The sequence below is a fragment of the Ambystoma mexicanum genome, chromosome 4p (genome assembly GCF_040938575.1).
Source record: "Ambystoma mexicanum isolate Mex_15411 chromosome 4p, UKY_AmexF1_1, whole genome shotgun sequence".
NCBI classification, from domain to species: domain Eukaryota; kingdom Metazoa; phylum Chordata; class Amphibia; order Caudata; family Ambystomatidae; genus Ambystoma; species Ambystoma mexicanum.
In genome coordinates this window covers 360,943,419-361,087,597 of record NC_090927.1, presented here as the reverse complement: position 1 = coordinate 361,087,597, position 144,179 = coordinate 360,943,419, and positions in this window count along the sequence as shown.

Sequence of the window (144,179 nt, the reverse complement as noted above, 5' to 3'; positions counted from 1 at the left end):
AAGGAAAAGGTAGGCTGTTTTTCGTTGATATGGCATGGGAAGGATGTGTGCAAATCCATAGTTCACATGCAAAAGAAATAAACTTTATATGGAATTTGCTGGATTGTCAGATCGAATTATTCTTTGAAATGTATTGGGGAAAAAATGCTCAACTTTGCCTCTCACCCCATTTATAATCTTCCTAGTCATCGTCCACATGCCCCCAAATTCCACCATGTTCATCCTCCACAAGTCCCAACTGCTAACCTACCAGTACCGGTGCCTTTACAAATTCCTGCTACTGGCCTTTAAAACTGTCTCTGGGCATGCCCCCTGACCTGGCTGCTTCTATCTCCCGCAACTCTGTCTGCCACCCACACTGTGTATCCTCTTATCTTGACTTCTTCTCACCATCTTCCCTCACCACTGAAATTCCCTACCCCAATATCAAAAGCATCACCAACATGTTTTATAATTTCATTTCTGTATTGTTTTTATGGCTAAACAAAGTTAACTCTTAACAAACAAACCAGGTTAGAAAAAGAAGAAAATAACGCACACGGTAAAACACAGTACATTAAAATACATGATACGTAAAATACAATTTAAAACACAATATTAAAAGAATTATCATAGGCACAAAAAAGAAAAAAGAATAAAGAACTCAGGGCCCACTCCAATTAAATCAGAGAAAAGATAACCCAGGCAACAACCAAGTGGGTGAACCAAAAGAACTTTATCTAATTAAATCCCCTCTCCATTTTCCTCCAACCTAAGTGCTTTTAAATACGTAACCACAGCTATAACAGTGGAGATTGTGTGACCTGATAAACAGGATGACCACATCCCCTCACTGTCCCCTAGAGTCAAGGAGAACAACCACTTTTGTAATAATTTCATTCTTTGAGAGCCCAATGCTGGAAAAGCGACAAATTCGTGTTTCAGGGTTTCAGACATAATTTCGTTTGTACAGAAACGACACCCCAACTGATCAACATTTGTATGACCCCTTCTGAACAGGATTTCCTTAGTTGGACACAGGTTCCGTCTAAAATTTTAAAATGAACAGCGCACCCACTTTGCAGGATATACTGCCAAAAACGGGGCTAGAATTCCCAGTTTCTTGTGACCATACTTTAGGTGAGAGAGAGAAGGGTGTGAATTCAGTGTTTCCAAAGTACCAGTCCAGTCTAGTAAAAATAAGCGTTTCTTAACAAGCTCTGGATTCTCGCACAAGTCCCTCAGTGACCTGGTCACATTCCCCAGTAGCAAGACACATTGGCCGTTTATCTCATTAACCCAAGTGCTGGTCCTCCTCTCCAGGATGCTTTTTAGATCTTCAAACAAGGGGTCCCTCCCTGGTGTCAACATTTTCCTCAAGAGTGGCAAAAAGGTCCATTCTACATGTGCTTTCAAGGAGGTTATGCCTAATTCTTACCAAATGCATCAATAGGGACTGCATTAGGCACCCTCAGCTGCCTACGTCAATCCAAGGCTTCCAAGCTGGGCAGGATATCTAATAAGGCCAATGAGTACACTTCCGACCTGTATGTGATTTTGGGAACTAATTTCCCTTCGTAATATTTACGGGTGGGTTTTAAGGTGTATCTACCATATTGGCTATCGCCCCTCACCAGTTGATTTATTATAGGGAGGATTCGATCTCTTACCTGGATGATAAAGCCCAGATATGCCAGATATACCAGCGAGTCCACACTCAGAATGGGCTGACTCCCAATACCCTCTACTCCTACTCCTAGAGCACTGGAGGATCTTTGTTTTGGAGTGGTTAATGTTCAGAGAATGAAAGTAAGTAGAAACAGAAAATGAATCCAGCAACCTTTGCAATCCCACCGGAGTGACATCAACGATGAGAAAATCGTCTGCATACGACAACCAATGCGGCCTCCATTGGTCAATTGCAGGAGACACAAATATGGCAGATTTTCGATGATCGCCAATATCCGACAAGTAAAGGTTGAACAGGCAGGGTACAAAAACGCAACCCTGTCTGACACCCCTACCGTTGGATACATACCGCGACAAAGCCCCTTCACTGTTCAACCGCACCTGAATTTCAGACTGTGCGTGGAGGCCAATAAGGAGTCTTAATAGACCCACAGACACCCCCCATTGGTGCAGCTTATACCACAGAAGTTGGTGACCCACCGCATCGAATGTGGAGGTAAAATCTCTGGAGGCTATGAAAACTGTTTTGTATTTCCAATCCCATGCTAACTGTTGAACACGTTTCACAATTGTCCCGTTAAGACTGGTTCCGATGTTTCAACAAAATCCTGTTTGCGATTTGGCCAGCCTACGGGCTGCTACTGCCCAGTCCTCCAGATGGGACTGCACGATCGATGCAAATGCTTTGCTGTCCGCATCAAGAAGGGCTATTGGCCGATAATTCAAAGGACTTGTTTTCAGACCTTGTTTAAAGATGGGAACTATCTGTGCCCTAGACCAGGAAGCTGGACACCTGTCCTGGGTCACCACGTTCTTAAACAGCACATTCAGAACCCTTGCCCATGCCTTTGCCCATGCCAGAAGATCACCAACATTCATACCATCAATAAGGTTCTCAAATGCCATCTCTTGCAACTTGAAGGATCCCCACATTATCCCAGCACATTCTTGACCCCATTGACTCTCCCTTCCCAACTTTCATTGCACATATGCCGGCATATCCATGTAGACACTCACATCTGCTCCCCTGTCTGTCTGTCCCCATTTCAAATTACCACCTTTTACCTGTCTTCACCTAGTTAATTGTCAATTAATTAAAGTTCGATGGCAAGTCATCTGCTCACCAGACTGACAGGCTATTATATGTATCTCTGAATGTTTATATTTCTACAAATTCACATACATATGTACAAACACCAAAACATATACAGGTGGAGATACCACTGTGCGTATCCTCTGGTGATGATTCTAGTGCAGTCGTAATCTGCCCTTTCATGACTGATTTCTCTTTGTCGCCTACCCCCTGGTCAAAGGAACATGATAGTGAACAGAAGTCACTCACCACTGATGGTCTGCCCTCCATCATAGCCTAAAAGTGATGGGACTGAAAGGAAGATACACTACACTAATCAATACCCATGTCCAGAAGGTGTTGCTTTTACAAGTGGCCTTTCTATTTCTATGTGTAGACCCAAGCGCTGGGCATTAGGTATCCATATTTTAACTGCAAAGAAGCCCAGAAGGTAGAGAAAGCGAAAATAGGGAACAAAAATCACAGGACCAGAAAACACAAAATCCAGAAAATGATCTTTTAGATTGCTTATCTGGTAAGAAAAGACCCATAAAATGCAGCAAAACGGACAAAAGCAAGAGACAGCTATGCAGTGTGCAACATCTTGCAAATGAAGGTGCTTTCCTTTAATGCATGAGGGGTGCGTGCACAACGGAATGGCGTGTGATTAATGATGTGCCAGAGACAGTGGGGAAAGGTATGTCATTGAGCTGCTCACCTGATGGAATAAAGGTGATACAGAAGAAGTCTTCGCAGCATCAAGAACAATCTCTCCTTAGCTGTATAAATAGGGGACCAGCTGACTGCAAAAATAAAGGCCCTTTTCGCAGCTCACAGAAATGAACCATAGAAAGAAAAAGAAATCTGGAGAAACACTTATCTGACTCCTCCAGCAATAAGAATAGATGCCTGTTCTAGCTCTCCAAGAACCTTATGGGACCAGAAGAAGACTGTTCATCCGTGGAGGGGGGGTATGAGATGTACCTCGACATGAATGCATAGGTGTCCTAGTTTTAATGTTCCAGCTGTTATCAAATAAATAAAAGAGTTGCAAGAATAACATTCACCTTTGCAGCATTATTAAAAATCTAATTTTTCTATCATGCAATAGTAGGAACAATCAGGGCCGGCCTTAGCGGCAGCAGTGCCCTTAGCAAATTGATGCCCCCCCCCCTCCTGCACGCCCCTGGTTAACAGGGGGAGGAGTGAGGAGGCAGGACCGCCACATGTTTTTTCTAACTCCCCGCTCCGGCACCTTGCAGGGAGTTAATCACTGGAACAGGATGCTCATGCTAATGGATGAGCACCCTATTCCAATGAAAACGTCCTCGCTCCCTCGTCGGAGCGGGGAGGTTATCATCTGAATAGGGTGCTGATGCTATTGTTATTAAATGTGCCCCGCCTCCGCGGGCGCATTTAACAACAAAAGGCCACCTGCTGCACCTTCTCCAACTACACCTGCTCCGGGGAGTCCTTGAAAGACTCCCGTGAGCTGGCATGGCAGGGTGCTAATGGCACCCAAGGGGCATGGCGCCCCGGGCAGTCGCCCAGCCCTCCCTTCCCAAAGGCCGGCCCTCGGAAAAATCATATTTTGCATGCAGCTTTCCAGAATTAGGTTTCTAGACTGTCATAAGAAAACTGTTACAATATTTTACTTAATCATTCATTAACTGTAGGAAAACAATAGCGCATGTACGTGTTAAAAGATACAGGGCAAACGTTTGAATGAGACAATGTAAATGATGGAGCTACCATCAAACTCGGGTAGTGTGAAGCTGAAAGGAGGAAGGCGGCAGTGCAAGACCAGACGCTTAAAACAGTGCTGGGGAGAGTTCTCATAGCCTAGGCTTTCTATGTATACACAGATGTGTCACGTTTTATTTTTTAAAGCTCATATACATGTCACTACTTCGCCTAGTTATAAGATAATACAAACAGCATTGGAATTCTAACCACACCAAGTGTGAATCTAATGTTAGCTGTAATAACACGTGCTTCATTTCTGTCTTTAATACTTTTGCACAAATCTGTTATTATTCAGAGAGAAATTGAACTCAATACCCATGGAGGCAAAATATTTACGACTTGGCATTTATTATCGTGAGCCAGGATGCCAAGAATGGGCACAGAGAGCCGCGGTATCCCGCACCACTGGAAACAATTGCAAGCTGATGGGAAAATGCTCTCCAACTCGTCGATTTGTTTGTAAAGTTAAACAATGGGAGTTTTGTAGGGTTTCGTTCCAGTGATTGTTTTGGCCAAGTGCAGTTTAAGGATGATAGAAAGCAAGCACTAGGTTTCTATGGGAAAATGTAAAACGAATGTCGAGCGGGAACCTCTATCACACAGGTATGGTTGGGAGCTTAGCACAAAAGCACCTTGATGGGAAACAGACTTGCCTTCCTCTCAATATGCTTCAGTTGCCACATTGTTATTTGGTGTCTTCTTGAAAGATAACCGTAACCGTGCTGGATGAATGAATGAATGAAGCCAAGTATGTGCGCGGGCTCGACTCTATGTAAACCAGTACATAGACGCTGATCTTCCCCTGAATTGTTCTCATACTTACTAGTATGGGCTGCAAAAATTAATTGCTCTTAAGAATGTTCTTCCCAGTCTGCTTGAAAGTGAGAGCCCATCTGCAATGGCTGCCCTTCCATTACCTCTGTTCCATAAGTTCCTTGGGAGTCAGCAGTTATTTTGTGCTGTCTGTTAGGAAAGATTTCATGTATGTGCAATTTCCCTCCATTTATGGACCCCCAAACCTTTTGCTTTTGTTTGGCTTTCCTAGCTTGAACTTTTACTAGGGGAGCCCAGCCTTCAGCTGAACTCCCCTGGGCTTTTGCTCACTTTTTATGTGGAAACGGACATGTCCTTCAGACTGTCAGTACTGAGAAACATTTCTTGGCAACTTTTTAACAGTGCACAATTTACCTTCCAGTACTGTGCGCTGAGGTCCCTTTTTGTTTTATGGACCTAAACACCCTCAAATGATTTTTTGGTGATTGTACGATTGTGCCTGGGACGAACTGGTGGCAGCAGTTACTTTTTATAATGTTTTACTTCTTTTTACTGAATCATCTTGCATTTACCGTGTTTGGTTCAAGACTGTGGCCAGGTCCAAAAATGACCAAGCCACAAAGTCTTTTTCTGTCGCATGGCCATTTTGTCCCTTTCCTTCACCCAGGTCGTGTAACCTGTCTTACATGTGTGCCCAGGAAGCGGGTTGGGACTGTCTGGTCCCAATCCACACTGCTGGTGCCAGGATGTCTGGAGTGCCTGAATGACTGAGTCCACGACTGCGATGCCTGCAAGAGAGCAGATCTTCAACTGGAAGTCCTCGATTTTGGTGCAAAGCTAATCTTGGAAAAGAGAAGGGGCTCTGCTTCTATTCCAGATCGATCAACTGAGTTCTCACTGAGCTACAGAAGGAGCCAAGCCTCCTGCATGAAGAAACGGACTTGTGAAACTGCTGTAGACACTTTGGCCCCTGCTGTCCTGTCTCGGCACCCCCTGCATACCCATTGAATGAGCCCATTCGGCAGTGTTCCTGGGTCATCCAGTGAACTGTCCAACTCTACCTCAGGGTATCCTGTAGAATCGCTGCCATCTTGAGTACAAACCCAAGAACATTGCTTGCTTGTGATGCCGCAAATTCTCCTGCCAAATTTCGCAGGCCTAGCTCCTCTGGGTCCCAAATTAGGAGAGTGCATAACACTGGCCACATCTATGATTCACGCGTCACTGCCTGGTGGTGACGGTTGCTTTAGATCCCCTGATGTTCTGCTCTCCTATGCCCTGAAGCCTGCTGCACTGGAAATTTCTTCATACCTCCTTCAGAAGCTGAGAAAAGGTAACTGTCCTGTCACGGACAACTATTCTCCCCCGCAGTCCCTAAGAGCTGGAGTGCCACGAAACTTCAGGACTCAAACCTACTAACGACCTTGACTAAACTGGCAAAGTTTGGTCCAGACTGTGCTGAGGGTCAGTGAGTACTTGCATCACTTATCAGTGGCCCACTGGCACAACCAATCACTTTTACGCACGAGTATTCCTAAAAAGGTATAAAAACTTCACTGGGTTAGCCTGCGCTCCCTAGCTATTCCTGCCATTTGAACACTGCTTTACCACCAAGGGCAGGGCCTACTCGAATAGTGGGAACCAATTCTTCATCAACTCAAGCCCCTTCCCCTCTACTCATGACTGTACTGTTGAGCACAAGGCTCCACTCTTCTTAGGGGTGAACTGAAAAGTTAGAGAATGAACTCAGAAGAATTGCCTAATGCTATAACTGTGTTTACTCAACCCTCTCTTTACAGATGTTGGCTAGAATTTACCCCTGTATTGCATTAGGAAACATAATGTATATATATTGTATAGTATAAGGTTCTTGTGTGATAATTGTTTTCGCATTGCTAAAGCTACTTGTGTCTATTGGTCCAGCCAACAATAAATGTGTAGCTATTTTTCAATTACACTTGTCTAAGAGACATTTCTGGTTCATTGCTGTGTGTGCTCATTGTGGGCTTCCGATAACTCTCACCCCTCCTGAGACTTAGGGCCTCATTACACGGATGGCGGTAGGGATTTAACGTTACCGGTAATGTATTACCGATAACGTTAAATCCCCATGTGGAACACGACCCGGCACACCGCTATTAGCGGCACCGCTAATTACGGTGCCATTAATAGCGGGCAGTCCGCGTGCGCGCGACCCTCCATCCCGTTAATTACGTCATGCCGCTATTAGCACAGCATCACAAGGCCAGTGCACATGCTAATAGCGGAATGGTAAATCCCCCCAAACCCCTTACCGCCATGGTGCAAATACCGGCATCGCGGACCACCCGTTAAGGGAAATGAGCAGTGTTCCCACCTGCCACAGGTGCACCAAATCAGCACAGGTGAAGGCAATGGAGACTGTGGCAGCTCAAAAGGAGCACACCACACCCCTTCCCACACCCCTACCCACACCAAGATGGTTCCAATACTGGCAGCATTACATGGCCTGGAGGACCTCATTGCAGCGCAGCTGCTACAACAACAGGCAGCACAAAGGAGACGCAGGAGGAGGAGGAGGAGGCGGGCAAGACAGGCACAGCAGGCACCACAACGCCACCTAATCATACCACAGAGGCACCCACCAATACCCAGGATCAGAGCCAGTCCATTCAACCTGACCCCTGAGCAGATACACCCCCTGTACCGTCTGGACAGGGCTACCATCACCAGCATCGTGGACATGATCCACGACGACATTGTGAGCCTCATAGACATCAGAACTGCCATCCCCCCGCTACTGAAGGTGGTGAGTGTGCTCCACTTCCTGGCCACAGGCACCTATCAGCATACAGTGGGACAGATGCATGGCATCTCACAACCAGTATTCTCACGCACGCTGAACCAGGTACTCGATGCACTCCTGAAGCATGCACCTGAACACATATCCATGCCACAGACTGCCCAGGAGATTGCAAACACAAAAGTTGGCTTCTATTCACTGGCAGGCATTCCAAGTTGCATCGGGGCCATCGACTGTACCCATGTGGAATTGGTGGTCCCACATCACAATGAAGTAGTGTACCGAAACAGGAAGCAATTCCACTCTATCAATGTCCAAATGGTATGTGACGCCAACAAGATAATCACACATTGCTGTGCCAGATTCCCAGGATCAACACATGATTCCATGGTTCTGCGGAACTCAACTATCCCACGCTACATGGAGCGACACACCGGACAACGTTCGTGGCTACTTGGTGAGTAGCAGGGCAAGCACATGGCTGCGTGATTTGGGGGGGGGGAGATACATGCTCCAACTGGGTGTGAATGGGGGGGGAGATACATACTCCAACTGGGTGTGAATGGGGGGAATGGGGGGGAGAGATACATGCTCCAACTGGGTGTGAATGTGGGGGGGGAGATACATACTCCAACTGGGTGTTGACTGGCGTCCGTAGGGGAAATGGACATACAGATGTACGCCAATGTCCTTCAGGGAAGGCCACGATGTACTTGAGAGGAACCCACATGCAATTCGAAGGTGCAGAACATTGAGAACAATGCAGGTTGCAAAATATCACACATCCATCCACATTGCACATCATGCCACGCCACATATTACACAAACCTGCAACATGGTGTCAAGACCGTAATACAGAATCAGTGCAGCACAACATCAATCCAGCAACGCGCCCTTGAATGCATGCAAAGGGATCACCCCTAGACATAGCACTGAACCACACACCTATGGCACCACTGAAGTGATGCTTCACAGCATGGCAACATCGGTGTCAGGATGTCAGTACACTAGCAGTGTGTTACCTAATTTGTATGGGCCAGGGACACCTAAGACCTGGCCTCACCCATGACATGTCAATTACTGTTGGAGGCATGAATGTGGCATTTCTACTTGCAGGGTCGACCTCCCCCTTGCACGTTGCTGTCACACAGACCAACTGCATGAATGCTGTCAATTTAGTACCTGAATCACAATGCAATGTCAATTTGTGTGATGTGAACATGCCGATTTTGAGGTGAACAGTAACAGGACCCCGTTCATTCCCCCATACAGGTGATGCAGGCTATCCCCTGAAGCCCTGGCTCCTCACACCTGTACGGAACCCACAGAACAGGCACGAGGAGGAATACAATCGTGCACATACCCGTACCCGCATCGTGATCGAGCAGACTTTTGGACTATTGAAGTCACGTTTCAGGTGCATTAGCAGGTCTGGTGGTGCTCTCCTGTATGGACATGAGAAGGTGTCCAAGATCACCATGGCATGTGTCATGCTGCACAATATGTGTATCAGACGGAATGTGCCACTGCCCCCTGACGTAGAAATAGAAGTACCTGATGAGGATGATGATGGTGATGAGGATGGAGGTGAGGGGGATGCAGGTGTTGCAAGAGGGGATGGCCAGGAGGGACGTGCTGTGAGACGGCATCTGATCCACCAAATATTCTGAGAAACATGTTTCCGTACTGTCACATGGATATGGGGGGTAATGCACTGGTGTATGTTTTGAAGCACGCAATGGACCCTGTTGCCAATAAAGTACACACACACAATGAAGATGTCCAAGCCTGTGTTTTGTTCAGAAACCAGTGTATTGAGTGACATGAAGGTGTAGTAGTGCAAGCCCAAAAACATCCCACCACCCTCCCCCCCCAACAGACCCATAACACCCTTCCCCCCCCAACAGACCCATAACACCCTTCCCACCACCCCCCACAACAGTCCCTCATGTCTCTGCCATTTCTGCCATGGCCAATGCACACAGGGGAAGGGTCTTGAGGGTTGCCAGACGTGCGCCTGGTGGTTCTCATCGAGCGCCTGAGGGGGCTTGTTTGAGTCGACCCGGAAGTCGAGGATGGGGCAGACTGGCCTTGTGGGTGAAAGTGGCGGTCCATTGAGTCTGCCATGCGGACAAGCACCTCCCTAAGACTTGCAATTTCATTGCAGATCCTGTCCGTGTTGGCGTCCATGCGCTCAGTGGAGTGCCTCGCCATCTGGACTATCTTCTCGGTGAGATTTGCTGCCTCAGCGACATGCTGCCCAACCAGCACGGTCAGCTCCTGTTGGCGCTGCAGGATGGCGGTGAATTGCTGATCAGTGCCGGGTGACCGTGCATTGGATGCCGTGCCCACAGATGGCTCCAATGCAACTGGTGATGGTAGCATGGGTGACATTATTGCAGGGTTGGTGTCCCATCAGAACCAGGGGTCTGGGATGCCATGGGCTCTGGGCTTCCTGGGGGGCTTGGGGTGTGCATCTCCATTTGCTGGAGTAGGGTGTCCTCTGGATCGGACTGGGGGCCAGTGGCGGCTGCCTCACCAGCAGAGCTTGCCGCAGCTGATGGTGGGCCCTGGGTGTCTGGCATTGTTGCCAGTGGGTTTGCCTCCGGTGGTGGGCCCACAGTTGGTGGTGCAGCTACTGCTGCCCTGGCAGTGGCACTGTGACGTAGGCTGCCACTCTTCAGGTGTGGCCTTCCACCCTTGCCCCTCGATGTTGCAGGGGTTTCCTCCGGCTCCTGTGCCCTTGGCCTCTTTGATGTAGGTGGTGCCTTTGATGCATCAGCAGCATCCTCCCCATCTGTATGTGAGCCTGTCAGGGACGAGAAGGGGGATGGCATTGGTTGCGTTTCAATATACTCAATGTAAATCACAGGGTTCATGCAGTTGTGGACATTGGGACTTAGCAGTTATGGATGCAGGTGATGTGCCAGTTCAGTGCCTCATCCATGCATGTTTGAGTTTGGGACTGGTGATGTGTGCATGTGTGTGTGTTTGGGTCTGACACTGACATGGTGATGGATGGGTGCATGTGTGGATGTGTGTCCATGCATGAGTGGGGCCTGGGCTCACATATGGGGGTGACTGTGCATTCACACCGCATCCTGTCATGTGTACACTCACCTGCATCAGAAGTGGTAGCCACGCCGACCTCCATGCTGCCCACTCCCTCAATGCTCTCGGTGGCTATCATGTTGGCGCATGTCTCCTCCCATTCCTTCAGGTGTATTGGGGAGCCATCTCCGCCAGCAGTGGCAATGCGGTGGTTCTCCGCCAGAATGCCCCTCACCCGCAGCCTGAGGTCGTCCCACCTCTTCCTGCATTCACGCACAGTGCGCGTGCTGGTGCCCACGGCACTGACTTTGACCGCCACCTCCTCCCAGATGGCTTTCTTCTTGAGCAGGGTGGCACGGCGCATATCATTTGCAAAGACGACCTCTGCATGCTCTGCAAGGGTCTGCGTCAACATGACCAGTTCCTCGTTGGTGTACTTTTCCTTCCGCTGCCGGTCACATGTTTTCTTCAGGGCCTTGGGCATGATGCAGGTGTCACGGTCGATTTCACACAGCTCACTACTCCAATATGGTCCAGGGGGCAGAGGATGGCAATGGATTGTGTTTTTGAAGATGGCCGCCGTGCTCTTTCCCGTTCCGGTGCGATGACACTATTTCCGCTTCCGCTATTTAACGGTCGATGCTAATAGCGGTCACCGCTAATAGCGGTCATCGCTAATAGCGGTGACCGCAAATAGCATGTACAGTGAGGGCGGAGGTGCTATCAGCACTTTGGGCGGGCACGGTAAGGTGCTTTTGCGCCATGGCGGTAGGGTCATTTACCGGCATGGCCCTATGCGCGTGTCCGCTTACTCGTAATGGTGCGCTATTGGCGGTCTCCTGTGAGGGCGGACACGCTAATAGCGCCATGCCGGTAAATCCCGTTTTTTAGCACCTACCGTGTAATGAGGCCCTTAGTATTAACCTCCTGCCATGCTTCCGAGATTGGTCTGGCTTGTCCAGAAGGTTCCCCTGTTTCACTAAACCGAGGGTGGCCTCTTACATCTTTGCCCACCAGGTCAGAGTTTAGAAATCCACCTTAACACTGCCTAAAGGGAAAACAGTGTCCTCTTCGAAATCCCAAAGGTATTTTTTAACTCTCAACACAGCTGGTGCCGCAGTCATTTAAAAACATGAGGACAGTCCACAGACAGCCATGTACTCTATCCATTATTAGTCATTCTTTCAAGTGCGTCAGTTGCAAAAGGTGCCTGTTGCCGACTTAGGAAAGACCAGGTAAAGAGTCTGCAGACAGTGGTGTCTCTAGAGATCAAAATTAGTGGGTGGGAGCAAAATAGAGGGCAAAAATAGAACAAAAGGGCCTGGATGGTGGCACATCAAATAGAGGTATACAGGCCAAACTGTTTAAAATAAACTCATTTTACCAAGCGGGTTATACAATGGTGACACTATGCAAGTTCATAAAGTTAACTCATGTTCAACAATTGCAAAAAGCCCCTCTGATAAACCTTCAAAAGTGTTTAGTCTTACAAGTGTTCTACTGTGTGTTTTTTATTCAATACATTTTAGCCTTTGTTCATCTATCTTTAAATCAATTAATGACAAATTACATAACAAGGGAAATGTACAGCCTTCAATCACCCCCCAGCTCTTCCCCTTTATCTGATACCTTTGAGGTCCAACCTACACCATCCTGATTGCCCCCGAGCCAAACTTAAGTATTAACACTCCAACATGATAGTTCAAATGTCTCCCTTAAAGTATCCACTCAGTTTTTTAAAGCGAATACCCATAACAATGTCAATTACTTCAAGCAGAACAACAATAACAATATCACGTTTTTATCTAGCACTTCATGGCAGATACCGCCCTTGTGTAAGTGCTGTTATGAGTGTTAATACCCAACTTAATTGCAATGTAAAGTGGTCTTGAATAGCACATCACTGAAATTTGTGGTGGCCATGTGGCAGGTGGTTTTGGTAAGAAAATAGATTGGGTGGTTATAAAGGAGAGGCAGGTACGAAATATGTCGCATTGATGAGTGTTTGAACTACCAGAGTGCTGAGTGGTGGAATGGTTCTCTGTGGTTTGTGGCTTTGACACTTTGATATGTGTTCTATCTAGATGGAAAAGCTCAAGCTTTGTTAATGGCAGGACCGGCATACTGGGAGAGACCATGGCAGGGAACAATATGTGATAGAGCTAACCATGTATCAGGCTGTACAATGAGCTCTGAGCTGCGCCCCAATATCCGTGTGGTTGGGATGGTGCTTGTAGGCATAAATCTGCCAGGTCCTTGGGTGTATTCTAAAGGTGCTGCTAGTAGATTGAACTGTTTGGTAAGGAGTAGGTGGTTTGGGGGGCTCCTGAGGTGCTCCATTAGAATTGTAGGGTTATAATGAATCAGTGGAAATCAGGTTGTGTTGTTAGTCATCTTGATGAGGTGTTGATACTGTTCTGGGTTCTATTCTATGAAGATTGTAGGGTGTTATCAATGCCTAATGTGTGATGAGGAGACTTTCCAGATTGGATTCCGATCTCCAAAGTGTTCTTGATGTAAGTATTGTGCACCTGCATCTTGCACATGTAAGTGAGGCTGACCAGAATTGTTCAGTGTTCATTGAATTCAGCTTTGAGAGGGTGGTGGTCTGATCAATCTTTGTGTCCAGACTTGTGAGGACTGTTATGTTGTTAAAATTGGGTTGGTCCATCCCTTGAGAGTTCCTGCAAACTGCTGGTTGATCAGTGTGGTTCTGGTGGATATAACAAGGTGGCCAGAGACTGAACATTCACCTGGTTCGTTCTTTAAAGAGAGTCATGCTAGTTTTGTCTGTTGTGGTTTTGTGAACAGTCAGGTTTTGAGAGATTTTCTGAAGACTGGGTGATCATCCTTTGTGCATAGCCTTTCATAGCTTGGTTGATAGGAAATTAAGGGAAACTCCAAGGTAGTTAGTTCATCAAATTCGGAAGGATTATTATAATTATATTTGTTCTTTTATAACACGCTTAATACCAGAGATTAATTTCTAAGTGCGGAATCAGGATTCAAACCTGTGTTGCGCTGCATTGTCTTGTTTACAAGACAAACGCATTGCCCAGAGCTACCCCCCTCACCAGGATGAAAGGTAAAACCAACTCAATGAGAATTCAAATGTGTGACCTGAGGTTGCACACGGATATCAGGGATGTATTCTTAATGAATCATAAACCATGCAGCCAGACATCCTTGGTTTGAAACTATCTGCCCACACTAGACCTGCACTGCAATCTCTATACTGGCTGCCAAGTGATGGGTCATCTCTTAAACTTTGGCTTGACTAAGCCATAGAGAATACTGGGTTCAAGGCACCAAATATTGACTGAAGCTGGAACACACCCCAGAATCTGAGCCCCACATCGGACGGCATTATTAAAGCATTCAAGTTTAGGAATCTAAGACTTAAATGCAGGTGGGTTAGCTGCATGGAAGAAAAACGTGTACAGATATTTAAATTTCAATAGAAGTGGGTGAGTAGATCAGTGGGTGGAAGAGAGAGGGTGTGAGAAGGGAAAGGTGTAGGTTTGGATGTAGTTTGCAATTTCTGTAACAGTTCTTTCACTTCTACCACCCACGCACTCTGTGCGGCAATAAACCTCATTTTCTACTGTACTCGGCTGTCAGTGGGGGACCTTGAAAAAATCTGGCCTATTTAGGAATGAATATTAACTTTTGTTAGCCAGGCCCTTCTACCCCCAGAATACCCTTGAAGGTTTAAGCTTTCCTTTTATTTGCATATTGATTGTTATGACATATTTGTAGTTGTGTGTCAGCAGAAAGATAAGGGTTCGACTAGAGTGTATGGGGTGTGTAGGAGTAGGGGCTCTGAATTTTAATGGTGAGACTCTACATTTCAATGGTTAGGTCCATAATGTTAGTATGCACATGTTAGTGTGGGTTTGAACTGCAATAGGGGCCCACTGGGTGAATCTCATTTCTGGACTCAAGAGTGTGAGTCTTAGGCAGAACTAAATAGATGCCAATGCACAGAGCACATGCTTGAAATTTTCACTTTGCTTCAGGATGAGCTGCATTAAACATAATACTAACATACATTAACATACTAACCCAACCCCAGTTAACATGTAACTGAAACCCTTATTAACATTTAGTGCAAAAGTAGTCCATGATGAAATAAGCTGAATACAGATTGTGAAAATGCATGATGCTCTGGAAATGGGAAATTAAACGTGCAGGCTGAATCTGCGCTAGGTGATAAACTAAAACAGGGCATTGTATTAGAGCAGGAAGGTCAAGGAGAGATGTATCTTCTGCTCTCCTGTAATGAAATCATGTGCCATTTCAGTGGAGTGATCTGATGAAGGGATGTTGTTTCCCTTGAGTAACAAGGGGATATGATAAAAAGGGTTTTGAGAGGGAGTAGCTTTCTTTCATCTTCAGGCACTGGTAGACGAAGTAACAGAGGCTGACTAGGCAGATGAAATTCGGTGCTGCAGGCTGTCTGATGTTGAAGCGGTTCTTATCTGGGGTGACCCTGGGTGAGGCAGGAGGAAAGATTGGGGAAGATCTCCACGGCAAACTGAATCAGAAATACCACCGACATATCTACGTAAATATGAAGTTAAGTCAGGGGCTGCTGTTTTGAATGAGCTCAGGTAGTCAAGATTAAGTAGGTCACTTAATTTTAGGTACTGTATATTTTTAATGTGCATGTAATCCTGCATTCATGTTTTGCAAAGTCTCACTATGCTTTTTTAAGTATATTTCTCTTGCCAAATTCCACAATGCCAAAGACAGTTGGCAAGACTTGGCACTGATAAAGCGCTAAAAGCTATTGCACTGTAAAATACAATGTGGGCAGTATAAGTGTCATTCTGTGTAAATTGCATATTGCGATTTTACTATACAAATGGATTCTAAACTAACTTTTAGTATCTTTACATTTATTCTGCCTTCAGTCCCTTTTATTTGATCTGCACAAAGAGACAGGGTGCACAGTAAGAACTATCTCAAAGTAAAGTAGCTGCTGTGTGCTGTTTATTGGGAGCGATTGAAGCAATGTGCAGTATTTTAATTGCATGCTTGACAATTGTTGAAACTCAGCCAAAAGTCTGTAGTGTGGTATTGTACATAAGGTACCACAAGGGGGCATGAGCAATCCATCCAGGGTGTATCAAGTATCTTGTTTGCTGTTAGTGACTCTGGGCAAAACAATTATTAAGCAACATTCTGAAATTAGTCTCACCACTATAAAAATACCCCAACGAGTTACCACAATATATTACCAAGAATGATAGAATACCATCAAATACCACCATAATAAAAAATACCATGAAGTAATAGATATAACCCCAAAATATATCCAACAGGAGTAATCAAAGGCCCCTTAACCAACCAAACTGAAGGGCCCACTGGGAAACTGAGCTGACAGCATTTACAACAAAACGTTCACACCAGAAATTGACCTATTAAGGCAGACTGTAGGGTTTCGGCAAGTAACAATAGGAAGGGCCACGTGAAAAAGCCTACCTGTCATTACAAATTGAAAAGCAGCATTTTAATTCATAAAGGAAGAAGAATTCCAAGGTCCCTTTCACATGAAAAATAGGATTTTTAAACACTGGCACAAAAACCGCTTTGCATGTGTGTTTGCAAGTTAGAACAAGACATGAGAAAAATGTCCCCAAGCCAACATAAAAATGTCAGGGAAAATACATGGTGTGCCAGGGAAAATACTGGAAACATTTGAAAAGAAAATCCCACTGTGTTTCCATTACAAAATCATTTAGGCCCAAGGCAGACCCTGTTTGCTTCCTGTGGGACAAATTTCACAAAGGACTCCCCCAACGGAAAGCCTGGCTTGAATCCCAGTGGTTTACAACAACAAAAAAATGTGGCTTGCCTGAAAGCTGTGGAAACCACTTCCAACTCTCTGAGGGTCAAACGCTTCTCCAAGCAGAGATTTGGGGGCAGATCTATCTCCTTGGCAGGGGCCTCTCTCTGGAACAGCCTCCCTGCCTCTCTCAAACTTGAGCACAACCACCTCTGGTTCTGGAAGCAACTCAAGACCTTCCTTGATGCACCTGACTGCTGCATGCACTGCTCACTTAGTTACCCTCTGAACTTGGGCCCAGGCTCCTGCATGTCCAGTTGTCCTCGCACTGCCTCCGGGATCCCCAGCACTTAAGGGTCTGTATCTACAACCCTACATTCTCTTCTCTTTGCACTTATGAGCGACCCATTGGCTGCCCTTATGAGTTAACTGCACTTCCCCCTTCCCCTCCCACTTGGCACTTCTCCCCTTCCCTCTTCCCTGCACTAGTGCGTCCTATATGACATAAGGCCTAGTAAGATTGTTATTTTTCTTCCCTTGTTCCCCCCCTTGTCTGGTCGCACCTAGAATCACTCGTGTACAGATGCGTTATAAATGCCACATCGTATCATATCATAGACTTGCTGTCTCTAAAGGCAGTTATATGCAGGCCAAATGTTTTGGTTGATGCATGACCAGAATGTAAGAAGGAGGTGTAAAAACAAGGGCTACAATTAAGGGATGCTGAAATTCCAACTTCAAACAACAAACTCCAACTCCAAATACAAAGAGAATAATACAAACTCTGGTTACAGGCTGGCCCATAGAGGCAAATGGCATGAAGGAAGGGAAGCTAATTTGTTCACGTATGAAGATTCCCTTTGTTTAAAAGGACTATTATAATTTAGCCATTTTCTCAGCAACCAGAAGTCGGATTATATTTATTTATCTGTCATTCTTTTGGATAATTTCCAGATGATTTTGGTGATATAGAATTCATCCACTTGTCATGTAGAGAACTGTAATGACCAGTTAAACTAAGTTCCTGGCTGATTTGAAAATGTCTGGAATTTAAGAGTTGCCGAACAGGTGGAGGGTGCAATTAGGTATATGGATAATACATTTCCTGTTCCCAACAATTATGCTTTTTGTAAAAATGGCTGAAAACTGCCATTTGGCTGTGCAACATGGTGTGTATTAAATTCCCCCTGATGAGCTGAAGCAGGAAATATATGTATTTTGGCAATTACTAGTAAATCACAACGTTTCTGATACATAACTATTTTTTGCCAAAATTGTGAGAACAAATGGCAATTACAAATGGGAATTGCTGAATGTCTGCTCCAGACTCCTAAACTAACCCTTACAGGTAGGCTAGAGTCCAATCCTATTTGTGAGAACTCTTGCAGGGTACTCCTCAGGATTGTACACCTGATAGGGTCATTGCTGCTATATTAAGGGGATGCACTGAGGGAAGGACAGAGCTGCTGAAAAATTACCATCGAAGCAGAGCTGTTAAAATTACCACCAAGAGAGCTGTGGAAATGTACCATCTGACAGCTGCAAGGAAACACCAGAGGAGATTGCTGAGAGTGCAGCTGGGCAGAGCTGTCTTTTTCTGGGAAGGCCTAAAAGTTGACTGGGTGCTAGGGTGGAATACTGCCGGTCATCGTGAGAGTGGAGTGACTAGACCCCTGCCCTATCCTTCTAGAGGGTCCTGAAATGCAGCTGGCTTTCCTAAATTTTAAACAGAGGTTTTCTATGTAAGTAGAAGTGAACCCTATGCAAACAAAAGATGGGGGAATCTGCCGGCCTTAAATCCTTTCACCTTATAGAGGGCAGGGGGCGGGGGCAGAACTGTGTAGATCCTTAGCCTATTTAACCAAAAATATGAATGTAATTAATTCCATTTGGCAGAACACTACAGGGAGATTTTTGTTAAAATTTGAAATTAACAAAGCTCACTTCCCAGTGTGCGGTGAAAAACTATAACCTATAAGTTAATTGGGTTATCCTTTTTGTCCTGTTGACCCTGACTTCTTTTAGGAAGAGGGGTGTCTTTGTTCTTAAATCCGTCCAATCATTTTGTCCAACTTTTCCCCAATATAGGCCTTTAAGTGGAGGGGAGGATCTGAAATCCAAAATTCTCCAATCATCCCAATTTTGTTATTCAGCTTCCCCAACACCATCATCCTAATTTTCCTGTCAGACTTCTCCTACCCAGACCAAAGTAGGGGGGGTCTGAGAAAAAAAACGCTAAATCACCCTGTGTTTATTTTAAAGCAAATGTGTGGGTGAAATAATAATTCCCATATGCATTTGCCCAAATTTGTAAAACTAAACTTCTAGCCTTTTAAGCGTGCAGGAAAATAGAAATTGCACAGCACTACATTTGTAATTGTTTATGTTCAATGACCAGCGCTAATTATTACTTGAATTGAAATTGAGATAAAGTGCTGTGATTTTGCATTTCCCCAATTAATTTGTGTGATTTATTTGTGTAACAAGAAGTTGATAGTGCGCCACAAAGAAGTTGGCGGGTGTTTGTAATTCAAATAAACGTAAATATATTCCCAGCACGCTGCCCTGGTTCTTGGCTCATTGGTAGCTCAGGTGGGGGGATCCAAGGGGTATTAGATGAGATGGAGCTGAATAAAAGAATCCATTAAACAGTTTGTTGTGTGACACTCTGAGTGGGGAAGGAAGGAACTCCCCATTTGAGGGTGGCCTCTCAATAAACTGTTACAAGTGCCTACATAGCAAGTCACTGAGATACCTGTCTTCCAGCCTCTTTATAGTCCTGGAAATATCCCAACATTATGAAGGAATGGCTATGTGTGAACAAGACTAACCGCCTGCTGATTCTCTACACCATTTATATTACACAGAAAGAAAGCACTAGAGTTTTGCCCTGTACGGGCTCAGATATTGAAGTCATTGCTTTCAGCACACTTCATTCAGTATTCTTGTACAGTAAGTTTAGTTTCAGACTATAAAGCTAGGTTTATAAGTAATAGAATGCAATGTAATGAGAACTGGTTTTTATCCTGTATTGTATTTTATCCTGCTGCTTAGCTACACATGTCATAATCACTAGTTGTAAGTCACCGTTTGATGAAAGCCTGCAGCTTATTGTTATGCATGAGTTCTATACAAGGAAGAGACTGCATACATTTAACAAGAAAACATCACTATTAACTCAATCACTGAATAGTATGCACTTAGCAAGAGACAGCATTGTTTTAAGAGAAACAGACAGGACTCTAACTTCTCCCCATAGCGATATTTACAGTTTTCGGTTTCTTGATGCATATCCCAAATGAATGTCCACAGTGTCAGTTTGTCTGGAGATTAAACACTATGGCCTTTAAGGTCATGTACATAAACTGCACTGTTGGTGATGCAGTGACTTTGAGTGCAATCAGGATGAGTGACATTTGCATAGCTGTTAATCTGTTTAAATCTGGCTGTAAATCTTTTGACTTTCAACAATTCTTTTGAAAAGTAGATGCTGTAAAATCCACCGTTCTGTCAGGAAATGGGTTAAGTTGGTAACTTGCTCATATTCAGGGCAGGGGTGGGGAGGTTTCAGTGCCCATAGTGAAAATCAAAAGTTGACACCCATAAACCCACAGCTCAGATTCCTAATAACTGCTGTAAGCACAATAGAAGAGTTTACTTTCTATTGAGCAGTTTGACAAGAAAATAGCATCTTTTGAATTATACCCTGTGATAAAACTTAAAGGAAGGGAAGGGGTCCACAAATCACAGGACATGTGTGGGGTTAGTCTGACACCAAAAACCTAAATATACTTTAGAGAAAACTCATGGATTTAAGTTTACCAAGTATGTTTCTCTTTGGAAATTTATTTTTCTGTTGTTAAGCTAAGTCAGATAAGAGAGCAAAGAGTCCTATGAGTTTACCTGAAAAGGTGAATTTTCAGGGTATTTCTGAAATGACTCAGGTTTGACGTTGCTCTGATGGCTAGGGGTAGGGTGTTTCAGAAAGGGGGAGCTATAGCCCGGAAAGACCTACTTAGACCCTGAGATCTTGTGACTCTGATTCTCTGCAGCTGAGCTAGAGAGGAAGATTGCAGGTTTCTGGCAAGTTTGTGGGTCTAGACCAGTGTTTTAAGGTATTCCGGGGACTTGCCCTAGAGAGAGCGATGTATTAGTAGGCCCATTTTGAACTGGATACATTCCTGTACCAGTAGCCAGTGTAGCTCTTTCCTAGAACTGGATATGGGTGATCCTCTGGGGATGTCCATGGCCATGCGGACTGCGTCATTCTGAAGAACCTGGCAGACCCGAAGATTAGATTTTGAGGCTATACTCAACAACATGTTACAATAATTCAGCCTCGACAAAATCGTTGCAAGAGCGATGGTCCCAGAATTATTTTCATTAATGTAAGTGCAAATGTCCCGAAGGAGCCTGAGGTGATAAATACAGGTCTTGCAAAGGTTTTGTACTTGGGCATCCGAGTTCAGGGAGGCCTCTAGGAAAAGCCCCAAGGTCTTAACTTTCATTTGGGTCCCGATCTTGTTACCTTGTATCTGGATGTTTACGTAGGTGGGGTCCAATTGCAACTGGGCTGGGGGGGAGCCAAGAATGAGGAGCTCAGTCTTATTGCCATTAAGACATAGCCAATTGGTGGACATCCACCCCTCAAAGGCATTATAGATGTTGTTTAATGTCAATGAGTCCTGGGAGTAATCCCCACTCAGCTTGATGACCAACTGCGTGTCATCGGCATAGTTGGTAAAGAAAATCCCCATGTCTTTCAACAGTGAGCAAAAAGAGCGCATAAAGAGATTAAAATGGAGTGGTGACATTGACGCTCCATTAGGAACCCCATATTTAATGGAAGAGACGGGGAAGGCAGCTGAGCCCCATTGAATGTTGGACACCCAATTGGACACGAAAGACTTCAATCACTTTACTGCATCAGGAGAACAAGCCCTTGATGTCAGAAGCCCATGATCAAACGCTTGTGGTCTACAAGGTCGAAAGCCGCAGACACATCTAACAGGATTGACTTCCCGGCTTTCCCTGTCTCCACAATTTCTAATAGATGGGATTGGTGTGTTGTAAGAGGGTCAGAAACCTGATTGTCGGCTGTGGAGGTTGTTGTTGGGCTCCATAAAAGCTTGTAGCTGAGCCGTAGCAGCCTTGCCCAAGATTTCCAATATAAACTGGCACTTAGTAATTGGTCTAATAATACTGGGGTCAGTGTGATCCAAATTCTGGTTTTTGGGGATCGGAGTAATGGTAACGTTCTTAAGTCCTAAAGTAACCTCTTCCTCTCTAAAGGAAGCATTGACAAATAGTGTAAGGAAGGGTACAAACAGATCTCTATGTTGCAAGATATGTTTGGAGGGCAGAAGATTGAAAGGGCAGGAAGTCAGATGCATGGAAGAGAGCATAGTGACCATATCCGCAAGAGAGACTGGGGAGAAAGAGAAACATGGAGTGGCATGCCATCCTCAACCAAATTGGTGGAAGCTCCTGTGGTGGTGGCTAAGCCCTGGGCTAGCACGATTTTGTCCCTGGCCATTGAGATTTTCTTTTCAAAAGCTGATGCTATTTGGGAACAATCTTGATCAGTAACTATAACTGAAGATTCCGAATCTTTGGGTTTTTCCATAGATTTCGCCTATGTCTGCAGAACATTCCAGATAGTAGCTATCATGACTTTGGAAGAAACAAGGAACCCTTATCATTCACATACATGCTTTCTGTACATCTTCCAGTCTGCTGCCAGGATAGCTCAGGTGGAGGCCATCTACAAGTACAGTGATGTGAGACTCTTTCTGCGGTTCAAAAGCGATTCATCACTTTTCTCATATTATGTGATTTTATTGTCTCTGCTATTATTCTGTGAGTATTATATGGGGGCCCCCTTTTTTACAATGTTACATTTTTGACAGGTGGGAACGCCCCCTTGGTGTCCTTAATCCCACCCTCCTATGATATGGGAGTGATATAAACTTGAGATACATTTAATATAAAATTGATATCAAAGATGATATCTATTTTATATCAAATGGATATTTCTTGATATAAAGTGTTTTTGTAGTTTGATATTAAAAGGATATAATTTATATCCATTTTATATAAAGTAAATATTTTTTTGGGATTGTGCAATAGTTAGATTACAAACTTCAAACTTTTAGCACATACAAATATATCGTAGAAACAAGACTGTTCCTTTTAAAGCTTAACATATATTGCAGCTATATTACAAAGATGCATATTTATAAAATAATACATCAATATAGTTCATCAATGTAATTAGAATCAATTAAACAGAGAATTCAGCATGATATGAGTTTAGAAAAACATAAAAAGGATATCATATCATATAAAGTTTATATAGAAATGTGTCTGGGAGCAAGCGTGAGCACTGCTGCCTGTTGTAGGACAAAGTGAGTTGTGAAGAGCGAGTCTCCGAATGTTAGGGTTTTGTGGTGGTGATGCGTTGATGAAGTGGGAGTGGGTTTGGTTTTTAAATATAGTGCTGACGCCATGATGTTATAATAATATAATAATAATATAATAATTTTAATATAGATTTAATATAATTCTAGGTGCAGTAGCCAACGTCATAACTTGATAACAGATTTGATATAAAGTTGGAGTACAATCAGAACCTTAATTGTACATAATCATTATATATGTTTCATATTATTTTTATATAAAGTTGGCCTACATTGATAAGTACTTTAATAATTCTATATAAACGTTATATATGTGTTATATTATTTTTATATAAAGTTGACGGACATTTGATAACACTTTGAATAACATTTCAATAAACTTTATATTATTTTTTATATAAAGAGGGGGTGTATTTGATACAAACTTTAATACATTTAAATGGATATAGTTTAAGAATTTGAAGATTATTTGATATGCATTTTGATTGAAAGGGCCGGCTTAAGTGATTATTTTCGGACAACAGCGCTCTGGATGCCGATAGCAAGGGGTTCGAGAAGAGCGGCCTTCACGCCAGAACCAGTATTTGATTTGCTAGGCCGTCTACACGCCAACTTTTTCTTTCAGGATAAACTATTGATCAACAGTGTTGATCTTAAATTGAAACTGTCCAGAAACACAGAAACACAGATGCTTTTTGCCTCATGAGTGGGGACGCAGAGCAATACAAACTAGTCATCATATAGGCCAATGTATTTGTTAAACGTTTAAGCGTCTCTCCGACATTACATTGGTGCATGCAAAGGCGCTGCAGATATCTAACGTAAAGTATGTTGTGGAGAGAATTGCTCTTAAAGTCATCAGCGTTCCTACCGGTGGCCAGGGTACCAGTCAAGATTACCTATTTTTGGGGCAGCTTCACAAAATAATCATCAAGGAAATTGTTGAAACAACAGCCCTCAGCGGGGCATATGATAAAAGCCCATTTGAGTTCAAACACTCTAACATGAACTATGCAGCAATGCAAAAGGGCAGTGTTCTGATTCCTGCCAAAGCATATACTCCCAATTTTGGACTTCTGAACATAATCAGAGAATACATGGGGTTGGTGGCTGTCATGGAAAAGCACATGTGTAATGCACCGGTTTCATTCACACGCAATAAGTATGTTCTTGGTTATATCCTACTGGCCTTTGACCTAGGACCCAATAATACATCAGCAGGGCATTTCAACTTCATAAAGAGCGGAAACCTATGCGCTGAGATACATTTGTAAAGAAACCTAACTGCCACACACTCCCTGCTAGTGTGGAGCATCTTTTATACTGTTATCGAGATCAACGCCCAAAGAAACATATTTTTTATATTTAATGGAAACTCTCCAGATGAAAAGATTTATGCGTAAGCATAGACGCGCTCAGAAAATATTTTACGGTGTGTATGCCAGCGCTACATGTCCCCGACGCCTACACAGAAATCACACAGATCCGCAGTCCTGTGGTGGAACACATTGGATAACTCTGCGGCTGGAGGGAGATGTCCTAACGGTATTTGACATTTTGGCGCACTTCCCACAACACCCCATATACACCAGAGTTTTAAAGGACTATGTAAGATGCAGAGCAAAGTAGTTACGTTATATTACTGTACCGGTTCAAGACTCTAAAGCCATGATCTGTGGTCAACACTGTATATTCTTTATTCATCAAATGTCAGAATGGCGATTGCTGTCGATTTGTTATCAAGACGTTACATAATGTGTATAGATCTCGCACAATGTTTACAGTGCATCAAAAATGTAAATGTGGATCACCTATACAGCGATACATCGATCAATAAAATAGCATTTTTTTAAAACAAGCATTATGCGTTATTATACATACCAGCTAATATAACATAATAAAGAACAAGTCAGTTTTATTAATTGAAAACATTTATTAATAAAAAAAGACATATTTAATGGCGAAAGATTGTTTTTATACTGCAATCATCTCAATAAATATAGAAAATAAATGTGGTGATTCAACAATGGGGCCCCCTGAATTATTCAGATATCCATATAGGCTTGTCGCGTCTTCAGCGTGGCCTAAACATTTCAGAGTCATGAATAATGGAGGTGGGTAAAGATTCCTTAAACCAGCTGGTATTCCATTCCTTTTGGGTATGGAGGAGTGAGGACTGCTTATATGTGTGATTAAAGGGCTCTGTTGTGGGCGAGGAGTTGCGGTAGACCCAATTTTTAGCAACTACAGAAGGTGTTGTTGGACGACATTACCCACGACTGAAGTCGGTATATTTAAATCAGCGACCGCTTGCATAAACTCGTTCTAGCCGATGAGGACATTTATTATAGACATGGGGTGTCCATTTGTAATACCCTGTACTAGATTGTGTAGGTTCAACCCCTTAAAACCCTTCTTTTGTAAATATGATCTCCCCTATCGGACCATGCGGCCACATCCTTTGCAAGTTTCATCTAATGTGGCAATAGTTCTGCGTTAGTTTTATAGTGTTGGCTAAGAGTGTTTACCTCATCACCCACAAGCGGATCTGGCACAATTATTTTTTTTTCTCTGCATCGACGTGTTGGGTGTGGTTTAAGTATGTATGCATAGTATTCGAATATAAGGCTGCTTTATCATGCGCTGATAAATCATATCTGTTTTTCATTTCCGAATCGAGACGCATGGTAACAACCTTTCCTATATCCCAATCTGGTGCGGGTGTGGGAATCATCAGGCTTTCTAACTGATGCCTGTCCACTAAATACATTTTATGGGTGTGTTCCATTATTGTCCCCCAGGCAAGCTGGTGGCTAGTGGTAGGGCTATGACTATGAGCGAGCCAATGAACCCGCCGCCCTGCGAAACCACTTTTCTTTTAGCCGTTAGCGATATTTGCTTATTGCTCAGTTTCTTGATGACATTCTCTTTCAACACACTTATTTGATGGTGTCTTAGGCGGACATGTCCCTTTAAAGTGTTCTGAGCAATCCCTGAAATAGCAGCCACCAAATCATTGGAGGCGTGGCTAGAATGACCTTGAGTTGTTGGGGGGTGGCATATACAAGCATTTTCAGCAGCGCAATGTTTCTTTGTATGCGTGTTGACATGGTGAAAGCCTGACACGGCTTCTAACGTGATATTGTTCTTAATGTTGTTTTTTATGTTTTTTTTGGGATCTAAACATTGGGCAATTCTGGTGGAAATATATTGCTGCGCAATCTATAATCCTCTAGAGTGGTTGTTTTTAAATCAACCAGGAAATATCCGTAGGGCTTACTGGTGGCTTCTTCAAAACCCTACATGAAAAAAGGTGTTTTGCTCAGATACATCTGGCGGGCTATCACGGGTAATTGTTGTTTATCACTGGGTTTTTAAATAACACTATATAACTAGCTTTTAGTGTTATAGAGCTGTTTCTCTTTCACTTGTTAAATATGTTTTTCACCATATAACAAATGCTCGGATTGCGGTCTTGGGAATATTGAGTAAAGGTTTTTTTCTAGTTCTACGTTCTGACCCTCCTCAGTCATCAAATCATCCACAATATTCATATTCCCCATGCTCGTGGCAATAAACGATTGTCACTGAGACTGCCGGGCATACCCTCTACAAACCGAAGGTATTTAAACTGCTGTTGCAAGGTGTTCTAAAGAGGTTACCAGCAACTGCAAAACCAGCTAATATTATCATGGACTGGATCTGACGGGTTGTGTTATCGCGCTGTGGGCGTTTTCTGAAGGTTTTTTGACACACTAACTCTTGCCAGCCAGCACACACATGAAGGGTGGTTGTAGCCTGATATCCATAATGACAAATACTTAAGCATTAACAAAACATGTACAGATATCTAAGTGCGAGTTTCTGGAATGAGGTTAAATCATAGCGGGTGGTTAGCCTTTCAATCTTCTAGAAGTTGATAAAACAAACACTGCTATATTAACGCATGAATATTTGACGGTTAAGCGATATGTAAAAACGTACAAAAGAAATGCGCAACAGTTAAAGAAATTATTTTAGAGATGATCAAAAAACATAACTTTAGTTACATGTTTCACAATGTACCTGTTTTGTGTTGTAAATGTAGCCTGCGCTGCACCAAGAGAAGAGTAAAAAGGAAGGCTAAGGAAGATATTCACACACCAAAAGGAACAGAAAATCGGTGTCCACACAGCAGATTCTGGAACAATGACCACGAGGGGGACCCAGGACATTGTTAGCAATAGTATCTCATGTTGTGAACATCATTTGCTCTTTATGATTTCAGGTATAACATTGGGCCTGGAACAATGATACCCTAAAGAAAGATTTGCAATACCATTTCTGTTTGGAAAATGAGTCACACGTCCATTTTGCAGGACATAATTAGGATATAATTAGCCATACAATGTTTCAGTGAAGCAGTTGACACATTGGGGCTCATTGCATTACTATTTATCTCCATTTTTCCCGCACCGCCAAACTACAAGTTTGCCAGTATTACCACTGCTGATTTTTAAAGGTAAAGTGGGGGAGTTACCCTCAGCTTCAGGCTGGAGTTAACTTCTCTACTTTACCTCCCAAAATCGCTGGCATTACCATGCAGTAATACCGGCGCTGGTAATACCAGCAAAAATCCTCCATGGTCTAAATAGGGATTCACACTGGCAAAATGCCACTTGTGTTCACCAAGTGGCAGTATCGGTAATTACATTTGCTGGTATTCCGGCGGATTTACCACCAGAATAGCAGCAAACTCGTAATGAGCCCCAATGGAAAGCGTTAGAGGGGGACACTTCAAAAAACCTCTTCTTGATGATTTTGCAAACACTACTCCTGCAAACGCTGCCTGTGTATTTTCAGACCCTCACAAATCTACAGTAACTCTCCCAGTACACACCACATCTTTCGCCCTTTTTCTGCACAAAATCTTGTGTGAAAGATTATAGTCACAAACTCTGATTTTCCAAATGTGTAAATTAAGGTGACAACAACACATTTATACAAAATGTGTTCAATTTAGGTTGGGATTTCACAAGGAGGGCAGACGCAAAATGGCGTAATTTCCCACATGCCTGGTTCTAATGTTTATCTACCTATCTCTTATGATTTATCATTAACATTATAATATAAATATTATGCTTGTCCTAATTATTATTGAACTTTGCCGCACAAGTCTGAGGGTGGATTGTAATGAATTTCTCACTTGATCCCATTCCATTTTTAGGTTTTACGGTTTTGTTTCCTCCAAATAGTTTTCTGTTTTTAAAGTTTAGGTTTCCGCTATACTAGGAATATGATCCGTGGTTCGTCCTTCTGTCTAGTTTGATCTTGTTGTCCTATATCTTTCTTCCACATCCTTCTCATCCAGCTGGTGCCCCTCTCTTTCTTCTTTTAAATGTTCGGATTCTTTTTCTCTTACTCATTACCTACAGCAACTGCTCTATACTGTATGAAACATTAATAGGACGTTTTATACTTTTAAACATGTACTTTGTAAACCTCACATCATGTTTGAAAAATGATTAATTTTCTTAGTGTAATAGATTGCCTTTACTGTTATAGTTGCTATATTTTGGACCAACGTCTATTCCTGTGAATGCATTTCCTGAACTTATTCTTAAGCATTTGTTTACTTCTGCTATCTATTTTAAATGTAGTTTTTAGGTACCGTAATTGCATTTTTCAATGTGTTTAGTTGCTGTTATTTGGAAACTCTTTAATAGCAATTACAAGACAGAACAAACATGTTTTCCTTGCTGTGAGACCGTCCACAGTCTCAAGACCGTGGAATAAAGAACTAGTGTATCTTGGTTTGATCAGGGTACTTCTGCACTCCATGTGCGATCAGAGCAGGCTTTAACAACCCCCCACACTCTATGTGCTGCTATTATGGAATGTCACCCGGGAGTAAGATTGACATTGCCATGGTACGTGGCACAGCTGGGGTTTGTAAGGGGTTGCACGACATGTTGAAGCTTTCCCAGTGCCACCCAAAAAAAACATTCTGGCGACAGTATTACGGATACAAATCTCCTTAGAATTGGGATTCCCATGTAAGTTTGATGTGCTGTGACTGATAAAGTTTAAAGACATCTCTTAAATTGAAGAAATAATCTCTTTGGGAGGTTCCAGGAACTAGTCAGCAGCTCAAACCTGTTTGCATTGCAGTACAGTAGGCTTGCAAAGGCCCCAATAGAAAATTATCCTGTGAATGTTCTCAAAGGCGTCAGTGAGCAGTGCAATCCTACAGTTCATAATAACCTTGGCTCTTGAGGCAATCACTCTCTCTGAATTGTACAAGTTGGCTATTTCATTAGAATCTGATACAGATTGGCATCAAGGTGCTGGTGGAATTTGCTAGCACAGCTGTGGTAATAAATGGCCAAATATGGGCCAGACGAATGTCAAATGACTGTCCCATATGTGGCAGGCATTTAGCCGGGTTTATACACCAAGCCTGGACTATTTATCATTCAGGCAATATGGCCCAGACTAATGTCAAATGACTGTCCCATATGTGGCAGGCATTTAACCGGGTTTATACACCAAGCCTGGACTATTTATCATTCAGGCAATATGGCCCAGACTAATGTCAAATGACTGTCCCATATGTGGCAGGCATTTAACCGGGTTTATACACCAAGCCTGGACTATTTATCATTCAGGCAATATGGCCCAGACTAATGTCAAATGACTGTCCCATATGTGGCAGGCATTTAACCGGGTTCATACACCAAGCCTGGACTATTTATCATTCAGGCAATATGGCCCAGACTAATGTCAAATGACTGTCCCATATGTGGCAGGCATTTAGCCGGGTTTATACACCAAGCCTGGACTATTTATCATTCAGGCAATATGGCCCAGACTAATGTCAAATGACTGTCCCATATGTGTCAGATATTTAACCGGGTTTATACACCAAGCCTGGACTATTTATCATTCAGGCAATATGGCCCAGACTAATGTCAAATGACTGTCCCATATGTGGCAGGCATTTAACCGGGTTCATACACCAAGCCTGGACTATTTATCATTCAGGCAATATGGCCCAGACTAATGTCAAATGACTGTCCCATATGTGGCAGGCATTTAGCCGGGTTTATACACCAAGCCTGGACTATTTATCATTCAGGCAATATGGCCCAGACTAATGTCAAATGACTGTCCCATATGTGGCAGGCATTTAGCCGGGTTCATACACCAAGCCCGGACTATTTATCATTCAGGCAATATGGCCCAGACTAATGTCAAATGACTGTCCCATATGTGGCAGGCATTTAGCCGGGTTTATACACCAAGCCTGGACTATTTATCATTCAGGCAATATGGCCCAGACTAATGTCAAATGACTGTCCCATATGTGGCAGGCATTTAACCGGGTTTATACACCAAGCCTGGACTATTTATCATTCAGGCAATATGGCCCAGACTAATGTCAAATGACTGTCCCATATGTGGCAGGCATTTAACCGGGTTCATACACCAAGCCTGGACTATTTATCATTCAGGCAATATGGCCCAGACTAATGTCAAATGACTGTCCCATATGTGGCAGGCATTTAACCGGGTTCATACGCCAAGCCTGGACTATTTATCATTCAGGCAATATGGCCCAGACTAATGTCAAATGACTGTCCCATATGTGGCAGGCATTTAACCGGGTTCATACACCAAGCCCGGACTATTTATCATTCAGGCAATATGGCCCAGACTAATGTCAAATGACTGTCCCATATGTGGCAGGCATTTAGCCGGGTTCATACACCAAGCCCGGACTATTTATCATTCAGGCAATATGGCCCAGACTAATGTCAAATGACTGTCCCATATGTGGCAGGCATTTAACCGGGTTCATACACCAAGCCCGGACTATTTATCATTCAGGCAATATGGCCCAGACTAATGTCAAATGACTGTCCCATATGTGGCAGGCATTTAGCCGGGTTCATACACCAAGCCCGGACTATTTATCATTCAGGCAATATGGCCCAGACTAATGTCAAATGACTGTCCCATATGTGGCAGGCATTTAACCGGGTTTATATCATTCAGGCAATATGGCCCAGACTAATGTCAAATGACTGTCCCATATGTGGCAGGCATTTAACCGGGTTCATACACCAAGCCTGGACTATTTATCATTCAGGCAATATGGCCCAGACCAATGTCAAATGACTGACCCATATGTGGCAGGCATTTAACTGGGTTTATACACCAAGCGTGGACTATTTATCAATCAGGCAACACCTGATTCAAGGAAGCTTAAAAGGCCACCGCTCAACAAGAGTAGTACAAGCAGAAACAATATTTACAGCTTCCAAATTCACATCTTGGACAACATTCAGTTTGATCATTTAGAGTGAAACAAGAGCCAAGCTCGTTTGAGATAACAATGGAGGTCATTATCACCCTGTCGGACTGGTAACAACGGTGCCGGTAGGCTTACTGGCACTGTTGTTACTGGACTGGCAAAGTATAAGTTTGAGGTCTGGATGCCCTCCCACCCACCAGGTCTGACCTGGCGGGCGGAACAGCACCCGCTTGCAGACTTTCACGGTAGCACCGGCAAAGTTATTATCGATGCCGGTGCTACCGTCATCTCCATTCCCATTGAGTCTTATGGGACTCTAATGGGAATGGGGATTTACATTTTCCTGCGCCTGACTTAACCGACTGCTGGGGCTGTAATGCCCTAGTGTTTCTGTGAAGCCAGGCACTGGAAAAAATGTGCAAGTCTGGTGGCTGCCTGCCAGTTTTACCGGCACGGCTACCGCCAGAATTTTAACGAGGCTTAATGTCTTTTATTCTACAAAATAGTAGTAAAATAATGTACCAGGTGCTTTCCCACTTGCTTCACAGTTGGACCGCACCTCAATCTAAACCAAGCATAATATTGACTTCATTCTGTATGTAGGCACACAACCTGACAGTGATGGATTTCCAGAAAGTGAAATCAAACAATCTACAACAGAGCATTATGCTTACTTTAAACACACATGCCTGATGAAATCACAAGGAGAAGGAGGACGAAGACTTACAACAAAACATGTTATGCACTGTGAAATGTTTGACACAATCTATGATTCCTAACTTGGGAGTAGACACTACTTGACTACTGTGGCGCACTGTGACTGAAGATCCTATGCTCCAGATACTATACACTGAAATCATCGTCAAACATAGATTGTCGCCTCCAGGCCTCCCCTTGCATCAGAAAGTCCCTGGAAAGCCATCTGTTCTCCTCCCTTCATACCACATTATTTGTATTGCCAACCTTTACTTATGAAGGTAATAACGGTCAGATTATCCAAATTATAAGAAATATACACAAACTAAATACAATATGATGGTCATCTACAGACACAACTGACTCTTAGCGCATTGAAAAAGAAAATGTAGACCACTGCACAGGGTTTGTGAACAGAAAAAGCCTCAAGCAGCATGACGCTGTACAGCAACTACAATCACTTGCACATAACCAGTATAAACAGCAACCTATAACAAAGGGCACACAATTGATCGGGCAATGATTCACAATATAAACACCTCACCCTGTTAGCACATCAACTAACTGCACACAGCTTAATATCATTGACCCCGTTATGCCAAACACCCAAACACATCCACACACTAGGGCCTCATTTTATGTTTGGCAGTGCGAGAAAAGTGGCAGTAATTCTGTTACTGCCACTTTACCCGCACTGTCAAACTACATGTTTGCTGGTGGGGGTTGACTGACTTACCTCCAGCCAACAGCTGGATGTAAATTAGACCCCCCCCCCGGCAAAAAACAGCCGGTAGTACCGACACTGGTAATATACGGGTAATTACCACTGTTGCTGGCACCTATAATGTCACCGAAATTCTTGAATATCAGGCGCCGGTAACAGTAGGTCTATTTGACGGTAACCCTTCAAAATTCCCGGCGGTATACCGGCAAACTCCTAACGAACCCCAATGACTGAAATGATTGCATCAAATAAAAAGGTTACATTCAGCGACTTCCAACCAGTAATCCACAGTAGAGTGCAAACTATGATGAAGTGCTCCCTGAAGGAAATTCAGATCAGGTAAGTAGATAAAGAAACAAAATTTAGTTTCTTTATGTGCTTATCTGATCTGAATGTCCTACTATGTAATATATAAAAGTGAAATATTCTGAGTTCAATGAGTGCTTAACATAGATGAATACGTTCAGGTGAACTTCACTAGCATAGAGGGTGTGGTCAGACAGATGAGCATGGGTATGTTGAAGAGTAAGATGGAGAGAGGCAAGGGAAAACCATATCAGGAGATAGGCAAGAAAGCTTTTGAGTAAGCTTTTGAGTTTTTTCTTCAAACAGTGATGGTTATCCTCTGATGTTAGGACTTGGAGCAGGATGTTCCAAAATATTGGACCTGCTGTGTCCAGGGGTTTCCTCTCCATGTTTTCGTCTTGTGGGAGCTTATTTCTAAGTCTTCTGAATGAGGTAGTGGCAAATGTACAAAAATATGTGAGTCAGATTTTGAGTTTTGGAAATATTGCAAAATGGTAATACTGTTACCACATGTGGTAAACATGTGGTAACTGTTTGGGTCCACATAATTACACGTCATGCAGACCCAAAAGTTATTCCCGATTTTGATGTTCCATTGGACTCAATAGGGTTTTTTTATTACCACATGAGGCAATTACCACATGTGTTGATGCTTTTGTGCATTGACAATTTCCACCAAGCAAAAGCAGGTCTAAAACATGAGTGTCATGTTTAAAAACTCCTAGTTTGGTGGAGTCGTAAAACATCCTGTTTCCAAAAATATCGGAAGATTTAGCACAACCGCTAAACTTGTCATCCGACTCTTGGTGTGGACTGCACAGAGTTTTAAATTTAATGTGATCACAAATACTGGGAGCCAGTGATGTACAATGGGTGTCTGGGTGATGTGGTCAGGGGGGTTTAGGCCATGGTCCAGTCTATCAGCATTACTTTGGATCATCTGCAGCTGCTTGGTTAGGTGCTTCAGGAGACCCAGGTAATGGCTTGTAAAATGAGCATCACTGAGGTCAGCTGCACTCTTTCTGACAGGTTCAGAAGTGAGTGTACGTCTCCAGGAATATGAAGTTGGAAATGAGATGTTTACGTGATGTCATTGATCTGCTGTGAGAAGGAGTAGAGCCCATTTAAAAACCACCAATGTTGCATTAGAGGCAAAGAGAGAGAGGGGGGAGGGCCCCTATGAGATCAGCCAGGACAACTGGAAGAGTCAAGGGCAAGGAGGGACCAAAGTAGATGATTTCCATTTTTGAACAATTCCAAAAAAGGCTACTTTCGTTTTTGTATTTTTAGAAAACAAATGGAGATGTCTTAGGACCTGAGAATTTGAGAACAATTGAAGTGCCAAAAGATCTAGTTTATGATCAGATGGACTCTAACCATTTCAAGTAGGTGGGATGTTCTAACCCACTAGTCCATGCCCTGCAACATCACTGGGTGCTGTTTTCATCAAAAAGAACAGGATGGCCGCCAAAATATCCATGCGCTAAAAATCTTTGAAAAATGCACAGGGAAACCTGAAAAATAGGCCGCCAATCCATTTGCCTATATCAGTGGTACCACAGAAGACCCCTGCCACAATCATTGGGCTGTCCACAGAGTAAAATGAAACTACTTGAAAAAGCAGTGCTGCGTTGCAAGGGAAACACAGAACTGTTTAAAATCTGTTTTTCCTTGGCTGTTAAATTTGCAAAATAATGATTCTTAAACAGCAGGAAAATCCAACATCCTTGTTGGGTGTTAAACATCACTTTATTTAAAGAATCTACATAAGCACCATGTCAGCACAAGCACATTTCATAATAAGAAAATCCACATTCAAAGGTGCTTGCATGGGAAAATATGTCAGAAATGGGCACAGTACCGCCGCTCGCCTGTGTCAGAAGCTGGCATTTACTTATACTGTCATTTAAACTTGTACATTAAAATCAAAGTATGGAAAAGAAGAGACTTCCCAATATAGCAATATAGGTGTTACAATTCAATCTTTATGTTTTAAAAAGGCTGGGATTAAGAGAAAAGTGGCGATATGTGTTAAAAATGTAAATTGTATTTTAGAAAAAAGACTATTTAAACAATGTTTTAAAAGTGAGTTAAAGCCAGCCACACTGGGCTTCAAAAACATTCTACAGCTTCTACCAAACAAAGGAATCTTCCCCACTGCTCTCTGCTGAGGAACTGGCAGGGAGTTGTGAAAGGAGGTGGGAGGAAGACTTTGGCCTGTTGCTCTGACAGGAGACAAAAGACTCCCTTGACTGAAAGGAAATGCAAATTTGGGTGTCAACAGAAACCAGCTGCTGGCAGGAAGAGGATCAGGTTTCTCTTGGCTCAGCCAAACCTTGGAGGCGGGGCTAGACAGAATTGTGTATCTGGAACAGAAGAAAATATAGTTTTGAGAAAAAGACTCATAGAAAACTGTGCCAAACTGGTAAAAATCTGGAATTTATAGGTTGTTAAAATGAAAATGTTGGTCACGTTTTAAAACCACTCTGGAATTTGTGCGATGTTCAGAGACTCGACCACTAAAATGTTCACTTTGTAGCAATTGTGGTAATTCTAGGAATATGAAGATTTACAGGAGTATGCCCAGATGTTATGCGCATGTATGTGGAAACATTTGTACAGATCTGACAGTGAGTAACCAACCAAAAGCATGAAAAACTGTCAATTGTGAACCAAAACCCTTAGGAAGATGGGACTTGGACAGATATGTGCCTTATATAATCTGTAATGTAAATATGTATTATTAGCAAGTTGGTGATATTGTAAATATGCTTTATATGAAAAATATATGTTCTGTGTAGAAACAAAGGGCAGGCTTTTCCCTGGACCATAAACACAGCGTCATCTTGACACATCATGACACACTGGTTTCCTTCTCAAATCAGGAGAGAGGGAATACTTTGACCAATCAGTTTCCTAGAGGGTGAGCTTAGTATAATCAGCCTATCCACCCCTTTGGGAAATACATAAATAGGGACTGTTGAGGACCTAGACACACATTCACCCATCAACTGATTTACTGGCGAAGCGCTCTGCATGAAGAACCCAGATCAAGACTCCAGAAACCTGAAAGCAGAAGGCCCATTGCAAAGCTGAACCCTTCTCAGCTGGCCTTTAAAATCTTGCAACCTGATTTTAACCCCAAATTTCTAAGGGGCACAACAAATTGAAAAGCCAGGCTGTGCTGTTTTTCTGGTTCTTGACAAGAACTCTTGCTAGAACCCAGAGATCCAAACCAGTAGAGCAGAGCTGTAACCCAGAACCAACCCGTCAGATCCAGTCCAAGAGGCCGTGCAGAGACCAGAGTGCCTTGCTGAGTGCAGAACCAAGCGCATGAAAGTCCAAAACCCTTGACCAGATCCTGACGGGCCTATTCCAAAAGTATTTAGCATAAAATTGTCCATAGTCAATCTCTTATCCTTAAGTAATCCTATCCCACCCATTCAATCCTATCCAGAACTGCATTGTAGAACCTCATTTGTCTGTCCTGAATCCTTCTCTCATTCATATAGTCCTGTGATAATTGTAGTGATAATCATCTTTGCGCTAATATATATTTGTTGCAGAAAGGCAAGTGTTGCAGCGGGTGAAGATCAGACAGAGGCGCCTCTGGACTGGTGGCTGTACTGTTGGTATCTCGCATCTTCATAGCCCCTTAGTGTAAATCCAATCCTTGTTTGCAATCTTCAAAAGCGCATCTTTCGTTTGAAATCTTGATTCTTTTTTAGAAAAATCGACCTTTACTAAAACCTTCATAACTTCTGAACCGTACATGCTAGGAATTCCAGACGAATTTAAAATTCTTAGTTATAGGTTTGCCACAATCGCACTTAACGCGTGCGGAAAAGTTTGCCGTGCTTCTGCATTTCGCTCAATTTCATCCCATGTAAAATAGCTATTCTTTGCATTCAACCGCTGAATTCGGTTTCCTATCTGCCAGTCATTCAACCATCATTGCTATTTGTTCACCTGAAGCTATCCAAAGCAGCTCCCACAAGTTCTAAATGCAATTTAGCGAATTAAAGTCATGTTTCAGTGTTTTTCCCATTCATTACAAGCCACATTCAAAAGCATTTGGCCTGTTTAAAATCATTCCTGTTTCTCACTAAGCTTGCTGGGGGAATTGGGATTGAAACTGCATTTGTAGAGTGTTTATTCCTGAAACCTGTTTTCTCTCCTTCCATCTCTATATTGCATACTAGGGGGGATTAAGTAGTATCAGGGGGAAAGAGTGATTACATTGCATTTGATTGAACACATAAAAGTATTATTTCTGTGCTGCATTAATTTCCTATCATTGCAATTCATTGAACCCGCAGAAAGTTTATTCTATGCTACATTATTCTTCTCATCCATACTCCTATTGATTAAAGAGATTGCTGATTGTGATATCACCCAACGCTGACCATTGTCTGAATATTAATAGTGTGATATATAGATATTGCTCAAATTCATAAAAGTGTGATATATATATTGTTCAATTCATAAAATAAATCTTTTAACTTTGCAAAACAACCGACCTCTTGGTTCAGTGAGACCGGGGGGATTCAAAGAGAGGGGCGTGATATAAGGGTACATCATTCAGAAATAAAAGAACTTTAGACATAAAATTATATAATTAAGGGTTCCAGCTGGGCATCTCATGCCGGGCATTGACTTAGGTGGAGTGCTGGCTTGAAACCACTTACAGATTGGGGGCTCGAATCCGGGATTTCTGAATTAGATATACCACTTGTGACAGCTTAATACAGTGTGCTAACTGACAGGGTACATAAATCCTGTTGGGCTACCACACTGTGTTACACTGTGAAAAGCACCCCTCAAAAGGGAACGCTATAAGGAAACGGTCTGTTTTGCAAAAATAAAATAAACTTCTGTAAGTCAGGAAGGAAATCAATATTTCCAGAATGACGACATTGGTAGAGATCAATATGGCTAGAGAACACCTTTTGCATAAGTTATTTGTGAGAGGTGAATGGACAGAGCAGGATCAGAATGTGTGGTTGAAGGCATCCTTCTTTCCCCACTTTCCTGAGCCCAGACAACCTAATCCGGGAGAGGGGAGGCCAAGGGTGGAGGGGTACCCAAATCTTCCAAACCCAGGGTATTATCAGAGAAGGGATAGCTACCCTTCCCGGGATCAGCCCAGGGGAGACAATAGAACCCTGTATCAGCCTGAGAGGTGTCACAGCTAGAGCGCCAGGTCCAAAGCATGGCACAAGATCTGGGTCGCATGCTGAGGGCTCAACAGAACCCTCAGATGAGCATGCCGGTGCAGAATGCCCCAAACTCCGGACCTGGTGCTCCAGAACAATAACGGGGGAAGAACGCCGACAACCCACCGGTTCCCAGGGAGGAGGCACAAGGGGATGGGGGGTGTAAAGCCTTGGAGGAAGCTTCCTTCCCCACTTGTAAACAGCCTCTGGAAACCCAGGAACTGGAACCAAAATCTCCTGCCCCTGAAAGTCTGCAACCCAAGGAGCAGAGGAGGTTCGGGGGGTAGGAGAAACAAAGAACCCAAACAGACCCTTCTATCAAAAAGGGCCTTTGATAAACTGAATTCAGGAAGGGGGAGAATTACCAAATTCCTCTCACCCTCCTTCCTGGACAACTTCAGAACTTTGACGGGAAGGAAATTCCCATTGAGGGGACTGCGGATTTGGACATTAAAATTGGGTGACACAAGGTGAAGCACCCGGTCATAGTTGTGATTCCAGAGGGCATCCCGTGTCTGCTAGGGAATGACCTCCTGCGAAGGTTGTCACCCCTAATAGATTGTGTAAACAAGGTCCTCTGGACCCAGACTATCCGACCAATAAAATTGAAACAGAGTGTCAACCATGTTCATTTAAACGGCACATGCCACATGGTTGAAGAAAAACCTGACCAAGTAGAATTTCACTTCCAGAACAACCAAATCCCAGATGTGACAGTAATAGCAGTAGGACAACAAACTGGTGATGGGGGGTCCTCTCTATTTCTGAAAATCAACCTTTCTTCCAGTCTAAGGTGGCATTCCACACTGGAAGAAAACACCCTGAAATTCTTTACCAATCCACAATCAGACATTCCCACTCCTAAAGTCCAGAAAGATGTGAAATCAGCTCAGAGCCTGGCTGATATTCAGCAAATTGGAGAGCTGTTGTTCATCCCTTTTCAGTTAAATGAAGGGAAGGACTCTGTTCTCGCCCGAGTGTGTGTGAACAACGGTAAGAGCTTCATCAGCGAAGCCATGTTCCGCAAACACCCAAAAGGTCCAGCCATTCCCACATTCAAAGTGATAGACAAATGGGAAATGGACCAGGAAACACCCAATTCCAAACATCTCCTGCCAAGCAGTTGTATGCTCAAAATCTCCATAGGCAATAAGAGCATAGTCCATAATTGTTTGGTCGTGCGAGACGTCACTGCCACCTTTAATTAGGTAGTGACATTCTCAATCACTTTGCCATCAGTTTGGACCTAATAAACTTCAAAGCTTGGTCCTGATTAGCGGATAATCCCATGAGCTTTGATGACCCAGAGAAAGCATTTAGGTGAGCTCAATTGCTGCCTTATGCAGTTGAAATCCAGATTGGAGAGTAGGTCACCATCCCAGAAAGGACCAGACAATTCTCCCTGGAAGTGAAAGTTAAAAGAGCACAGAAATTGAAAAACCCTGATACCTATATTCATCTAAGTGCTTCTCTCCAACAGCAAGGGTTGGGGGTGAACCCAACAGCACTAGTCGATATAGATATTGAAGCCAAACGGCCAGTGGAGACTCTGTGCCAACCTTAGGGAGCTCAATAAATGGGTCCATACTTCCCGATGGCCTCTTCCCTACATTAACCAAGGGCTGGCCCAGATCCAGGGGTCGCAGGTATCACTGCAATAGACCTGACTAATGGATACTGGACTGTACCTGTCAGTAGGGAGGACCAATACAAGCTGGTCTTTACCTTCGGGGGCAGCAGTACGCATGGACCCGGACTCCCTTCTAATACATCAACTCCGGCAATGAGTTCAACATTTTCCTACATAAGGCCATGCCCGACCTGGGTGAAAGGGGTAACCTGGCCTATGTAGATGATATTTCTCATCAAAAGCTCAACTGTGGAGGAACACATAGCAGAGATCTGTTATGTTCTAACCCAGTTGAGGGTCGCCGGAGCAAATCTTTCCTTTCAAAAGGCACAGTGGTGTAGAACCCGTGTAAATTTCTTGGGGCATGAGATTTCTCCTCGGGGTCTCTGTCCCCAGAAAAAGAAAGTGGAAGCACTCCAGAAATTGAAAGACCCCACAACTCTGCGGGAACTAAGGAGCCTCCTTGGACTGACTAATTATAACAGAAAGTGCATTGAGGACTATGCAAAGATCACAAGACCCCAGATTCATCTTTTGAAACGGGGGGTCAAGTGGGAATGGGGTCCAGAACAAGCTGAGGCAGTAAGACAACTCAAAAGAAGCCTCTCACAAGCGCCTTGCCTAGCTTGCCCTGTCAAAAACAAGGAGTTCTTCTTGGAGAAGGGTTCTCTAATACATGCTTGAATGCAGTATTATATCAAAAGCATGACAAGGTCAATAATACGTTTTATCAACACATTGAGGACACTGAGAACTTTCCCCTGACGGATACCGATTACATAGGGAAAGAGGACCTCAGAGTGTTGATGAAATGTCCAAAAATTTTCCCAATCCAAGACGGTTTGTTGGTAAGGAGATCCGTAGCTGGCCATAATCAGTGGTTGATCCCTACCTCATTCCGAAGCCTGATGTTAAGTCACGCCCATGATGCGGCCACAGCCGGTCATAGGCGGTTTCATACCACACTTGAAATCTTAAGAGAGGTTGCATACTGGCCACACATGGGGCAGGAAATCGACCAATGCTTGAAGGGGTGTCGTGTGTGCACAATTTCAGCCAACATCCCTCACACACCGTGCGCCACTCCAAAAGAGGGGGATGACACTGCCATGGTCAGATTTACAAGTCGATTATATTGGGCCTGTGATTCACTCCTCTAGGGGGAACAAGTACATGTTGACCGTGACATGCTTGTTTACTAAATGGGTGGAATGTCTCCCGGCCCCAAAATGCAAGGCAGAAACAGCAGCTGCCCTGATGATCAACCACATCTTTCTGCATTTTGGACTACCCCAAAGGATCGAGTCAGACCGAGGTAGCCACTTCACCAGCAAAGTAATGACAAAGATGTGGGAGATACTTGGGGTTAAAAGGAAGCTACACATTGCTTACTGACCAGCTTCTAGTGGTGTAGTAGAGAGATACAATAAAACAATTGTCAGCATATTAAAAAAAGTTTGTGGCAGATTCTGGGCCAAGTTGGGATATTCGATTACCTTTGTCCTAATGGCCATCAGATCTACCCCTTCATCTGCAACTAAAATGCCACCGTTTGAGCTGATGACTGGACGCAGGATGGTGCTTCCCTTGCATCTGCTCTACAGAACCCAAGAGCAGACATTGATCAATGCCTCCACAACTCATGAGTATGTTGAAAATCTAAGAAAACACCTTCAACATGCTTTTGCCTATGCTCAGCAATATCTCGAAAGATCTACAGACAGCATGAAGACCCACTATGACTTAAAGACTACCAGGAAAGAATACAATGTAGGAGACCGGGTCTACCTATACAATTTCCAAAGGAACCAGGCCAAACAGCGCAAATCTTTGCCTAGCTGGAGGGGTCCTTTTGAAATTGTAGACAAAATCTCACCAGTCGCCTACAAAATCTGCATCCCCAAAGGCGATTTGGCAGAGGGGGAAGATAAGTGGGTCCATATTAACCAACAGAAGTGTTGCCATCCTAGGCACACTCTGCAGCAACTAGATGAGTCTTCTGGAACCCCAGATGGGGTCACTCCAGCTCCCTAGAATTCCAACTATAAAATATTCCAAATTTAGTCAATAACTTACAATAGAAAAATGTGATCTGATTTATCAAAATGTATGTGTCCGCCCCACCACAATAACAGTGGTGGGGAAATGTCTACAAATATGATTTTGCTTTGTCACCATAGTTGATTGGAAACCATGGAGACTAAAACCAAGGAGGACTACCCAGGGACCGGGAGAAAGATCCAAGGGGCTTGTAGTATTGCTCAATACTCACATCAGGACTGGGCGAGGAGAACTGGTCGATACACCCCTGATGGAAGAAAAGATGATGAGCTTTGTGTTACGCTCACCTGGTACCCACAGGGATGCCACCCAGCCGGGTTACTCGCTGGTATGCTTCTCAGATTTGCCCTGATGTGATCTGCGGGGAAGGTTCTGCCTTGTGGTAGAATTAGGAGTGCTCTGCGTCCTGCCTTCTTTGCAGGGGCGCATTGTCTTTCATGGGCGAGTGCGGTCCAGTTACTTCACTGACGCCGGCCCGTTTGATATTGTTCAGGTAGGTCTTATTACTGTTCTTTAGTTTAGTTGCTATCCTGCATGCCTTTCTTTGTTTAAAATGTCTCTTTTTTCTCCCTTAGGTATGCAGAGCTTCAGCGCGGTGAACTGGCTTGGTTGAGCCCTGCTGGTAAATGATGGCACATTAAGAGCGCTATGATGCGGTAAGTAAGCGCTATGCGCAGCGCTGCAAAGTGTTGCCTTTGCTAAAGTGTGTTTTCCTTCCTTGTAGGTCGCGGTGGAATGTCCGGAGTGGTGCCAGCCGAGAGGTGACCAGCCGGGTAAGCCTTTTGAGCAGTTCGTAATTTGTAAATGTCTCTACTGCTTTCTTTAATGTTGTCTCTATCTTCCTCTTTCAGGTCGTTCTGTCCGGGAGGTGTGCAGATTCGAGGAAGCTGTTCTCAGTAGCTGCGAGTGGCTAAAGATGAAGACTGCTGCTCCTAATGATGTTCCTTTTGTCTCCTTGCAGGTTCTGCTTCTCCAAGGTTCGAGGGAATAGCTGGACACGGTGAGCGTCACGTTGCAAGCTGCAAAGTGACGCAAAGTGGGTTGTCTTGCTCGGGTGTGGTTTAAATAACCCCAACAAAATAGTCCAGGTAAAGTAGTCCCTAGGCTGTCACACCCAAAACACTAGACCGCATAGCTTGGTTCTTAAGAACCAAGCTATGTGGATGCCTCCATGTTGGCTGACAATACAATAAATTAGTTCCCAAGCACATTGTTTTTCATGGTGTATGAGCCTGGCGCCATAGGCGCCAGGACTGGCCCCATGAGGACCTTTGAAGAGGATGCCAGGTTGTAGAGGCCCGAGTCCTGACTCAATCGGCAGCCTCAACTCAGCCGGAGCAGGAGCTCCCTACGCCCACTGCAGGAGCAGTGCCCTGCCAGGAGGCAGCCCCTTACATCAAGGTAGGCAATCTGCCTTGTGCCGATCTGCCTGGAAGCCCGATGCATTTCTTTTTTAAAGTGCCCTTTATTCGTCTGAGCCCCTCCACATATCGCCACCATATCTAGCGGGTGCCTAATGACACTCGTTCTCCATTGTGCTTGTCTGCAGCACTCCGGAGAGTATCACCGCCATTGCTGACCACGAGGGTCTTTACCATTCGAAAATGGTCGCCCGCCACATCGTCTGGGAGCTTGCACAGGAGGAAACCTGCTAAGCCCAGATCCACACTCCGATTGGCCCACAGCCCGTATTTTTGGCCAATAGCAAGCCGGCAGGCAGTTTAGCCGGCCCACCGCCAAAGGCACACTGCCTAAGGCTTCCCTCTGTCGTGAGCCTGGAGGATCATCGGCAGCCTCAACTCAGCCGGAGCAGGAGCTCCCTACGCCCACTGCAGGAGCAGTGCCCTGCCAGGAGGCAGCCCCTTACATCAAGGTAGGCAATCTGCCTTGTGCCGATCTGCCTGGAAGCCCGATGCATTTCTTTTTTAAAGTGCCCTTTATTCGTCTGAGCCCCTCCACATATCGCCACCATATCTAGCGGGTGCCTAATGACACTCGTTCTCCATTGTGCTTGTCTGCAGCACTCCGGAGAGTATCACCGCCATTGCTGACCACGAGGGTCTTTACCATTCGAAAATGGTCGCCCGCCACATCGTCTGGGAGCTTGCACAGGAGGAAACCTGCTAAGCCCAGATCCACACTCCGATTGGCCCACAGCCCGTATTTTTGGCCAATAGCAAGCCGGCAGGCAGTTTAGCCGGCCCACCGCCAAAGGCACACTGCCTAAGGCTTCCCTCTGTCGTGAGCCTGGAGGATCATCGGCAGCCTCAACTCAGCCGGAGCAGGAGCTCCCTACGCCCACTGCAGGAGCAGTGCCCTGCCAGGAGGCAGCCCCTTACATCAAGGTAGGCAATCTGCCTTGTGCCGATCTGCCTGGAAGCCCGATGCATTTCTTTTTTAAAGTGCCCTTTATTCGTCTGAGCCCCTCCACATATCGCCACCATATCTAGCGGGTGCCTAATGACACTCGTTCTCCATTGTGCTTGTCTGCAGCACTCCGGAGAGTATCACCGCCATTGCTGACCACGAGGGTCTTTACCATTCGAAAATGGTCGCCCGCCACATCGTCTGGGAGCTTGCACAGGAGGAAACCTGCTAAGCCCAGATCCACACTCCGATTGGCCCACAGCCCGTATTTTTGGCCAATAGCAAGCCGGCAGGCAGTTTAGCCGGCCCACCGCCAAAGGCACACTGCCTAAGGCTTCCCTCTGTCGTGAGCCTGGAGGATCATCGGCAGCCTCAACTCAGCCGGAGCAGGAGCTCCCTACGCCCACTGCAGGAGCAGTGCCCTGCCAGGAGGCAGCCCCTTACATCAAGGTAGGCAATCTGCCTTGTGCCGATCTGCCTGGAAGCCCGATGCATTTCTTTTTTAAAGTGCCCTTTATTCGTCTGAGCCCCTCCACATATCGCCACCATATCTAGCGGGTGCCTAATGACACTCGTTCTCCATTGTGCTTGTCTGCAGCACTCCGGAGAGTATCACCGCCATTGCTGACCACGAGGGTCTTTACCATTCGAAAATGGTCGCCCGCCACATCGTCTGGGAGCTTGCACAGGAGGAAACCTGCTAAGCCCAGATCCACACTCCGATTGGCCCACAGCCCGTATTTTTGGCCAATAGCAAGCCGGCAGGCAGTTTAGCCGGCCCACCGCCAAAGGCACACTGCCTAAGGCTTCCCTCTGTCGTGAGCCTGTCAGGAGCCGGAAAGTGCCGAGTGCCAGGACCCCTGCTCCTCTTGAGACCTATCTATAACATCCTGCTCATGCATGCACCAATATTAGGGTAAGCAATTTACCAGTGTCTATGCCCAAACCTTTACTGCAACCTCTGCTGTGCTGTGTATCTATCAGACTGCTGTTTACACGGCTGCATTGAACTGTTCAAAGACACTCTTTTCTGTTGCCCGTACGTGGGTCATTTGCACTTGCGCACTGCTGCCTCACTTTTAGGGCCTCTCATATCGTATCACGTATGTCAGACTATGTTGAAGCTGTTTCACCACTCTCCACTAGCGAATTATCCACCTGAAAATTATATACCTACACTTGTAGTACTAATGCCATGTATATTACAGTAATGCTATATGATTGAGGCGTATTGCGGCTGCTCCCACCTTTTGTAGCAATTTTAAGTGACCACTGAAACAATACCACTGCTAGTTGCCTTAGTTCTTAGCTGCATAACGCTTCTAGCCTAATCTGTGATTGTCATACCTAGACAGACCCTGCTACTATACTGCCTCCTACTTACCTGAATCTGTGACAGCATTTGACCTTGCCTTTGAAGTTCATAGCATATCTGTACCTGTCCAGTCAGTCTATGTCCTGTACCTTGCCCAATCTGCATTTGTCTAGGACTTGGTAGCTCATAGCATAATTGCACGTGCCCAGTCCACCCTACTTCTAGTACACTGTCTAACTACACAAGTCCATGCAGGGCCAGGTCCCAGCCTAACTTGCACTAACATACTTAGGTACTCATTGACCACCACTATAATGAAAACTTCCCAAAAGTATACAGTACACCTTGCATTTAGCATCCTCACTATCATGGCACTTGCACTCATTGCCTCTTGCCCACCTAAAGATAGAAACATGAGACTAAGGGCCAGACTGTCCTATCTACATGAACCATCATCCTACCACACATTCAGGGGCTATACCAACCTAACTAACCCAACGAACAAACGCTCACAACACCCCAAGCCTACTCCTCTCCTTCTAGGTGTCTCACCGCCCAAGCAGATTACATCTCAAATAGCTACCTCAACCAAAAAGATGCAACCCCCCACTACCATACCAACTAGCACCCTCTTGTTAACTGGATCCCTCATTAATGCTAGATCTATGGTAGCCCATGCCACTGAGATTTCAGACATCCTAACTAATGATAATCCAGACCTGCTGTTCATAACTGAAACTTGGCTCCATGAGGCTGCGGGCCCTGCTATTATGCTAGCAATACCAGATGGCTACCAATTGCTTAGAGTTGACAGACCTAATACCAAAGGAGGTGGCTTAGCTATCATCCACAAAGCTAACTTGCCTATTAGACTAGTCACCACTACGACATCCCAGTCCTGTGAACTCCTTGCCGCCAAACTCCAACTCTCATGCAACCGTACTGTCACCATCTATGTGATCTACAGACCACCTGGCCCACTAGGAACTTTTGAGGACGACTTAACTAGTATCCTGACTAACAATACAAAAGACCATGCGCAAATCCTACTATTGGGAGACTTTAACCTTGGCTTCAACGACGGTAATGATAAACATGCCACATCTGTCGCCACACTACTGCATGATTATGGATTAACGCAAAAAGTTACTACCCCCACTCATTCTAAAGGTAGGACCCTAGATTGGGTTGCTGACTTGAACTGTAACATCAGTATCACCAGCATAACCACTCAAATATGGACAGACCACCATTTAATCTCATTCTCTGCCTCACTCGACCTGACCCACCCTAAACCTATAATCATGGCCCCGCCACTCCCCACTAGAAGTAAAAAAGACATTACAGCAGAACACCTCCTTCCACACCTTCTCCCCACCCTTAGCAACTTAGACAACATCACAGACCCGACCCTACTTGTGGAAACCTACAATAGCACCATGACTAAGGCGTTAGATCTGATCGCCCCCACCAAAGTCCGTAAAAGTAAACAACTCTCACACCTGAATAACTGGTTCACTCCTCAACTGAAAGACCTCCGAACTCAAAAAAGAAAATTGCAATCAATCTGGCGACATTCGCCTACTGAGGAGAACAAAATCAAGTTAGCTACCCATGCCAAACGGTACAAAAAAGAAATTATTAATACTAAAAAGAACACCTACAACGACAGAATAGCTAAAGCCAAATCTGATACTAAGGAATTATTCTCCATCCTCCGGGAAATGGAATCACCTATACCACAAACTGATAATACTCCTAAAAATAAGCTCTGGTGCACCAATATACAAAATGCCCTTGCAGGAAAAATCAGTTCTCTTCAAACCAAAATTGCCATCAAAAAAGCTGTATTGCTATCACCAGTGGAGCCTATTTCCAAGGCACAGCCCTCCCTAAACCAGTCCAATAACACCCCTCACCCCTTTAGTTTCAAACAGATAACCATACTTGAAACAGAAAAAATTATACTCTCCCTTAAGCCCTCTAATTGTAAAGGAGATAATTGCCCTGCCCAAATCATAAAAGATGCTGCGAGAGACCTATCGCCCTTTATTTCCAAACTGATTAACGCCTCCTTCAAGACTAACCTAGTCCCCAATAACCTTAAACAGTCCTGGGTCCTACCTTTGCTAAAAAAACAAACCCTCGACCCTTCCATCCCGACTAATTACAGACCCATCACCACTGTCCCATTCCTACTCAAAATCATCGACAGGGTAGCTTACCTGCAAATTCAGGACTATCTTGAAACTAACAACCTTCTGGGCTCACGACAATCCGGCTTCCGTCCCCTTCACGGCACTGAAACAGCCCTGATTGACCTCAAGACTCAAATCGACGAGTTGAAGGACAATGGAAAATCAGCTATGCTACTCCTCCTTGACCTATCGGCAGCCTTTGACTTGGTAGATCATGCAGTTTTGTGCAATCACCTCGGCTCCGCTGCCCATTTCTCAAGCGATGCCATAAGCTGGGTACAATCCTTCCTTGCTAACCGGACAATGAGAGTCTTCTCCCCCCTAGCAGCTGCCGATCCCATACAAGTCTCCTGCGGTGTCCCCCAGGGATCATGTGTATCTCCCACTATGTATAACATCTTTACCAAACCTTTGTTTGACAAGTTGGATAGACTGGGTGTCATCTACACTAATTACGCAGATGACACTCAGATCCTTATCCCCCTTTCGGGGAACTTCTTGGATGACTCAGCTCTGGTAAACAAGATATATCTCCTCATTCAGGCTTGGATGGCATCCCATGGCCTCTGCCTGAATGACGACAAAACGGAGATCCTGATCCTCGGCACAGAGACAGCGATTAAAAAACTTGACCCAAACTATGCCTCATTTAACATTGACAATAACTTCATTAAAGTGATGCCTGCAGTCAAAACCCTAGGAGTTTATCTGGACTCAGCACTCACCTTTAAGAAACAAATTAACTCCCTAGCCTCCTCCACCGCCTATACTTGTAAACTGATCCGAGCTTGCAGACCTTTCCTAACAGAGGCTAGCTGCATTACCTTAGCTAATGCACTTATCATATCCAGACTGGATTACTGTAATGCTCTATATGCGGGATCCAACAAGTATATCCTTAACAAACTCCAAACACTCCAAAACAATGCTCTCAGAGTAGCCTTAAACATTCCTAACAGAGCCCATGTCTCTACCTCCAGAAGGAATATCCACTGGCTAAAAATTAAAGACAGAATCACCCTCAAAACTCTCTCGCTCACGTCGAAAGGGCTAAACAATATAGCTCCCCCCTACCTAGCAAACAGGCTTAACAAGAGAATTTCAAACCGCCCCACAAGAATGACCAACGCTTATACCCTGATGGTGCCGAGATACAAAAAGAGTACAGCTGGCGGCGCCAGCTTTCCAGTCATAGCTGCCCAAACCTGGAACAAACTCCCCTTAGAACTTAGAAAGGACCAACCTTATCCATGTTTTAGGCGTAAGGTTCTTTCATGGATACGATCAAATGACATCTAACGGGATCACCCCCCTCTACTAGAACCACTCGTCTTGAGTGTCACCCCCTGACTATGCCTTTTGTTAACTTGACCTCCTTTAGGGACCCGTCCACCACTGCCAGTATCTAGGAATTTCACTGGCTCTGTCCGAGACCACAAAACTGTGGCTTATTGTTACCTAGCATTGCATGCCTTCGATATATGGCATCATCTGTATAAGTATATTCAGACTGTAACCCTGCTGAATTACCGCACTGCCTATTGTTTTGTGTCACTGCATATTTTTTTGCTTGTCATTGTAACTAAGTTCTCAAGTCACCTTGTATATGCTTGCGCCCGGATACCTGCGGGTTTGGTTTTGCGCTATATCAAATAAACAAACAAACAAACAAACAAACCTGGCCAATGGGTTTGCCAGATGGGGTTTTGGGCGAGGGTTGTGACACTTTGCCACTTTTGGAACCAAAGAAAAGAGACTGACCATCCCAGTCTTGCGACTTCCCATTGATGGATGTTCAATGCCAAATTGCAAGAGGGGGACTTGTGGGATGTTCTAACCCACTAGTCCATGCCCTGCAACATCACTGGGTGCTGTTTTCATCAAAAACAATAGGATGGCCGCCAAAAAGATCCATGCGCTAAAAATCTTTGAAAAATGCGCAGGGAACCCTGAAAAATAGGCTGCAAATCCATTTGCCTATGTCAGTGGTAACACAGGAGACCCCTGCCACAGAGCTGTCCACAGAGTAAAATGAAACTACTTGAAAAAGCAGTGCTGCATTGCAAGGGAAACACAGAACTGTTTAAAATCCATTTTTCCTTGGCTGTTAAATTTGCAAAATAATGATTCTTAAACAGCAGAAAAGATCCAATATCCTTGTTGGGTGTTAAACACCACTTTATTTAAAGAATCTACCTAAGCACCATGTCAGCGAAAGCACATTTCATTATAAGAAAATCCACATATAAAGGTGCTTGCATGGGAAAATATGTCAGAAATGGGTGCAGTACCGCCGCTCGCCGGTGTCAGAAGCTGCATTTACTTATACTGTCATTTAAACTTTTACATTAAAATCAAAGTATGGAAAAGAAGCGACTTCCGATCAAAAGCAATATAGGTGATACAATTCAATCTTTACGTTTTAAAAAGGCTGGGATTATGAGAATTGTGGCTATGTGTGTTAGAAATGTAAATTGTATTTTAGAAAAAGACTATTTTAAACAATGTTTTAAAAGTGAGTTAAAGCCAGCCACACTGGGCTTCAAAGACATTCCACAGCTTTTACCAAAATACAGAATCTTCCCCCCTGCTCTCTGCTGAGGAACTGGCAGGGAGTTGTGAAAGGAGGTGGGAGGAGGACTTTGGCCTGTTGCTCTGACAGGATGTAAAAGACTCCCTTGACTGAAAGGAAATACAAATGTGGGCGTCAACAGAAACCAGCTGCTGGCAGGAAGAGGCTCAGATTACTCTTGGCTCCACCAAACCTTGGAGGCGGGGATAGACTGAATTTGTTCATATGTAACACAAGAAAATATAGTTTTGAGAAAAAGATTCATAGAAAACTGTGCCAAACTGGTAAAAGTCTGGAATGTATAGGTTGTTAAAATGATATGTTGGTCACGTTTTAAAACCATTCTGGAATGTGTGCGATGTTCAGAGACTGCACCACTAAAATGTTGACTTTGTAGCAATTGTGGTAATGCTAGGAATATGAAAATTTACAGGAGTATGCCCAGATGTTATGTGCATGTATGTGGAAAAACGTGTACAGATCTGACACTGGGTAACCAACCAAAAGCACGAAAAACTGTCAATTGTGAACCAAAGCCCTTAGGAAGATGGGACTTGGACAGATACATGCCTTATTTAATCTGCAATGTAAATATGTATTATTAGCAAGTTGGTGATATTGTAAATATGCTTTATATGAAAAATATATTTTCTGTGTAGAAACAAAGGGGAGGTTTTTCCCTGGACATAAACACAGCGTCATCATGACACATCATGACACACTGGTTTCCTTTATAAATCAGGAGAGAGGGAATACTTTGACCAATCAGTTTCCTAGAAGGTGGGCTTAGTATAATCAGCCTATCCTCCCCTTTTGGAAATACGTAAATAGGGACTGTTGAGGACCTAGACACACATTCACCCATCAACTGATTTACTGGAGAAGCGCAATGCAGGAAGATTCCAGATCAAGACTCCAGAACTGTGAAAGCAGAAGGCCCATTCCAAAGCTGAACCCTTCTCAGCTGGCCTTTAAAATTGCAACCTGATTTTAACCCCAAACTTCCCAGGGGCACAACAAATTGAACAGCCGGGCTGTGCTGTTTTTCTGGTTCTTGCCAAGAACTCTTGCTAGAACCCAGAGATCCAAACCAGTAGAGCAGAGCTGTAACCCAGAACCAACCCGTCAGATCCAGTCCAAGAGGCCGTGCAGAGACCAGAGTGCCTTGCTGAGTGCAGAACCAAGCGCCTGAATCCTGTCCGGTGGTTAGCAGATTTCAGTCCAAAGCCCTTGTCAAGATCCTATTCCAAAACCATAGTTGTGAGTATTTAGCATAGAATTGTCCATAGCCAATCTCTTATCCTTAAGTAATCCAATCCCACCCATTCAATCCTATCCAGAACTGCATTGTAGAACCTCTTTTGTCTGTCCTGAATCCTTCTCTCATCCATATAGTCCTGTGATAATTGTAGTGATAATCATCTTTGCGCTAATATATATTTGTTGAAGAAAGGCAAGTGTCGCAGCGGGAGGCGCCTCTGGACTGGTGGCTGTACCGTTGGTATCTTGCATCTTCATAGCCCCTTAGTGTAAAGCCAATCCTTGTTTGTAATCTTCAAAAGCACATCTTTCATTTGAAATCTTGATTCTTTTTGAGAAAAATCGACCTTTACTAAAACCTTCATAACTTCTGACCGTATGTCTGGTGTTGTATTGTCATCACTGTCACTGTCAAAACAGTCCTTGCTTAATCAAGGCGATCGAAAAAAATTGTGCAGGGACGGTGGGAGATAAAGCGCCTCATTACGAGGAATGCGGTAGCCATCCCACTTTTTGCGGCATGGCTACCTCCTTTCTGGGTACCGGGTCTGGGTTCCCTGAATGGGGAAATACCGGGCCATTCCAACCTTGGAGGGCCCAGTATTTCCCCATTCAGGGAACCCGGACTCGGTCCATCCACATTCTCATTTGAGCCCCATAGGGCTCAATGGGAATGGGGAGCATGCTAACAACGGGCCCGTTAATAACGGGCCCGTTGTTAGCATGCTGGACCGATCGTGGGACCCGCTAAGGACGTCTGGTAAAACCAGGTGTCCTTAGCGGGTCCCGCGAGTGGACCTCGTGATGAGGCAGATGGGGGTTAACGGGGCCGGCAGCTCTACTGGCCCCGCTAGCCCCCTAACGCCTTCCTCGTAATGAGGCCAAAGACTTAAAAAATACAGCCCAACAACTGTTCTTGGAAATATTGGAAACAGACAAAGAGGAGCTGGTTCAAATTGATAGAATTCACTGAGTAGGACAAAGAAGGTCAGGTGAACCAAGCACCCGCCCAAGAGATGTCCGAGCAGCAATTACATTCTATGGTCAGAAGGAACAAATACTAAGGAAAGCAAGGGAGATTGGACAGGTGTGAATAAATGTGAACATGGTGCACTTATATCAAGATCTAGCAATGACCACGCTCCAAAAAATGAGACAGATGGGGCCAGTGGTGAGAGTCTTAATGTCAAAACAGACGAGATACAAATGGACATTTCCTTTCGGCTTACTATTTACATGGGGAGGGTGAACCCACAGGATCATGACATGTGAGGAAAGTGAGCAGATCCTAAATATCCAAAGGAAAGAAGGAGGCAATATGGAAGACCAACGAGAGGGTGAAGTACTCCACAGGGAACTGTGGGACTGGAAAATAGTAACAAGGAAAGGAAAATATGGAACTTAATGTGATAACATTAGCGATAGAAGACACTTCAAACACAATAGCCAAAAAACTAAAGGACCCAAGAATAAGAGGAGCAGTGGACTTGGAAATACCCAGGAAGAATGGGTAAGATGTCAACACGTAACATAAGATTGCAGCCCAGGGAGAATGGGAAGAGGGGGTGCATCATGGACCCAGTAGTGGGGTTTAGTAATCCCCACAATGATATCTCTGAGATGGCAAGAGGGCCAGGAACGACAGACCCTCCCGTCCGAGCAATCTTAGGAACCTTGTCAATCCTCAGGGAAAGGGAAGGGGGTGGTGGGGCATTTGGGGGAAGAGTTGAGAAGTTGTGTAAGGGGGAGGAGCAAGGGAGGTAGGAGCCCAGAAGTAGGGAAAATAAATGTCTGGTAGATATTAGAAGTGGGGAAGAAGGAATCATCGATGAAGGAGCTTAAAGTACTGATGTACAATGTGCTGGAGCTAAATACCACAGTCACGAGAAAAAAGGTGGAACACCTTTTACGAGGTGTTAATTCAGATATATTGATGTTTCAAGAGACGCACATAAGAAAAGCAGATAAGTGGAAATACAAAATGAGGGGATACACTCAAATATACCAATCGAAAATGCAGGAGAAAAGAAAGCAGGGGTCCTGCTCGCAATACATGATAGGCAGGGACTACAAATCAAAGAGTCAGTAGTGGACAAAGAGGGAAGATACTTATTTCTGAACGACGTCCTGGGGGACAAATCATTACACTACCGTCTATATACGCACCAAACATGGGACAAGATGGGTTCATAAGGGAAGTATTGTCAAAGCTAGAGACTTTAACGAGAGGAGATATAATTCTAACAGGCGATTTTAACATAGTGTGGGTCCCAGTACAAGATAGGAGCGGGAATGTATCACTTCCAAAGTGCTAAAATGAAAGTTGGTGATACTGGCTCTCCATGATGATTGGTGGGTAGTCATCGGACAAGAACAGGCATGTGCAAATTATTCACATGTACACTCCTCTAACTCAAAGATTGACTACATCTGGGCATCCACAGGGCTATTAGAGGAAATACGCGAAATAAATGTGGGAACAATTTCCTTATCAGATCATGCCCCAGTGTGGATGAGCCTGGAGTGGGGCAATACAAAGGAATTGGAAATTCCCAACATATCTTCTATATGACCCAGTGAATCAATAAGGGAAAAGATTGAGCAATACATCAGAGAAAATACTTCTGAGGATGTCCCCCAGGAAATAATATGGGATGCATATAAGGCGATTACGAGGGGTACATAATAGCGCTCAAAGTGGGGAAAGAGAAACAGAGAAGACAGAGGTAAAGATCTAGAAGAGAAGTTAAAGGAAATACAAGGGGAAAGTTCAAAAGCCCCAAATAATAAATTAAGAAGGCCATGAGACACGTCCAGGGTCAATTGGAGACACTGTAAGGATATTTGGCGTGTTACAGCACAGAGTACAGCACTACTGCACAGGTAGCAATTTTTTTTTTTGATGCAGCACCACCACATGGGTGTGGTGCATTGCTATATGTGTTGCCAGATTAACATGGACATATAAGTACAGACAGGCTATTCAGTCAAAAACGATTTTTACATATAAGATGCAAATCTATGTTTACAGTTAAAAGCACACGTGCACATTCAAAAATGCACACTATTTTTCACCTGAAATGCCTATGGTGCAAGAGACACATTTGCAAATTAATAACTAACCTTATTAATAACTAACCTGACTAATAAAACTGCATTTAACATAACCCACTAATAAAAATGTGTCTCCACTGCAGAATTAGGCCTACTCTGAAAGTGAACTTTTAAACGCACATTCATTTTTTTTTCTTTTTCTCTGCTGCTCTGTCCACATAACTACAGGAAGCAAAGGACTCGAAGGAACAGGAAATCAGTTGGTTACAAATGGTTACTGTAGAAATGAGCCATTGTGTAGTGAGGGAGGAGATGGCATGATTGATTCTGATTGGAGCAGCGTCATAGCAAGTATCATGCTAGAGGCAGTGATTAGAGTTTTGCTGGGGAAGCTTGAGGAGAGGAGGAGGACAATCGAGATTTGGCAGAGCTGGGAGAAGGACCTGTTTCCTGGCTGAAGCATTCCTGCTGCAAAAGCTGAGAATTCCAGGCAATAACCCCGGTTTGAGAACGAAAGACGCTTGTTTTCACTGGGGTTAATCTTCAAGGGAGCCAAATTCAGAAAGAGAACAGCCGGAGAAAACTCATGCTGAACAGATAAGGTAATTACAGAAGTGTGGGGGCTGAGTGTGTACGAGAATATTCAGTCAGTGTAGGAAAGGAAATTCCTGTGCTTTACTCACGTGTATAATGTTGCAAATTGAGTTCTTGTCTCCGCCACTCTCTTTTCAGTGTATCACAGATAATGCTGTTACTGTGCTATTTTATTTATTTCTGTAAAGAGTGAGATCGTGTTTAAATGCAACTTTTATAATACACAAAAATATTTGAAAGCAAACGGGTGATGTGTTTTATATTTACCAATACAGTGCTGATGATGTGGGGAGATGTTTAGACAGTGCAATTGTCATTTTCAAGGTAGCTAAACATCAAATTTGGCTGCAGCCGTGTGCACAATGTAATTCAGTATGAGCAATTATAACTAACTGTGTGTTTTGTAGTTTGTCGGAGGTCTATGAGTCGGCAAAAAGGGAGGCCCGAGACATAGTTCACTACCGTATATAAAATAGTGAAAATACCACATGATAGCTCGCTGCCGTAGATAAGACAGAGAGAAATTGCCCATGGTGGCACACTAAAAATGAAAATTTGGTGTTCCTGAAATGCAAGCCTGAGGTCTCTCTAGTGATTACACGAAAAATCTAAACAAAAATAAGGGGTTCTGGATATTGGGGCCACAAATAAAACAAGGGAATTATGCTCACCAAAATACCACCAACCACGCATACCAACCACGCATACCAAATACGCATGTCTGTGTGCTGAAATAATGCATGTACACTGTATTATTGTTGTACATGGCCCAATCTGAATACAAGGAGTGATTGTTGCTAAGTTATTTTTCGGCGGTAAGAAAATACTGTCAGGCCCCAAATCTCCACAAAATACCCTACATATTTAAGGTGCGTTGCAGGCCGGGAAAGTGATCATAGAGTACCTACTGGGCGTGGCAAGCGTGTCTCACACTGCCATTTGCACATTAAAGGGAACCCATTTTATAATAGCAGTGTGCCACTAAAAACGAATTTCAGAATGTCACAAAGGGAAACCACATTTTCAGACCTAGTGCAATATTTAGAGGCAAAGTTGTTTGCACATGGGACGTGGTCGTCGAACAGCATGTTAGAATGGCGTGACTGCATTCAGGGTGAGGTGCTGAAAGAAAAACTAGACAATATTTTTGCAGAAGGCAGTATAATTCAGGTCTGCCTTACAAGATTATTGAATGCAGCCGATAAAAGTGCAGAGAAAGACTGTTTAATACGGCTATGCGGCAAAATATGGTTTATTTTGAATAAGTCCCTGCGAATGCAGGAGAATGATACTCAGCTAATTAACAGGTTAAAGACTGAATTAGATGGGGCAAGTAAAAATCAGGAAATGTTAAGAGCAGAATTGGATGTATGCCAAAAAGACATGCAATTAAAATGCAGAGACTTTGATGCTCAGTTATCCAAAAGCAAGAAACGATTTGAGGATAGTGAGCAAGAATTGGTACACTTAAAAGCCTTAGTGGACCACATTATACAGAATAAAGATGAGGTTGTTTCAGAAATGCAGATTTTACAAAAAGAACATTGTGAAAAAGAATGTGATCTCCAGAGTGCAGAACAAGAAATGATTAAAATGATTCAAGAAAGAGACAAGAGAAATAAAGAGTTCAATGAATGCCAAATGCAAATGTGCGACATGCAGGAGGTGATTAATAAGATGAGTGATGAAAATAACTATTTGCAAAATGAAGCAAACAGACTCCTTAAAAAGTGTAAGGACTTAGAACAGCAAATGTGCATTCCCAGGTCCCAGGAGAGGCGGCAGGGTACCACATTCAATGGAGTGGAGGTGAATTCTAGCTCTGCCCAAAGAGCTAGTGCTCCAGTGACTGGGCCGGTGACTGAACTTGGTTGCAGCGCCCTTGGGGGATTTGATACTCCCATTGGGGGCAGCCACCAATCTCATACACCTGAAAACAGGATTGAATCACAAAATAGTGCAATTCCATGCATTGCAACAAGTAGCCCCATAAAAATAATGAAATCCATTAAAGCCCTGATCAAACCATTTAAAAAGGGAGGTGAATGCTGCATTGAGGATCACTTAGAAGCGGTGCATGACATTTTTAAAGCACTCCAGACACCTAAGGAACAGTACAGACAATATTTTCATTTAACTTTAGATGCCCCGACGGCCAGCATCATAAGGGGATTAAATGAACAGCAGAATATGACCTGGTTGGAGTTTGAAAAAGAAATTAGGCGTCATTTTTCTCCTTTTCAGTCATTGCAGGAGGCAAAGAAAGTCGCTTACACAATTACTGCTGGACCTAATACATCCCCTCGCCAATTTTTACAAGACTTAAAAAGAGCATTTTCTCGCTTTGATGTATCTTTTGACTCAAATTCCAATGATTTTAAAACTGCATACTTCTATGGGCAACAGAAAGACATCATTTCCCAATTGGTCCGTGAATTTGACCGTGACAAGTCCCTTGAATGGATTGTACATCAAAGCACAAAACTATATGAGGTGCTCTATTGTCAGGGTAGAGAAAGTGATAAAATGAAAGATACTAGACCTAAATCTAAAGAACCCTCACCCACAGTAATGGAAATCAGGTCAGCCAAAATGTCCCTTGAGTCTGCTCAAAGCCAAGGTAAAAATAATGTGACACCTGAACAAAGGGGTAATCAACAAAGATTGCCATTTCCTGTACCAATGTTCCAATCACATGATCCTAGTAATAGAGAGAGCTACATCAGCCCTAGGTATTTAGGGGACAGACCCCGGGTAGGATATCGGCCTGATATGGCAGGTATGAACAATAACCAGAGACAAACTCAAGATCAAAGAAATGATGGTCCCTACCAGTCATTGGGGACACAGAGCAGATTTGATCCCAACACCATGATATATGGTAATCAGGATAGGCCCTGATATGTGGATCGATTTACTGATAATGGAAATCAACCTAGGGGCCAGTACCCACAATCTGAGAGACAGGACATGAGGCAAAACGTGAACTTCAATCCACGTCAGTACAATGATTCCCCACCAGGGGACTATAATCAAAGGATGGGTGCAACCCGCTCCCCTCCACAAATGAATCAAGAGTTCAGAAACCATCCCAACCGACATCAATCACCTGAGAGGTATCAGAATAGATCCAATCAGGGGGAAAACAACCAATATCGACCTAGGCCACAGAAAGAGGATCCTAGAGAGATGGAAAGGTTCCAGTGCCTTGAGGCCCAAGTGAAAATGTTAGCTGAGCAAATAGGAAAGCTCTGTACAGCGCAAAAACAACCTTCCAAAGAGGGGGCTGATGGCCATAGCAATGACCGGGGGGCTTCCGAAAAGTGACTAAGTACTCATGATAACTGCAGTGCCAAAATGACAGATTGCTCTGATATAATTTTGCATAACGACTCTGAGATGCCTAATGGATTAAAAATGAAAGTGCCAGTAAATGAACTTGTAACAGAAAGTGCAAATACTTCTAAAAAGAGGTACGGTTTAACCTAGAGCTAAATAAAACAGTAAAGATTTGTATAAATGAAAAAGAAACATTGGGAATTCCAAAAGAACAAAGGGACAGATTTAAGAAAAATGACTCATGCGTGGGGAATACCAGTGAACAGGGAGTAAGTGGGGATGCTATAGCTCCTTCCCTGGGCAAGCAAAACAATGACCAAACACAGACAGAAAAAGGAAATACTCAAAAGGAGGGTACAAGTCAATCACCTGAAGAATTCTTTGAGCCACATATTTTTGAAGAGGCTGAAAGGGCTGGTATCGCACTAAATGATCACAAATGCACAGAATTAAAAAATGACAAATTGCTGAATGATGTTGTTACACATGTTCAGTTGGAAGGTTGTAATGTGGTCTCTGATGTTACCCAGATGGATGGGCGAACAGTGGCCACACTCCAAAAAACCTCTGATCATGGAGAAATGAATAAAGTCTCTCGCGCAGAAATGGGTAAAAAGGAGGGAAAAATGTCTTTCCATTTACGAATGTGTTTAGCCAAAAGTGAAAAAGACCTGAGAAAGGTGAGCCCTGAAATCAGTAAGAATTCACATTTCTTATGTGTATTAGAGGAAGTTGAGGACATATATTATGCACCCATCACTGTAGAAGAAAAATGCCACACCTTTGCTATGATTGACACTGGCGCACAGGCCACAATTATGTCCAAGGAGCTGGTAAAGAGTATCAATGAAGGGAGACCCCCACAGAGTCAGATCACAGTGAAGGAAAATCAAGGCCCAGTGCATAACTTTAATGGGGAGGAGGTGCCCATCATAGGTGTAACTGAGGTTGACATAAAAATAGGAAAGCACAGAATGAAACAAGAGGTATTGATCACATCTATTTGTGAAATTCCATTTCTGATGGGGACAGATTGCCTGAAAAGATTGTCTCCTCTCATAGATGGGGTGAATGGAGTGCTGTGGTCCTTAACCAAAAAACCATTGAGGCCTAAGAAACTAAAATCACAAAACAGCAATATAAATGAATGTCACACTGTTGACAAAACAAATGATGCTGTGGAGGTATATCTCCAGAATAGCTGCATACCTAGTGTCACTGTTATATTAATGTGTCAAGACAAAATGCAGAGCGACAATGAAAAGCTACCTGTACAAATATACTTGGACCCAAGGAAAAATTGGCAGACTGCCATAGATGAGCACACATTACGTTTTTATTTAAAAGAGAACACATGCAAACAGAATATTGCTCCTAAAACAGATTCAGAAAAACACATTAACACTCTGGCAGAAATACACATGGAAGATGAGCAACCATGGGTTCATGTTGGTATAAACGACTATTTTAAAACAATAAAAGCCACTTTAGCGCTTGGACATGAAAGGAGTTTCATTAATGAGAAATTGTTGCAAAAAATAATGGAGAGGGAAGAAATCCCGAAATTTAGGATTAAAAACCAATATGTTTCTGGGTTGGACAGTCCAGACTTTGAAAACCGAATTGCAGGCAGATGCATGCTTAAAATTAGCATTGGGCAGAAAACAATTTACCATAATGTATGGATAGTGAGTGGAGCACAAAATGAATTTTACATGGGCAATGACATCATGCACAGAATGTGTATGGTGTTAGATTTCCTTAATCAAAAAATATGGTCACGTCTAGGTGGTCCAGCACCTGAATTTGAAGACAAAAGAAGGGCTTATCATTGTGCACAACTGGTTCCTTATGCAATCGAATTACAAATGAGGAACGATACTATTATTCCTGCATTTACAAAACAGTTTGCAATAACACTGAAATGCAAACATGGACAGCAGATGAAAGGCTCTGATGCATTTGTATGCCTGAATGAATCCATAAAACAGCAAGGCCTGTATTATGAATACATTCCATTGGTAGACATTGGTGAAGGATCTGTAAAAATTATGGTAAATAATAAAGGTTGTCAGGATATTCATTTAGAGGAAAACTCCCCATTAGGAATGGCCATACAAAAATCACATTATACGGCAGATTCAAATAACATGGTGATTGGAAATATTCCTGAAAAGTATGTAGATGCCAAGGGTGAGTTGCCAGAACACCTGGACTCTCAGCCCAAAGGAATATTTAAAATTCATTCTGTGTATCCTTATGATTGAAATGAGACAGTGTGCTGCCATCAAGAGCATTGCATAATGTTTAATTTAAATGAAAATGAAACAGAAAATCAGCCCATTGAAGTGGAAGCTGATATGCCAAGATATTTAAAAGTGGCAGCTTTACAAAAAGACACAGCCACACAGTTAGAGGAAAGCGCCGAGATTCCCTTACCAGAAGATTTTCCAGAATTTTCCAAAATGGTAGAAGAGCAGATCTCCTTAGCGGATGCGTATGAAAGCAATGAGGATAGGGACAATCTGAGGGAGATATTTATGGAGTTTAAGGATGTATTTGCAAAAGATGCTTATGATTGTGGTTCAACTGATTTACATGTGGCCACACTACCAGAAGGGTGTAGCAGAAATCCAGTGTTTGTACGCCAGTATAGACTACCGCTGGCATGTTTAGAATCATTGGCAGAGATTATTAAAAATTTGGAATCGCGGGGAATCATCAGGCCCATTCATAGCACATCCAATACACCTATTTTAGGTGTGTTAAAGCCAAATGGTCAATGGCGGCTATGTGCAGACTTGAGAGAGTTAAATAAAAGAGTACCAGTATCTAGATGGCCACTGCCATTCATTGATTAAGGCCTAGCTCAGGTACATGGTTCAAATGTATTTACCACATTAGATCTCACCTCTGGATATTGGTGCGTGCCATTGGCAGAGGAGATACAACATTTATTTTCCTTTACATTTGACAGGACTCAATATGCCTGGCTTAGAGCTCCGTTCGGGTACATCAATAGTGGGAGTGAATTTGGCATATTTTTGAGAAAGGCCATGCCGGATGCAGCGGAAAGAGGAACAATAGTTTATGTGGACGATGTCCTGATAAAAAATGAAAGCCTGAAAAGCCATTTTGATGAAATAAGACATGTACTTGGCCAATTGCAGAAAGCAGGCGCCAAAGTATCTTTGCAAAAAGCACAATGGTGCAAGAAAAAAGTGAACTTTCTAGGGCATGAAGTGACTGAACATGGGCTAAATCCACAAAAGAAGAAAATAGAGGCCATACAAAGATTAAAAGATCCTAAAAATGTGAAAGGAGTAAAAAGTTTATTAGGGATGACAGGCTATAACAGAAAGTTCATTGAAAATTATGCAGAAATCACTCAACCATTGACTAAACTGCTTAAACTGAATACTCCCTGGAAATGGGAAAAAGAGCAGTCTGATGCAGTGGCTAAATTAAAGGAATGTCTTGTAAAGGTACCATGTTTAGCATACCCCATAAAGGACAGGGATTTCTTTATAGAAATAGGTTTTTCTGAACATTGTATGTCAGCAGTGTTATCACAAAAACACAATTTGAATCACAAAACCATTGCCTATGCAAGTAAGGCATTTTCCCAAGTTGAAATGAAATTTAATGAATGTGAAAAGGCCCTATTAACCACTGTGTGGGCGCTACAACATTTCCGCCCCATTGTTCAGGGAGAAAAGGTGATTATTGAAACAAATCATCAACCTTTGCAATTTTTAGAGAGTTAAAGAATTAGATCAGGTAATCTAGCGCAATCCAGAATCACTTCATGGACGCTGGCATTACAAGGTTTTCCCGTAGAAGTGAGATATGGACAAAATAAAAAGAACCCAATTGCTCAAGGGTTAGCTGACTTACATGACTGTGGAGCTGAACAAATACCAAATGAAATGGAAGTGGAAACTAGTTTGCAGGAATTTGAACAATCACCACACAAAGCTTTTGATGAAAAAACATGCAAGGATTTGCCAACTGTATATGTGGATGATTGTGCTTTTCACATTGAAAATGACAGTAATAAACAATTAGTGGCAGGAATAGAAAATGTCTGGTTGAAATGTGAAGGCGTCCCCAGTATAGGGATGAGGATTGGAGATAGGAGCAGTCAGGTGGCGGAATTGGCAGCCATTTATAAAGCAATTGCTACTGCAGTTGATAAGAAGTTCAGTGAAATTGTCCTGGTGACTGATTCTGACTATGCACGGAATAGCTTTGTGGAGTATTTGCCTGGTTGTAAAGCAAGAGGCATGGTTAAATATAACAAAAATCCACTTAAACATGGAAAAATGATACAAGCCATAGACAAATTGGTGTCAGAGAATAATTTAACAATATACTGGAGAAAAATTTGTGGGCATTTAAAAACACCAGGAGAGGATAAGGAGGGAAATGATAAGGCAGACCACCTGGCTAAGATTGGGGCTGTGATGGGAGAATTGCTACCTATTGATTATTTAATGGGTGAAATACAAATTGATGCAGTGACACGTTCTAAAGCACCAAAGGAGGTAGATCAACCGGTGGTGCAGTGGAGTCATGACATGCCAGACCAAGATTTGATTGAGGCACAAAAGAATGATCGAATTTTGGGAATCTATTATAATCATTTGATAGATCCTGAACAAAATTCTTTAACAGAAAATGATTGTATGGGAAAAGAAGAGTTGAGGGTGCTATTAAAGAACAAAACACGAATTAGATTACAGGATGGACTCATGATTAGAGAGTCCATAACAGGACAAATACAGTGGGTAGTACCCCTTTCATTCAGAGGGCTAATGCTACACCATGCACATGATGCCATAACTGCAGGCCATAGAGGTTCACAAAAAACATTAGAAATACTAAAAGATTATGCTTACTGGCCACATATTTCCCAAGATGTGGAATTATATACTAGAGGATGTCTAGTATGCGCCCAATTTAAACCTGCTTCACCAATGCATAGAGCACCATTGATGAAAAGAGGCCTAACTCTCCCATGGTCAGATTTGCGAATAGACTATGTAGGTCCTTTCAAAAGGTCGAGCAAGGCAAACCGTTATATTTTAAGTGTGGTATGTTTGATGTCGAAGTGGATTGAATGCATTCCTGCACCAGATTGTAGTGCGCAAACAGCAGCCACATTGCTGGTGAACCATGTGTTCTCAAGGTTTGGGTTGCCACAAAGAATTGAGTCAGACAGAGGAAGTCATTTCACAAGTACTCTAATGAGTAAGGTATGGCAAATACTAGGTGTGAAAAGGAAACTACATATTGCATATCGGGCAGCGTCTTCAGGTACAGTTGAAAGAGGCAATAGGTCTGTTGTGGATATTTTAAAGAAATTTGTGGCAGAAGCAGGTACCAGCTGGGATTTACGTTTACCGTTGGTTTTGATGGCAATCAGATCAACTCTTGCCAAAGCAACAGGTGTTAGCCCCCATGAGGTCTTGACAGGTAGGAAAATGGTGTTACCACAACACCTACTATACAGAACACATGAGCAGACACTTGTGAGTGCATCCACAGTTCATGAATATATTGATGAACTGAGGAGGCATTTGCAACATGCATTTGCTTTTGTGCAGAGAAATCTGGAAAGAGCTGTTGACAGTGCAAAGTCTTATTATGACAAAAAGACATCAGTAAAGGAATACAGTGTAGGGGATCAGGTGTACAAGTTTCATTTTGGAAAAAGTAAACAGAAAAATTCTAAATTTCTAGCAGCCTGGCAGGGGCCATTTCGAATTATAGATAAGGTCTCTGATGTAGTTTATAAAATTTTGAAAAATGAAGGTGAAACGGCAATAGAGCAGTTTGTCCATGAATCAAATCAAACCATGCCATCCCAGACATGAGATCAGGCAGCTTGAACATGTAGAAAAAGATAAAGTCCCTTGAACACAAAAAGAGAAAATAAATTGGTACAATCAGGAGGCAGTGACAAAGAAGTTAAAAAGTTGATTGTTATAATGGCACATAAACACTGTAATATATGTAAAAAGATATAATATAAAATAAATAAATAAATAAATATATATAATGGAAGCTCATGGTTGGTGTGCAGAGAGAAAATGTATTAAATATTGAATGCTGTTTTATATGTGCTTGTTTTCTTTTTAACTTGTGTTTAATTTCAGAAAAAAAAAAAAAACGAAATATTTTTACCAAGCATGTTTTATTTTTTAGCAAAAGGGTGAAGTTAGTATTGTGCTATGTACTTAATTTGTTTATTTTCTATTTGATTTAGAAAATTAACATTTTTTGGTCGGAGGTTCCGGGATCAGAGCCCACGGGAGACGATGGAGTCATGGAGCCCACGTGGACGGATTGCGGGAAAGCCCCAAAGAGGGGTGAAGACCAAGGCTGCAAAGCGATCAGCATTGAAGATGATACCGATGATATGGTTAATGATGATGATATTTGGAGGGATCTTCAAGAATTCAGAAGCACAGGTTGTCATTGAACCTGGTCCAGCATCTGGTATCGCGGTGGAAGAGGCACCAGGATTCATCATGAGTGATAGAAGGATGATTTTCCAAAATATACACATACCATTGAATCCTGAGATTTTGATTGAAAAACACTTGAACAATACCGGAATTAAGATTGAACAGACTAAAGAGTGGCTGGAAATAAGAAAAGAGGACACTAAGCAGTCAATAAGAGATATATTAATGCAATTGGAAAAAACATTTGTGAATTCAGCAGACATTAAGAAGAGGAGAGGAAAGAGAGGTGCGGTGATGCTCGCGATATCATTGGTAATGTCTATAGTTGGAGCCATAATAGGTACCACAAGATCAACAGCCTATTCTATTTCGGTAGGAACACTGAGTACTAAAGCGCAACAACTGAGTATTGACCTAGAAATAATACAAAAAACATTAGATGGAATTAGAGGGGGACTGGATGAACAAGTAAGATTCATAAATGAAACTGCAATCATTCTAAATGAACAAGCGGATGTAATGCAACGGGCAACTAAAATAATACTTAAGCATGACAGAACTTTAAATGAAATATTGAACATAATGAGTCCTGTTGATAGACTATTAACAAATTATATGAGAGAAGTTCAAACTGCAGTTTCACAATTGATTCAAGGAGATATTCCCTTGTATTTTGTTTCGCAGGATATTATTCGTCAAATGATAGAAAGATTGACCAGGAGGGAAATTGATATAATACAGGTAAAAATTACATTCGAAATGGGTAATGCAATGCCGTTATATGTGGACTTGGAAAGACTAGAGATCGGATTTTTGCTGTGCATCCCATATGTAGCCCCTGAACTTATTTATCAAACGAAGTGGGTACATAACGTGGGATTTTGGCAAGAGGACAAATTTATTAAGATTAAGACTCCAGAAGTGGTGGCATTTCAGTCATGGGAAACTGAAGTTTATTTAATACCAAACCTGGAAACATGTGTAAAATTTAAAGAACAAAATTACATGTGTCCAGGTAAACCGTTTGTTCCTGATGCCACAGATGCTATTTGTGGTTTGGAATCTGACCCAAGTATATCAGAAGGATGTGAAGTGATTATTAGCAATATGGGGAGTGAAGAACTGGCACAGGCTAAGATGGTCAGAGGTAAATGGTTGGTCAGCACCTGTTTAAAGAACATGACGGTAGTACATTTAAACCATGGAACATACGTGGTTAAACAGGTGAAATATAATGTTTTTTATTTACAGGTTCCAAAGGATACAATTGTGTCAATTGGGGGGTTAACATTGTTTCATGTAACAAATGATGTTTGGGAAAGCCAAGTGGAAAATATCGATTTTTTTCAAAGTGATACTTTTCCAATAGATCCGGATGTGGAATATTTATTGAATCACAAAGAAAGACATGTATAAAAATGAATTTGAGAAAAAACAATATTACAATTAGTAATCTGGGGATAATAGAAGTGGAAAGATTTAATTGGGGAACCTGGGGGGAACGCTCAATAGTGGGTTTGGCTGTCCTGGTGCTAATCATGGGTGGATGGTTGATTGTGCTATCAGTAAAAATGAAAATGTTACTGATTTTACTAGCTACATCAGGAAGAGAAAGATATCCCAATACACATGCATTCTAAAAGAAAAAAAGAACAAGTTGTTTTTAGGAATTGGCTTGGATCGTAGCCAAGTTCTAAAAACAAAAGGAGGGTATGTAAGGATATTTGGCGTGTTACAGCACAGAGTACAGCACTACTGCACAGGTAGCAATTTTTTTTTTTGATGCAGCACCACCACATGGGTGTGGTGCATTGCTATATGTGTTGCCAGATTAACATGGACATATAAGTAAAGACAGGCTATTCAGTCAAAAACGATTTTTACATATAAAATGCAAATCTATTTTTACAGTTAAAAGCACACGTGCACATTCAAAAATGCACACTATTTTTCACCTGAAATGCCTATGGTGCAAGAGACACATTTGAAAATTAATAACTAACCTTATTAATAACTAACCTGACTAATAAAACTGCATTTAACATAACCCACTAATAAAAATTTGTCTCCACTGCAGAATTAGGCCTACTCTGAAAGTGAACTTTTAAATGCACATTCATTTGTTTTTCTTTTTCTCTGCTGCTCTGTCCACATAACTACAGGAAGCAAAGGACTCGAAGGAACAGGAAATCAGTTGGTTACAAATGGTTACTGTAGAAATGAGCCATTGTGTAGTGAGGGAGGAGATGGCATGATTGATTCTGATTGGAGCAGCGTCATAGCAAGTATCATGCTAGAGGCAGTGATTAGAGTTTTGCTGGGGAAGCTTGAGGAGAGGAGGAGGACAATCGAGATTTGGCAGAGCCGGGAGAAGGACCTGTTTCCTGGCTGAAGCATTCCTGCTGCAAAAGCTGAGAATTCCAGACAATAACCCCGGTTTGAGAATGAAAGACGCTTGTTTTCACTGGGGTTAATCTTCAAGGGAGCCAAATTCAGAAAGAGAACAGCCGGAGAAAACTAATGCTGAACAGATAAGGTAATTACAGAAGTGTGGGGGCTGAGTGTGTATGAGAATATTCAGTCAGTGTAGGAAAGGAGATTCCTGTGCTTTACTCACGTGTTTAATGTTGCAAATTGAGTTCTTGTCTCCGCCACTCTCTTTTCAGTGTATCACAGATAATGCTGTTACTGTGCTATTTTATTTATTTCTGTAAAGAGTGAGACCGTGTTTAAATGCAACTTTTATAATACACAAAAATATTTGAAAGCAGACGGGTGGTGTGTTTTATATTTACCAATACAGTGCTGATGATGTGGGGAGATGTTTAGACAGTGCAATTGTCATTTTCAAGGTAGCTACACATCAAATTTGACTGCAGCCGTGTGCACAATGTAATTCAGTATGAGCAATTATAACTAACTGTGTGTGTTGTAGTCTGTCGGAGGTCTATGAGTCGGCAAAAGGGGAGGCCCGGGACATAGTTCACTACCGTATATAAGATAGTGAAAATACCACATGATAGCTCGCTGCCGTAGATAAGACAGAGAGAAATTGCCCATGGTGGCACACTAAAAATGAAAATGTGGTGTTCCTGAAATGCAAGCCTGAGGTCTCTCTAGTGATTACACGAAAAATCTAAACAACAATAAGGGGTTCTGGATATTGGGGCCACAAATAAAACAAGGGAATTATGCTCACCAAAATACCACCAACCACGCATACCAACCACGCATACCAAATACGCATGTCTGTGTGCTGAAATAATGCATGTCCACTGTATTATTGTTGTACATGGCCCAATCTGAATACAAGGAGTGATTGTTGCTAAGTTATTTTTCGGAGGTAAGAAAATACCGTCAGGCCCCAAATCTCCACAAAATACCCTACAACACTAAGAACAAAAAAGGCTGAGAAAGCACTACTATATCTAAACAGTGGCACTATGTTAAAGCTAATAAAAACAGATAGACACTTAGCCAGGCAGCTAAAGGAAAAACAGGGGGTGCAGACAATTATAAAGCATCGTACTAGTCTAGGACAGGACAAAAAAACAAATGAAGACATAGGGGCAATCGTTATGGAGTATTATAAGAAATTGGGCCTCATTACGAGTCTGGGGGTAGCCGTGCCAGAAAAATCGGCAGGCTGCTGCCGGACCGGTAATTGCATTCTGCATCCGTGATTGCCGGAATCACTGGGGCATTACAACGCTGGTTACCCGGTAATTCTGGAGGCGGAATTCTGTTAAGCCCCATTCCGATGGAGTCCCATAGGGATGGGGATGGGGACCATGGAAACACTGGTTCCGTCTATGACAGAGCCAGTGTTTCCATGTCCGCCTGCAGGCTGGTGGTGTTGCTTCTGCCAGGACAGACCTGGCGGAAGTGACACCTCCTGCCTGCAGGATTTGGAATCAACCGGTCCGGAAACAACGGTGGCGGCGGATTTACCGCCACCATTGTTTCCGGACCGGACCGGCTGACTTGTAATGAGGCCCATTGTATTCCTCTGATAATCCCTCGGAAATACAGAAGAGGAATACCTAAAGGGCCTACCTATCCCGAAGATAACGGAAGAGGAACAGGCCGAATTAGACAAGGACATCCAGGAAGAAGACGTCAAATTATCAATAAATGATCTTCAAAAAATAAAACAGGGGGACCGGACGGATATCCTGCTAGCTTCTACAAAAAATATAGTGACATACTGACCCCAATTCTCACAAGACTATTTAATACATTTAAAACCAAGAGAAATATAATTCCATCTATGCATGAAGCAAAGTTGGCAGTATTTCACAAATATGGAAAAGACCCAATATTACCACGGACTTGCTGACCAATAGCTCTAATAAACATAGAGGCTAAAGTATACACAAAAATACTTGCTAACAGAATGATCTCCCTTCTACTGAAATTAATAGGGCTGGATCAATCAGGCTTTATTCCGAAAAGACAAACATTTCACAATATTCGTAGAATCTGCCAGCTAATAGAAAAAACGTGAATAACCCAATACCAAGCAATGTTAGTATCATTAGATGCAGAGAAGCATTTGACAGAGTAGAATGGTCAATTTTATTAAACACACTAAAACAAATGGGGTTTGGGTCAAAATATCTTAACATGTTACAGGAAAATTATGTGACACCATTGATTCGTATAAGTGTAAATGGCATTTTGTCGGGTAAAGTGGAGTTAAAATGAGGAACTAAAAAAGGGTGCCCACTAGCTCCGCTGCTTTATGCCATATAATTAGAACCCTTACTAATTAAGATCTGAGAATTAGACCAGCTGACAGGAATAACAATTGCGAGAGAAAATCACAAAACGAGAGCCTTCCAAGATGAAATGCTAGTAGCCCTGTCAAACCTGCAAAGCTTGCTACCCATATTAATGAAAGAACTAGAAGAGTTAGGGGCAATAGCAGGATTAAAAAACAACAGGCAAAAATCGGAAATGTTTAATTTATCAGAGGATTTAGAAGTAATGCAAAGATTTGAATCGAGCATGCAGCTGAAACAAGCGGAAAAGGGTATAGCATACCTGGGCATAACACTTAACAAAAGAATGGAACACATATATGAGGCAAATTACCCGCAACTACTAGGAAAAATCAGAACAGATCTGAACATATGGAACCTGCTTACAATAACTTGGTGGGGGAGATTGACAACAATAAAGATGGAGACACTTCCTAGATTATTATATTATTTCCAGGCATTACACATTAGAGCCCCAAAAACCTTTCTCCAATCTTTGAATAAGTCCATTAATTCATACATATGTAAATTAAAACCTCCAAGGGTAGCAATGACCACACTCACGGCACTGAGGGAGAAGGGGGGATGGTAGTCCTGCACTTCCCTAGATAATATGAGGTGGCACAACTACGGGTCTTGAGAGAATGTTTAAGGGGTGACCAAAATAAAGTTTGTGCAAGACAAGATAGGGTGATTGCGGGACCCGCCCTTCAGGGACTCATGTGGATCGACAAAAAGAAGAGACACCCGAATACCAGAATGAGCGCGATACTGGGGGTAGCAGTAGAGATTTGGGACAGAGCAACAGAAAGGGGGCACTATCGGTAAAACAATACCCATTCTGTCCCATGTTTGGTAATCTGGAATTCCAACCAGGAAAGGAAAGAGAGGCATTCAAGAAATGGGGAAAAAGTAGGATGTCAGAAAATAAGGCACATGTACATGGGACAGACACTGAAAACGTTTGAAGAATGTGCTCAACAAATAGGTTTGACAAAGGAGGATGGATTCAAATATACTCAATTGAAACACTGGCTTAGCACCCCAACAATTAAAGAGGTTGCCACAAGACAATTAATGCCATTTGAACAATTTATAATCACAAATACAGGAACAAAAAACATGGTATCAAATATATATAAACATTTGAATGATCAAGAAGAGTGGGTACAATGGAACTATATGAGGAAATGGGAGAAAACATTGGGAGAAATCATATCAAGACATCATTGGGAATATTTATGGGGAATTATCCCAAACTAACACACGCTATCCAACTAAGGGAAATGTGGACCAAGGTACTTCTGCAATGGCAATATACGTCAGAGAGGATCCATGCGGTGTATCCCCTAACATCAGATCAGTGTTGGAGGGGTGGGATAAAGTGATGGGATACTGGGAACAAATATGGAAAACGTGTCCTATAATACAACCATTCTGGGTGGAGGTTAAGAAACAGATACAAGAAATATATCAGGGAATGGAACCTATGGTAAATAAGATCTGGCTGTGTGCAATATGGGAACCAGAATCAAAAACACCCACAAAGTCTCAGAAAAGAGGCCTAACGACAATGTTGATCGCGGCATGGTTGGTGATCGCACAAAAATGGAAACAACAGACAGCCCCTGCGATGCAGGACTGGCTACAAAACGTTTGGAACTTTGTGGCACAGGAATGTGTAACATGCAAAATCCAAGGGAACCAGGAGAAAATTTAAACAAGAATGGGGCCCTGTCCTGACATATTTGCAAAATGACTATATGGTCCAATGGTGCCTGCAAAAGAATCAAATCTCGGACATATTATGATCTACCAGGAACTGGCAAAGGGAGGAAGAGACTAAACCCACATCAGGGGCGCGAGGTGGGCGAGGAGGGGATGTTGCAGAGTTAATTGTAACAATGTTATAGTGAAGCGATGTATACTTGAAAACAATACAAAAATATTTGTTTTAAAAATTATATTGCGTGGGCTCTGTTTCTTTCACAGCACGTTTGCCCCTTTTTGGAGTCGGGTCCCATGGTAGTGCGAGCTACAGTATCCCACTAAATAGAAGAATTCCCATTACCAATGCAAATCTGCCCATATCTTTGGGGTAAATAGTTGTCCGATAATGTTTGGTCTGAAAGGGAATATTTTGCTTGTGTTAAAAAACACCTACCACTTTCAATTACCAATTTTCTCCTTGATTTCCAAAGATGAGTTAAAACACATTTTACGTTTTTCTAATGGTTAGTATGTTCATGTTTCTTTTCTCTTTTGCAAGAGATTTATAGTTGCACGTTGAACTCAAGCCATTAAGGCATCTCATCCCATAGGAGCGTTTCTCACAGACAGCAATGAGTGTTACCATGGTGATAGACATCACCAGATTTTGCGCCTAGAAGTAACAAACAAATTCCATGTTCCAGGCATAACATAATGATGTGTGGAGATATGTGTTATGTCACACTCTTCAGGCACTGCCTGAGCCAGCTGAGCTAGCCACTTGGTACTGTGATGTCATGCAAGTACCAAGTGGAATGTTGATGTATGAGTGAGAGAAAGCTGTGCTGAGTGTTCTGTTTATGGGTCAGTTGGTCCCTCCCTCCCTGGGTGATGGGTGCCGGTGATCTATCTATCTTAGTATCTATCTTATGTCTTATACCTTATGTCTTGATGTCCTGTAACATGTAACTGAAGAACTGGAAGTAAACTTACTTATAAGCAACCTAACTCAAGTATGGACATTGCTTTACTACAATATTTCTGACCACCCATCCTGCAATTATGAGCATTGTTATTAATGCTCATTGCTGCCACATCCCCTTTTCTTAGGCAAATAAAACTCTTTGAATGACTGTCAACCTTAATTGCTTTACAAAATGCCCAGACAAATCTGGATCGAGCACTGGGGTCAGTAGTTATACAGCAGCGCGTTGTGAATAAATGTATTTAATTTGTGCAACACACACAGAAGTGGCCCCAGACTACATAGACAAAATGAAACCATTAAATCAAACTGGGGCGGAGACACACATAAGGGGCTAGTCGTGAAATAATTTGAGGTGCTTATTTCTATTCCATACGTAATGAGATAAAAAATTATGGACTGCAGTTGGTTGCAGAGAAATAATTTAGAAGCGCACAGGCATGCATTATCATCTTAGACATGGGGTATCCTAGACATGGGTTGCAAGCTCGCTGCTCATAGGGGCTTGATTTGCCCCTCGTTGAAGAAGCCCAACAAGGCTGAAGCATGCCGGACTGCTTGCAATCCCTGTAGGAAAAATACACTAGGATCTGTACTGCTACCTTTGGGGTCTGGGTCAAGACTGATTTGCATTGGGTTACTTTGGCAATGGTAATGGCACTATCATGGCCCCGGGTCCTCAACCCAACCTCCTCCTCTTTGACCGGTACCTGCCATCTCTCATCAACTTCCTTCCTGCTCCTGCTCCTCCTCCTTCCTCTCTCTTAGCACCTCCATCACCACCTCCGAAGGGTGTACCACCCTCCTGAACCCCTACTTGGAAAACCTTTAAGGGTGTTGACCGGCTTCACTTAGCCACACTTAACGCTCGCTCTGCTATCAAACATCCTTCTGACTGATGCCTCCTCCTTGAAGAGTTTGATCTTGACATCCTCACTCTCACCGAAACATCACTCAATGCCAGCTCAGTCACTGCTTTTGACTCCCTTCTCCCTGATGGCTACAAGATCATCTCAAAGCCTCGTCCCAACCGCCCTTGTGGTGTTGTAGCCTTGATCTTCTCTGAGTGGGTCCCTTCTTCACTCATACCCACCCAGCCCTACTCCTCCTTTGAAAGCCTCATCAGCAAACTTGGCATCTCTCCCACTTCCTCTTTGACCATTGCCATTGCTACCATCTACAGGCCCCTGGACCTTATTGCCTCTTTTCTTTCAGAACGGGCTGATTTTGCCTCCTCTCTCCAGACCTCCACCTCCAATCTCCTCTTTCTGGGTCACTTCAACATGCATGTTAAAGTGATGTTAGAGCTTATTGGAACGCTGGATCCTGCGCCATTGTATGTGTTGCTTCCTTGTTCCGTTCCCTTCGCCTGTTGGTGGATCTCAGGGAGACAAAGCTCCTGATGTCCCAGTGTTTGATAATGCTGTTCTGGGTGACTGAGATCCAAAGGTTTGTACTTTGGTGCTGGTCAGGCTTAATATTTATTGAGTGTTCATTTCCACACATGGTAAGAGTTTGCAACAATTGTCGATCTATTTATTTTAAAAGCAATAAATCGACAATTGTTGCAAACACTTACCATTTGTGGAAATTAACACTCATTAAATATTAAGGAACCGCTGACCAGCGTCAAAGTACAAACCTTTGGATCTCAGTCACCCAGAACAGAATCACTTCAAGATGCACCTGGACTCTTCAATCACGGCCTCCACTCCTGTCCGTGACCTCTGCACCTCTCTCGCCCTCTTTATTTTCCCCTCCGGCACTACCCTCTCTGGAGGGTTCTATGTCCTATCATCGACACCCATTTTGACAGCGGGTATTTTGCAGCTAGGGTTTTTCTGAATAACTTCATCAAAATATTTGTTATTATTTTGGGGGGCTACACCCCCAAATCCACCTTCATTTAGCTATTTTGTTTATTCATGAGCCCCCCAACACGTTATTTGCCCTTTCCCACCCCCCAAAACAATGGGATAAAGATTGTTGGAAAAAACCCTGCAGCTAAACACCCATCGTAAAAATGTGTGCCAATGAAAGAACCCGATACCCTCTGGAGCTTCTGACAACACTGCTGAACTTTTCAAAATCTGCAAGGAACTTGTCAATCCATCCGCAGTCTCTTCCTTGCCTCTTCCTTCCCAGGCTCTCTGCACTGCACTGGCCACCCACTTACTGCTAAAACTCAGGACATCCAGAGTTCTCTCTATTTCTTCCCTCCCTCTATCCTGCTGCTGCCCTTTGCCTCTCCTCCTCCCTCATCCACCCTCTCCTCTTTTTTGCCTATCACACCAAATGAGATCACTAGAGTTGTCCGTTCTATGAAGGTCTCTTCCAAACAGGTCTCCCCCTGTTCTTCCAGAACTATTAAGGACAATATCGGCTCCCTTGCCCTTGCACTCGCGGACTTATGCAATCACTCTTTTGCCTTTGGGTCTTTCCCTTCTTCCCTCAAGCACTCTCTTGTGTGCCCCTCCTGAAAAAACCTTCTGCCAACCCCTCATGTTCGGCTAACTACCTCCCAATCTCTCTCACTCCCTTCCTTGGGAAACCTCTGGAGAAATTGGTATTCCCCCAACTGACCCAGCATACTGAACTTTTTTGGCCGCTTGCACGACCATCAATCTGGATTTTGAGCTTACAGAGGCACGGAAACTGCTATCCTGAACAGACATGAAGAATTGTTTGCTTCTCTTGATCCCAACTCACCCGCTGTTTTCATTCTTCTAGATCTCTCCTCTGCTTTTGACACAGTTAAACACTCCATCCACATAAAATGCCTCCATGATACCCTTGGTGTGTCGGAGCGGGAACTGGACTGGCTGACCTCCTTCCTCACTGACCGTCCCTCCCAGGTTATCCTAGGTCCTTTCTCCTCACCCCCTATCTCCACCTGTGGTGTTCCCCAGGGCTCCATCTTCTCACCCTGGCTCTTTAACATCTATCTCGCTCCTCTTGCTCACCTTATCTCCACCTTCTCACTGCACTTTCAGTGTTATGCAGAGAAAACCCAAAACATCTGCAGACTACCCTCTGAATCTCTGACCTCCTCTGTCATTCATGACTGCCTGTCTGCTATCCAGTTTTGGTGTACCTCCAACGACATATGTCTTAATGCCAGCAAGACTGAGATTCTTCCTATTGGGACTCCTCTTCCCTCTTTTCTCCCCTCACTCTGGCCTCCCTTGATGGGCTCTCCCCCTCTCCTTCCTCTGAGTTCAGAAACCTGGGAGTTATACATTCAAACCCTCTCTCTCTTTCATTCCTCGCATCTTGGACCTTGCCAAGAAGGCCCATTTGCAACTCTACCTCCTCAGAGACATGCTTCCTTTCCTCACTTCCTGTTAAGCTCAATATTTCTAGAGCTCTAGTTCTCTCCAGGCTGGACTACTGCAACAGCCTCTTCCTTAATCTGCCCTCCTCTTCTATCCACCCCCTCCAGCTAATCCAGAATAGAGCTGCAAGACTTATACTTGGCCTTAAGCCCAGGGACCGTTTTTCTCCAGCCCTAAAATCTCTCCACTGGCTCCCGGTTGCTGCAAGGATCACATTTAAATCCCTATGCATCATCCATAAGACTTTCTGGGGCCAGGGACCATGCTATCTGCAACTTGCTCTCACCAAATACTATCCTTCCAGATCCCTCCAACTCTCTGCATGTCAAGTGCTTCTCTAAGCAGAGAGCAGGTGGCTGTTCCCTTTCCTCGATTGGCTTCCTTCTCTGGAACAGCCTCCCCTTTCTCTCTGTCTTGAGCCAGATCTCCTCAAGTCACGCAACAGCTTAAGACTTCCCTCTTCTCCTCCCTCTTCGCCCTCTCCCTCCCGTGCTAAACACCACAGTAGATGTGATTGGTGGCCTGGGCCCTTATGTGTCCTTCAGGGTCCTGGCCTTCTGTTCAATCACATGCAGCATCCGCCCTCCCCCTGCATCGGCCTTCAGGCACCACTTGGCCTCACAGGCCAGCATTTATTGTAAGGACCCCTCCCCCATCTAGTGGTCACTGCCTGGCACTTACCGGTTGCCCGTGCAACCAGCTCTTGCACTTACTTGTTGCCTTGCAACTGTTTTCCTGGCACTTCACCTTTCTACAGACTCTCCAGCACTCACCCCCTACCCCTTGTGTCTCGTCTCTCACTCTCTCTCTCTGCACTTGCATGATCCAAATGTCCACAAGTCCTAGTAGCATCGCTTTGTTTTGTATTTTGTATATCCCCTTGTTCCCTTCCCTTTGCCCTGTGGGCACTTTGAAACACAATTTTCCTGATGTACAAGCGCCTTACAAATAACATATAATAAATAAATGGCTCGGCCGTGGAATGAAATGCTAACAAGACCATTTCATGGTGGTTTAGGAGTATTTGCTCAAGCTTTTGCATCCATCACTTACTCGTTTTCTCAGTTTGTTGGGGTGAGGTATAGTGCAGCACACGCTGAGTTACACAATTTCACTCTGAGATTGGAGTCCGCTGCCCACTTTTCAACACTGCTTTTGTGAATGTAGAGAGTTTTGGTGCTGTGGCCACCTGCTCGAAGTCCAGATCGATAATGCAAGAGGCCTAGATTTAGACTGTTCTAAGGTATTTATTCTGTGTAGACAATTCACATTAAAATCTTTCAGCTGCATTTTGAACTCACGGCGGGGGGGGCGCAGAGAGGGGTATCTGGGTGTGTGGGGGGTTGGTTGTTGACTGAAGGCCATGGTAAAGTTGTGAGTGTGTTAGATCTCAATTCTGTACGAAGGTATGCCTACAGTAAACAAATAACAATTTAGGTACCATCACAAACATAAAATAGTGGAATCCGTTAGGTGATGGGGCTGGTTACCCCTAAAGTCATGGATCAACCCCTTTGGGCCTCTTATTTATCTGAAATTATAAAGCGCGCAGCGGCCCTGGGGCATCGTGGCGCTTTTACAGGATACTTGCTTAGGCGAACAGCAGTTTACATATGCACTACAGTGGTGTGGCATACAATGGTGAGATACATTAGTAATGGCAACAGTACGTCAACAATAACATGCTAACGGGTAAATTTAGGCGGTGTGGCATCGAGAAGGTAAGGGGTCAGGCTGGTAAAGGTGGAGCATACTGAGCCTATGCCATTATGGCATCTGAGGACATCTACAGTGGCGACCCAATGCAATATCCTTATGAACAAGAATAATCACAACTCCTCATCAGCTCTTAGTGGAATTAAAAATGCATTTTAATAATTAAGCTTATAATTTCCGGCTGATTTCTAAGTTATCTAGCTTACCTGAGCAGGATAGCGGCGATCCTCAACATGTTTCCCTGGGAATGCAATCCTGCATGCGTACAAGCTAGCGACATATTAATTAAGGTAAAGACTGACAGGGTAATTCATAGAATTTCGCAGAAAAGTGTCGCAAGCGGCTGGCGCAGAGTGTCCGCGTGCGATTGTCTGCGCCAGGCACGTGCGCTAAAACCGATTTCCGCGCACAGCGTATTCATGGATTTTAGGCTCCCAAACCAGCCGTGGCGCAGAATATCGCAGCGACCCTGCAGCAGCGCCAGTAACGCCCCCAAGAACACCCTCGCGCAAGGAAAAGCCATCAAAATCGCTAAATCATCGCAAAGGGCTGCGCTAACCCTGGACCAGTTTACAGTGCTGCCAAACAAGGAACGCAAAGTGGGTAACGTGCATATCAGGGGTACGCGTGAAGTTATACACGCGATTAGCCAGGCTGCCAGGGTACGTGTATTTCAGGGGTGCGCGGGAAGTTCAACACGCGATAGTCCAGGGAACGTGTATTACAGGGGTACGCGGGAAGTTCAACACGCGATTGTCCAGGGAACGTGTATTACAGGGGTATGCGGGAAGTTCAACACGCGATTGTCCAGGGAACGTGTATTACAGGGGTACGCGGGAAGTTCAACACGCGATTGTCCAGGGAACGTGTATTACAGGGGTACGCGGGAAGTCTTACATGCGATTAGCCAGGGCACGTGTAATACAGGGGTACGCGTGAAGTTATACACGCGATTAGCCAGGGTACGTGTATAACAGGGGTACGTGGGAATTATCACACGCGATTTGGCTGGGTACGTGTATTACAGGGGTACACGGGAAGTTCTACACGCGAATCGGCTGGGTACGTGTATTACAGGGGTGCGCGGGAATGATCACACGCGATTTGGCTTGGTACGTGTATTACAGGGGTGCGTGGTAATGATCAGACGCGATTTGGCTTGGTACGTGTATTACAGGGGTGCGTGGGAAGTTCTACACGCGATTTGGCTGGGTACGTGTATTACAGGGGTACACGGGAAGTTCTACACGCGATTCGGCTGGGTACGTGTATTACAGGGGTGCGCGGGAATTCTCACATGCGATTTGGCCAGGTACGTGTATTACAGGGGTGTGCGGGAATTATCACACGCAATTAGGCTGGGTGGGTCCTCACAGGTGTTCCCTGTACACCCTCCACGGCCCCAGCAGGTAGCCCACAAAACAGGGGACTACCCTGCACACCTGCTCATGTCCCCCTGCACTCCCAGCCCCCAGCAGTGCAGGGTCACCCTCCACCAGGCCCCCACTCATGTCCCCCTGCACCCCCACCCCCCAGCAGTGCAGGGTCACCCTCCACCAGGCCCCCACTCATGTCTCCCACCACCCCCACCCCCCAGCAGTGCAGGGTCACCCTCCACCAGGCCCCCACTCATGTCCCCCTGCACCCCCACCCCCCAGCAGTGCAGGGTCACCCTCCACCAGGCCCCCACTCATGTCTCCCACCACCCCCACCCCCCAGCAGTGCAGGGTCAACCTCCACCAGGCCCCCACTCATGTCCCCCTGCACCCCCACCCCCCAGCAGTGCAGGGTCACCCTCCACCAGGCCCCCACTCATGTCCCCCTGCACCCCCACCCCCCAGCAGTGCAGGGTCACCCTCCACCAGGCCCCCACTCATGTCTCCCACCACCCCCACCCCCCAGCAGTGCAGGGTCACCCTCCACCAGGCCCCCACTCATGTCTCCCACCACCCCCACCCCCCAGCAGTGCAGGGTCACCCTCCACCAGGCCCCCACTCGTCTCCCACCACCCCCACCCCCCTGCCACCATGGGCAGCCCCCACCAGGCCCCCACTCATGTCTCCCACCACCCCCACCCCCCAGCAGTGCAGGGTCACCCTCCACCAGGCCCCCACTCATGTCTCCCACCACCCCCACCCCCCAGCAGTGCAGGGGCACCCTCCACCAGGCCCCCACTCATGTCTCCCACCACCCCCACCCCACAGCAGTGCAGGGTCACCCTTCACCAGGCCCCCACTCATGTCCCCCTGCACCCCCACCCCCCAGCAGTGCAGGGTCACCCTCCACCAGGCCCCCACTCATGTCTCCCACCACCCCCACCCCCCAGCAGTGCAGGGTCACCCTCCACCAGGCCCCCACTCATGTCTCCCACCACCCCCACCCCCCAGCAGTGCAGGGGCACCCTCCACCAGGCCCCCACTCATGTCTCCCACCACCCCCACCCCCCAGCAGTGCAGGGTCACCCTCCACCAGGCCCCCACTCATGTCCCCCTGCACCCCCACGCCCCAGCAGTGCAGGGTCACCCTCCACCAGGCCCCCACTCATGTCTCCCACCACCCCCACCCCCCAGCAGTGCAGGGTCACCCTCCACCAGGCCCCCACTCATGTCCCCCTGCACCCCCACCCCCCAGCAGTGCAGGGTCACCCTCCACCAGGCCCCCACTCATGTCTCCCACCACCCCCACCCCCCAGCAGTGCAGGGTCACCCTCCACCAGGCCCCCACTCATGTCCCCCTGCACCCCCACCCCCCAGCAGTGCAGGGTCACCCTCCACCAGGCCCCCACTCATGTCGCCCACCACCCCCACCCCCCAGCAGTGCAGGGTCACCCTCCACCAGGCCCCCACTCATGTCTCCCACCACCCCCACCCCCCTGCCACCATGGGCAGCCCCCACCAGGCCCCCACTCATGTCTCCCACTACCCCCACCCCCCAGCAGTGCAGGGTCACCCTCCACCAGGCCCCCACTCATGTCCCCCTGCACCCCCACCCCCCAGCAGTGCAGGGTCACCCTCCACCAGGCCCCCACTCATGTCTCCCACCACTCCCACCCCCCAGCAGTGCAGGGTCACCCTCCACCAGGCCCCCACTCATGTCTCCCACCACCCCCACCCCCCAGCAGTGCAGGGTCACCCTCCACCAGGCCCCCACTCATGTCCCCCTGCACCCCCACCCCCCAGCAGTGCAGGGTCACCCTCCACCAGGCCCCCACTCATGTCTCCCACCACCCCCACCCCCCAGCAGTGCAGGGTCACCCTCCACCAGGCCCCCACTCATGTCCCCCTGCACCCCCACCCCCCAGCAGTGCAGGGTCACCCTCCACCAGGCCCCCACTCATGTCTCCCACCACCCCCACCCCCCAGCAGTGCAGGGTCACCCTCCACCAGGCCCCCACTCATGTCTCCTACCACCCCCACCCCCCAGCAGTGCAGGGTCACCCTCCACCAGGCCCCCACTCATGTCCCCCTGCACCCCCACCCCCCAGCAGTGCAGGGTCACCCTCCACCAGGCACCCACCCATGTCTCCCACCACCCCCACCCCCCAGCAGTGCAGGGGCACCCTCCACCAGGCCCCCACTCATGTCTCCCACCACCCCCACCCCCCTGCCACCATGGGCAGCCCCCACCAGGCCCCCACTCATGTCTCCCACCACCCCCACCCCCCAGCAGTGCAGGGTCACCCTCCACCAGGCCCCCACTCATGTCTCCCACCATCCCCACCCCCCAGCAGTGCAGGGTCAACCTCCACCAGGCCCCCACTCATGTCCCCCTGCACCCCCACCCCCCAGCAGTGCAGGGTCACCCTCCACCAGGCCCCCACTCATGTCCCCCTGCACCCCCACCCCCCAGCAGTGCAGGGTCACCCTCCACCAGGCCCCCACTCATGTCTCCCACCACCCCCACCCCCCTGCCACCATGGGCAGCCCCCACCAGGCCCCCACTCATGTCTCCCACCACCCCCACCCCCCTGCCACCATGTGCAGCCCCCACCAGGTCCTCACAATCCCCAATCATGTGCGTAATGGTCAGCCTCCACAGCCAAAAAGCCCTACCAAGTAACCCATTCACCCACATGGAAATGAAAACACATGTTACACCCCCAATGTTCATGAAGCAAATGAACCCATGTCCGTCACACACAGATTTTCAAATTGAATGGGAAAACACACAACATGACATGCATGAAACCAATGAGATGAAACCACACAGTGAACAATGGAAAAAAAATGTATTGGACAAAAATACGAATGGTAAAGAAAGAAAAATAACTACAATGTAAATGTGAAAAAATAAGCTGCATGTCCGCATAAAAACACAAAAGTAGAAAATGAAATCCATAAAATTTTGTCCAAAGTGAAATGTAAAAACTCTCCATGCAACAAAGAACTATGTACAAAAATAACAAGGGTCCATCATCACAACTGAACTAAGGAAACCTCCTAAAAAACCTACCTAAATATCAACTATATACAAAAAGTGGAGCAGTGTCCGTCGACTCCAAATCATAAGAAAAAACAAAGGAAACCTAAAACTAAAGAACTATATACAAAGGCGGCGGGCAAGTCCAGCGGCTCACTCCGTGGTGTTCCGGGCCAGGGCATCATCGAACTCCTGTTCGATGTCCCGGAGGCGGTCCAGTTCCATGGCCCCGAGGGTCCGCAGGGACGACGCCGTGTCCTCCTCCAACCCCCTGCGGATTGCCTCAAGGCACTCGGCCCGCCTCAGGGCCCTCCGCATGGAGTTCTCCGCCCTGACCATTGTGAGCTGCGCCTCTTCCGCCCGCCGCCGCTCCGCACCTATGGCGTGGCCCAACCGCTGCCACACGGAAGACACTCTCTGTCCTGGGTCCTCCTGCCCTCCGGCCGATGCCTGCCCCTCCGATGTCGAAGGCCCCGAGCCTTCATGGCTCCCACCATGTTGCTGCTGCTGCTCTGCCTCTGCCCGTGCACTGCCTCCTGCTGCCTGCACATCCTCCGCCAGCTGGGGTGCAGTTGTTGATGTGGCCAACCCTGCTGGACGTCCGACTCCCGACTGTGGCAGGGATGCCTCCTCCACCAGCCTGGCCGCACTGTCAGAGGCAGCTCCACAGGGCACCCAGGTGACTGATGGGTGGGAAGATGGCACAGAGGACGACTGGCGCGTAGGGGGTCCAGTTGAGGAGGGGGTCGGAACAAGCCCCATCAGACGGAGGAATCCGGTCTTGGTGACCTGTCCCAGCAGGCTGACGTGGTCAACGAGCCATTCGAGATGACGTGCAGTCTCTCCATGAAAAGACTGCAGGTCACCTCGCATGGCCTGTTGACGCAACGCCACACCAGCCAGGACAGGCTCAACCCGGACCTGGATAGCCACGTCCGCAGGCAGAGGAAGGCCAGTTGACGTCAGCTCATCCCCTGCCTGGAAACGGGTCTGGACGTAGGCATCCCTGCTGGTGCAAGATGATGCAGGGACAGGATCGGGGACAGGATTGCACACAGGCACCTCCGCGGCGGCCTGTGCTGCCTCCTGTCCCTGGTCCTGGACTGCACCACTAGCACCAGTGGGATCCCCACCTCCAGACCCCGTCTCTGGTGCTTGCACGGCCTCCTCCTCCACCAGACCCCCCACCAACCTGGATGACTCCGTGCCATCTTCCCCTGTTGGGCCCTGTGGGGTCCCAGCTGCCCCTTCTGCTGCCGAGGAGTCCAACTCCAACCTCCGCCTCTTGGACCTCCCCCGGCAGCTGCGGCCTGGGACGCGGCACCGGACTCCTCACTCCCCGACGAGATGACAACACGGGAGGGGAGCCGGGCCTTGCGTCTCCGGCTGGCGGTCGGATCCCCGCCGCTGTGCTCCACAGCACCTTCTCCGCCCTCTTCATCAGTTGACGCTGCAGACAGGGAGAAACAAAACACAGGCATCAGGGCACTGTACAATGGACACATACACACATGACAGTTGCACATGAGTGGCATTGGCAAACCTCAGACATGTCATCACAATCCCCAACACACATGTCATTGCAACTCGCACACATGAGCCATACCACAGCCATATCGCAACTGCCACCACCATCCATACACATACAACAGCATGAGCAGCCAAAGGTGACCCAGACATCACATGCAACACAGGAAGTGCACCACACATGTACACACACCACCACACTTGCATGCATGTGTACACCTCTGCCAAGTGTCGCACTGTTCAGACGGGCATCCATGTCACATCTGCCAATCAGGCTTACACATACCGCAGTCACATGCATCCATGTTGCATCACTGTTGCACCCTTGTCAAATACACACACATGCACATGTACACAGTGCTCATACATGCAGCCCAATACAACATACATGCGTGACATCACGGACATGTCTACTTACATACACATACATACAAACATGTGTGCACGCACAACTGCATTTGCCATGCAAGCCTACACACACAAGCACCATCCATGTCTCACACATTACAGCCCTCGCATGTGTCAGCCCCACGGCCATGTACACCCCCACCCATACTCGACCCCATACAAACAGATGTGCAACCTGCACAATACCGAATAATCACCACACGCACTGCTCACAATCAGGATGCATGTACACTCACCGCTCGACTCCAGACGGGTCTGCTTCTCCAGGACCTGGACGTGGAGCGCTGGGGATATGCGTTCCAGGACCCCCATCTGTTCTTCCGACAAGTGGCCCCGGCGCCCCTTGGCATCCGCTGCCTTCAAGAGGCGCCGGGCCTTGTTCAGGGTCCTGGACCTGAAGTCCTCCCAGCGCTTCCTGACATGTTGTAAGTCCCGGACTGCCACCCCCTCCGCGTTGATGGCAGTCACGATGTCAGTCCAGATCCGAGTCCGTCCTTCCTTGTCGGCGCGGGAACTTCCGAAGAGGGCATCATACTGCCCCAGGACTTGCTCCACCAGGACACCAACTTCGGTGGCACTGAAGCTGGTGCCCCTCTGCCTCTCTGGCCGAGGGATGTCAGTGGTCACAGATGGTGTTTGCCCCGACATGACAACCCCAGAGGCAGGAGTGGGTGGGCAACTGGGTCCTGGGGCTGGGCTGTGGAGCGATGGAATTCCAGTCGGGAGTCTTCGGTACCAGCAGGGGTGGTCACAGCAACAGCACCCCTGGCTGATGTGCAGGCAGCAAATGGCAGTGCACGTGGGCAGCAGGCAGTCAGGCAGCAGCAGATGGTAGGTGGGAGCGTGCTCGGGGCTCTGGGGGGCAGTAGTTCGGCCTTCTGGGCAGGAGCGTGGTCTTCCGTGTGCTTACGCGTGGCCAGCTTGGTACGGAGGGATTTGGCACGTGAAAATCCTGCACGTCAGCGTGAAAATCGAGGAAAGGCCCTTAGCGCGTAAGCGCGTCAGCACGCATACGCGATTCTATTGGACCAAAGGCCCTCAGCGCGTAAGCGCGTCTGTGACGTGACCCGCACGGGTGTTTCCCACACAGCACGTGATGACAGAGCACACGTGGAAAGACTGCACGTCAGAGTCTCATCGCGTGTGATTGGTGGAAATGGCCCTACACGCAGAAGTGACAAAGCGTGTAATTGGTGGAAATGGCCCTACACGCAGAAGTGACAAAGCGTGTAATTGGAGGAAATGTCCCTACACGCAGAAGTGACAAAGCGTGTAATTGGTGGAAATGTCCCTACACGCAGAAGTGACGAAGCGTGTAATTGGTGGAAATGGCCCTAGCGCGTACACGCCGCGTAAGTGACGCTGGACGTGTGGGCCTGTATAAAAGGTACGCGTAGAACACCACTTCCTTGTACGTGCTTTTCGTGGAGAGCGAGTGGGTGAATTCTGTACTTCTTGTCGTTTCACACGCGATTTACTTCACGGCGTTTCAAGTTCGTATTCCCTGTTACCTCTGACAGCTTTTTCTCTTCTTTCGCTTTTACTGGTTTACCTGGGCCTGTTCCCTCAAACAGTGTTCCCTTCTACTGTTGTCCTGTCTCCTCAGACAGCGTACAAATCTTCTTTTGGCGGGGGTGTTGCCAACCAAACGTGCTCCTTTTACACGCTCGTTTACCAGGCAGACGGTGAGTCACGCACGTATCTAACATCTGTGCTTGCCCCGTGTGTAGCCTACCCCTTCAGAGGTCATTCTAGGCTGCGTGTGACACGCATACGTTCATTCTTGTGTTTCTGGGTGCCACAGCGTAGTGCAGGTTTTTCTTTCTGCACACGTGGTCTAGGAGGGGTTGGGTGCACGTCATCTCCCTTTTTTGGGCCTCCTGTGCGTTGCGTGACCCGTCATCTTTCCCCAGGGGTTACATTCAGCCTTGCTAGAGCACTAGGGTACAATTACCATCTGGTACCCAACCCCTTTGACCCCCAATTGCCCAGGACAATAGTCTACATCCACTCCCATACGCACATTAACATCAGTGCCATGGCTGGGAGGCGAGGATTCCGTAAGGGTGGCAAAGGTGGAAGAGCCACAAGTGGTGGCCGTGGTGGATCCGGTAGGGGACGTGGTCGTAACTTGCAGGGTGAGCCTGTCCCCCCATGTGTGGAGGACCAGTCACAGGCACCCATAATCCCCCCCCCCCCTCCCATTGAGGCTGATGTGGCTGACACCATCCATGCTCCGCCCTTGTTGGACCAGCCCATTGTGGCACAAGACCTGGCTGACTCCATGGCTGACTTCCAGGTCAGCAGGGCTACGACACGTGCGCTGGTGCACGTTGATGCCATCATGCCACATGGATCTGGGGCAGCAAGGTCATCTGCTGCACCAAGGAGGCAGGGCGGAGAGGCTGCAGGGGCAGCTGCGGCTCCATCCACCCCAGCCCTCACACACCCAGCCAGGACAGTGTCGGTCCTAGTCCATGCTGCTGACATTCCCCCTGACACCATCACACTAGAGCCAATGCCTGCACCAGCTCCCATGCTGAGTGTGCAATCCCACACTCCTGATACAGAGTCCACCAGGGCTCCTGCCCCTAGTGTCCAGAGCGGCGCAGGACACTCAGGATCACCACCACCTTCCAAGCGGAAGAGGAAGAGTGCTCGTCCGGCACAGGCTGATGCCCCAGACACGGCTACACAGTCCGGCCCGTCCAGGAAGCCCAGCTTCACGGATGACGAACTGAATGCACTTGTCGAGTATGTGTCCGGACATGACAACGAGATGGTCATTGTTGCAGGATCCAAGACCACACCTGCACAACGCCAGGCACACTGGCAGACCGTTGCGGACATCGTAAGTGCCCTTGGAATTGTTAGGCGCACAGCCAATGATTGCTATAAGCGCTGGAATGACCTAAAGCGCAGGGCAAAGAGTAAGCTGGCCTCAAGTCATGCCGCAACTCTAGTGACTGGAGGTGGGTCTCCAGTAGTAGACATGGAACTCACTCCACATGAGTCAGTCGCTGGGACCTACGTCACGGAGGAACAGATCCAAGGCGTGGGAGATCTGGCTGATTACGAGGCATTGTCCGGTGAGTGCACATGCATGTGTGTGTCATCCATGTGCATGGTGTGTGTGTGAGGGCTTCTGTTTGTGTGCCAGGTGAGAGTGTGTGCGCCTGAGTCGTATGGGTCAGCCATGTGCTTCATGCAATACTTCCTGCGCAGCTGCATTTGGCCATAGCAGTATCCCTTCTGCCAACAGTAGACATCTAGCCCAACTGCACGCCACTTGCCCTTGAAGTGTCACCTTGCCACAACATATTTGCTTATTTTTCACTGTTCATTCAGTCAGTTTGTTTGCATTCCACCACTTTCACTAGGCATGTCGCTGTCCACTAGTCACATGTCGGACATGGGTATGGTAAAGTGGAGTGACTTAGTTACCTGGATATCATTTGTACACACATGTCCCTGTGCAATTGGACCATTTCAGACTGGCAGCTCCAGGTGAAAAATCTGACCTGTTAGAATTAGAAAAGCAATTACATGCGGGAACTGGACTGAATGAATAGGTGCTGCCCTCCTCTCCATCTTCACTCAATAGCAATGGTACATGCCATCTGTGTGATGGCATGTGTGTTTCACCTGGCAATCACAGGCCAATGTGTGATGCCACTGCCAGGCAGCATGCAGAAAATGTGTTCATCTTCCATCTTGGTGTCATCAGTGTGTGCCATTTGCCTGCACTTCATACGCAGTGAGGGTGCATGCATGGGAGGGTTTTAGTCATGTGGGACATGTGTCAATCAAGTACTGGTTCTCTTGCTTCTCAGCCCTCATTGTGTGCCATGGTGCTAATGCCTGTTTCCATTTCTTTGTTTTCATGTCTTTGCAGGGGAAGGCGCACCTGATACTGCTGGGGTTGTGGAGATGGTGCAGACCCAGGAGGGGTCCGAGGGCCGACCAACCACCAGTGAGGGACGTGGTGTGGTGGTGGGGGAGAACCCACAAGTGCTGCAGGTCGTGCTCTCAAGGGGTGTCTCTGGCTGCACCTCCCCCGAGCTGTACTCAGGTGTTGATTTGGATGAGACCTACGTGCCGTCGCAGGTGAGTGTTCCAGGGAGGGATTCTGTTCTGTCTCACCCACCTGCACCAGGGTCAGAACCCTCCATGGGGATGTCAGTGTTGGCAGCTACGCCTTCGGTGGTTACGGATGCAGGGTCACACTCCGCGACATCTGATCCTGTTCCTGGGCCAGCAGATCAGAGGGGGAATGCAGTCCTGCAGCCTCAGGCAGTGCCGGCACAGCAAGGCGCAGTTCGCCTTGCCCCAGACAGGTGTGGTGCCCGCCGACGTGGTGGCCGTACGCCACCCGGCAATACCGCATGGGAGCAATCCATTTACGGTATGGCAACCCAACAGGCTGCATCATCCGAGATGATGGCTCAGGCCATGGATAGGGTGGCCACTTCCATTGTCCCCCCAGAAAGGCTGATGGAACGACTAGAGCAGGCAACCGACTCCATCTGCCAGTCACACAGGGAGGACATGTTGGGGTCCAACAGGGACAGGCGGGCGGCACTGGCGACTCTGCAGGAGGCCATCTCCATTGAGTCCCAGGGCCACAGGGAAGCCCTGAGGCAGGAGCTCCTTCACCTCAGGACGACTCTTGTTGAGCTTGAGGCTTCAACACACCAAAGGACAGAACAGCAGCTGGAGCGTCTCACCCGTACGCTCTCAGCTGAGATGCAGGCAACGAGGGCGGAGGTCCGGGCATCCCGTGAGTTGTTGCATGGGGACCTCCGCACACTCATCCTCCAGAACCAGACCTACCACACCCGCATGCTTGCAGCCATGGAGGAGCAGACTAGGGCCTTGCGTGGGCTGCCTCCCATAGTGCAACCACCTCCGGATGCAGCTGCACAGGGTGATAATAGCGACAGCAGTGATACTCCCACAATAGGGTAGCCGTGTGGGCCATGAGCCCATGGAGGTGTTTTATCTTCCCAGGATCCACGCAGGTGGGTTCTGGTGTGCATCCTGTCCTCGGACCTCCTGGGTGGCCTCCCCAACCCCCCCGGGCCCATCAATGGCCATTTTTGATTGTTTCTTATTTTTATTTTTATTTTGATTTCTTTTATTCCCAATTTTTTTGGGACGATCTGTTGGCTTCCGTGGTTCCTGTGGGCATACGCTGCCTTGTGGCTGGGCACATGCAGGCTTGTAATGTATTTGGTTCAGATGCTTGGGTTTGAGTCACACACACCCCTCCTGCTTCCCGTTTCCATGGGCTTGCAAAGGGTGTGCCCAAGTGACAGTGAATTACACAGTGACGTTGGACTCCCATGAGCTGTGTGGGCAGTCTGTAGTCAATACTGTGTATACATTCCTAGTGCATATTGCTGTTGTGTTGTACACTGCATGTTGCATTGATGTGTAACTCTTCTTCTGTGTCTACCTCAAAATTTGCAGGTCCCTTCCTCATGTCCACACAAGGACCTCTAGTCTGGAGATGGGGTCCATGTTGGCAGCAGTGCACCTACAACTCTACATGGCGACAACACTGCACAGTTGGTAGTGGTGGGAGTGCAGGCATTTCCAGGTGGTGAGACTACTAATATGTAACATTAGTGATGTCATGTTAATGGTAGTACGTGCTCAAGTATGTTGTTGGTCCGGCATTGCTGTGAGCATTTCAGGTGTTGCAGGTTTCTAATAGTGCCACTGTACATAGTGAGACTGATGTCATGTTGTGGGGATTACTTTGTTTACCTGCAATTAGCATGACATGGCACGGTGTGTCGTGTGGCGGTGCTGGGGTTGGGTTGGCTGACATGGCACTGTCCTCTTGTTGCATTTTGCAAGTGGGTATTCATTTTAGCTGCTTCAATGTGTAACTTCACAAAACTGCATTGGTGGTGTCTGTGTGTGTAGGGATGCACACATTGTGACACTTCCAGGTGAACAATCTCAGGCTGACATGGTATTCCCGGTTCATTCTCCAGACATTCAGGATCCGTGTCAGGTTGAGTCATCATTGATTGTCAGATGGAATGTGCCAGGGCAGTGTGCACTCCACAGGGGTGTGATTTCTATGTGAAGTAATTAGCCACTAGCTGTGTACGGGCTGCCTCCCCCCGTGCCCTTTCCCCTCCCATGCGCAGCGGCTGTGCATGTGGTTGGGGATGTGGGGCCACCACCATGTCCACGGCCAGGCCCTGGCGTGTTGCAACGTTGTGCAGGACACATGCTGCCACTATGATCCTGCACACTACTGGGGGAGCGTATAACAGCTGCCCGCCAGAACGGTCAAGGGAGCGAAAGCGTGACTTTAGCACTCCGAATGTGCGCTCCACTATGCCCCTGGTTGTAATGTGGGCTGTGTTATATCTTACCTGGGGTGGCGTGGTGGGGTTCCGAATTGGCGTCATCATGTGGGGGCTGAGAGGGTAGGCACTGTCCCCTGTGGAGGTGGTGATTGGTATCATTGGTGGGGTTGTGACCTTGCTCAGTATCCAACATGCATGCATGTGCAGTGGCATACATACTCACCAAGCAGCCATGTATCGCCATGCCGCCCAGCTTCTAGGTCCCGGCTTAGGGTGGACATTCGGTAAATGAAGCTGTCGTGGGTGGAGCCGGGATAGTTGGCATATACTGAGGTGATGATTCCCTTGGCATTACATGCTACCTGCACGTTGATGGAATGCCAGTGCTTGCGGTTCCTATAGATGTGCTCAGATGCCCTGGGGGACGTAGAGCCACATGGGTGCAGTCGATGGCACCTAGCACTTTGGGGAATCGTGCCACAGCGTAAAAATCCAGGGCGGCAGCATGCCTTTCTGCAGGTGTTCTGGGCAGGTATATGTGCCTGCGGACTGATGGGCGAGCAGTGATGATGTTCAAGACCTGGTGTAGGCAGCGTGACTGGGTGGCCTGTGACACCCCACCCACTATGGCACTTGTCCGCTGAAATGATCCAGTGGCTAAGAAGTGCAGTACATTGAGGACCTTCTCCAGGGGGCTGAGTGCTTGGGAGCACAGGGTGGGTGATGTGAGGTCATCCTCCCACTCACTCACCAGGTCCAGTATAATGTGTGGTGGAAACCTGTACCTCCCATACACCTGGTCATCAGGCATCCCGAAAAGGCTGGTTCTGGGTGTGAATATTCTGGCCCTGACTATCCTCCTCCTCCTCCTTTGGTAGCCCACTGCCACTGCTGCTAGGAACGGTATGTTCATCCTGGCGTCTGAGCTTGTTATTGTTAAAGTCCGCAAATTTATGCTTTGCGCGTGTTCTAGGTGAGCGTGTGACCCGCGCACCCCTGGAATCCAGTTCCCAGTCCAATAGCGTGTGGAAATTCACACGCACCACGGGATACAGTGTGTGACCCGCGCACCCCTGGAATCCAGTTCCCAGTCCAATAGCGTGTGGAAATTCACACGCACCACGGGATACAGGTTCGCTGACGTACTTGCGTGTGTAAGTGCCCGCGCACCCATTAAATACACGTACATAGGCCAATCGCGTGTACGCGCACTTTTGTCCAATTACACGCGATGACACTCTGACGTGCAGTATTTCCACGTGTGCCCCGTCATCACGTGCTGAGTGGGGAACACCCGTGCGGGTCACGTCACAGACGCGCTTACGCGCTGAGGGACTCTGGTCCAATAGAATCGCGTATGCGTGCTGACGCGCTTACGCGCTAAGGGCCTTTCCTCGGATTTCACGCTGACGTGCAGGATTTTCACGTGCCAAATCACTCCGTATCATGCTGGCCACGCGAAAACACACGGAAGACCACGCTCCTGCCCAGAAGGCCGAGTTACTGCCCCCCAGTGCCCCGAGCAGCCTCCCACGTGCCATCTGCTGCTGCCTGCCTGCCTGCCTGCCTGCTGCCACCGTGCCCTGCCATTTGGTGCCTGCACATCAGCCATCTGCAGGGGTCCAGTTGCTGTGTCCACCCCTGCTGGAACTGAAGACTCCCGACTGGGATTACATCGCTCCACAGCCCAGCCCCAGGACCCAGTTGCCCACCCACACCTGCCTCTGGGGTTGCCATGTCGGGCACTTCCACATCTGGCACCAGTGGCAACCCCAGGCCAGAGGGGCAGAGGGGCACCAGCTTCACTGTCACCGAAGTTGGTGTCCTGGTGGAGCATGTCCTGGGGCAGTATGATGCCCTCTTTGGATCGTCCCGCGCCAGGAAGGAAGGACAGCAGAGGATCTGGGCCGACTGTGTGGTTGCCATCAACGCGGAGGGGGTGGCAACCCGCGACGTCCTGAAGATCAAGAAGCGCTGGGAGGACTTGAGGTCCAGGACCCTTGTGAAGGCCCGGCGCCTCGTGGAGGGGGGCCGGGGCCGCATGAGTTCCATCCAGATGAGGGTCCTGGAACGCGTACGCCCAGCGCTCCACGCCCAGATCCTTGAGAGGGAGGCCCGTCTGGAGTTGAGCGGTAAGTGTCCAAGCATTACTGTGTGAGACAGGGCATGTTGCGGTGTGCTGGTTCTATGATACTTGCCTGTATGTGTGCCATAGGCCATGTATGCATGTATGTGTGCAGGGACATCATGGTAATGCATGTGCGACCAGTGATGTGTGATCCACATGGTTGTTGCATGTGTTGAAATGCCGCATGGGGAGCCCTATGCAGATTTTGAACATGAGAGCATGCCAGTCTCTGTACCTGGACATGGGTGGGGGTGAGGGATGGGTGCTGATGCCAGGTACATATATGGTAGCCATGTCTGTGTGCCTGACCTGCGTGTCTGTGACTTGTGCATGCCATGGATGCATGACACATGTGTGTGACAATGCACAGATTCAGTGAAGCAGCCAAATTACCCTTGTATCCGCTGTGTTTGGTGTGTTTGGGGCCAGATGGATGTGACTGAGGTGAAGTGTGTGCATGTGATAGGCATGAGCCATGATGCATGTGAGTTACATATCATTGAATGTTTCAAGAGTCCATTGGACATGCATGGAAATGTCCATGGCATGCACCATGCCTGTTACTGTGTGTGTTTTGCCTGGACTGACCCATGTGTTGTGGAGGGACATGATGGAAGTGTACTTTGACAGTGGTGCTCATCTGCTATTGCTTCCTGTCTAGGGGACCATTGTACAGTGCCCTGATGCTTTCTTTGTCTCCCTCTACGCAGCGGCTAGTGAAGAAGAGGGCGGAGACGGCGCTGTGGAGCAAGGCGGCGGGGATGCCCCCACGGCTGCAGCGGAAGGGGTGGGTGAGCCCCCACAGGGCCTGCTACGGTGGGAGACGGTGAGGAGCCATCCAGGTTGGTGGTTTGCACAGAGGAGGAGGAGGCCGCCACTGGGGCACACATGGGGCCTGGTGGGGGCATCCCTGCTGGTGCAAGTGGTGCAGTCCAGGGCCAGGGGCAGGAGGCAGCACAGGTCACCGTGGAGGGGCCTGTGCATGTCGCTGTCCCTGACCCTGTGAGTGCACCACCATGCACCAGCAGGGATGCCCCGTCCCAGGCCTGTCCGCAGGTAGAGGGGATGTCCATGTCACCTGACTCCCCTCCACCTGCGGACGTGGGAACCCCTGGCCGTGCGGAGAAGGTCCTGATTGGGGTCGCGATGCGCACGGCTGTGATTCGTGATGCCGTGCGTGCTTCCCGGGAGGAGCACGCACGTCATCACGAAGTGCACCGTGCCGACGTGGCCCAATTGGGATCGGCCATGTTCGGGGGTTTCCTGCATGTGTTGGCCAATGTGGCGGCCCTCTCCTCCTCTGTGCAGGCTATCCACCAGTCGTTCCCCTTGCCGTCTTCCAGCCCAGATGCCACCAGGGCCCCCTGTGGACCTGCCCCGACCAATGCAGCCAGCTCGGTGGGGATCCCATCCCTGCCACAGTTGGGAGTCGGAGGTCCAGCAGGGGTGGACAACACAGCAACTGGACCCCAGCAGATGGAAGATGTGACAGCATCATCAGGCAGGGCACGTGCACGACGGCGTCGGTGGTTTCCATCAGCCTGGATGCCGTCGTGCTGGCAGAGGCAGTGGCGTCGGAGGCAGCAGCGGGCTCGACGTGGGAGGCATCATGGCTCGGGGCCATCAAGATCAGAGGGGCAGGCATCGGCCGGAGGGCAGGGCAACCCTGGGATGGTGGTGTCTTCCGTGTGGGAGCAGTTGGTCCAGCGGATAGGTGCGGAACGGCAGCGGGCGGAAGAGGAGCGGCTCGCCATGGTCAGGGCGGAGTTCTCCATGCGTCGGGCGTTGAGGCGGGCTGAGTGCCTCGAGGAAGCTCGCAGGGAGTTTGAGCTGAACATGGGGTTATCCCTGCGAGACCTCGGGGCCAGGACAGAGTCCCGCCTCCAGGACATCGACATGGAGTTCGATGATGCCCTGGCAACATCAACAAGTGAGCCACAGGACTTGCCCGCTGCCTTTGTATATAGTTATATAGTTAGTTAGTGTTAGGTTTCCTTTATTTGTTTTTATTATTTTGGACCGCTCGGACAATGGCCACTTTTTTGTATATATTTTTTTCATTAGGTAGTAGTAGGTTTCCTTTATGGTGTTGGGCTCATGGACCCTGGTACATTCCTGTATTTAGTTTGTTTTTTGAAGGAAAATTTTATTTTTTTCATTATTGTGTACACCATGTGGAAATGGTTTTTCATTCTTTTGCTTCTACTTGATATTGCTTTGGTCAACATTTGTTTTTGTATTCCTTTTTCGTTTTTTGATTTTTACTTTTGTTCTCCAACATGGACCATTTATTTTATCATCCACATAGTTGTATGTTTGATTTGTTTACTTATTTTTAATCTTTAATACATTTTTTATTTTTACTTCCACTTGTCTTATTTTGTCTTTGGTTTCATACATGTCATGATATGGGTTTTGACATTCACTTGCAGCCATTGTGTATGTGTGTGTGACGGACATGTGTTCATTTACATACTTGCCATTGGGGTTGTGTCATGTAATTGCATTCACTATGTGGGTGGATGCAATCCTTGCCTGGGTGTTTGTGCTGGGTATGCTGCCCATTACTGCCATGATTGTGTATCGTCAGGACCTGGGGGCAGGGGGACATGGGTGGGGGCCTGGTGGAGGGTGACCCTGCACTGCTGGGGTGTGGGGGTGGTGGGAGACATGAGTGGGGGCCTGGTGGAGGGTGACCCTGCACTGCTGGGGGGTGGGGGTGCAGGGGGACATGAGTGGGGGCCTGGTGGAGGTTGACCCTGCACTGCTGGGGTGTGGGGGTGGTGGGAGACATGAGTGAAGGCCTGGTGGAGGCTGCCCCTGCACTGCTGGGGTGTGGGGGTGGTGGGAGACATGAGTTGGACATGGGTGGGGGCCTGCTGGCAGGTGCCCCACAGTGCTGGGGGGTGGGGGTGGTGGGTGACATGAGTGGGGGCCTGGTGGAGGCTGCCCCTGCACTGCTGGGGTGTGGGGGTGGTGGGAGACATGAGTTGGACATGGGTGGGGGCCTGCTGGCAGGTGCCCCACAGTGCTGGGGGGTGGGGGTGGTGGGTGACATGAGTGGGGGCCTGGTGGAGGCTGCCCCTGCACTGCTGGGGTGTGGGGGTGGTGGGAGACATGAGTGGGGGCCTGGTGGAGGGTGACCCTGCACTGCTGGGGTGTGGGCGTGGTGGGAGACATGAGTGGGGGCCTGGTGGAGGGTGACCCTGCACTGCTGGGGTGTGGGGGTGGTGGGAGACATGAGTGGGGGCCTGGTGGACGGTGCCCCTGCACTGCTGGGGTGTGGGGGTGGTGGGAGACATGAGTGGGGGCCTGGTGGAGGGTGCCCCTGGTGGCTGGGGGGTGGGGGTGGTGGGAGACATGAGTGGGGGCGTGGTGGAGGGTGCCCCTGGTGGCTGGGGGGTGGGGGTGGTGGGTGACATGAGTGGGGGCCTGGTGGAGGCTGCCCCTGCACTGCTGGGGTGTGGGGGTGGTGGGAGACATGAGTGGGGGCCTGGTGGAGGGTGACCCTGCACTGCTGGGGTGTGGGGGTGGTGGGAGACATGAGTGGGGGCCTGGTGGAGGGTGCCTCTGGTGGCTGGGGGGTGGGGGTGGTGGGTGACATGAGTGGGGGCCTGGTGGAGGGTGCCCCTGCACTGCTGGGGTGTGGGGGTGGTGGGAGACATGAGTGGGGGCCTGGTGGAGGGTGCCCCTGGTGGCTGGGGTGTGGGGGTGGTGGGAGACATGAGTGGGGGCCTGGTGGAGGGTGCCCCTGGTGGCTGGGGGGTGGGGGTGGTGGGAGACATGAGTGGGGCCTGGTGGAGGGTGCCCCTGGTGGCTGGGGTGTGGGGGTGGTGGGAGACATGAGTTGGACATGGGTGGGGGCCTGCTGGCAGGTGCCCCACAGTGATGGGGGGTGGGGGTGGTGGGTGACATGAGTGGGGGCCTGGTGGAGGCTGCCCCTGCACTGCTGGGGTGTGGGGGTGGTGGGAGACATGAGTGGGGGCCTGGTGGAGGGTGCCCCTGGTGGCTGGGGTGTGGGGGTGGTGGGAGACATGAGTGGGGGCCTGGTGGAGGGTGCCCCTGGTGGCTGGGGGGTGGGGGTGGTGGGAGACATGAGTGGGGGCCTGGTGGAGGGTGCCCCTGGTGGCTGGGGTGTGGGTGTGGTGGGAGACATGAGTTGGACATGGGTGGGGGCCTGCTGGCAGGTGCCCCACAGTGCTGGGGGGTGGGGGTGGTGGGTGACATGAGTGGGGGCCTGGTGGAGGCTGCCCCTGCACTGCTGGGGTGTGGGGGTGGTGGGAGACATGAGTGGGGGCCTGGTGGAGGGTGACCCTGCACTGCTGGGGTGTGGGGGTGGTGGGAGACATGAGTGGGGGCCTGGTGGAGGCTGCCCCTGCACTGCTGGGGTGTGGGGGTGGTGGGAGACATGAGTGGGGGCCTGGTGGAGGGTGACCCTGCACTGCTGGGGTATGGGGGTGGTGGGAGACATGAGTGGGGGCCTGGTGGAGGGTGACCCTGCACTGCTGGGGTGTGGGGGTGGTGGGAGACATGAGTGGGGGCCTGGTGGAGGCTGCCCCTGCACTGCTGGGGTGTGGGGGTGGTGGGAGACATGAGTGGGGGCCTGGTGGAGGGTGCCCCTGGTGGCTGGGGTGTGGGGGTGGTGGGAGACATGAGTGGGGGCCTGGTGGAGGGTGCCCCTGGTGGCTGGGGGATGGGGGTGGTGGGTGACATGAGTGGGGGCCTGGTGGAGGCTGCCCCTGCACTGCTGGGGTGTGGGGGTGGTGGGAGACATGAGTGGGGGCCTGGTGGAGGGTGACCCTGCACTGCTGGGGTGTGGGGGTGGTGGGAGACATGAGTGGGGGCCTGGTGGAGGGTGCCCCTGGTGGCTGGGGGGTGGGGGTGGTGGGTGACATGAGTGGGGGCCTGGTGGAGGGTGCCCCTGCACTGCTGGGGTGTGGGGGTGGTGGGAGACATGAGTGGGGGCCTGGTGGAGGGTGCCCCTGGTGGCTGGGGTGTGGGGGTGGTGGGAGACATGAGTTGGACATGGGTGGGGGCCTGCTGGCAGGTGCCCCACAGTGCTGGGGGGTGGGGGTGCAAGGGGACATGAGTTGGTGTTCATTAGTTCAAGGAGACATGTGCCTTTGCTGGGGGGCATGCCCATGTTGGGTGGGCTGCCTGCGGGACATGACCAGGGATGCAGGGTAGTCCCCTGTGGTGTGGGCTGCCTGCAGGGGCCGTGGAGGGTGTACAGGGTACACCTGGGAGGACCCACACTGTCAAATCACATGTGGAACTTCCCGCGCACCCCGGAAATACACGCGCCCAGGCTATTCGCGTGTGGAACTTCCCGCGCACCCCTGAAATACACGCGCCCAGGCTATTCGCGTGTGGAACTTCCCGCGCACCCCTGTAATACACGCGCCCACGCTATTCGCGTGTGGAACTTCCCGCGCACCCCTGAAATACACGCACCCAGGCTATTCGCGTGTGGAACTCCCCGCGCACCCCTGAAATACACGCGCCCCCAGGCTATTCGCGTGTGGAACTTCCCGCGCACCCCTGAAATACACGCACCCAGGCTATTCGCGTGTGGAACTTCCCGCGCACCCCTGAAATACACGCGCCCAGGCTATTCGCGTGTGGAACTTCCCGCGCACCCCTCAAATACACGCGCCCAGGCTATTCGCGTGTGGAACTTCCCGCGCACCCCTCAAATACACGCGCCCAGGCTATTCGCGTGTGGAACTTCCCGCACACCCCTCAAATACACGCGCCCAGGCTATTCGCGTGTGGAACTTCCCACGCACCCCTGGAATACACGTAGCCCGCTCCCCCAGGCCCGATCGCGTGAGGAACTTCACGCGAACCCCTGTAATACACGTAGCCCGCTACCCCAGGCCCGATCGCGTGAGGAACTTCACGCGAACCCCTGTAATACACGTAGCCCGCTCCCCCAGGCCCGATCGCGTGTGAAACTTCACGCGAACCCCTGAAATACACGTAGCACGCTCCCCCAGGCCCGATCGCGTGAGGGACTTCACGCGAACCCCTGTAATACACGTAGCCCGCTCCCCCAGACCCGATCGCGTGTGAAACTTCACGCGAACCCCTGAAATACACGTAGCACGCTCCCCCAGGCCCGATCGCGTGAGAAACTTCACGCGAACCCCTGAAATACACGTAGCCCGCTCCCCCAGGCCCGATCGCGTGAATAACTTCACGCGAACCCCTGTGATGCACGTACCCTGCTGAAATCGCGTGTTAGACTTCCCGCGCACCCCAGTATACACGCACACGTATTTTTTGTCAGCGGGTGTCCGTGTTTGTGGGTACCCCTTTGCACGTCATTTTTCCTGGAGGGCCACAGTATGGGACATTCATCATGGCAGTATATAGGTGCTATTTGTTGGCGCATTTTTGGCGCACATTTCTTACAGCCGCAGAGACGCTACCGCCTGCTTTCTTGTGGCGGTCGTGTTTGTGCCTGTGCGCTGGTTTGAGCGTGCGCTTTTTTCCCCTATTCTATTCCATGAATACGTGTTGTAGGCGAGCGTGTGGGCGTTCCGCGCACTTGTGCCCTGTACTTCCCCCGTGACGCCCACGTTTTGGCAAGTTGTTCCCCATTCCGAGTGTTACGCCCGTGTTCCGCCTACTTTTGTTGCGTGCACCGCGCTATGTGCGAATTTCGCTGTGGCCTGTGCGATTTTCGCTGTGACCTGGCGCACGCTGTTAGATGGCCTGTGCGCCAACGTGCGCCGCGCACTTTTTTATCGCACATACGCTGGTTTTCTCGCGCACGGCCTTCCATGAATCGACGTGCGCTGCTTTTCGTGCGATTTTCGCAATTGCACTGCGATTTTCGCTATTCCACTGCGATTCGCACATTTTTGCCCACTTGCGCCGCGCTAATTATTCCATGAATCGGCCTGAGAGTTTCTCACAGTTTCTACTTCTTCTTCGATATCTGCAAGGAAACCTCGGCATCCTTAGGTGTTGTTTTCTCCCCTACTAATCACTATAAAAGTGAAGTGAATACTGCCTGTTCTTAGCCTCCGCCTCATTAAGGCCCTGGTGGAATTACTTCATGCATTGTTCCATAAGATGCAATCAGTAATTACTACTATCTTATGAGGTCTTCTTATATATTTCAAAGTTAACCTCTACCCAAGACTTGGAGGTAAAACCTTAAACATTTTACAATTTTTTTTACTGTACTGAATAGCAGTTCAAGCCCTTTCCTTCAATTTGGCAAAATAGTTTTTTGTTCGGGACTATCATAAATGGTGAAAAAGTGGGTATCTGCAATGCCCAGGTTCGCACCACTGGTGCCATGCAATTAATAAAATAGTACGAAATAACCCTCTTGTCGATTTTGAACCATTTGGAGCTGAAGCTCGTATTTGTTAGAAACGTCTGAACAGGAGTTCAAATTCCTTTCATGGATTAGAGTATCTGATGGCTAGATTGTTCTCAAAGAGTGGTATGGTAATGATACATTTTGGGATACTTGTGGCTAAGGAAATTATGCAATATGGCCATCATGTCCTGCCTGCAGCCGTTCTGTTTCAGAGAGAGCAGAAAGAAAGATCACTAAGCCTCAGGTGCTCCATCTAAAGCCATCCTTTCGAAAAATCCCCCTCAAGGATACAAGCTGCCATGTATATAGGGGGTCATTTTGGTTAATTTCAGTTTACTTTATTTTAATGGACAGAACACATTGGTGATCATTATGAATGTGTTGGTATTTCCGGCAGAAATCATGCCAAACACGTTTAGAGTTGCTCATACAGATCACAAGTTTCTAACACCGATCACAAGTGTGGTAACATCAGTGATACTTGCATTTCCCGAGTCCACAAGGCTCCATGAGGATTTTGAAGAAAACACCAGGGGTGTAATTTTGCCCACAGTCATTCCTCCGTCCTTTGACATTAAAGTGGAGGATGTACGTCCAGAACTTGATGGAAAAGTAGCTTTAACACCAAACCTGGAATTTTACGGTGTGTTAAATGTGCCTGTAATTAATCCGATGTTATTCCTGCACCATCAAACCCGTATTGACCCCATTGACCAAGTGCTCGGTCATCTTGCCCAGGGTCAGACTGACGCATAAAATTGTCTCGGCCACCAATGAAAAAGTTGCCCACTGTTGCACACGCAATAGTCCTCACATTTTTGCGCATTGTAAAGACTATGGGCCTCATTACACGGATGGCGGAGAACCATGGCGCTAATAGCGCCATGGTTCATGCCGGTAAAATACCGGCACCACCTTGGCGGAAAGAGGAATTACCGCCCCATTCCAAGGTTGGCGGGGCGGTAATTCCCCCTTCCACCATTGCCCTTCCCCATTCCCATTTTTGGCCCATAGGGCTCAATGGGAATGGGGAAGGCGCTAATTACGGTACCGCAAATTGCGGTACCGTAATTAGCTCCCTGGGTCCCTTTGCGGGTTGGTTTTTAACGCCTGCAAAAAGCAGGCGTTAAATCCCCCAACCCGCAAAGGGACCTCGTAGTAAGGCGGTAAGGATTTACTGGTACCGGTATTTTACCGGTAAATCCTTACTGCCATCCGTGTAATGAGGCCCTATTTCTTCAAAGCTACTAGCTACACAGCGAAGTAACACGCCAAACTGGCCTACATTGGCACAAAACCTGGCCCACTTTCATCCAAAAAAACTGGCCTACACGAGCATGTTGGGCTGCAATCCGGGCATGCCATTGTGCCCTCTAGGCCAGTCCGAGCAGATTTTACTACAGACACATTAACAGAAGAAGAACAGGCAAAACACTGGGCTTTCAGATCTCTGTTTGAAACTGCAGTTAAAACACACATACTGCCTAATGTTCAAGCAGGGAAAGATCGTCTACATGGTAAAGTGCATAAATAGTCCTGTCCAGTTATATCACAGCACCAGCCTTTCTTCATAAAGGTTTTTGATAATATTACCCACTTCTGAAACTCCTTGTAACAACAGTAAATCTAAGTTGATATTGAACTGTTGGGCTGATTTCCTGGGGAAACAGCCGTTGCCCTTTTATACAATGGAACAAAGGAGAACACGGCTATCACAAGAGCCTGCGACCACCATAGAAGACATGTGTATTCAGCAAACGAATTGTTCTGCTTTGGAAGAACTCAATCCATCTAGCGTTCCTAGAGAGACCGCGCAAGATACGATGGCCCCTCTTGCCCAATGATAAACCAAGGGTCTTCTACCGCAATGCCGGTGCAGTCGGCGCTCAGAAGGGATTATTCTATGCTAAACTCGCGACCCATTTCTGTGCTTAAGCCTGCTCAAAGATGTCTACTGTTGGAACGTCTAGTGGATTTGGATGATTCTGCAATCCTAAATCGATCAAATGTGCTTAGGCTATTCAATACTATTCCTCGTCTGCGCTCCCTTCAATCTAGAGATATGGCACAGATTGAGTTCATAAGTGATAGAGCCTTGGATAAAGTCATTATTCATAGTCCTTCAAAGATGGTTAGCAAGGTTATCCTAGATGCTGCCCACTTTCTCCGTCCCTTAGGCCATGATGTGTCAGAAGTTGAAAGGGCGGTTATTCTGCAGACCATGAGTATTTTACATAAGTTCAATAAGATCAGCTTGGCCAACCATTAATTTTTACCATTGTGAGTTACATGTTTACAAGCACTTCATGGGTACTCTAGATTAATAGAATTTGCGAAGGTCCTTACAGAGACCAAGGAAAGGGAAGACTGGTTTTGGGATTCAGGGGCTTTAGTGAATTGCCCAAAAAACGTTTAACTAGATTGACAAAATAATACTAGGAGTCTGAAGACTGGCTCCTGGAATACGCGTGGCCATAAGCATTTGCTTCAACAAAATGGTAATCCTTTGGGCTCTTTGGATATAACTTTTCTGCAAGACGCCTGGTTTGCCTCCACTCCAATTATGGATGGATATTCACTTATTTCATCCTGTGCAACAAGGGGTTTAAGGTGTCTTGCTTTTTTGGGACTACTAACAGCGATACAAAATGGTTCTGGCTTTATTTTACAAGCGTGAGCAGCCCCTCATCCTTTTGCGCCAATTACAAAATTTGTGTGGGATAAAAACCATTCTGGGGATTTAGGGATCTTTGCTTTACTCAATGTTTACTGGAATCCGGCTGGTATCGCTTCAGATATGTTTTTGAATTTGGTTGCTGATATGTTAGATCTTTGTTTTTTAGAACCCTACACCACGGCTATAAATATTGCCGGTAATCTAAATAGTATGTGTATAAATAAAAAAGAACTGGGCATAGATTCTCAGGTCAGTCCCCACAGATCACAAGTAAGAGTTAAAAATTGGATTACCTTGATGGAGGAGAGAGGCTTACCTATGGTTAATGGTAATTTGAGAGGGGATATGCCTCCTTGTTCAACGTGGAGCCAAGGTGATCAATCTGCAATATTGGATTACTTTTTCGTTACATCTGATATTTTTTCATTTATAACAGAATTACGGGTTATCTCTTCAACAAAAAGTGATCACAACCTGGTAATGACCGCCTGGGAAATTCCATCACCCTCCCTGAAATTGAACACTATGGGCCTCATTCCGAGTCCGGCGCTAACCAATGGCGGTAGTAGCGCCTTGGTCGGCACCGGACCCGTACCAGCACCGCCCTGGTGGAATGGGAAATTACCGCCCTATTCCGAGTTGACCAGGGCGGTAATTTCCCATTCCCCAGGGCTCTTCCCCATTCCCAAATGAGCCCCCATAGGACTCAATGGGAATGGGGAAATTGCAAATAACGGTGACCGTACTTTACAGTCACCATTATTGGCTAAAAAGCCCCTTTGCGCCCTCGTCCCTAACGCCTGCTAAAAGCAGGCGTTAGGGACGAGGGGGCAAAGGGAACTCAGAATGTGGCGGTAGGGGATTACCGGCACCAGTCTCGTTAACGGTGACCGGTATCCCTTACCGCCATACTCGGAATGTGGCCTAATGTCCCTTTTATTACCACAAATGCTTGCATAAATAATTTTAGATGGACAGAAGATGCGTTGGTAGGTTGTAATGTACATCTTATGGGAATCTTTGCAACCAATAATTATCAAGCCAGTTATCCTGCTGATGCCTACGCTAATGTGTTCAATTTGTTTGTCCAGTAAAAGTGCTTATCTAACAAACCTTCATTTACTCATAAGCATATTTTTGATGTGCAGGTTAAAAATTATAAAAGAAAATTAGGATATATACATTTTGCATCTAAAGTTGAGGTTTAAAAACTGGCTTATATCACATAAAATAATTTTGAAACAGAATGATGCAGAACATATGCTGGCGGCCTGGGCCTAAAAAGATTCCTCACAAACCTGGGCCCTTCTGAAAGATGACAGCTCACAGCAGCCAGCATTACAGCTCAATCCTATTGCCGAAGAGGGTTGGGTCACCTATTTCTGTGATCTATTTGCTGATCTGCCGCTAATGGATCACTCTCCTGTCATCCACTCTGAGGGCAACTGGATTCTCCCTTTTGAAATGGATGATCTTATTTTCTTGATTACAAAATCAAGGAAATCCTGAGCCTCAGACCCGGACAGCCTTCCAAATGTTATGTTCAAGGCCCATCCCTTGGCCTGGGGGAAATCTTGGAATCTCTGTTTAAACAGGTTCTGACCTCTAAATGAATTCCGTCATCTTGGAGGAGGTTGGTTGTGATTCCAATTTTCAAGTCGGGCAATTGGGTGAATCCACAGAATTATCATCCGATCGTCCTCCTTGATGCTCCAGTGAAGATATTTGTGGTGTAGGGTTTTGAGACATTTGATGACTTGGGTGAAGGAGTCTTCCTGTTTCGATCATTTTCAATCAAGCTTTATAGCCGGATTAGGCACCTCCTTGAAAATGTTTGCGTTGGGCTTTTTTAAAAAAAAATAGCTTGTCTCACTGGGCCGCCGATATACCTCACCTTTATTGACTTCAGCCTAACATTTGACTGTGTAGATTGTAACTAGTTCTGGTTGAAACTTCAGCAATGGAACTGCCCCTCAAACCTGGTAGCCATCATTTAGAATCTATACAGTCAAACATCTATGCATGTCCAGCTAAAGAAATTGGGCCAACGTTCACTGCCAATTTCCACTTTGAGGGGACTAAAGCTGGGGTGCATTTTGGCCTCTGCTTTGTTCAACTGATTCATAGCTGATTTGGGCAATCACTTGATCTAATGGCTGTTTTACGCCGATGATCTGGTCCTTTTGACCAGAAGCCTGTAGGCTTACAATGACAGTTATTCCCAGTTATAGGCTTATGTCGATGTCAATGGTTTTAGAGTTAACATTGAAAAATCAAACATCTCGAAATTTAGGGTGAGATAAGAGCAAAATAAAATGCCCTTTAAATGTTACCTGCACTTCTTACCGATAATGAATCTAAACAAATACAGATATTTAGGGGTTCTCATGAATAATAACTTCAATGAAAATCCTTATATAAATCATCTTTGTCCTAAGGCTATGACAGCAGTGGCCCAAAGGATGTTAATTTATCAAAGATCTGGACGCTATTCTATCTGTCCACTGCTAATTTTCGACAAGCAAATGGTTATCCTGATATTGAGTTATGGGGCTGAGTGTAAGCAGGAGTTGTCACACCTGATCTGGAACGTTATTGAGGGGGTTTTCTGGAAGAGAGTTCTCATGCTTCCTCCTAGTGTTCTTACTCGGGTGATATGATAGGGTTGGGGCTGCTGTCCCTTATCTTCATGGCGAGATGGAAAGCCTTTGCCTTTTTGAGATGGTGTTTATTAGCCCAATCAAATTCGATCCTATCTTTTTATAATGTTATGCTCTCTGCTGAGACGGATCAAACTTTAGTTCTCTGGATGGCAGATTTTGGGGAGCTTATGAACCTATCAGACATCTCACTGGAGAATCTGATGACGACCCCAGATAAAGCCAAGACTAAGCTCTGGCTTTATGATTGTCAGGAGACTCGGACCTAATGTAATAATTACAAGGTGTTAGAAAATTTCAAATATGAGGGAAAGTCGGTTAATCCACTCCCAAGATACCTGGGAAAGTTCCTGAGTCCCTTTTATCGTAACTGGTTCTTGAGAATGCGTCTTAACCTTCTCCCAGTTAAGGAAGTTCCGAGAAGAATTCAGAAATGGCCCAGAGTTGAAAGATGCAGCAGATTTTGTAAAATTGGTTCTGAAATAGAAACTTAAAAACACCTGTTGGTATGTTGCCCTAGTTTAAGGGATACATGAGTCTGTTTTTTGGGTAAATATTTTAGGTATTATAGGATTGTATCAGAGAACATTGTTTGTTCTATGTACCCTTAATATTAGCCACTGTTAAATGTTTACATGCTATTGGATTGTTGACTGATCAGATTTCTATGGGATGATTCGCGAATATTTAGCTGCGGTATAAATCGTGTTTCGTTTTTCTAATTTATGTGACAAAGGATGATTATTAATTCTATGTAATGCCTCCAAAAATGTCACCTGTACCAAGCAGAGAACACAACAGGTATACAAGTTGCTGCATTCACTAATCAATGTAGATATTGAATCATTGAAATATTACAGTAGTTTTACTTCATATTTTTGAAGTTTTTATATTTCTGTAGTCACTGATGGCAAAGCAATATAGAGCAGAGATAATTCACTTTGGAGCCACATGAAATGACTGAAATGCATTAGCAGTACTATGCACTGATACATTAAATGCCGGCACCTTTTCCGAACCGACACACTTCAGGTCTGCCGTTAGGGGCTGAGAACTACCACAGACCAGACCTTCCGGAGTTCAGGGCCCTACCGGCAGATTTTCACTGAAGCACTGACACCATTACAGATGGTGCTGATGCTTCAGTGAAAATCTGCTGGTAATAACATTACCATTACAAAAGGTGCCGGGGCTTCAGGGTTCCCATTCCTGTGGAGTCTTTTGGGACTCCACATGAATGGGAATTTACCACTCCTTGGCCCTGTGATATCAGGTGGCATAATTAGTAAGGAGAGTATGCCGGTAACCCACGGGTCGCACCAGCGGGTTACCGGCAGACTCGTAATGATGCCCGGCTTTAAATGATAGCAATGAAATAATTATATTGTGAAACAGTGAAGTTGGTTTGAAATTAAAATGGTCTGACCATAATGTCTAGCATTGAGCTGACATTGTACGATGTTGAAAGATTAATACATATGGATACCTTAAATAAATGCTTACTCTGAGATGACAGTCAGGCTTATCAGGTAGCACTTAGTGCTTTTTGAATGTAAACACGGTATAAAGACTAAATGATGACACTGTTGTACATAATGTGTTGCTGCACAAGGGCCCAGCAATTATGAGGAAGCCTCTGATGGCAAAACACGTCAGTTCAGTCTGTCAGAGTCTTTTATGTATATAATAACGATGAAATGAAGTGGTGAAACACAGCGTGAGGATCTAGTCATTTTGGAGGCATCAGTGAATTATCCCAGATGATTGCAGTGCAAAGTAGCAGTTTCTCTACGAAGTGTGGGAATATATTACAGGGCCGGCGCTAGTGACCCTGTAGTTATGAAATTAAATTATATTTTATTTATATTGTGCTCATACACAAGTTGTAAGAGCAAAGAATTATTGAGGCTGAGTACCACAAATGAAATACACCAATCATGGGCTGAAAAGATTCACAGATCTTGTATTCTGCACAGTTTAGAAAGAAACACAGATAGCTATCTGGCCCTCAACACCCCGCAACGCATACCAGCCTGACATTGAGAGCTGAGAGAGTGCTGAACATCTAAACATTCGTACTTTTATACAATTTCAAATAATATTGTCCAGCCTCTCTTCACGTTAATAATTTGTGGTCTAGAGGTAGTGCCTAGTTCACATACAGCTTATACAATAATATGCAGAAGGATTACATAAGTTTGCATTTCCATCAAGTTACAATGGTGGTGTATATTATCGGATCCCACGGTAAGCCTTAGTCTATATTCCTACACAATGCAGGTCGGCCTGTGTCTACGCTTGAGGTTTACTTTACATTCTTCCAACGTTTACACAGGGATGAGTCTTATGTGCGCAGACAATACTCAGATGACAGTTCATATAGAGCGCAAGGCCTCTTTACCTAGTCTAAACATTCAGCTCTCGAACAACCTAAACATTAACAGGAATCAAAGGTCGGGAGGCTTGGTTGCATGTTGAAAACACAGTCCACCATTTTATAACAGAGAAACGTACGAACAGAAATCAAAATGGCGGATGAATCTTAAAATGGCGGTGAAGTAAATCCAAAAAACCGAACTTTGCAACGTGGTTTTCCTCGTAGAGAACTAAGCTTATGCCAACATTAATCACAAAGGAGGCACTATATATCTACTGTTTCATAAACCCTCCTTTTGGCCTAAGCCAAGAGCTTTACTACAAATAGTAAATTTACTGATAACTACACGTTTCAAAGTCCATACATCCAGAATCACATTCATCAGATATATCAATCGCTATTAGATCTTTCTCTGTGATATCTTCCATTACAAATACATTAGTCATTTTCTCAGGCATATGTACTTTTGGTCCTAATGTTACTACTATTTGTGCGCAACATCGCCCTAGCATTGAACATATGGCAAGAAGGCGTATGCAACAACAACAAAACAGCAAAATACCTGTCACGATGCCTGCCCCCGAAAAGCCAGACCAGGCCCAGCAACCCCGGAAGCAGGCATCATGCCACTTGAAGCATGCCCAAAAACCCCAGTTAGGGGCTCTTTGGCTACAGTCCTGGCGCCTACGGCACCAGGCTCATAAGTATAAAGTCAGTCCTGGCGCCATGGGCGTCAGGCTCATTACAGAAATCTTACCTGTTGCAGACCATGCTGCATACCTACCTGATGCAGACCATGCTGCACGAAGCCACAAGCCAAATGAGGCTTAAAGGGACTACTTTACCTCAGGGACTCCTTTCCTCTCGGGTGGGGCTGTGAAAGAATACTTACCTGGGACTTCTTCCAAGGCTATTTAAGCCACACCCGGACAGCCACACGTGCTTCGCGTTATTCTGCTTGCTGCAGCGTAACGCTCACCGTGTCTTCAGCAGCTCCAGTGTTCAGCCACGTCTGCTTCAGCCCTGGAACACCTGGAACAAGAAAAGGAGAAGCAGAAGAGGTCAGACCAAAACCCTTACCTGAATCCTTGATCCAGCACATCGTCGATCTGGAAGAGAGAAGCCTTCTCAGGTGCATTGCCACGCACCTCTCAGCGCCGCGCTGAACTCACCAACCAGGGCTGCATTCCTTTACTCCATCGTGAATCCAGCATCTCCAGGCCATTCTTCAACACCTGGGGGAGACAAGAACAGATAGGTGAGCAAGGGCAATACAAACCACCCCCAAAGACTTACCTGATTTACCACAGGGGGGTACTCACCTCATCTCGGGTCGGTGTAGTCAATTCTGCATCACTGCCACACCCCGGCCCCTAAGGGGAAAACAAGAACAATACAAATCACCCCCAAAGACTTACCTGATTACCACAGGGGGGTACTCACCTCATCTCGGGTCGGCGCAGTCAATTCCGCATCACTGCCGCACCCCGGCCCCTAAGGGGAAAAAACAAGGACAATACAACCTAACCCCAAAGACTTACCTGATTTACCACAGGGGGGTACTCACCTCATTTCGGGTCGGCGCAGTTAATTCTGCATCATCGCTGTACCCCGGCCCCAAAGGGGAGAACCACAATAGACTTACCAGGATCTTACCAATTGCCACTTGGAACTCTTCTGGTGGTTTAAATCCGCAACCTGCAAGGAATCTGGCAGAGTGAAGATCAGACTTTTGAACTCTTACGAACAATTGGACTTAGAGTCAATACTGGAACTCACCAATTCCTCCACGCCAGTGAAGTAACTGGTTGTCTACGCGCCCCTGCGCCCGACGCAGGATGGAGAGCTCATCTTTCCAAATCTTCAGAAAGATATTCGTACGAGTCCAACAAACAAAGCTAAGTGGGTCTGTCCAGTCCGTCATCTTGGCTCTACGTGTTACTCTGGTGGAAACAACAGCGGGCCAGTCCAGATCGACGCCCCCGTGGGAATCAGGTGAGAGTAACAATACCAAAAATTACCAAAAGGACCAAAAAAAGCTTCCATCCCCAAGACTGTAAAGAGTCCCAGAACCAAGTACTAAGATCCCAGTTTCCCTCGGGAAAGTGCACTTCTGAACCTAGGACTTGCAGATTTTGTATTGCCTTAAATATGGTCAGGGAGGAATCTGGTACGAAAACGCAACAAGGGGACCCCACTAATTTGCATACTCACCCACGCTCGGCCAAGATGACGTCTAATACCATCCAGTTTTGCAGTGCCACTAATCTAATTGCCTTTTGTTCTAGAGTCATGTTATAGAGTATGTCAGTGGTCCGGTTGATGGTTCTCTCAAGTACTCTTGCTAGTCTCCTGATATCCTCCAAATTCATAATCTTCCCCAAAAATTGTACAAAAGATTTTGCTACATCGCCTAGAACTTGTGACGGAGTATCACCATTCTCGTCCCGCCTTGGACGAGCCCTAGAGATTTCAGTGGTACTAGCTACATGTACCCCTGGTAGCAGAATTCCTAAATAACAAGTTCCCTGCCAATCCCTAGGTAGCCATGAAAAAGCCTCATTACCACAAACAAAGTAGACAGGTTCACCTACATACAAAGGTCTGTTCTCACTGGTCAAGTTTGCAACATTGGTACAACCCTTGAAATCGCCCACTGGATGAGTACCATTCCTTTGTATGCAGAAAGAAGCAGAGTTGGGGCTATGATTAACAGTATAAGAAGGTGGCATGGCATCCCTATTTCCTACAGGAGCCATCTTGAAAGAAATGAGTGATTGGAAAGGTTGGGACAGTCTATCAGAAGGCCTAATAGAAGCAACATTAAGCTTGCTCCTATTCGCAAAAAGTGAGCATCCCAGAGGCGTTAGAACTCACCTTTCAAACTTATTCAAATTTGTTCCATCAAAATTCCCTGAGATGCTATCATTCCATCGGCCAAAGAATAGTGCCCTTAAAGAGGCATAACATGCAGTAGTTAAAGGCAAAGGATGAATATACCAGCCCAACCCTTTTTCTCCATGTTGCGGTAAATGCGAGCATACCCAGCAATTCGTCCTATTCAAAATCGCATGTGTTGCATTCATTATCAACATTATTGTATTATTATGATAGCTCTGTCTATGTTGGGAACCCCTAGGAGATAAAGTGTGCAGGTGCACGAAAGGTGTAGACATAGTAGAACATTCTCAGTAGGAAAGAATGTTTCAAGTGGGTGCACTTCTTCCATATACCAAAATCTGAAGGCAATCAATACAGTGAGACTGGTTAATACAATTATGAGAAAACAATACATCCTCACGGACCATGTATTTGATCATCCAATGTCTTTGTTGGCCACACAGTCACTTGTTTGTTCCGCACGAGTAGGGACGATAAAAGGCATTGTTCCTTGAGGCTCTTTTCCGAAAAGATTCCTGCGAAAAACTCTGTAGTCCATTTGCTGGTGATCTCCTGATCACGTGTTTTCTTAGTCTTTCACTATCCCCGGCCACCCAATGTTCCTTCGGTACAAATGATGTGATGAAAGACAAGCTCTGTAGTTGTTCCCCTGTGGGCACAGCTGGACTGTGCAGTAAGTCGAGCTTTGTGGACGCAGATTGCACCTTGTGACTCCTGGTACCGTGTGATCTGCGAACAGTGCGTCATTGCTTCCTGATAGAAGTGATGAATTGGCAACAGACAAAGGTGCAAAAGGATGTGTAGAAGAGTTTGGAGACAAAGCAGCAGTTTCCCTAGGCCCTGCGGGCTCAGTAAGTGTCTCCAAAACACCCTCAGTGCTGCTCAATGCTGATCGATCGTTGGGAACAGAGCAAGTAAGTTTCTCCTTGTCTTCTCCATCTTGTGGCAAAGGGAAAGGTATCCTCTTGACATGCATCACATGTATCCAGTGTTTCTTTCCAGCTACTCGTACGGCAGTCTGTGTGGCCAAAAAGGATCTGAAAGCGCCCCCTCCAACGCGGTGCGAGACTGGATGCTCTCTCAAATGACTCCGTGAGCACCCAGTCGCCGGGTTGAATTCTGTGACCTAGCCCCTCGTATTTAACTGGGAGGGCTTCTCGCACCTGTTGATAAATCAAATACAGATTTTGAGTTAACCGTCCACAATACTCAGATAGAAGTAAGTGCTCCACAACTCTTAAATATCTAGGTTTAGGCAGATTCCAAATGTTAGCTGGCCTCCCCATAATTATTTCGTAAGGGGAGAGTCCAGTGCAAGTCTGTGGGGTTGTGTGCATTGAAACAAGAGCTACAGGTAAAGCATCCGGCCATTTCAAATTGGTGCCGGTGAAAACCTTGGTGATTTTATTCTTTAAAATACCATTGTGGCTTTCTACAAGTCCAGCACTTTGAGCGTGTCTAGCCAAATGGAATTGTTTATCGATCTGTAATCCCGCGCATACTTGAAGAATAACAGGAGCGATAAAATGTGGAACATTATCCGACCAGATGACCCTCGGCAAGCCAAACCTAGGAAAATATTCCTTAAGCATGGTTTTCGCCGTTGTCATTGCTGTGGCATCTTTCACATGGAAGGTTTCAACCCATTTACTAAAAGCACAAATAACTACCAAATCGTATTTAAAATTATTACAGCGGTCCATTTCAATAAAGTCAAAGTGAATTACCTTGAGGTGGACCAAAACTACCCCTTGGTGTCAATGTACCCTTCCCCACATTTTGCTGTAAACAGATCATACAACTCTGGACAAAACGCTCAGCAGTTTTCAGGGTGTTAACATTTACCCAGACAGTTTCTAACATTTTACAAATTTTCCTAACGCATATATGAGTGGGACCATGAGCCATTGAAACCATCATAGTGACGTACGCATCTGGCAACATCCATTTTCCCTCTGAGTTATTCACCCAACACCCATCATTATCCAACCTTGCCAAGTCCTCAGCCGATTGTTTGGTTTCTTCTAAAGTGGCATCGGCTTGAATATTTTTTATGGAATCAATTCCTTCATCTATAGCACAGACATTTATGTTGTAGTATACATTTCTGAATAGAGATCAGTAGCAGTCTGTTTAGCTATCTGGTCAGCAAAAGCGTTCCCTTTTCCTACCTCATCTATGATGTTCTGATGTGCCGCGCATTTCCTAATCGCTAACTGAGTGGGAAGTGCAAACGATCAGAGTAGCTGAACTATCAAGGTACCATATTGAATCTTCGTTCCATGTGAGGTCAAGAAACCTTGTTCTGCCCAAAGTCTACCAAAGTTGTGAACCACCCCAAAGGCATACTGACTATCAGTATATATATTTACTCTAAGCCCTTCGGAAAGTTCACAAGCTCTAGTCAATGCAATAATCGCTGTGGCCTGCGCGGAGTTATGTGAAATTCTTTTGGTTTCCACAATCATGCTTAGTGTAGTGATGGCATAAGCAGCAGTGGATGTACCATCCGGAAGTTTGAAGCAAGAGCTATAGCAAAACAGCTCCCCTTGTGGATCGTTCAAAGGTGTATCTTTCAGATCAATCCTGCCTTTTGTTTCTTGTTCTGTGGTATAAAGGCAGTCATGTGACGTTTCGTCATTGCAAGCAATATCTTACGAAAGAGGTAAGAATTCAGCCGGATTTAATACACATCTTTTAATTTGGATATGCGGTGCAAGCAAGATCAATTTGTATCTTGTTAATCGTGCAGAAGTAATATGTTGTGTTTGCGTTCTGTTTAATAGAACGTCTACAGAGTGAGGTACCATCAAGGATAAAGCATGGCCTAGGACCATCCCCTCGCTCTGTTTTACAGACGCAGCAGCAGCAGCGACAGCTCTCAGACATCTCAGCAAAGCACATGCAAGAGGATTCCGGATGGAGGAAAAGTAACTGCACAGCCTATTCTTCCTCCCATGTTCCTGCGATAACACAGCCAAAGCACATCCATAATGTTCATGTACAACTCGAAGGACTTTTCATAATTTGGTGTGCCCAAAACTGCTGCTGAACACAATGCAGTCTTGAGCAAATCAAAAGCTTTATGGTGTTCCAAGTTCCACGACAATGGCAAAGAATAGCCCTTCTTTGTGAAAGCCAACATTGGTTTGATCACTGGTGAGAAGTTTGGGATCCACTGTCTACAGTAAGAAGCCATTCCTATCAAGGCTCTGACTTCCTTCTGTGTATTTGGGACTGACATGCTAGAAATTATTTTAATTCGTTCAGGTGTCAATCTTCTTCCCTCCTTTGACAGGATATTGCCTAGATGGGCGACCTCCTACCAACAATATTGAAACTTTTTCAGTGAAGCTTTATGTCCATGTTTTGCTAAATGAATAAGCAATAACACAGTGCCTTCTTTACAAGCACTTTCTGAATCTGCAGCCACAAGAAGATTGTCGACATATTGAAGCAATATACAAGTAGTAGGCAACTCAAGTGTGTTGAGCTGCTCTTTCAAAGCCCTACTGTAAATGCTCGGACTTTCCGTGTACCCTTGTGGTGCACGGGTGAATGTAAACAAGCATCCCCCTAGGGTGAACGCGAACAAGTATCTGCTATCCTCGTGTATAGGAATGCTAAAGAAAGCATTCTTAAGATCCACGACGCTAAACTGTGTAGCAGAAGCTAGAATCATCGTCAATATCGTTGTTACATCAGGCACAATTGGAAATTGTGGAGCAACAATCTTATTGATAGCACGTAAATAGATAATAAAACGCAGAGGAATTGCATTATCCCCTTTCTTATACACTGGTAAAATCGGACTATTGCACAAACTTCCCGCAGTTTCTTCAATTACCCCACTATGTACAAAATCAGAAACTATACACTTCAAAGCTTGCTCACCATCAACTGAAATCATATACTGTGGAATTCGTGGCAACTTAACTCCAGGTTTCAAAATGATTTTAACAGGCTCACTTTGTAAAATACCAACATCATTGTCATCAATTGCCCATACACACTCCGGAACGTCACTAAATTCCAGCGGCAAAGGTCTAGTCAAAAACTGCGAGGTAGAAAATTGCTGTGGTGAAATTTTCAAACGCACTCCATCCAAAGAACAATGAATTACTGCATTTAATTCCTTCAACAGATTCAACCCCAACAAATTCTCTCCACAGTTTGTTGTCAAAAGAAATGGACAGTGAAATCAGTACCAGCAAAGAAACCAGACTAACCTCTGGCGTACCAGAAAACCCTTCAGAAACATTAGTCTGCCCTGACAGTGGAATGTCTGGAACCCGCGAATGATCAATGGAACACTTCTGTGCTCCTGTATCTACCAAAAATAGATGTTTCCTATTTCCCTCTATCATCTCAACATAGGGACCTTTCTGATTAACGGGAATAGGTATTGGTTCCAGACCCTGCTTTGGGCTGTCCTAGCAGAACAATATATCGTCAAAGGGAAGATCCTCAGAAAGAGAGGCATTAGAAGGGTTATCGAAAATATTTGTGCTATCTATTTTAGATTTCTGGTTATCTTGCGAAAAAGACTGGGCATTCTGAGCAAACTGACTTCTACCAAGACCCCCTACCCCAGAGCGGCCTCTGGGTCACCTACCCATGACACATATATGTTTTTCGACCTCTGCTGGAGGGTCGGGCATTGTGCTCGCCAATGACCCTCTTGTCTGCAATAGGCACATTGATTCGCATGTACGGGACCCAACGGCACATTACCTTGTGGGACATACTGACCCCTAAACTGTGTACTACCCCCTCTAGATCCTCTGACTATCTGTTGCAACAAAACCTTAGTTTTCAGATCTCCTTTTTCTTTTCAATCCTTTCTTTCTCATTATTGACTCTGTTTTCACAATACTGAGCCATAAGCACTCTCAGAAGTCATAATTTGCGACTGGATGTCAGGTAACAATCCATGCACAAATTTGTCCACAAATAACCTTTTTCTGGACTCAGTACTTAAATCCTGTCCACTAAATTCTGAAAATACTTGCTCGAAATGATTAAAGAATTCAGCAGCACCTTCAGATTTTCATTGAATACAAGCAGTATGTTTTTCCCAAATTATCCTTCTTTCGGGAATTAAAGTCTTTAATTTTGCCACTATTCTATCAGGCAAAGTCAGTATTACTTGCGGTGGTCTTTCACCAGCTGGCCTATCTCCATCTTGTCTAACCAAATTATCCCATGTATCACCCAACCCTGCTGCATCGTCTACAGTCCTAATCTGTTTCCAGAAATCAGCAGGTAGGAGCACAGGAAATAGCAGGTCTATATCACCCAGGGTGAACACTGACGACTGCAAGACAGATTATATCTCTTTATAAAACCCTGTCGGATTCTTTCTAATATCTGGAATAGATTGTCTAATGGTATTTACTTCCTGTCTTGAGAACGGGACGTGAACAAACTTCGATACATAATGTGCGTCAATATCATAGGTGGCAACGCCTGTTGCGGCATTAGCCAGAACCTCAACTTTAGGGACAAATGTCAGAGGAACCTCTCTCATAGGTAACTGAGTCACAGGCAACTCCGAACGCTTACTGAGAAACAGAGCTAAATCAATCGCTAAAGCAGCGGAAGTAGTGTCAGATGAAAAAGCTCTCTTATAGATATTCAATAATTCTGCGGGACAACAAATCCTTCTCTGTATACATTCATCCTGCAGGTATTCTACCATTACCTGTATCACTTTCCTCTGCATTTCTAGCGTATACTCACTAGGCCGATATCGACATGTCTGAAATCCATCTAAGTGCATCTCTAGTGCAAATTCGTGTTTCTTCACTCATCAATTTACAAGGAGGAAGGAATTGTTTCTGTTCAAAAATAGCATTCAAAGTATCACCATCTATTTCATCATTCTGTAACATTTCTAACTCCCTTCTAAACTCAAATACCCTCTCGACGTGCTCATATACATTCTCCGCAGTATCTCTTGAATATGCTAAAACATTCAGATCCCTTAACCCTTGTGGGATATCTACATCATTCAGTCTGTTCCACATTATGGATAAATGGATTCCCATCCCTTCAATAAAGACATTTTTCTCAGCAAAACTATCTAGATTAGACAGCGAAGCGAAAACATCAGATTATTCACCGTTCTCCATGAATTGTCTAGCCCATGCATTCAAGTCTCGCTTTCTTTCTTTAGAAACTGTATTACGAGTCACAATTTTTGATTCAACACATTTATCGGCTACAAGTGGAACAGAACCACTTGGAAGAGAAAGTGTAGGCAAATTTTGTACAATAGGTAATGAAGGTGCCATTACTGGCATCGAAGACAAGTCTACCGGAAACACAACAACGGGAAAAGATGGAGGTGTATGTGGAAGAACAATAATAGGAACCGGAGCAATAGCTGGCGGTGGAGGAACAGTAGGAGGAATAACAGGAGTAGTAGGAATTATTACGGGAGAAGGAACAACAGTAGGAAGCGGTAAAGCAACAGGAATAGGTACATAAGGTGGAGGTGCAGTAGCATCAGGCCTCCGTTCATTTAAAAGCTTATCAATCAATCAATTCATCTGATGCATGAAAATCTTTAGACAGATATATTTTCTGTATACCAAGTTGAAAAGCCCTATCCATGTTTCTAACTGACTCTGGCTGTTTTTGCTGATCATACAATAACGCTTTCTCTGCGTTTGACATATGTCGGTGTGCATATTTCTCTCTACTTTTAAGCTGCTGCATAGCTTCTTTTTTCCAATTTTGTGATATATCAAATGCTGCAGGTCTAGCTTTCTTCTTTAACAATATAGATTCCAAATATTCTATACGAGAAATCTCAAAGCTACCATTGATTGGCCACTGAAGTTTGGAAGCATGTCTAGTTTGTCTGTGCCAAATATCGTTAAACACTATACTACCAATGTCGTACTTACAGTACATAGTACTTGCCGGTGACCCCTCCTGTGGTGCCAGACGGTCAAATTCCAAAGATTGTCTGTCTCTGTGGAATAACGCCCTGAAACAGGCAGACAATTTCCCAGGCATGTCAGATTACTGGTGTTACCTGGTCAATAATTGTACTCGCGAGAACAATGCGCCTAATGGAATATCAGGATACTTAGGAATCGGGGCACGACTCACCTGATGCAAAGGACTAACGGAGGTCCGATCGGATTACTTAGGACAATAAAGGACCCTTGTGGTTGGTGATTTCGGCAAAACTGCCGCCTCGATATATGGACCCTCGTCAAGATGCCCTCTCGGACAGCGTGCTCACTGTCCGGTGATCGGGTCGTGCAGTACTGTTGAGGTGTCGCGTCTCATCCAAAAAGGGGCCCCCTTTCTCACCGTCTGATCCTGGTCCCATAGCCGCCTCAACTCTTCAACGAGGTGGCATCAATCTTGAGGGTCCCTATTTGGGTGCCATCTGTAAGAGCAAAGAAATATCGAGCCTGAGTACCACAAATGAAATACACCAATCACGGGCTGAAAAGATTCACATATCTTTTATTCTGCATAGTTCACAAAGAAACACAGCTAGCTATCTGGCTCTCGACACCCCGCAAAGTATACCAGCCTGACAATGAGAGGTGAGAGAGTGCTGGACATCTAAACATTCGTACTTTTATACAATTTGGATAATATTGTCCAGCCTCTCTTCATGTTAATAATTTGTGGTCTAGAGTTTGTGCCTAATTCACATACAGCATATACAATAATATGCAGAAGGATTACATAAGTTTGCATTTCCATCAAGTTACAATGGTGGAGTATATTCTCTGATCCCGCGGTAAGCCTTATTCTATATTCCTACACAATGCAGTTCGGCCTGTGTCTACGCTTGAAGTTTACTTTACATTGTTGCAACGTTTACACAGGGATGAGTCTTATGTGCGCAGACAATACTCAGATGACAGTTCATATGGAGCGCAAGGCCTCTTTACCTAGTCTAAAAAATCGGCTCTCAAACAACCTAAACATTAACAGGACTCAAAGGTCAGGAGGCTTGGTTGCAAGTTGAAAACACAGTCCACCATTTTAGAACAAAGAATCGTACAAACAGAAATCAAAATGGCGGATGAATCTTAAAATGGCAGCAAAGTCGATCCAAAAATCTGAACTTTGCAACGCAAATTTCCTCATAGAGCACTAGGCTTAAGCCAACATTAATCACAAAGGAGGCACTATATATATTTACCATTTCACAAAGTGTTTCAGAGTGCGACCAGGCAAAGGGAGGGGAACAGGTGAGAACAACAAAAAAACAACAATCTTACTAGGCCCGGTGACTTTAAGAGCATGCAAGTGCATGGGAAAGGGAAAAGGGGGAAAGTGCATGGGAGGGGTGAGATGTGGAAAGTGCGTAACAGAGGAGAGAACAGAATTATTAGTAATTAAAATAAATAAATAAATAAAACCGATAAACAGTGGCAATGCAGCCAGCAAGTGGCAAGTGCTAGGTTAGTCAGATAGGGTATATCTGATAAGTGCAGAAGAAAAGTGTGTGGGGGGCTGTATGGGTACAGATACAGACCCCAGTACAAGTGGTGGCCAGTAGGCAGTACAGGAGGGTGGCAGGGTGAGCATGTATCTGGCCCCAAAAGGACAGACGGTGGTCAGTTGCATGGTGCCAAGAGAGAGAACAGATCAGCTAGGGAGAAGAGGGGAAAAGGCAGAGCCGAAGAGGAAGGTCTTGAGGAGCTCCCGGAACCGGAGATGGTTCTCCTCAAGTTTCAAGGTGGCAGGGAGGCTGTTCCAAAGAAGGCCCCAGCTGAGGACAGAGAGCCTACCCTGACTGATCCTGATGGAGTTATAAGTATAAGAGCGAAGGGCTCGAGAGGGGAGGTATTTACGGAGGGATAGTTGAAGGTATTTTAGACCCAGGCACCAGAAAGCCTTGTGGACAATGAAGAGGGTTTTAAATGTAATCCTTGCATCCACTGGGAGCCAATGGAGGGATTTCAGAGGGATTTCAGAGCTGGAGAGATACAATGCCATGGCTTGAGGCCAAGGATAAGTCTTTCAGTCCTGTTCTGGATTAGTTATAAAGGCCAGAGAGTGGCAGATTTAGAAAATTGCTGTTAAAATAGTCAAATCTGTAGAGAACCAGTGATTGGGAGACAGCAAGCTTCTGAGGGAAGGAGAGGAAAGGCATAGTACCTATGAGGAGGTACATTAAGAAATTAGATGTTTTAGAGACGCAGAGATGTTAGAGGAGAAGGCCAGTGGAGAGTCAAAGATGACTCAGAGGTTCTTAGCCTCGCAGGTGGGGGTAGGAGGAGGGCAAGGGATGCTGGCCAGAGAGTTAGTGGAAAGGATGGTGAAGTTGTACCAATGAGGAGGATCTCAGTCTTGTTGGCATTTAGACAAAGATCATTGGCGACATACCAATTTTGAATGGTGATTAGGCAATCAGAGATGAGGGAAGGAGAGGAGGTGGCTGAAGGAAATGAGTTGGGTGTCATCAGCATCGCACTGGAAATTTGAGCGGAAAATGGAAATGCAATGGGAAAGAGTTGCCAGGTATTGGCTAAAAACCCAGGGCGAGAGGGCGAGAGGTTAGACCCCTGGGGAACACCACAGCTAGAGAGGGAGATAGCAGTTAGGAAGGACTCAAGTTGAACCTGGGAGGGTCGATCAGAGTGGAAAGAGGTCAGCCAGGCTGTCACAGAGACGGTTGAGCAGGGATTTATGGTTGACCATGTCGAAGGCAGAGGAGAGATCAAGTAGGATGAGGACAGAGGGAATAGTTATGGTGAAGTTACTCGACCCATAGGAAAAGCAGTTTTTGGCAGCTTAGAAATGTGTTGCCATTGGACGAATTTGCACAAAACGTTGCCAAACAATTATAGGGCCACCTCAGAATGATTTTGCAAAGTTTTGCTCCATTTCATAAAGGTTGGGCAAAGTTATAGGGGGGTCCCAAAACCTTTGAAACCTGGATAGACATGAATGGGAAAATGTTTTTCTCATGCCTAACGCTCAAACCACTGGATGGATTTGCACCAAACGTGCACGAGAAGCAGCAACTTGGTCCCAAAAGCATGCATTTGCAAATTTGGTGTTAATCCATCCAGCAGAATTTTTAAAAATGCCCAAAATGTAACTCAAGACAAATTGTGATATCTGCATCCAGTCCGAGGACTCGCTTCCTGATTCGGTGTCCGCGGATAGCTCTGGACCAATCAGATAGCTGCGTAACTTACGTGTACATTGTATATGCCTGCTGATTGGTCAATTAAAAACATGAGTTGCTTCAAAACTTTTGAAATTGACACCATGTTGGATTTGCGAACTGCGCCCATAGTCCACAGACATTGCAGTAAAAACATAATAAAAGACACAACATTACACTTGTCAAACAAATGAAACAATCTCTGGCGTGGTGAGGGGTGATGAGGATGGGATGGGATATTGCCCTAAAAAGTCAACAATCTGATGTTTTTGTATTTGTATTTTTATTTGTATCTATTTTGTTTATATAGCGCTTTCATCCAAAGCGCTTTACATTAAAACAACAGAATACATTAAACAATATAACAGTAGAAGCAATTTACAATTATGAAACAAACGAATAAAAACAGTAGAGCAATTAATCTGTTGGGGAAGGCGGAATGGGTGAGGAAGGACGAAGGGGGGAAAAAACAGGAGGGCAATAGGGTGGAAATGAGGGAGAATAAGAGGAAGGAAGAAGGAAGAGAGGATCATAGGGAAGATTCAAGGGAAGGGGAGAGAATGAGAGGTGGGGAAGGTTTCATGGTGGGGAATGGAGAAGGAGAGATTTCAGGGAAGAGCGGAAGGTGGAAAAGGATTTTTCATCTGATCGGGGACATTCCTGTGATGTTCGTGAACTTGACAAAAATCTGAGGACATCCATGCATATTTCTGCATTACAGGGTCAGTGAAGAGCAGTTTTTGGAACTTTGACACCATTTAATGAAAGTGCATGAAGTCATGCAATATAATTTTAGACCCAACTATGAATGTTTCCGCAAAGTTTGGTGGTGTTTCGCCAAAAGGGTGCAACATTTAAAAATAATTGAACGGCTTAAATCAGAGAGCTGCGTAATTTACGTGTACATTGTGTGTGCCTCCTGATTGGTCAATTAAAAACATGAGTTGCTTCAAAACATTTGAAATTGACACCATGTTGGATTTGCGAACTGTGCCCGTAGTCCACAGACATTGCAGTAAAAACATAATAAAAGACACAACATTACACTTGTCAAACAAATGAAACAATCTCTGGCGTGGTGACGGGTGATGAGGATGGGATATTGCCCTAAAAAGTCAACAATCTGGTGTTTTTGTATTTGTATTGTTATTTGTATTTATTTTGTTTATATAGCGCTTTCATCCAACGCGCTTTACATTAAAACAACAGAATACATTAAAACAATATAACAGTAGAGCAATTAATCTGTTGGGGAAGGCGGAACGGGTGAGGAAGGACAGAGGAGGGAAAAAACAGGAGGGCAATAGGGTGAAAATGAGGGAGAATAAGGGGAAGGAGGAAGGATGAGAGGATCATAGGGAAGATTCAAGGGAAGGGGAGAGAATGAGAGGTGGGGAAGGTTTCATGGCGGGGAATGGAGAAGGAGAGATTTCAGGGAAGAGCGGAAGGAGGAAAAGGCTTTTTCATCTGATCGGGGACATTCCTGTGATGTTCGTGAACTTGCCAAAAGTTTGAGGACATCCATGCATATTTCTGCATTACAGGGTCAGTGAAGAGCAGTTTTTGGAACTTTGACACCATTTAATGAAAGTGCATGAAGTCATGCAATATAATTTTAGAACCAACTATGAATGTTTCCGCAAAGTTTGGTGGTGTTTCGCCAAAAGGGTGCAACATTTAAAAATAATTGAACGGCTTATAAATGTGGTGCCGGTTGATGAATCTTCACAGAGGTTTTCAAATAGATTTTAGACCCGACTTTGAATGTTTCTGCAAATTTTGGTGGGATTTTGTCAAGCGGGGCAAAGTTAGAGGGGGGTCTCAACATTCTTAGATGGCTTATAATGTTAGTGGCGTTTGGCGAATCTGCACAAAAGTTTACAAATAGATTATAGATACAACTTGTAATGTTTGTGCATAGTCTGAATATATCCTTAGAGACTGTGGCATAGCGGCAATGGGTCACCAGGGACCAGCTATGTGCTAAGATCTGTAAAATCAGGATAGGCTTGAATCAGAAAAACAATTCTGGGAACGCATTGGAGTTAAAGTGGGCATAGCCACCAGGGACCAGCTATGTGGTAAAACTTTCAAAATCGGGATAGGCTTGAATGGGAAAACACATTCTGGGAATGGCAATGGGGTTGTCTCCTCTGATTTGCTGATCGGGGCCTGTACAGGCTTGGACTGGCCTATAGGGCAATAGGCGCATGTCCAAACCAAAAACATAGGCCCATGGCCAAACCAAAAACACAAATGTTGGTTTGTTTTTGGGGGCAAAGTGGGCCAGTTTTTTGGGCCAATTTGTGCCAGCTTGATGAGTTAAATCACTCGCAGCTAGTAGTTTTGACCAGTGTTGCTGAGTAAATATTCTTTAAAATGCACAATTTGCATCACACTTTATCGAAAAACTCCCCGTTGGTTACTGTTCAAACAGTGTCACAAAAGGAATGAATTTCATAGGTGTTTATTAGTGCAACTTAACCATAACGTCCCCTTAACAAAGTTTTTTCATTGAATTTCATAGGTTTTTATTAGTGCAGTTTAACCATAACGTCCCTTTAACAAAGATTTTTTATTGCATTTCATAGTTTTTTATTAGTCCAACTTAACCATAACGTCCCTATAACACCATTTTTACGGTGAATTTCAAAGGTTTTTATTAGTGTAACTTAACTATAACGTCACCTTAACAAGGTTTTTTCATTGAATTTCATAGGCTTTTATTAGTGCAACTTGACCATAACGTCCCTTTAACAAAGTTTTTTCAGTTAATTTTTTTCAGTGAATTTCAAGGGGGTTTTACCAGTGCGTGCTATTTTCCTACAACTTACTAATATAATACTTACCCAATATAGCAATATTTGTGTCCAATTTACAAAGTGTCACCTTAAAACTCTGCCATTTCCTACCTTCTAGAATCATTTTTAACACTTCTATACACTTTTTGCAACTATTTCAACTAGTTTTGCATCCATAGACGTCTACGAACATCTGACTTCATTGAGGACCTTCCGGACAGTGCCACATGACCATACGCTGGCGCGCGGCATGATGACATGTCCGAGAACCCATCCGCACTTCACAATAAGATCTGTGTTTCGCAGACAGTTCGGAACCGCATTTTCTACTGATCTAGGAACTTTCAACTTCAAAATTTCCCTTGCACAGCTCCAACACCTATTCCTACTCATTATGGATTAACAATCTAGTACACAGTACATACGTTTAGCAAAACTGCTATTTATCTTAAAATGGCATCAACTAATGCCATCCCTCCTCCCCAAGAGCCACCACCACTGCTGTAATCAAGGAGCATGAGAAACACTGTCCCCTACCTTAGAAATAACACACGCGCAACATTTTCCCCTGTCCACCTACCCCTCCAAATTAGTGTTTGGTGCCTCTTCCCTCATTTCCTCCCCACCTTTTGTTCTTAGCTCTCCTGCCAAAAAAAAAATACATCCAAAAACAACAAAAGACATGGGGCCTCATTACGAGGTTGGAGGCAGCCATGGCGCTATTAGCGCCATGGCTGCCTCCAAACTCGTTCCGACTTCGCCCTGGTGAATGGAGCAATTACCGGTCCATTCCAAGGTTGGCGGGACCGGTAATTCCCCATTCACCAGGGTCCTTCCCCATTCCCATTTGAGCCCCCATAGGGCTCACTGGGAATGGGGAAGGCGCTAATAACGGTACCACAAATTGCGGTACCGTTATTAGCTCCAGAGACCCTTTGCGTGTCCCGTCCTTAACGCCTGGAAAAACCAGGCGTTAAGGGAGGACCCGCAAAGGAAACTCGTAGTAGGGCGGTAAGGGATTACCGGCACCGGTGCCCTTACCGGTGCCGGTAATCCCTTACTGCCCGCCTCGTAATGAGGCCCATGTTCCTTTAGGAACTACCTTTCACAGTTAAAAAATAGAACAAAAAGAAGTATAGAATCCATTGACTTTATATTTCTCAGTAAAGTACATAGACTCAATAAGATTTTCCAACATTTCCATTTGCATTTTGTGTTATGCAAATGGGAATATTGTGACGTTCATCCTCCGGGCAGCCCAAGTTATCAGCTCAAGCGAAGCGAGGCGAGGGTGGATAACAAGGTCTCTGGACCATTATCCCCCCAATCCAGCCCCTGTTATGGGGGATAAAGGCCATTAGCACCCTAGCTTCCCAAAGCAGGAAGCCACGGTGCTAAAAAGAAGGATTTTTCTTCCTACGCCAGGACGCCTGCGTCCCCTCTTTGCTTTCCATGGAAGCCTGTAGAAGGCGAAAAGAGAACCCTATGACCTTATTACCATGAGCACATTTTTCTTCCCTTTCAAATCTATCCCAATTTCAAAAAACTTTACCACAAAGCCAGTCCCAGGTGGACATGGACACTTTAACCCCATGTGTTGTCCCTCGTGGTCATGGCCAGAGTCAGATTGTCTGGATCATGACCTTATTCCATGACCCGGACAATCTGGGCACTGCCCACACCTCAGTCACCAAAGATATATCACTATTTTTTGTACCTACATTATGACACTTGTCAAAAAATAAAAACACAGGCACATTTGCAAAACCATGCTTTCAGGTCCTTGCCAATGCTCCTTACACAAGTTTGCTGGAAATCCACCCATGTTTTATTTTTTCAAAAGTGTCAAATGTATACACATACAATCGTCATATAACCTAGCTCCCACTTGACAAATATATTCAGACTTTACGAAAACATTTATATCTAGTTCTATAATCTTTTTGAAAACCTTTGTGTAGACTTGTCAAATGGCACCACATTTATAAGCCTTTACAATATTTTGGGACTCTCATACTTTGCAAACTCATTCGGAATCAGGTCAGGAATATAATTGAAGAATTTCATGAAGTTTCATTGAGTGGTGCCAACGTTATATGCCATCCAAAAACTTACCCCAAACATCAGAAGTGTCCCCAAACTTCTCAGGACTGTTCGCAAACATCCGAACTGTTTGCGGACATTTTGCTTCTTTCAGTCATATCCCATCCCATCCTCATCACCCCTCACCTCCCCAGATATTATTTGATAAATTTGACAAGTGAAATGTTGTGTTTTTTAATATATTTTTACTGCAATGTCCGCAGACACCACCGCTGTCAACGAATTCAAGATCGTGGATGTTTCCAAAAATCTGACGCACTTCACGCTTTTCACCATCCAATCAGCAGGCACGTCCGATGTCCGCGGACATCACGTTGCCCTTTAAGCCAATCAGATTCCTGTCTGCGGAGCGAACAGGGAAGTGTGTCCGCGGAGCGGTCATAGATATCACTAATTTTTTTTACTTACATTTTGGTCATTTTAAAAAAAACTACTGGAAAAACTACTGGACGGATTTACACCAAATTAACAAAAGCACAATTTTGGAAATCCGTCCAGCGGTTTGGGCTGTGGGCATGAGTTTTTCTCCATTCAGTCTATGGGAAAAAAATAAATTTTGGGACCCTCCTATAACTTTGCCCCCCCTTGACCAAACCTCACCAAACTGTGCAAATAAATTCAGAGGGTTTTTAATATGTTTTTACCGCAATGTCCACAGACAGCGCCGCTGTCGGCGAATCCAAGCTGGCGGGTGTTTCCAAAAATCAGACGCACTTCGTGCTTTTCACCATCGAATCAGCAGGCGCGTCCGATGTCCGCAGTCACCATGTTGCTCTGTAAGCCAATCAAAGTCCTGTCCACGGAGCGAAAAGGGAACTGCGCCCGCGGAGCAGACATAGATATGACTAATTTTTTTGACTTACATTTTGGTCATTTAAAAAAAAACTACTAGACAGATTTACACCAAATTAACAAAAGCACGCTTTCGGGGTTTAGCAATTTAACCATAACTACATAGCCGCTACCGCAGGACATGTACATACATTACACAGCCACACTAGTGGCCGTGTAGTTATGGTTAAGTTGCTGTTTCCATAGGAAGAGCACTTTTTGGGTGGCTTATAACTCCTCTCCCCATGGACGAATCCTCACTAAACTTTGCAAAAAAAAGTATATGGCCCACTCTGAATTCTTTTGCAAAGTTTGGTGAGGTTTGGTCCAGGGGGGGTAAAGTTATAGGGGGGGTCGCAAAACTTCTTTTTTTTCCCACAGGCTGAAGGGGGGAAAAACTTTGCGCATGGCTACAGATCAAACCGTTGGACGGATTTTCACCAAATTTGCATCAGGAGCAGCGGTTTGGTCCCGAAAGCGTGCTTTTGTAAATTTGGTGAAAATCCATCCAGTATTTTTTTTTTAAATGATCAAAAAGTAGGTCTAAAAAAATTAGTGATATCTATGTCCACTCCAAGGACACACTTCTCGCTTGCAGGACACCGATTGGGTCATCGGGCGCATCATGTCCGCGAACATGTGCTGCGTTCGCTCATTGGATGGTGAAGGACATCCGTGTTTTGGTGTCCGCGGATATCGCTGCAAAAACATATAAAAAAACACAACATTGCACTTGTTAAACTTATCAAATACTGTCTGGGGAGGTGAGGGTTGATTAGGATGGGATGGGATGTGGCAGCAAGAAGCAAAAAAGTGGTGTTTTTTGTCACGAATGTCATACAGTCTATTTGGAGGTAGGGTGGGCAACTGTCCTGTAATTTGCGGGATGGTCCCGCAATTGGCGCCTGTGTTGCGCAGTTTGCCAAGTGCTTCTGCGGGACGCGGGTTGTCCCGACTTGCTCTGTTCGACCACAATTTGTGATCTAACAGAGTAAGTTAGGAGTCACAATTAGACATGCTGGAGGTCAGGGTCGAGCGGGGAGGGGGTCATATACATACATTTTCCGCGAATGGGAATAACAGTGGCTGGCAAGTGGCAGCTAATCTGTAAATAAGAGTCCTATTGTATTGCATTGCAACCGCAGCTACTGACGTGACAGGCTTGCAGGCCGGTCATGTCAGTAGCTTCAGGTGCAATGCATTGATTCTGCCAGGTGAATGACGCTGTGATGTCATCACCACCTTTTGTCCCGCAAAGGGATGTGACAAAGTTGGACACCCTGTTTGGAGGTATTCCTCAATATATTGTGCGTAAAATTCCGATGAAGGAGTAATGTGTCTGTGTTACAATGTATGTAAAATAATATTGGAGTCAGATTGGTGCCCCCTAGACTTTGGCATCCGAGGCAGCCACCTGCAGTGTTTAATGGAAACAGAGGCCGTGCACGTGTATGACAATACGAGTTCTCATGGGTGTGTTGAGCCGTGTTGTTTCAAAGTGAGAATGTATTTAGATTCTGGGTGAAGGTCAGCAACTTTGATTTTTTAGTTGCAGGCTAATGGAGCCCACGAATCAGACAGAAAGTAGAAGGGTCAATTGTTTTTTGACCTTGAGAGAAAGGGATTTTTCGTGAAGAGTCAATGAGAGGAGGTTTGTAATAAAGAACATTTGATAAAGTTATGCATTCCAAAAGTGTGTACGGAACATGTGTATTCAGTTCATGAAGATTCTTTGATGCAAGCGGATTGATCTTTACGGACTGATTTTCGCAAATACAATGGAGACAGTGAATATTATGTAAGTTTGCTTTTGACGACTGTATACCGGAACGAGTTTTAACCAATTTTTATCTGAAGATTAATTTCGGCAACGTAACTCAAGTACTATTTTTCTGTGTGGTAGTCTTTTTTATGTGGTTAAGGGAAGTGCAAAATGTAGTTGTATGACGCTATAACTAGATTCACCCAGGTTCAACGCTAATATTTCTTTAAAATGTCATGTATGACTATATCGAATTGTGTATCAGTGTCTAGGTTCTTTTTGTCTTTTTTGAGATTGTTTGATGTGTGTGCTAATCATTAGTTTAAACTCTATGCCAAATTAAGAAAATAATACATGTATTGCAATAAAGTGTAATAAAGGTCAGGTATTGATACATATTTTCTGGTATGTTTTCCAAATACCTACATGCTGCCTTACTGCGATTGCCATGGATTCCAGATGCCAACTGATGGGTTCTTCATTTGTCAGGTGCACGTAGGCGTGAACGGGTGGATTACTGTGACTGTTTTGTGGGACAATCGGCCAGGGCCCATGTGTCCGTACGCTGAACTAGCGATTAAGAGTAACATATCATCTTTTATGGTGGTCCAGGCGTAAGTTGATGCAGATGGCCTGGAATTCACTGTGAGACCCAAGCGGTTCCTTCATCAAAAACAAACACTTTGTGTATGAAAAAAGAAGAACGTGTGTCTCACAATTAACATTTTGGATCACGAGCGAAGAAACAGATTTGCAATTTGACTGATTATGGGAACAGTTGGATGTTCTCGAAGAGTTTATTGTGAAATAAAAGTACTTTACAAATTGTATGCTGTTATTGTTTTCTTCTAAAGAGCGGTTTAATAATTTGAATTGTGACGTGGTATGTTGTTAGTTGCTGTGTGTTGATTTTTGGGTTCTGCGTCACGTAGGTAGTTATGGCTACGCTGAAGAGGAACGTCACCGAAAAAGGTGTTCATTATCACTAGGGTTGGTTATGGGAGGGTCAGGGGCTGGGCATATGATTTAGTGAAATTCGGCCAGTTTACATTAGGCCGATGTAGTAATGGTTAACAATAGCACAAGATGGACATGCCCTGTTGCCAGATTTCGTACGTTTCTCAAAGAGGGGAAATGCGGTAAGCTGATGTGGAAATGTTTGCGATAAATCAACGTATGTATTGTCAATATTATAATATGAATCCCTTGTACAGACTTTCATGAAAAGTAAATGAACATGTGATGTCATCAGTGATGTCATCAATTACATTTGTAATGTCATCTTTGATGTCCTGGGTGTTAGTCTTAGCAATGCACGGTGGTGGCGCGAGTTATGGTTGCTTAGCTTACCATAACTAGCGAATTTCAGGGAGTTTTCGGTTTTACTTTGAACCATAACGTCCCTTTAACAAAGTTTTTTTTTACTGAATTTCATAGGTTTTTAGTAGCACAACTTAACCATAACGTCCCTTTAACAAAGTTTTTTTTACTTAATATATATATATGTATATATATATATATATTTATTTATTATACAGCTATCACTGCCCTATAGTTAAGGTGAAGGCTGTGAACAAGTCTATAACTAATAACTTTTGACTCACTAGACTGAATTGGTTGAAATTTACCCCCAACAAGTTTGTCAAGGGCCCTCCCAGAATGGACATTTTGTGAAAAATGTGTTAAAAGATAAAAAAAAGTTATTAAGAAAACAAAAAAACAGTTTTCAGCCTAGTCCTGTTAATGTTCCCATAGAGACAAAGTGCATCGATTGAGCACCCATAGCACAAATACCTCTGGACAGATTTGGGCCAAATAAGAAACAACTTGTGCACAAAGCATTGCAGTTATTTCCGTTGCAAGCCACCCAGTAGTTTTTTAAAATATTCAATCAACACGGGGGTGCCCCCTGCTTCTAAACAACTTATGTATACCTCCCATAGTACTTTGCAGCAGAGAGGCCGAGAGCCTTTTCAGAAATGAAAATTCACCTGAAGCTGAAAATGAAAAGTGTGAAAAATGCTATTCGCAGGAGGAAAAGGGATGCAATCACATCAGGCAAGAGGTGGGGAGGGGAAGAGGACACCATGTGAAGTTGTGGAGTTGGCTGGGGAGCCAGTTATGAGTAGGACATTTTCAAGTTATCAGGGGAATACCGGGGCAATCTCATGAGATAACCACTGCAATCTTGCAAAATTTGACCGGAAAAGACACTGCGTTATATGAACTGAAAAGTGATGGTGGGTAATGGGAGAGGGTCAGAGGGGGAAAACCAATTGAGGGTAGTGTGGGGATCAGGAAATAGGCGGGACATATGGTGAGTGCCTGTGAGGATGGGGAAGACATCAATTTTTGACTGTTCTTTTGTAGGAATCAACACATCGATACACTTCCCTGGGTATCAGAAATTATTTCTGTGGAATTGTCATGAGAAATAGGAAAAGTGTTTGGAGAAAACATTATTTTACACATGCAGAGATGAAATCTACTGGGCAGGGGGATATGGGTCTTTGTAAACAAATTATTGGTGTAACAGGCACAAGGCCATGGCTAGTGGGCCTCGAAGAAACTATAGTACAACAAAACCCTTGAAATTCAGTGAAAAAAACATTAGTTTAGAGAGTGTTAGGGTAATCAGATTTAATGCAACAGCAGATGTGGGCGTTGATGACAATCTTAACTCGGCATCACAGTTTATGTACATTTATGAAGATGCTTTGCAGGTAGCAGAGTAGTAAGAATTGCAGTAATGTTGAATACTTATATTTGTTTCTGTTTCCTTATGGCTGAAAAATGGGTATATGACCACATTTTACGTAAAAACTTGCTTTAGCAGCATGACATTTAGCACACCCATCAATACGATTGGAATCAAATTCTGCAATTTTAGAAAATATTTACTTTTATTAGCCCTGGAACAAAATCCAAGTTTGACACCTTTTATTGGATTATCTGAAAATGTTCTGCTGTAATGGTAAATTGCATAAGCTTTTGAAGTCCCACAGACCTCTTCTTCAGTTGGTAGACGCATGATATAGGAAACAACGCAGAAAAATACAGAACTGGCCACAACTTTTATCTAGAAAAAAGAACAAAGAATCTTTATCTTTACAATCCTCTGCCTGGTATGCAAGGAATTCAGTCATATGAGGCCTCTTTATCTGCTAAGCCATAAGATTGGGGATAAGAAGTAGTCATACACTTGCACCCAATGGAAAAACCAATGGACATCTCCACTCCAGTGTTTGAAAACTACATTTATTAAGTAGAGCCATGTGTGATGAATCCGATAGTGTCATGACTTCTTTCTCGTTGGTGACCACTCCCCATATGGCTAGGGAATGGCAGCCGCTGCCTGAGCCTGACCCTGGGTGAAGCTAAATGAGGGAGGATCACATAGGGGGAGACAACCTCTGGGAGAATATCATGGCGCCAACGATGAGGCATGGTATCCCCCTTCCTCTTTTGAGGAAACCCATCCCCGCCTAATGCCTTAATGGCACACTGTAACACATCCCCTCATCAACCTAGGAAAGATGGTGAAGACCTTCTAATGACAACTGTATGTAAGTCATCACAATCTGACTTACCCTCTGACTTACCCTCTAAAAGTAATGAAAACAACTTCTCAGATCTAACTACAAGTCATCTACAACTGACTTACCTTTAAAGAACAATTACCCAGACTGTCCCGACTTTACCAATAGAAATTCAAGAATGGACTTCCATTCCCATAACTACCAGAGAACTGCAACAAGGAAGATGAACGGAGGAATGCAGATCAAGGAAGGTCAAGAGCACAGGCTGCACTCTACTCATTGCGAGCGCATACCAGTGCCCAGGAGATTTAACCCAGTCAAGCAGCTGACTGGGGAGAGCTGCTTTAGAGAGAAAGCTGCTTCTCTCAGAAAGAGCCAAGAGACTGTAAGGGAGCCGTGGGACTGACCAGCTTCAGAACCAAAAACAGAGAAGCTGACCTCAAGAAGAAACACATTGCAGGAATGCCAGAAGCCAACAAAGGGCTCTCCAGCATTTGCAGGTATTTGGAGGCAACCTTTGCATTACTGGACCTTAAAGACATGAAGCAGAAGAGCCCAGCAGGGACCGCAGGGCATAGAAAAGCAAAGAAGCGGATGCAGCAACCGGAGAAGGAAACACTGAACAAACGCTGCCGGTTTACCACAGGAGAAGGAGGATACACCAACGAAAGCCCGTGAGTCCACCCGGGGAAAACAGGGATGGCAGAGAGTATTGGAAGCCAAGTAAACGTTAATGAAGCACGAGACAGAGAAAGAGAGAAAAAGAGAGAGAGAGAGAGTGAAAGAATATTTCTTCAAAAGAGGGAATGTAAGAAAAACAAAAGGCTTTCAGGTTTGTGAGTGTATGCAATACACATGTAACAGTAGCCCTGACAGACTAAATTACCAGGCAAATATAACATCAGAAAAAGCAGAAACCGGAGACTATACATTTTGGAGAGGTGCACCGAACCCACCTTAGAAAATCCCTGGAAGGGAAGTATACCAGGCAAATTTAAAGTGTAAAAAGCATATATGAGAAAGTCCAGGCAGGAGAGTATAACTACAGGTTGCAAGTGTGTGTATAAGAGGAAGCACTGGTAGGGAAGTAAACAAGGCAATGACAACATTGGATGGGGAATAAATGGTTTAAAGAGGTCCTGAGAAAAGCAAATCAGGATTAGCAAAAAGGCTATGCTGATCTCGGTGAGAGCAGTGAAAACTTGGCAGGTGGGTATGACAGGTATCCTAACAAGACAAAAGACAAAGAGCCAACTTGTTTTGTGTACTAATTGTGTTATTCAAACCTGGCAGGAGAGTATGCCAAGTATCCTAACAAGACGAACACTAAGGGCCAAGTTGTTTTGTACACTACTTGTGTTATTCAAATCTGACAGGAGAGTATGCCAGGTATCCTAACAAGACAAAGACAAAGAGCCACTTGTTTAGAACACTCATTTTGTTATCACCGAAGAGCAAACTCAAGGAACTGACATTGTTGAGTAAGCCACTGAGGAAGGAGAAATCCAAGGGAAGGAAAACACGCTCTGGAATAAGGAACTCTATCTTGTTAAAACCTTTCTGTTGAAGTGACACATTTTCCTGGTTGAACATTTGTGAACCGCGTAAGGCCAAGGACATTACCCTTATCACTTTAGGATTTAGTTTGTTAGAATGTGAGAGCCAGAATAGTACTTTGGACACAGGACAGTTTTGCTTTCGCCATCCTGACCTTGACAGATACTTAGTTTTGGCTTTAGGTAGGAAACACCTCTTAGAGCAGGGATAGAGATGCATTTATCCACCACCTTTTATTTTAATAAGTTTATGGCCAAAAGACATAAGTCTTTGTTTCCGTGTCTCATTCCTCATTTCTTGTTCCTCACACATTTGGCCAATGCTTTGCATGTAGTTTGTCCAAAAATGGAATCACAATCAGAATACTACGTGGAACACAGTATGAAAAAGACATTGATGGTATTATAGAGATGCCTGGAGAAATAATTAAGCTTTTGATTCCCACATGTAAATCCAGCATAACAATCAAGAATGTTGACAAGTTGATCATTGATAGAGTGAGAACGTTTGACCTATATAAACTGAACACTTTTACCAAAGAAAAAAGTAACTTCCAAACATTGATGAAATCATTTAACCGTTGACTGTAGGAAAATTGTATCCTATAAGAAATAACACATCATTGTAACAAACTGCAAATGTACTTGTTCAGATATGAATACAGGACAATGTGGAATTATCTTTCAGTCAATGCAAATATTCATCTGACTGTGATTAGTGTTGGTGTTTTCTGTATGCTGGGTGCCAGGAGAGCATGGGGAAAGATGAGATCTATAGATCCTGGTAGGTGATTAAAGAAAATGGTGAGTTACAGACCTTCTGCTCTTCTTTGATTCTAATGGTTCTGCTCTTCCTTGATTCTAATGGTTATTTTATGTGTGCCTGTAGTGTTGTAAAGCCTGTATACAGAGGATCTGGGTAAGGAAGTTTACACCAGCCTGCGAGTGATGAAAGAGGTCTAGCAAGAATCTATTCACCTAACTATGAGGAATTTGGGAAGTGGGCACCATGTGCACACAAGGTCGATTAATGTGGGTAATTGCAATTTGGTGTTTTCCCTGTCCTCCGTATCAACACACAGCCCTCCTGAGAAATGGTGAAGCTAAGACTGCTAGAAGAAACAGTTGTAGCATGCACATGAAATACACCATCTCCATGTTCAGGTTGCAGTCGTGTGACCTCCCTCCCCACAGCTACAATAGAGGAAGAAGTTTAAGGCTTGTTTCCATTCTCTTTTTTATGTTTTATTTTATTTTGGTTCAGTTAAAAAATAACCTTAACCGAAATGCATCAAAATAAATTACCATACAGATACCCCTAGTACATCATGATTTCCATCACAAATTATAAAATGCACACATTTCAAATGGACTAAAATCATGGAAACTTGATGGGTGGTACCCATTCTTATCACATGACATTAGCATGTCCCCAAAAAAGGGAAGGACACATAGCTGGAGGATCTCATATCACTGAAATCCCTCTGCGCCCAATGAAGACGCATAGTCTCCAAGGCTGCAATTGCTTACAACACCTCCACAATTGAGGCAGCCTCTAACAAGAGCAAAACCTTATTTGTGGTCAAACCCTGCACCAAGCCCACTCCTGACAGATATGTGCCAGCTTCAGAAATAAAATGTGTCAGAATCAATACCTTCTTCATAAACAAAATAAACAAAATCAGAACTCTCATCGACTCTTCCAAGATGGACAAAGGTCCGCTTTCCATCACCCCAATCACTCCCACCCTGGACCAAGTTCACGCCGTTTTCCCTCAAGGATCTCTCTTAGATACACCTATCTCCTTTAGACCCACAGCCTACACACACAATGTTGTCCTGCCCTCGATAATCATGCAACTCACAGCCAAGTGCTCAATGCACTCATCAACATCGTGACCACATCCCTCAATGAGGGCTCTTTCCCAGAAACATCCAGGATAGGTCCCATATCTTAAAGAAGCCAACACTTGCCCCGGACAACCCAGCTGACTGCAGGCCCATCAAAAGCACCCCATTCATCTGGATTCTCATAGAATTAGTTGGCATGACCCAACTAAAATCTAAACTTGTACAAATCAGCCTCCTCTATGACTGCCAGTCTGGCTTCTGGCCCAAATGCTGTACCAAGACTGCCCCCATCCTAGTGGTGGACGGTGCATTGAAATTGAAATTCAGCAAGATGGGTGACTCATTCCTCCTAGGCCTCATAGACCTCTCATCTGCATTTGGCACCTTAAAACATTACACACTCCACTCGTTCCTTGCTGAAAAGATGGGCTTCCCTGGTACTGTCCTAAAATGGTTCGCTTCTTAACTATCCAGCAGACACCAAGATTCAGATGGATCAGTTCACATCCAAACCACTCCCAGTTACATATGAGGTCCCCCAAGGTTTCATCCTCTCCCCAATCATCTTTAACCGCTACATGCAATTTCTTTCCTATAACATACCAACAAAGCTATTTATTAATATGCTTGTGAAATCCAGCTGTACCTCAGGGTCAAAGGCCCTAAGGAGATCAAATACGTCCATGAGTGCCTGGCCAAAATCCAAACCTGTATGTTGAATGCCTACCTTGAACTTAACCTCAACCAAGACCAAATGTGTTCTCATCGGTTCCCCTGCCACACAGCAGCATGCCCAAAAGTGGTTTGATTTTATGCAACTGGAAGGATTCACACTGCAGCATTTCGTCTCAGACACATCCCTAATCTTAATTGTTTTCAGCGGCCTCTCCTTTCAAAAGCACTTAGCTAAGAAATCCCAAACAGCCCAGCCACAGATCGCCACACTCCGCAACATCAAACCCTTTATTCCCATGCACAGTTTATGCATAGTGGTTGGTTCAGGCTCTCGCAATCTTCCACATTGACAGTGGAAATACCCTTATAACCGGGGTTCCAGGATCTGGCCCGCCTCAAGACATTTCCAACGTGCCACAGCCTGCCTCATGATAGACGCCCACAAATTCTACCACAACTTTTCTGCCCTGTGCAACATTCACTGGCTCCCCTGACCACAAGGATCCTACTCAAAACTGTGCACATTATCTACAAAACACTCTTCAACAGCCCGCCAACATACCTGTGGCTAAACCTCACACCCAAAATACCTGGCAGCTAAATGCCCCACCATCATACCTGGTGGCTAAACCGCACAAACAAAATACCTGGCAGCTAATTGTCATACGTATGGAGGCTGCATTGAGTTAGTGATCATTGCAGTATGACATTGTAAGTCAAGAAGAATTGAGAACAAGAAAGAAAGCACGAGGACCCCCACCACCGCCCGACTGGACACTGTTTTGGTTTGTAGTTGCACCGAGATGGTGCTTCATTTGGAGAGACTGGCATGGAAGTGGGAGAAGGAAACTGATTTAGAGAAGTGTACCAATCAGGGGCCAGATTACAGAAAGTTTACACCGGTGCAAGAGCAGGTTTTGCACGGTATTAGCACAAGGGCAAGGTTTGCCCTATTTTTAAAAACACTGCGGCACATTAAGAAACCATTGCACGTGGACAAGTGCAGTTTGTCATCTTAAAGTAGTAAAAGAAAAGCAGAGGCACAGAGACAAAGCAGTACAAGGCGACCCTGAGGAATGAAGTGTCCATAGCAGAACATCAAAGCTATTGACAATCATTTGCAGCAGTGTACATGAGGATTCTAACCAGATAACAAGAAAGTAGACTCTTCGACCTCTCAAGGGGAGACCAACTCTCTTTATTTGTTAATCTGAAGTAGTGAGGTATGTCAAAGCAAGGGAATTTACAAATGTTCCCCAATCCAAATTGAACATTGTTCTAAAAAGGGTACATGAGAGACCTGAAAAATGTTCTGGTTTAGAAAGGCATGCACTCAACCTCCTTTTCCATAGATTGACCATTTCCTAAAAGTAAACATGATAATATATTACAAATAAAATTCTCACACATCTGGGCTAAACAGGTCTAAAAAAAGAAAACTTCCTACCAAGCACATTCTCTTCATTTGTACACATACATGTTGTGCATAGTTCTCAAAAGGCATCTGAATGTGTACATTATAGGTGTGCACAAGATGCCCCTTTTCACTCCCTCTGCACAATTGTGCAAATCAAGAGACACATCTGTGCATTTTAAAACGTGTCCCAAATTCACAAACCGAAGGCACTTTAAAATGTGCAGAAATAACCACATTGGGCGCATAATGTATGATAGGTTCATTTCTGACCCTTTCATGCATTTGCTTTTAAGTGGAACAGCAGTGTTGCGAGCCTCTGCTGTCCTACTTGCATTTCTTGCCCTCAAACAGGGATTTAAATGCTGTTACTCTTTTTAGCCTTGCACAATGATGGGTCCTTCAAGGGTCCATCAATTTGGAATGTTCTCCCAGCACCCACATGGAACCTGGGAGCCTGTCATACCCTCAACACTAATGTATGCAAGAGTGCTAGTCAATGCCTTATTTGCACTACAGCACATCCCCCTGGAAATACACAGGTTATCTTTGTGAACAAAGTGACCTGCACATGTCCAAAAATGGGACATTGGGAAAATGCACATCCACAAAGTTATTTTGATATGACCTGTTTGCAAGAATGTTGCCTCTCGCCTGTTGTTTGTCCACTGCTCTGTTGTCACATGAAAAATGTGAATAAGTAATTAGTGCAAAATAACATAGTATTACAAAGTAACATTAATATTCGTCAGGATTAACAATCAAGATTATTTTTTTAAAGTAATTGGATCATCAAAATAGTGTCACCTTCAAAGAGATCAATATGTCAGTAGTATTCCATAGAGGCAGAGTTAGAATTGTGTTCCATCCTGGTGAACGCTTATGTGATATACATATGAGAAATTAAAAAATTGGATTGAGGAATTTGCTGACATTTTCGAGGTGTATCTTAATATTTTATTGAAAAAACAGGCAATCAATATTAAGCAAGAGTGATATGTAAAACGTCATGGAATAACATAATATATAATAACAGAAATCAGTTCCCAGTGCTGAATTGATGCCACTATAGAAGCAATTTTCAATTTCAGAAACAGCTATTAAGGGTAACATTAAATATCTTGTGATGTATATTAAAGTTTAGAAATAAGTGGTTATGGGCCATTTGGAGACTTGCAGCAGGCACATTTCAGATGCCAACAGAACGATGTTCATCACAAAGGCTGAAAGTGTACCCAGCAGCAGATGGTCCTGAAAAGGGAGTAAGGAGCGCAAAAGAGGCAGTGCATCATTAATGAAGAAAAAATGCACTATATGAGAGGACAAAGACGGTTCCAATTTAGCTGAAAAGGTTTCTACAAGGATTTAAGAAATGTTTGGGCATTTATGACCTAACAAATTGGAAAGAATTGACAAACGGAAGAGATACATGAAGAGGAAATGAATATTTGTCATGTTCAATCAACACATGAGGAAAACAAACGCATCTGCAGGAGGAATAACCAGGTCCTAAATATCCCCATGAATATGGCATGAAGAAACAACAAATGGACATTTTCCCAAATGTTTGCAAATCTAGGAATGTTTCTGTTATTGGCCCCAGAATACATTCACATCAACCCTAAAAAGAAAGAAAACAACTTTCATTTAAATGTCTTCTTAAAAATCACAATTTACGGTGTGGCTTGTGTCCAAGCCAAGCAAGATGGACATGCAAGCCCTCGGGTCCGACTGAATGAGTACTAACTTTATTCATTTTATGACATTCACATTATTAATTATGAGATTATTTACTCATTACCCGGTTTACATAAAATAGTGAATTTCATCACTCCAGGAACAGATTTGATCTCAATCCTCCATCCAGCTCATACGATGCTCCAGATAAACACAGTGACACATCCAGATCCCCTATAAAGCAACTGATTCTGATGCTGCAGCCCCAAACAGTTAACCTTACGTTGCATATACACTTACAGATAACTAATATCAACTGTTATGGTCATAGTTCATTTATATCTATTATCGGATTTACTCAGTCAGGAGCCCTTTGATTCACTGTACCTATCTTGTTCTTGCGTTTGGCTGCTCCAAAGAGTTCTTTGATTCCTTATTTTATAATGTTTTGGTTACTATCACTTACTTGTATTTTCTCCTTGTATTGATATTTTTCACTCATACCATTGTCTTATTTATTGTTTTCTTATATGTTCCCTTTCCTCATGTTTTAGCCTAACCTTAAGATATCATTTCTACATTTTAGCATTTTTCATGTATTCTCGTTTCTGTCAATATGAATTAATTGAGTCTAAAATAAGTTTGTATTCAAGAAACCCACCTCAACTCATTTCATGAGAATAATAGATTGAGTAGATTGTGGTTAAGCATTGCTATTTTTGCACCTGCTTTAGCAAAAACAGGAGGTGTCAGTATACTTATTAACAAAAGAGTTCCTTTTCAATTAATTAATGAAGAACTTGATCCTCTAGGACGTTGATTTATTGTTGAAGCCATTGTTAATTACCTACCAGTCACCATTATCAATATTTATGGACCTAATGCACCATAGCTGCAATTTTGGATTGACTTAAAATAGAAGATTATTCAAATAAACTATGATCAACCATTTATTTGTGGGTATTGCAATAAAATGTGTGATTTTTGTTCTTGATCGGAAATCTGGCACCAAATTTATTAATACCAAATCAAAGAAGCAATTTATAAATTCTAAAGAGGAAATCTTATTGACGCTTGGCATTTTGTCATCCTGATGCGAAAGACTATGAGGGTAATTCATAGAAAATCGCACAAAAGTGGCGCACGCGGCTGGCGCACAGTGTCCCCGTGCGATACACTGCGCCAGCCGCGTGCGAAAAAACCCTTTTCATCGCACAGCATATTCTTGGATTTTAGCCTCCGAAACCAGCCGTGGCGCAGAGTGGCGCAGCGACCCTGCAGCAGCGCCAGTTACGCCCCCAAGAACGCCCTTGCGCAAGGAAAAGCCTTCAAAATTCACAAATCATTGCAAAGGGCTGCGCTAACCCTGGACCAGTTCACAGGGCTGCCAAACAGCAAACGTGCATTTCAGTGGTTCGCGGGAAGTTTCACACGCGATTCCATCAGGGTACGTGGCAGCAGGGTATGTGTATTCCAGGGGTGCGCAGGAAGTATCACACGCAAAAGCAGCAGGGTACGTGTATTTCAGGGGTGCGCAGGAAGTATCACACGCGATTCCATCAGGGTACGTGTATTCCAGGGGTGCGCGGGGAGCACCACACGTGAATTGCACGTGTGGGTCCTCCCAGGTGTTCCCTCTACACCCTCCATGGCCCCTGCAGGCGGCCCACACCACAGGGGCCTACCCTGCACATGTCCCGCAGGCAGCCCATCCACCATGCCCATGCCCCCCAGCCAACCCATATGTCACCTTGCACTACTGCCCACCAACGCATGTCCCCCTGCACCCCCATCCCCCAGGGGCACCCTCCACCAGGCCCCCACTCATGTACAACTCATGTCTCCCTGCACCCCCACCCCCCAGCATCCAGGGCCACCCTCCACCAGGCCCCCACTCATGTCCCCCATCACCCCCACCCCCCAGCAGTGCAGGGGCAGCCTCCACCAGGCCCCCACTCATGTCTCCCACCACCCCCACCCCCCAGCAGTGCAGGGGCAGCCTCCACCAGGCCCCCACTCATGTCTCCCACCACCCAAACCCACCAGCAGTGGAGGGGCAGCCTCCGACAGGCCCCCACTCATGTCTCCCACCGCCCCCACCCCCCAGCAGTGCAGGGCACCCTCCACCAGGCCCCCACTCATGTCCAACTCATGTCTCCCTGCACCCCCACGCCCCAGCATCCAGGGGCAGCCTCCACCAGGCCCCCACTCATGTCTCCCATCACTCCCACCCCCTAGCAGTGCAGGGGCAGCCTCCACCAGGCCCCCACTCATGTCTCCCACCACCCAAACCCACCAGCAGTGGAGGGGCAGCCTCCACCAGGCCCCCACTCATGTCCCCCAGCGCCCCCACCCACCAGCATCCAGGGGCACCCTCCACCAGGCCCCCGCTCATGTCTCCCAGCACCCCCGCCCACCAGCATCCAGGGGAAGCCTCCACCAGGCCCCCACTCATGTCTCCCATCATCCCCAGCCCCCAGCAGTACAAGGGCAGCCTCCACCAGGCCCCCACTCATGTCTCCCACCACCCCCACCCCCCAGCAGTGCAGGGGCAGCCTCCACCAGGCCCCCACTCATGTCTCCCATCACCCCCACCCCCCAGCAGTGCAGGGGCACCCTCCACCAGCCCCCCACTCATGTCTTCCACCACCCCCACCCCCCAGCAGTGCAGGGGCACCCTCCACCAGGCCCCCACTCATGTCTCCCACCACCCCCACCCCCCAGCAGTGCAGGGCACCCTCCACCAGGCCCCCACTCATATCCAATTCATGTCTCCCTGCACCCCTACCCCCCAGCAACCAGGGGCACCCTCCACCAGGCCCCCACTCATGTCCCCCAGCAAACCCATCCACCAGCATCCAGGGGCAGCCTCCACGAGGCCCCCACTCATGTCTCCCACCACCCCCACCCCCCAGCAGTGCAGGGGCAGCCTCCACCAGGCCGCCACTCATGTCTCCCACCACCTCCATCCCCCAGCAGTGCAGGGGCAGCCTCCACCAGGCCCCCACTCATGTCCCCCAGCACCCCCACCCACCAGCATCCAGGGGCAGCCTCCACCAGGCCCCCACTCATGTCTCCCACCACCCCCACCCCCCAGCAGTGCAGGGGCAGCCTCCACCAGGCTGTCACTCATGTCCCCCAGCACCCCCACCCACCAGCATCCAGGGACAGCCTCCACCAGGCCCCCACTCATGTCTCCCATCACCCCCACCCCCAGCAGTGCAGGGGCAGCCTCCACCAGGTCCCCACTCATGTCTCCCACCACTCCCACCCCCAGCAGTGCAGGGGCAGCCTCCACCAGGCCCCCACTCATGTCTCCCATCACCCCCACCCCCCAGCAGTGCAGGGGAACCCTCCACCAGGCCCCCACTCATGTCTCCCACCACCCCCACCCCCAGCAGTGCAGGGGCAGCCTCCAACAGGCCCCCACTCATGTCTCCCACCACCCCCACCCCCCAGCAGTGCAGGGCACCCTCCACCAGGCCCCCACTCATGTCCAACTCATGTCTCCCATCACCCCCACCCCCCAGCAGTGCAGGGGCAGTCTCCACCAGGCCCCCACTCATGTCCATCTCATGTCTCCCTGCACCCCCACCCCCCAGCATCGAGGGGCACCCTCCACCAGGCCCCCACTCATGTCCCCCAGCACCCCCAGCCACCAGCATCCAGGGGCAGCCTCCACCAGGCCCCCACTCATGTCTCCCACCACCCCCACCCCCAGCAGTGCAGGGCACCCTCCACCAGGCCCCCACTCATGTCCAACAAATGTCTCCCTGCACCCCCACCCCCCCGGCATCCAGGGGCACCCTCCACCAGGCCCCAACTCATGTCTCCCATCACCCCCACCCCCCAGCAGTGCAGGGGCACCCTCCACCAGGCCCCCACTCATGTCTCCCACCACCCCCACCCACCAGCATCCAGGGGCACCCTCCACCAGGCCCCCACTCATGTCTCCCACCACACCCACCCCCCAGCAGTGCAGGGGCACCCTCCACCAGGCCCCACTCATGTCTCCCACCGCCCCCACCCCCCAGCAGTGCAGGGCACCCTCCACCAGGCCCCCACTCATGTCCAACTCATTTCTCCCTGCACCCCCACCCCCCAGCATCCAGGGGCAGCCTCCACCAGGCCCCCACTCATGTCTCCCATCACTCCCACCCCCTAGCAGTGCAGGGGCAGCCTCCACCAGGCCCCCACTCATGTCTCCCACCACCCACACCCACCAGCATTGGAGGGGCAGCCTCCACCAGGCCCCCACTCATGTCCCCCAGCGCCCCCACCCACCAGCATCCAGGGGCAGCCTCCACCAGGCCCCCGCTCATGTCTCCCAGCACCCCCGCCCACCAGCATCCAGGGGAAGCCTCCACCAGGCCCCCACTCATGTCTCCCATCATCCCCAGCCCCCAGCAGTACAAGGGCAGCCTCCACCGGGCCCCCGCTCATGTCTCCCACCACCCCCACCCCCCAGCAGTGCAGGGGCAGCCTCCACCAGGCCCCCACTCATGTCTCCCATCACCCCCACCCCCAGCAGTGCAGGGGCACCCTCCACCAGGCCCCCACTCATGTCTTCCACCACCCCCACCCACCAGCAGTGCAGGGGCACCCTCCACCAGGCCCCCACTCATGTCTCCCACCACCCCCACCCCCCAGCAGTGCAGGGCACCCTCCACCAGGCCCCCACTTATATCCAACTCATGTCTCCCTGCACCCCCCCCCCCAGCATCCAGGGGCACCCTCCACCAGGCCCCCACTCATGTCCCCCAGCACCCCCATCCACCAGCATCCAGGGGCAGCCTCCACGAGGCCCCCACTCATGTCTCCCACCACCCCCACCCCCCAACAGTGCAGGGGCAGCCTCCACCAGGCGGCCACTCATGTCTCCCACCACCTCCATCCCCCAGCAGTGCAGGGGCAGCCTCCACCAGGCCCCCACTCATGTCTCCCACCACCCCCACCCCCCAGCAGTGCAGGGGCAGCCTCCACCAGGCCCCCACTCATGTCTCCCATCACCCCCACCCCCCAGCAGTGCAGGGGCAGCCTCCACCAGGCCCCCACTCATGTCTCCCACCACCCCCACCCCTCAGCAGTGCAGGGCACCCTCCATCAGGCCCCCACTCATGTCCAGCTCATGTCTCC